Here is a 121,477-nt window from a genome sequence, read left to right on the forward strand (position 1 = left end):
ATCAGTCCTGAATATTCATTGGAGGGACTGATACTGAAGCTGAAACTCCAATACTTTGGCCGCCTGATGCGAAGAGCTGACTCACTGGAAAAGACCCTAATGCTAGGGAGGATTGAAGGCAGGAGGAGAAGGGGATGACAGAGGATGAGATAGTTGGATGGCATCACTGACTCAATGAACACGTGTTTGAGCAAGCACTGGGAGTTGGTGATCGACAGGGAAGCCTGACTTGCTGCAGTCCATGGGGTTGCAAAGAGTCGAACATGACTTAGTGACTGAACTGAACTGGTGTAATCTTGTTTTATTGGTGGGAATGTGGGTGGTTTTCCATTTTCACCAACACAAGTACCTTTGCTGCAATACCTCCTTGAGAGCATGCATGGATAGTCTCTAAAGGAACTGCTGCAACTTTTATACATGAACAGATCCTGCCACCATCACCTCCCAGTATGGCTGAACCAATTCACACACTGAGGAGTGTGAGGCTACCTAGCTCCCCGCCCCGGTGCTCACTATTAAATTCATACAGATTTGCCTATTTGAAGGATGTTTAACTTACATGTCCCTGATACCACTTAGAGCATCTTTTCAGATGTTTTTCTTTCCTCATCTGGGAGCTGCCTCTTCATATTTTTGCACATTTAAAATTTTGGGTTGTCTTTTTCTTTTGAGTTGGTAGGAGCAGAACATCTTTTCAAAGAGAAACTGCAAAAGCAAGTAGCAAAAGACAGTTTGCTTGACTGCAAAAAGCTATAAAGGCACCTGCTGGTGGAGAAATGGAGGGGAAAAAAAGCCTGTGGTGTGTGCGTGCATGCATGGTTTTTTTTCCATAGCGTGACTTTAACACCCACACATGTTTGTAAACGGAGTGAAGCCCCCAAAGATTGCAACGGCAGAGATGAAAGACAGAAACGGGAGGTAGTTCTGCCAGATGCTTAATAATAAGAAGGGCGATTTCTAGCCAACAGCTGTGGGCTGGCTTTCACGGGCTGCAGGGGCTTGGTCTGTGGCCCGAGGACCAACTCTTCCCTGCAGGAATCTTTCCTATGGTGGGAGCTTGGGATCTGGGCTCCTGCTCATCCGTTGCGCACCTAAGGAAGTGACATCGGTCTGTGGCCCCTGTCTGGGGTTATCTGAGGGGCTCATCGACGCTGCTAGTGACAGAGGCAGAGGAGCAACCAGGTGGTAGCAAGGGGTTGGCAGACCCAGGCTCACCGACTTGCTCTCAACCGCAAGGGAACTTATCTCCACAGGGCATCTTCCTGGGTGAAAGCTGAAGCCTGGGGGCTTGAGAGAACAGGCACTTGTGGGGCGCAGAGGGGCCGAGGAGGAAGGGGGTAGGGGACCCAGCCTCTCTGCAGCTGGTTCTGCTATGTCTGTGGATGAGGTCATGGATAAACCGCCATAGTTTACCCACAAGGATAAACCCCAAAAATGGGGTGTGGTGTGGGCCGAAGAGCTGGGTCTGTGTGACATCATCCCTCGAGCCCTCTGTCGTCAAATCTTGTTTAAAAAGATTGGAGAGGAAAGGCTCTGGCCATTTTTCTGTCGGAAGACAGGTCTGGAGTGGGCTGTGTTTCCAGCCTTTGCGAATGTGGCTAATAAGTCAAGGCTGTCGCTGAGAAGGTTTGAATTGCTTTCTTTTCTTTTTACAGAGTCTTGCTCATAATAATTCTCTGTTTCTCCTCCCAAAGCTCCTGCAGTAGATATGTTACCAAGTCCCCCTAACTCTGGAATACTTCCCTGAACCCACTCACTTTACTCCGTCCCCAAATTCAAACAAACCTCCCTGCCTCTGGGCATCCCTGAAGCCATTCCTGACTCCTAATATCATGCCTTCTCTCGCAAGATCTCCTCCACTCAGGCTTTTACGTAACCTCCTGAGGGCTATGCATTGCTTAACGCTCAAATGGTAACAGGACCTTCTGAAGACAGGTAGCTTCTCTGCCCCCGCTTGCAGAAGTGTCTTTCTCCATTTCCCTTTATCTCCATTATTCCTCCATTGCATGAGTGCACGCATTCACACACACACACACACACACACACACACACACACACACACACACATTTAGCTCATGACATTTTCTTATTCTGTCTTAGATTATTTGTAATTTGCTTTATCTTATGCCGCAGACAGTGAAGTCATCCATTCATGGATTCTACGAGTATCTATAAGGGCTCACCACATGCCAGAGATTGCTCTACCCTTGTGTTTCTTATTTTTCTCTCCTGTCTTCCTTCTTCATTCATATTCCTTCTGCCTCCTTCTTGCCCCTATATCCTTATTTTCAGGGACATTTTTCTCTAAGGAACCAAAACTACCTCATGAAATTATCAGCCATTGAAAAGCCCTCAGGCTTTCTGCAGCCCTTTGGGGGCAGAAGGAGGCGAAGGGATGAGCAGTCTGATGCTATGTTTAAGCCACGCTGCTCTCCCGTGTCTGCTGGTAGGTCCTTTATTTACTGTATGTCTACCTAACAGGTCTGTCTGCAGGACACGGACATTTTGCCTTGGGGACTGTATATTTTAAAACTGCATCTTAGCGGAAGCCCCTTGCCATCTCATGCAATGGCTCTTCCTTTCCATACGTCAGCATACATGTCACCTCCTCAGAGAAGCCTTCCCTGTTTGCCCATCGGAAATAGCCCCATCCTCTCCATGACCCAGCCACCCTCGATGACAATCACCTTGTGTGGGAGATGAATGTCATTGATGTTCCCAGTTAATGGTCTCCCTCCTTCCATATCCTTTGAGATGGAGTTTGCAGCTGTTCCCACCAAGAGGCAGAGTCTATCTGCATCCCCCCGACCCCCTGAATCTAGGCTGACCACGTGCCTTGCTTTGACTAACAGAACGAGACAGAAGTGATGGTGTGTTAGCTCAGAGCCCAGATCTTCAGAAGCTTTGCATCCTTCCGATCCCAAGTGTTCTCTCTCACCTTCCCTCCCTCCTGCTGTTCTTCCCTCCCTCCCTCTCTCTCTCTCAGAACCTAACCATCAGCATGTGCACAAACCCAGGCGACTCAGGTGGAGGATGGGAGACCACACAGATGAGAGCTATGTTCACCCTAGCCAGCCAGCCCCTCATCAACTTGTTAGCTGACCACAGACACATGAGTAGACCCAGCTCAAGTTGTCTGAGGTTGCCGGGGATGAGAAGAACTGGCCAGCAGAGCCCAGCTTACATTGCAACTTACAGAATCATGAATTAACTAACAATCATTGCTTTAAGCCACTAAATTATGCAGTGGTTCCTTACGCAGCAACAGCTAACTGATACATCTTGCTTATTTCCTTTAGAGCCTTTCTTGGGAAACTCGGTTAGCTCCTCAAAGACTCAGCTTCCTTATATTTCAAAAGGACACACTTTATCTTGTAGCCTTATATGGGATTTAGATAAGATGATGTTGTAAAGCTCTTGGCACAACTAGGGGCTCAGGACACTTATTTATTTCCTTTTTCTCTGGAGAAGAGTGGAGAGTCTCTGTCAAGAGAACGTCTGAGTCATCCTCCTCCAAGAAAGCCCTCAGAGGCCTCGGAACCATTAAGAAGAAATGTTATTAGGAAGGGGACCCAGGGTGAGATAGTGAAGCAAGCCTGTTAAGTGGGTTGAATTTGGTCGATAAGTCCTGCACTGTCATTTAACAGGTTTCTCTGCAATGTTTAGAAGAGAAATTGTTTATCACAAGAAGGGCCAGTATTTTTGCTTTGGTGCCTCCCAAATGCCAAGCTCTCTGATAGCAACATTCATAGCAACTTTATGGAATAGATATTAACGTCCTGTCTTACAAAAGAGGAAACTGAGGCTTTGAGACAAAGGCTACCCGGTAAGTAAGTGTAGAACTGGACAGACCTCAGACATGGCCATGACATCAAGTACCTTCACTAGAAAGTACTGCTCGCTGAGCGCACGCTAAGTGCTAGGCCTTTCTAGGCTCCTTTTATATACTAGCTCTTTTTTATCCTCACAGCAGCTGGGGGGCTACGGAGGGGTACCATCACCATGTTTCAGAAATAAAGGAAGTCTCTTGCCCCAGGTCACACAGGCATGGCGGTCATCCCAAACTGGTTCTAGTGGGAGGCAATTTTCACCCTCTTCCATGACCATTCCCAGGGATGGAGGAAGGTCAAGATATTAAGTCAACAGTAAGTTTAAAACAAGAAGAGAAGTGAGCTAAATCTTTGAGGCCGACAGAAAGGAAGGGTAGGTCGTCACAGAGCAACCCCCAGGACAGCAGAGTGGAAAGGGGCTGATGTCCAGTCTCTTGGCAGAGCACCGTGCATGCAGGACGGTGGGAACCCAGAGAGCAGTTGTCTCCCTCTGGAGTCATCTCAAATGTGGGGGGAAAGGCCTCATCAACACAAGGGAGAGGGGAAGGAATGGGGGTCCCAGGTCCCACAGCGTAAGTACTGAATAACAGATTCCAAGTTGAAAAGATTGCAAGCGGATGTCTTTCTGCAAATGCCTCAGAACCTTGGATGTGCTGTTTGCCTGTTTTGCATATCTGCGTTGTGCTGAATACTCACTCACACCTCTAGGCCACAAGACTCAAGTCTGGGAAAGCTGCTACACATTATTTTGGGGACATATTTTTTCAAATGTGGCTGATTTTGAAAAGCGGGTTGTTACTTCTCAGAAGGAAACCTGTGTTCAATCTGAAGCCTGGGATGGGGTCTTAATTCATGTTTCTCTCTGCCCAGCAGGTAGAAACTCGGTAAGTGTACGTGTGGTCTGCATGTGAGAGACTCTACAGAGAAAGCACCAGACTGGAGGCCTCAGGTCAACAGCCCCCCATGGAGAAGCACTTCTCCGGGCCTCCATGATAGAGACTCGATCTTTGATGTGGTTACTCTGATGTGGCCATTTTGAAACTGGGGACATTTTGACACAGCTATTTTAAAGCCGTGGAAAATTTCTGACTTTTTAAAAACACCACCTTCAAGCTTCTGAAAAAATTAGTAAGTATCAGCGCAGTGTGGGCTCGGGGACACGGTGAGGATCAACATCATAGAGAAAACTGAGAGGGGACGAGGCTGGGGAGGAGGGGCCTATTTTTTATTTACATTTCTTATAGGAAAAGAGTTGAAAGTTTAATGGACTGATTTTTAGGGTCACAAAAAGCCTCCAAGTTAAAAAAAGCCTTTGAGTAATCAAGATAGTGTGGTATTGGTGAAAGAAGAGACAGATAGATCAACGGGACAGAAAGGGGAGCTCAGAAAAGAGACCCCCATGAATATCGCCAACTGGTCTTGGACAAAGGAGCAAAGGAAACACAATGGAAAAAGACAAAGATAGTCTTTGCAACAAATGGTGCAGGAACAACAGGACGTAAATGTGCCCAAAATGAACCCAGACACAGGCCTCACACTCTTCACAAAATTCAACTCAAAATGGATCTTTGAGCTAAATGTAAAACACAAAACTCCCAGGAGGCAACACTAGAAAACCTAGATGACCTTGGGCAGGGCACTTTTTAGATATAACACCAAAGGGGCAAGCTGTGAAAGAAAGAACTGAAAAGCTAGACTTCATTAAAAACTGCTCTTCTAAAGAAAATGTTAAGAGACTGAGAAGACAAGTCATAGACTGGGAGAATGTATTTGCAGAAGACATACCTGGTAAACGACTGTTACCCAAAATATACAAAGAACACCTAAAACTCGCCAATGAAAAACAACCTGATTTTAAAAAAATGGGCCAAAGGCCTTACCAGACACCTCACCAAAAAGATACAGAGATGGCAAACAATCATATGAAAAGATATGAACAATCTTATGAAAAGCTCTTTATCGTATGTCATCAAGGAAATGCAAATTTAAAGAAACAGTAAGATACCACCATAGAGCTATGCTGCTGCTGCTAAGTCGCTTCAGTTGTGTCCAACTCTGTGCCACCCCATAGACGGCAGCCCACCAGGCTCCCCCGTCCCTGGGATTCTCCAGGCAAGAACACTGGAGTGGGTTGCCATCTCCTTCTCCAATGCATCAAAGTGAAAAGTGAAAGTGAAGTCGCTCATCATGTCCGACTCTGTGCGACCCCATGGACTGCAGCCCACCAGGCTCCTCTGTCCATGGGATTCTCCAGGCAAGAGGACTGGAGTGGGGTGCCACTGCCTTCTCCACCATAGAGTTATGCGAATGGCCAAAATCTTCAAATGCTGGCAATGATGTGAAGCTTTAGAAATTCTTATCCACTGCTGGTGGGAATGCAAAATGTACAGACACCTTGGAAGGTTCTTACAAAACCACACATAGTCTTACCATACGATCCAGTAATCAAACTCCTTGGTATTTACCCAAAAGAACTCAATATTTGTGTCCACACAAAAACCTCACGTGAATGCTCATAACTGCCAAAACCTGAAAGCAGCCAAGGTGGCCTTTAGTAGGTGAATAACAAGGAATATTGCAAGAAAGAGGTTATCAAGCCACGAAAAGACATGGAGGAAACTTAGATGAATATTACAAAATGAAAGAAGCCAGTCTAAAAAGGCTATATAGTGGACGAGTCCAACCAGACGACATTCTGGAAAGGCAAAACTATGGAGACAATAAAGAGATCACTGCTTGCCAGAGGTCAGAGGGGAGAGAAAGATGAATAGGTGGGGCAGAGAGGATTTTTAAGGCAGAGGAACTATTCTGAATGATTCTATAATGGTGGACACACGTCACTACACATCTGTCAAAACCCAGAGAATGCACACCACCACGAGTGACCCTTCATGGACTTTGGGTGATGAGGATACGTTGACGTAGGTTCATCGGTTGTTATAAATACACCACTGTGGGGCAGGATATGGGTGGGGAGGCAACAGGGGATATGTGGGAACTTGCTGTACCTTCTGCTCAACTTTGCAGTGAACCCACAACTGCAAAAAAGTATGTCTACTTGTCTTGTATAAGGCTTGTCGGCAATCTTGCTTTGTGACTGTCCTCATCACTGCAAAGGTTCCTGACAGTCAGCAGGGTACCCTCCCTCCCTCTGGGCTGTCAGACCCTAAGTGCCCAGAAGCCTCCCTGGAGGCAGGAGTGGGCAGAAGGGCAGAGCCAGGCAGTGCTGAGGGTTCTGGAGCCGGCGGTGGTCCAGCCAAGGTGAGGTAGAATCAGTGAGCTGGTCTGGCCAACCGGAGCTCACACTGAGTGAGCCTGCAGAGAAACCACGAGGCTTTGCTGGTTTTTCCCTGAAGTTTCCCAGGCAGCAGTCAGTGATCTCTTAGGAATGGAAACTGGATTGGGTCATTGCCTACACAGACCCCTTCAGTGGCTTCCATCACACTGGGCATCAGGTCAACACCACGGACCTGGGCCTCAAGTGCCCACCTCACCGGGCGCCTCCTGGTTCCCCAGCCGCCTCACCCCTCTCTGTCCCTAGCATGATCTTCTCATCCTTGGACACGCCCAACTTCCTACTACCTGTTCCCTGGGCTGGGTTACCCCAATCTTCGGCTCATGGGAATTTATAATCTAGGTCTTAAATGTCACCTCTTTAGTAAGCCCCTCCTAACCACCCGGTGTGAGACGCCCCCTCGGTCACTCCACCATCTCTCCGCTTTAATTCTCTGTCATTTAACTTGGTATTTTTGGTCTTATGTACTGCCCTATCCCTAGCTTTTAGTTCAGCGCTGGCACAGAGCAGGAACTTGGCAAACAGATGTTGAATGAAGGACTCCAATGAGACTGGCCAGTGAGAAAAGGCATGTCAGGGCAGAAGGACTGATGTTTTATCATAAACGGACAGTGCGAATAAAGTCACAAATCCTGCAACTGCTCTCACGATTCACACGCTGCGAGCACAAAACCTCAGGAGGTGTGCGTGATGTTTATTTTCCCTTATAAATTGCGCATATTCTGCAAGAACCTTGCGGCCACGCAATGAACTCTTGACCTCCTCCAGGTTCCAGAGACCTTCATTTCAACACCTTAACCATATCACATCCAATGCTAAACATACCACCACCTTATAAAACCAACACCATTCCTCATATCTCATTTTTATTATGGGCACCCAAGTCTTCCTAGAGCCTCTGAGTGATTCTGCTCCCCCGTTCTACAACCTCCCGCCACTGGCCAGCCCCCTGGTCACCCGCCATGTCTCTCTCATCCCTTTCATTCCTACTGCTGGGCACAGTGTGGACCACTCTTTCTCCCACCCTCTGCCTCTGACAATTGTCTCCTGGGTCATTTCCCAACCTTCAGTGGCTATTCATGAGAACTGATATTAGCAAAATTGGCTACTTCTTTCCTCCTTCCTCTTCTTTCCTGGTTTTAAGTGCTAACCACAAAACACAAAGAATTTAAAGAATCTAACACAACACTGGAAAGCAACTATACTCCAAAAATAATTAAAAAACAAAAAAGAAAAAACAATCCGTAGTTATCCCAGAAAGTCTGCACCGACTTTAAGCCTCCTTGGGCGGGAGGGGCCCTCCTTCAAGCCCCTCTGCCCTCAGGAAGAGAAGAGTGGTCCCCCGCCGCGTACTATAGGGTCAGTCTTCCTACGAAACAGATATCAGCTGCAGTCTAGACCTACACTGTGGGCCAGTGTAGACCTATACTGTGCACTGTGGTGGCCACTGGCTTATGTAATCCTGCTTTTCTTCCTGAATCTTCGATACATACTAGGAAAGACAATCCAAAAGCACAGTGGGGTCTTTGGAAGAGGATAGATTTCCACTCTTCCTTGATTTAGCCATCACCCTCCCTTGGGAAGTTCAGAGTGTCTTGAAGGGGTTATCTAAATGCAAACCAATTGCAATTAAATAAAATTTAGAGAAATCCATTTCTGAGTCACACTAAGCACAGCTCGCATGCTCACTGCTACACATGGTGGCAGCTGGGCCACGAACAGCGCAGACACAGGATGTTGTTCCCACCACCTTGAAGAAAGCGCTAACGCACAGCCCTGCTCTAGACCGCCAGCACTTGGATGAGGCTTGTTTTTTCATTAATGTAGCCAAGAGATGATTACTAAACCCTTAGAACGTGCTGCTGAACTGCAGCTATGCCAAGACCTCGTGGTCCTGTGCTCACAGAGTTAGTAGGGAAAGAAAATCCTTATGAACTTTACTCCTTGGAAGTCTAACCCTGGAAGGCCTTGAACCCACACTAGTCAGACCCTCACCACCAAATGACCGCTAACCCCTTTAAGACACATTGGACTTCCCAAGGGATGATAAGGCCTTAATCAAGGAGGAGCGGAAATCTAGCATTGCCTTCTTCCAAAGACCCCCCCGTGCTTTCGGAAGATGACTTTCCTAATACATAACGAAGATTCAGGAAGAAGAGCGAGATTACAAACCTAGCCTTAGATCTGGAGACCTTGGAAAGCAGAGGACTGAAGCAACCTCATTTATTCTCTGCCAGAGACTGTCTAGATGCTTGGAATGTGGGGACAAACAAGCGGAGCCCAGACGCGGCTCTCCCGCTGGCCCCTGCGGCAGCCACCTTGGGCCTTTCCTCTGAGGTAGACCCGAGACGCTGTGGCGCACAGATTTCATTTCACAGTTAGTCCCTCACTGACCTTCAACCCAGTGCAGCCCTAGGCCCTGGGACCCAGAGGACCTGCACCCACCCCCTGCCCTCTAGAACTCATCTAGGCGAGAATGCAGAGAGAAAAATCCCCGTTGCAAAAGGGAGCCAGCAATGGCCCATAATCACCCAGCTCCGAATTCTACCTGCAGAGAGAGAAACGCAGCAAAGAAAACAAAAGAATGGGGAGTCCCCTCTGAGGAATGAAACAAACTGAGTGACAGCAGAAGGAACTCCTCTCGTTCCAGCTCACTGGAGGCACCCGAAGTTCTCCCTGTTGCCTCCCCAGCCTTGTTATCCCAGCCTCCTCTGCAACCCAGGGAAAACTTGGGAATTCCAAAGTGGCTCATCTAGAACTTCTGGACCGACTTCCAGAACACGTGGACCGCGGGGGCGGGGGTGGGGGCGGGGCCACACAGAAGACAGAATTCTTCCCACAGCAGCACACTGACCCCTTCTCTTGTTCCCTGACCACCGCCCCCAATGCCCCTCCTCCCACCAGACTCACCAGCCACGTGGTGGGCAAGCAGCCCGAGTCAAGAGGAGGTAGAAAGCACAGCCATCTTCCTCGCCCAGGGCGCTTGCCCTTGTAGTGCCAGGCTCAGCCTCCTGGAAGCTTTCCCGGGTCCCAAGCAAACACAAGGGAGGAGCCATGTCACCACTCCCTCCGCCAAGACCCCCAGAAATCAGTTCAGGGGGCATTTGTGTCCCTCTGTGGCCCCTTCCTTCTCTGTCATCATTTGCCAACTCCAAGGGAGAAGTGAAAGGCCACGGCGTTCAGCCGATTCTCAGTCAGGCCCCGTTTTAGACATGATACTCAGTGAATGTGGACGAGGTTAGGGAATTCACGGCTCCCTCAGGCTGCTGAATCAGCCACTGCTTTCATTCTTACTGCTCACTGCGCTGAATGTTTCGTATGGGCTACTTGCTGGCCTTTCCATTTAGATAATAAAGCCAGCTGCATCTTCTGCATGGCTTTGTTCTGTAGGAACTGATGGTGGCTGTGATGGATGGGTCCTGTGCCTGGAAGAACACCGCCAAGGCCACAGGCCGATATATAATATACTGAACAGGCGAACTCAGTCTCACTGCAGTGCTGTGGGGACTTTTTCCCCAGAACAAATCTGAAAAAAAAAGAGTCTTTGCCATAATGACAACAAAGAATCAACTTGAGTCTTTTCTCTGTTCTGGGCATCAGAGGCTGTTGACTGTAGCTTCTCTTTCACAGTTATTCCCCAAATGCCCCTCAAATGCCAGGCATGGTGCCTGGCCCTGGGACCCAGAGAGGTGCAACTGTATCGTGATCGAAGGCTCCACCGTAGCTGCTGTTGCTGGTGAAGACTTGCACGCGTGACTTTGTCAAAAATATAACATCTGTTTAGGTGTTTTTCAAAATGTCACCTGAACACCCATGATCAGTAAGATGAAATGCATCATTGATGCTGATACATCTCATGGATAGTGGTCACATCAGAATAAAATCTTACTGTATTTGACCTCAGTTTTAAGGGGTTCCTGGCTCTCCAACACTCCCTGTGTTCCCAGATGTGTCTGTCCCATGCGTGACCTTCGAAGGTGGCAATGCCATCCGACAGAACTTTCGGAGATGACGGGCCTGCTCCTCACCTGTGCCGTGTACCACGGTAGCCACGGCCACACACGGCTGTCAAGCACCCGAACTGTGGCTACTGTGACTCAGGAACTAGTCACATTGTGATTGATTTGAATTTAAACAGGCAGACGTGGCTAGTAGCTATGGTACCATAGTAGCTGTACGGGTTTAGGTACATCTAAGGTCTAATGGGTCACTCTGTGATGCCCAGGGCAGGGGGTAGGGGTGATCATCACCCCCTCACAGGCCTGTCCAGACAATGAGACCTTATAAAGATACACTTGGGCCAGCTTGATCCCTCTCGATGGGACTCTCCACCTCCCCATCCCCTGAAAGGAGTCACGCTGTCTAGGAAAAGAAATGGCTGTCAGATGATCGGCTTGTCTGAGCATCTTCAGAGAAGACAGTTTTCCCTTCGACCAGCACTTCTTGGCTTTTCAGTTCTGTTTGCACATTACCGACTCTGCTGATTGCTGGAAGCTGCAGCTGGTGACTCCCTCTCCCCACCCTCCTGGCCACCCCACCAGTGATAACTCAGGCAGGGGTGGCCTGGCTTCCTTTCTGGTAGGTAGCAGCCTGCTCAGAGCTCACAGAAGGCTTGCCCCTCGTCCCAGGCAAAGAGCAAGCCAGGCCCTTCCCCAGAGCTGGCGGGGCCGCCTCCTCCCGGAGCCTCACTCGCTGCCCTCCCCCGTGAGTATCACCTTCTTCCTCCTCCCCATCCCAGGGGCGCTGGGTCCTCAGTTGTGTGCTGACACGAAGGCTTCTAAAACCCACTCGCTTGCTCAGTGGCCTTGAGCACCAGGTACTTGGCTAGAAGCTGCCAGGGAGGCAGAGGTGAATCAGGTGGGTGCCTTGCCCAGGCTTCCAGGGTGAGTAATAAGACTGCCTCCCACCCACACGTGTGAGGCTCGGGTTCAAGACAGTCTGTTCAGTGATCTGTTCCTTGAAGGAGGGAGAAGCAAGAGTGGGGGACGGGTGACAAGAAGGTGGGCCGGGGCTGGGAAAGTGAAGCCCCGATGAGGTCCCTGGGTCTGAGGGGCTGTCCCAGGGAAAGTGTGTTTTTGGCAGCATTCTCTGTAGCAACGAAAAACTGGAAACGAGTGAACTCTGCACCAAGAGGTGACTGGTTAAATGAATCATATAGAATCCAGAGAGTGGAACACTTGGCAGCCCCTCAATCTGGTGACATAACTTCACACTGAACTGGCATTAAAAGTGGTCCGTGAGAGACTGTTAACTAGACAGCAAGACAGAAAACGCTTTGGGTAGTCTGATTTCCTTTCCTTCACGGGTTACGTGTGTATGTGGGATTGTGTTAGAATGTCTAAAAGACCGCATCTCAGAAGATTAACACTGGCCATCCTAGGAAAGGGGTGTTTGGGGAGATTTTATTTTCTTCATTATATATGCTTGCTTTGGGGGATTATTTTTTCTTCATTGTGAATACAGTCCTTTACAATCAGATAAAAGTAAAGCTGCTCTATTATAAGTGACTCCTCACTGACTACTGCTTTGTCCTGTCAACATACTTGTCCTCATCAGCTCTTAGCTGGCTGTGGCCCCTTGGACCCTCTGTGGGTGGGCAGCTGCTGGGTCCGGGGCTGGGATGTGGAACAGCCACCAGTGGGCGAGGCCTGCTCCTCCCTCCCCTCATCCAACAAACCCAAGTTCACCTGCCATTTTAGCATCCGGCATCTGACAGCCTATTTGTACAAATATCTGTCCATCTGCTCTGAAGCCCCCTCACATGCCCCTCACTCACAGCCCCTGGGCCCAGTGCAGTGCCTGCCCGGCGAGGGGTGGGCGCCTCACCCAGGCTGGGGGAACAGAGAGAGTCTGCACAGGGACAGCTCAGAGTCCCTGAGGTCATGCAACGTGAGAAAGCAGAGCTTCTAAACAAAAACAAAACGCAAGAGGTGATTCAACTTCTGTGTGGCAAGTTGGACAAAGATCAAAGTCAGGACCTGCCTTCCTGACTCACTTTAGTACGGTATCCAGTTTACTGGGGCTACTATGAGTAACACCATGCGGATTTTCACACTGGTTGCCTTGAAGGACAGCAGAGACTAGAAAAACGATAGATATTAGTGGATCCCAGGCTAAGTTTTCTAATAGGCACTTTCCACTCTTGGAGACGAGCAGCTCCCTGCTCCTCAGGACCCGGCACACACTTGCTGCTTTTCGGCATTCACACCTCTGTGGATATCTCTTACATTTCCCTGACCTGGAGTCATGTCTTCTCCCATCACTGAACGCCCGCATGCTCTTCAGCCTACATGTGTGCGCGCTAAGTTCTTTCTGTTGTGTCTGACTCTTTGCGACCCCATGCACTGTAGCCCACCAGGTTCCTCTGTCCACAGGAATCTCCAGGCAAGAATCCTGGAGAGGGCTGCCATGTCTTTCTCTAGGGGTCTTCCCAAGCCAGGGATCGAACCTAGGTCTCCTGTGTCTTCTGCATTGGCAGGTGGGTTCTCTACCACTAGCACCACCCGGGAAGCCCTCTTCAGCCTACAAGAGCCAGCAAAATTGTTGCCTTCTCAATGAAGCCCTCCTGGATTTTCTCCAGTGCTAGGGACTCGGCTTCCTTCTCCCAATTCCAAAATCATCTCCTAGCATTTCCCATCTTTGGTATTTGCAGCCATGATGTATCCACTGTACTTGAGTGTGAGCTTCTTGAAGACATGGATCATGTCTTGCACAGTATTTAAGCCAAGAAAGTGTATCCGGTGTCCAGGCGCATTGTGTAAGTTAGCTGTGTGGTGAAGCCTGCTTCCTCATCATTGCAGAGTTCTCTGCATCCCGCTAAGAGCCTTAAAGCACAGCACTGCACTTGACCCTGGAAACAAGCCTCTAGAGTAGGTTGGGTGATCACGTCCATTTTACAGACAAGGAAACCAAGGCTAGGGGAGGGCAGGTCGCTCCTTGCTAAGGTCCCACAGGCAGCAAAGGAGGGGCCAAGGAGCAGATGGGGGCCGGTGTGCTCCCCCGCCTCACTCCCCCGGGAGTCAACAGACAAGCAGGCTTTGTAGACGGGGTGGCTCACGCACCCCAGCGCGGCCTCGTGGAGCGGCGGGGGAGACCCGGGGGCCACTGAGCCCAGCCCTCATGTTCTCCCAACAGACGGCAGAGAGGTCCCTTGCTTTTGGTGTGTTTAGTCACTTGCGGGTTTTCCCCTTCTGTTTTTCTCTCCTTCTCAGGGGTCAGAAGAAAATGAAAGCAAGCTCTGACACTTGTGCAGTCTGTGGAATAACACAGACGAAAACTATGTGATACAGGGCAGGAGGAGCAGATGAAAAGGCTCGGGGCGGCGGGGGCGGGGGCGGGTCTTTAGGTGGGGGGGTCTAGGGAGGAATATTTTTCATTTTCCGTTTCACCCCTGGGCTCTCTCCAAATCTTCTATGAGCCCAAAGCACCTTTATAACGGAAGGAAGATAAACCTTTACAGAGAGCCAGTGCAGGATTCCAAAGTGGCCAGTAGTAGACGCAGTGAATTTACTTGCTAGATTTCTTCTTCCAGGGTTAGGAGGAGACGAGTTCCTCCTATGGACAACTTTTGCAAACAGGTGTACAGGACGGAAGAGCGCTGGGGCTTATTTTTTCCTTTTTTTTAAGCTGACAAGTTATTTTTAAGATAGCCCTTAAAATAAAATGTTGTACACAAAGTAGAATATGTAAATAGGTTACAAAACCTAAAGGAAAACAACATCCTTGTTTAATTTCCTTCCAGAAAACACTTCAGTACTGACAGCTATCAAGTGTATAACCTTTTATATATTTTTTAAAAGATCATGCATCATGATCTACATTTTGCATGTGTATACCTAAAAATCTTGGTGACCTCCTTGCATCAGTGTGAGGTCTGATTTATTCTATTTATTGGCTACATGCGGTTTACTGAATGAGTGTATCAGAATATTACCTACTGCTGACCCATAGGTTGCCTTTAGTTTTTTTGATTCTGGGGGGGCGGGGAGACAACATATAGGATCTTGTGTGTTAGTCGCTGGGTTGTTTCTGACTCTTTTTGATCCCATGAACTATAGCTGACCAGGCTCCTCTGTCCACGGGATTCTCCAGGCAAGAATACTGGAGTGGGTAGCCATTCCCTTCTCCAGGGAATCTTCCTGACCCAGAAATCGAACCTGGGTCTCCTGCATTGCAGGTGAACTCTTTACCATCAGAGCCACCAGGGAAGCGCATTCATGTACCTTTATGTTCTTTTGTGTGAGTACTAGAAGGGCGTGTTCCCAGCAGATGAACAGCTGAGTCAGAGCTGCTGTGCTCTGTATGTTTCGACAGACACGGTTTAATCCTCCGAAAAAGTCACACAAATTTACTCTCCCCACTGCTGTGTGGAGGCCTTGCCCTCAAACTCTCACCAGCATCATTACCATCAATCCTTATTTTCAACCTGTAACTAGCTAAAACCAAATCCATTCTTTATTCTTCATGTGGCCTCCTCCTTTGGGAATTTGTTTTCTCAGATATTATCTGGCTAATATTTAGTCTTTTTGTGCAAGTTAAAAGGAGGCGACATGGGATGGCAAAGAGTCTGGGGCTACATAGATACTAGAAATATATGAAGTGTTTTCTAACAAATGTCTTATAAACTATCTCCCTCTTCCCCAAGATGTATTAAAGTTAAATTAGATGAGTTGAGATTTTTCCATCTTAACTAGGCAAATTTTTACAAAGATTTGTTTCAGAGCATAAGAGAAAAAAAATCATAAAGTCAATGGGGCAATTTGTCATTTGGGGGGAGATTCTTTGAGACGAAGTAAATTTCTTATCAAATGCTCACCTGCTAATCTCACCATCCATTGGTGATTTTCTAATCACAGTAATCCTCTGTACTTATTAGTCGGCACCATAAGGAGAGCTCAGTTTTCTCATTTATTTTTCTCAGTATGGATCCACGGATCCTGATTTATTTGAATGTGCTATAATGACTGCCATCATTATTTAATTTGATGCTCAAATTGCCTCAGATTTGGCTAGTGGAACCCTATCAAGTTGGTGCCTCTGTCCTTTGACAAGCCCTCAATGCCTTTAAACACTTTCTTTCTGGGTTAAAAATCAGTCCCAAGTTCATTTTACAGTTTCCCTGCCCTCACTCTGGAATCAGGCATTTCTCCATGGGGTCCTGGTTCCTTGTCAGGAAGAAAGGTTTTTAGAAACCAAGACCTGGGCACCCAATGGTCATTATATGGTGTGTCCTTGCTTTCACAGCAAGGACTCGCAGCAGAGTCAGGAAATAAGCTAAAACACATAACAACTGTGGCACAGCAGGTCAAGACTCCACCTGCGATGCAGGAGATGCAGGAGACGTGGGTTTGATTCCGGGGTCAGGAAGATCCCCTGGAGGAGGAGGAAACGGCAAACCACTCTGGTATTCATTCTTGCCTGCAGAATCCCACAGACAGAGGAATTTGGCGGGCTACAGTCCACGGGGTCGCAAAAGAGAGTCGGCCACGACTGAAGTGACCGAACAAAACACACTGACACAAACTTATCTGTATCTATTTATCAATCGGTTGACTGATCTATCAAACATCATCTGCTTAATCTCTTCTAACCCTAAAAGCCATGAGTTCATACTGAGCCCTCGATTCCCACCGAACAGCCCAAGGCACTTCAAGGCACTTCGGAGGAGCTACTGGCAGGAAGGCTACAAGGAGGAAGTTCTGGGTGTCTTTCCCCCGCCTGCTAACGGCCCGATATGACTCTGAAGAGGGACAGAAACAAGAAGTGTTCATCAGATCTTGCTGTTTTTCCTTTCTTTACTTTAACCACTTTACTGAGATCCAGCTACCAGCTCTGCAAATGTCTGAAGCACAGAGCCCAAGTTCTGACATTCGTGCACCCCCGTGAGATCACCACACTATCATTCCAGTGAGCACAGCGCTCACCCCAGAGGCTCCTTGGCCTGCTCTTGTCCCTTCCTGTCCCTTGCCCTGCCCTGCCCTTCTCTCTCTCTCCAGGAAATCACCGATCTGCTTTCTGTCACTACTGATTAGCTCCCATTTCCTAGAATTCTACACAAGTGGAATCACACAGTATGTACTTTTTCAGGTTATTTTGAAATTTATCCACATTGCTGTGTGTATCAGCAGCTGTTCCAAATTCACTGTATGGATACTCCACCGTGACCTATTCACTCTATTTGAAGGACAGTTGAGCTGTTTCCAGTAGCTGGCTATTACAAACAAAGCTGCCATGAACATTCATATGTCAGTCTTTGTGTGGATATAAGCTTGCGTTCTTCTTAGGCAGATACCACATGGTGGGTGTAACGGGTTTCCGTAGTGGCTATCCCACATGGTATGTTGCTCTTTTTCTTTGAATTGGAGTATGGTTGCTTTACGGTGCTGTGCTTGTTCCTGCTGTACAGCAAAGTGAATCCGTCGACACATACACATCCACTCTTTTTTTAGATTGCCTTCCCATTTAGGTCACCAAGAGCGTGGAGTAGAGTTCCCTGTGCCGTACAGTAGTTCTCGCTAGTTCTTGTCTATTTTATACATAGTCGTGTATCTTTGTCAATCTCAATCTCCCAAGTCACATGCTATGTTTTTAAAACAACTACACTCTTAGAAAAGCACAGAGAGTCATGAGGCTGTGTTATGAAAACAAGAATAAAAATAGCCCAACAGGTTACAGTTGGATGTATGAGGGGAAAATTTCCTTCCAGAAGCTTGGGGTGTGGGCTGAACATGTTTCTCGGAAACACACTCACTGAAGGTGTATGAAGAAAGAAATGCCCCACTCAGGCACAGACCCTTCCTTGAAAGGAACCAAGCTGTTGTTTGCTTGGCCACAGAGGTGTGGGTTTTGCAGAGATTCGAAACACAAGAAAACGACAGCGGAGATTTGTCTCAGTTAGTTTGGAGGCCCTCTGCATGAGACAACTATGTTTTCTTTGGTAAAGAAATGCAGGACTTCCTTTTCCTGCTGAAGTCAAGGTAGAGCAAACAGGCCCCAAATTTGTAAACTGAGCGCGCAGGGAGGTGTTGGGGTGCTGGGCCCTTCCTGGTGAGGGACTCTGATGCTGGCAGAGGCCACCTCACCCTGGGGTTCCTGCCACCTGGTTGCCGAGGGGCCCCTCCAGCAGTCAGCTGGAGCATTCTTTTAAGTCTGCTGTCCTGCTGTCCTCAGGGGACACTTGGTGGATAAAATTGGAGTAGCGGCACCTGGTAGAGAAGCTGAGTTATGAGAAGAAGGGTTAAGGTAAAAAGGACGCGCTGGGAAGACATCAAAGCCCCCAAGTGCTCTCAAAGGAGAAGTTTCTTTCAACTCTGGGTTAACAACCTAGATGACTGCGAAATCTAGACTTGACTTGAAATCTATTTAACTCAGCATCAGTATAACATGGATTCTAACTCTAGCTTGGCATTTTTTTTTTGTTGTTCATGAGAACAAACAAATTAAATGCTTCATCTCCATCTCTCGGAACTTGCTCCTGTTCAGTCAAAAGCCAGTCCTCGTTCTGATTTTTGCCCTCTCTTTCTAGAGGCAAGTCTGAGTCTGACCCACCATGGTCCCCACAGAAGCCACAGTGAGTATGGCCACATCCTTGGGCTCCTTGAAATACACTGCATTTGGGGCCTCGTTTCGGGGAGTGGGAAGGGCTCCATTGTGGGGGAAGGAGTGCTCTGTGGTTTCCCAGGACAAGAGTTCTGCTGAGCGATGCTCCAGACAGCTGGTCAGTGCCCAGCACAGAGGGCTGTGCAGACACGAAGCTCTGGAAGAGCTCTGCGGTATGTGTGCGGGGGGCGGGGGGCAGAGGAGAAGGCTGGTTCAGGTTTTACTCATAGGTGAGGGTTTTATGATCTTTACAAGGTGCTTAGTCCCATGTGTCGGTTCTGAAACTCACACAAAAGAGGGCAAGGGAGAATTCATTTGCTTTTAAAAGACCCATGGTGGGCATGTTAGTCGTGTTTCTTATCAAACATTATAGTCTTTACAAAAAAGCAAATAATGATATGTATGTCTCTGAAAGAGGCTAATAGAAATCAGTGAGTACAGCTATGATCCAGAGAATCATTCATGATTTTATAGCCAAATATAATTATAGAATCAAAATTCCTATGCTTTACTTATATTAAATGCTCACAAAAATACCTAAGGATTTTAATTTTGCTTTCTCAAAGGGAGAATCTGGGTTTTACACATAGGTATTGAAGTCAAACATTCTTAGTGGAGTTGACAAATGTCCTCCATGCTGTAGGTTCCCCCCACCTATGGAGAGTGGTGGTTGCCACCATTGACATCAAGTAAGTTATTTATCACATGCTGATGATCTTTAGCATTGCATATCTCATCATGTTTCCCGTAACAACAACAGCAATACCAAAAAGACGATTATTTTGGGCCTGCTGAAGTAACAAGGTGTGTGTAAGTCACTTCAGTTGTGTTTGACTCTTTGCAACCCTAGGGACTGCAGCCTGCCAGGCTCCTCTGTCCGTGGGATTCTCCAGGCTAGGGCCTGGGGCTGCCATGCCTCCTTTAGGTGATCTTCCTGACCCAGGGATTGAACCGAGTCTCTTACGTCTCCTGCACTGGCAGGCAGGTTCTTTACTAGCACCACCTGGAAAGCTGAAGTACAAAATAAGTCTCTATTTTTCTGACCAAAATTAGAACTGTAGTTTCTCCTGAAACAGAATCTGCTCTTTATCCCCGATGCTGGAAACAGGGCTCATAACATCAGTCATTCGGTTTTATCATTTGGGATCTTGGGAAAATATCCAAACGTTGCAAGGCAGCCTCAGAAAGGAAGAAAATGCACTCAGATAATGACCTTTTGTGATCAAGAGGTGTCCAGCACCACCTACACGGGGACAAGCTGTGACCTCTGTGGCTATGAGCTTGGTCAACAGCCGTGACTTTCCTGGGGCCACTCTTCTGAGGACCGGCCGTGTTCCAGTCACCACCCAGGGCACCGTGTTCCTCCGGTCTCACAGTAAAGGCGGAGCCACGCTAACAGATGAGGAAAGCGACGCTGGGGGAGGGACGGAGGGTTCAAGGTCAAATGGCTCAAAGAAGAGAAGACTCGGGAGGGAGGCCTCGGAAAGTCGGGGGAAGATGGAGTCCAGGAGCTGTAGCATCTTCAATGCCTGGGTCGCAGCTTCTGGGCCAAGGGCTCCCAAGGGGAGGAAGACACACCTGCACGGCCTCGGGAGCCGGGTCCTGTCGGGTACAGCGCCTGGTGGCAGGCACTGGCAGGCAGGGCAGGCCCCTTATCTGCTGTGCACTGAGGTTTGCCCCCAGCAAAAGGCAGTTCCCGGCTGCCCTGGGCAGAGGAAGCCACAGGGCATCCTCTGGTGCCCACAGTCTTTCCGGGATGGGTGGGGGGAGGATGCAGGTGGGGGATCTGACAGCCACTCAGCTCAGGTGCCGGGACTCAGACACTGAGGCTCAGGCTTGGTGTGGCCACTGTAGCTACGGTTTCTCCAGCAGTCATGTACAGACATGAGCGTTGGACCATAAAGAAGGCTGAGCAACAAAGAAATGATGCTTTTGGATTGTGGTGCTGGAGAAGATTCTTCAGAGAGTCCCCTGGACAGCAAGGAGATCAGACCAATCCATCCTAAAGGAAATCAACCATGAATATTCACTGGAAGGACTGATGCTGAAGCTAAAGCTCCAATACTTTGGCCACCTGATGCAAAGAGTCAACTCATTAGAAAAGACTCTGATGCTGGGAAAGATTGAGGGCTGGAGGAGAAGGGGGCAGCAGAGGATGAGATGGTTGGATGGTATCACCTACTCAACGGGCACGAGTTTGAGAAAACTCCAGGAGACAGTGAAGGACAGAGGAGCCTGGCAAAAGTCAGACATGAGTTAGTGACTGAACAACACAACAAGTACACGTGACAGCATCAGAAGGTGGAGAGAAGGTGCCGGGCCTGCAGGGATCAGAAGGTGGAGAGAAGGTGCCGGGCCTGCAGGGATCAGAAGGTGGAGAGAAGGTGCCGGGCCTGCAGGGATCAGAAGGTGGAGAGAAGGTGCCGGGCCTGCAGGGATCAGAAGGTGGAGAGAAGGTGCCGGGCCTGCAGGGATCAGAAGGTGGAGAGAAGGTGCCGGGCCTGCAGGGATCAGAAGGTGGAGAGAAGGTGCCGGGCCTGCAGGGATCAGAAGGTGGAGAGAAGGTGCCGGGCCTGCAGGGATCAGAAGGTGGAGAGAAGGTGCCGGGCCTGCAGGGATCAGAAGGTGGAGAGAAGGTGCCGGGCCTGCAGGGATCAGAAGGTGGAGAGAAGGTGCCGGGCCTGCAGGGATCAGAAGGTGGAGAGAAGGTGCCGGGCCTGCAGGGATCAGAAGGTGGAGAGAAGGTGCCGGGCCTGCAGGGATCAGAAGGTGGAGAGAAGGTGCCGGGCCTGCAGGGATCAGAAGGTGGAGAGAAGGTGCCGGGTCTGCAGGGATCAGAAGGTGGAGAGAAGGTGCCGGGTCTGCAGGGATCAGAAGGTGGAGAGAAGGTGCCGGGCCTGCAGGGATCAGAAGGTGGAGAGAAGGTGCCGGGCCTGCAGGGATCAGAAGGTGGAGAGCAAGGTGCTGGGTCTGCAGGGCTTACCAGTGCCCCAGCTTGGGGCTGCGGGGCAGGGCGCTGGCTCTGGCCTTGACCATTCCCCAGGGGTGAGGCTTTGGGCCAGAACCTTCTGTTCCTTGGGTCTGTCTCCTCTATAGTGAAAGTCACTCAGTCGTGTCCAACTCTGCAACCCCACGGACTATACGGTCTATGGAATTCTCCAGGCCAGAATACTGGAGTGGGTAGCCTTTCCCTTCTCCAGGGGATCGTCCCAACCCAGGTATCGAACCCAGGTCTCCCACATTGCAGGTGGATTCTTTACCAGTTAAACCACAAGGGAAGCCCAAGAATACTGGTGTGGGTAGCCTATCCTTCTTCAGCAGATCTTCCCGACCCAGGAATCAAACTTAAGTCTCCTGCATAGCAGGCAGATTCTTTACCAACTGAGCTATCAGGGAAGCCCTCCTCTATAAGATGGTCTCTAACATCTGAAAATCATTCTAAAACCTGTTGAGCCTCTAAAAGCTCTGTCCGGGACAGAAACCAAAGCCTACGTGAGCAGAAGGTGGCCCACACCGCTGAGTTGCAGGCCAGCCCCTGGGCATGCTGTGAGACAGTCTCTCATTTACTTAGATCTGTGACTATCAGATCTTGTCACTTCTCTTCTTGATCAAAATTCTAAAAATCATCCGAATGATATAAATACTCCAATTAAGTAGCCCCCTGGGAATAACAGAACCATCCTACGATACTGCCCTATCTAGGGCCCCTCTGTGCTGTGGAGTTCAGGACCCCGCATGCAGGCAGACCACCCTCCCCCCCGTTCCATGACAGGTGAGTCCAGGACCTTTCTCATGGTTCGCTCCACTTCTGTTACCATCACTGACAAGAACACTGACCTTTGGAAGTGGCTTCCTTGTCTGGCGTGTACTCTGTGCTTAGTAAACACTTGCTGAACGAGTGAACAAATCACGTTATTCATCACCAACGAACAAGAAATAAAGAGCTGTTTCTCAAGCTTAAGGTGAGCATGCTGACCTCTTAGTCAGTCAAGGAATAAGATGGTGGGATCTTCACACAAACACCATCCATCCTGGCCAGGTCTGGGCCCACCCACCCCCACGGATTGCTGCTCCTCACAATGGGAGAAGATTCTAGATCTGGCTCAGACCACTGCGCATGGGGGACCACAGGCTGTGAGCAGTGGTCTAGTTGGTGACGATGTCACGTTTTTAAAAGGGTCTAAGAACAACACAGTTTGCTAAGAAATGCTTCAAGGGAAACCTTGGGAAAGAGAACTTCTAGACATTCCAGTAAGATGTGGAAGAGAATGGTCAGCCCCGTCAGAGAAAGACTGGGCACTTCCCAGCAGTAATGACACCCTGTTTCACTCTGTCCCCACGGCCCCTGTCATGTTCCATAAGAGGCATGAGGCAGTTACTGAGTGCATACAACAGAAGAGAAAGGACATACATTCAAACAGGGTCAGAGCAAACGACAGAACAGTGAAAAAACAGGAAGACTTAGAACTTGCGTTTTCAGCCTAAAACTGAGCTGTCCGACGCGGTAGCCACGAGTCACGTAGGGACTGTAAGCACTTGACATGTGGTCACTCCGACTAAGATGTCCCTTGATTGCAAAATGCACTTAGTCCAAACATAGTCTATGCAACAAAAGGATGTGGAATATCTTGATAACTTTTACACTGCTTGAAAGAAAGTGAAAGTGAAGTTGCTCAGTTGTGTCTGACTCTTTGCAACCCCATGGACTGTAGTCTACCAGGTTCCTCCGTCCATGGGATTTTCCAGGCTACTGGAGTGGGGTGCCATTTCCTTCTCCAGGGGATCTTCCCGACCCAGGGACTGAACCCGGGTCTCCTGCATTGAAGGCAGGCACTTTACTGTCTGAGCCACCAGGGAAGTCATTGCTTACATAACGAAATAATATTTTAGACATGCTAGGTTTCATAAAACACATTATTAAGGTAAGACCCACCTATTTCTTTTGACTTCAACTGGCTACTAGAAAATGCAAAATTAAGGAGTTGCCTTATATTCCTATTAGGCAGCACTGGTCAAAGGGTTTTACCTGGTTATTATACTTGGGCTACCAGTTTGACTGAGCTTCCCAATTACAAAGGGAATCCTCATCAGTCACAGAATTCATATGGTTCATGAGTTAAAAAAACTCTCACCTGTTCTTCAGGAAATACGAAAGTCTTGCTTCACATCTCTTTTATATGTAAATGCAAAATGCACGTCTGAGCTAGGTCTTGATGAGTGGCCACAGAGCTAGACCAAAACACCCTTGGAGGTGGGGTGCACAGCGAGCTCTTTAGAAGCCACCTCGACACAGTCCCCAGGATAAACTCAGGGCAGCTTGTGGGACATCACTCAACCCAGTGCTCAGCCAGGGGGCTCCAGTGCGTGCTCTTGGATGGAAAGTGAGTGGGAAATGAGTGGATTTCAGATCCTTACAGTGATCTCTCTAGGTCTTATTCTGACCCAGACCTGAGAACAGCCTTTGTGGGTGGCTTCTCCAGCAAGAGCAGTGTCTCCAGGGCTCAGAGAGCAGAGAGGACAGAAGAAATGGCTTGGCCACCTCAGAATTCCTTCTGGAAGCCAGCTGCCCCTCATCTGGAAGAGGGGCCCACCCCTACCTGGAAGGTCCAGGATTAAATGCATGCACATCCTGTACTCCACACAAGGTCTGGCACGCACTCGGGGCTCTGACAGTAGGGAAGCAAATAAGCTGGTAAATAACTGCCATTTATATTTGCAGGGAGATTTTCAGAGGATCCTGTGCCTGAGATGCAAAGGGCGTTTGCCCATCAGTCATGGACAAAGCTATGAGTACAAGTCTTGACACAGGTGGACAGGTGTGTCCAGGCTTCCCCTAGCCTAGGACACGAACTCTTCCTCTGTCACTCATAAAGGTGGCCAGCACTCCGATCCTGTAAGGATATACAGGCTGGCCTTGTGGTCTTGATGAAATTCATTCAATTCCAGGCTTTCTACGTGCGAATTCTATCACTCTGAAAATACGCCTGGAGAGTCCTTAGCTGTATCGAAGGGTGTGTGTGCATGCGTGCTTGTGTGCACACTGTGAGGGTGTGAGCGCAGGTGTCTGAATGCGTGCATGTGTGTGCGGGTTGTGTCCATGTGGATATGTATGTGTATTCGTGTGGGCATGCTTGTGTGCATGTGTGTCTGTAAACGTGTGTGCATGTGTGTCTGTAAACGTGAGGGCTTGTGAGGGCTGGCTGCATGGGTGGGTGGCACAGGGCCTCATGCTTAGAAGTGTTACTTGCTTGATTTAATGCTCTGCTGTCTTGAAATTCGTAACAAATTCTCAACAAGGGACCCTGAAATCACGCAACCTGTGTTGTTTCCTGTGTATGTCCATGTGCGTGAGGGTGTATACATAAGCGTGTGTGTTCATGTGCGTGCACACGTGTAAGCGGGTACGTGTGTGACTGTTGCTACTCAAGAGAGGATCCATAGCTTTCAAAGGATTCAGGGGAATCTGGACCCAGAGAAGTGTGAAAGCCTCTGAGGACCTTTTAGGGAGCACAGAGTAGACAGGAGAAGGAACAATCAGACTCGTTCACTTAGTTGGATAAGTTCGCCCACCAGTGGCCCTGAGACCCTCCTTCCATCCCGATGGAGCACCTGTCAAGTGGCCTGTGACTGTTCCTTTGCTTGTGTGTCTCGTCCCAGAGGAGGAAAGTTCCACGAGAGTGGGAACCATACCTGACTCTTCAGCACCTGCTTAATAAACATTTGTTGAATAAATAAATCATTTACAGTCTAAGCAGATGCTCTTGGAATTCCTACTTCCTACACACACACTTCTTCTGCCTTCTCACAGCCTTTTGGGGTTGGAAGGCTCAAGGGCTTCGTGCCTTTGCCATCAGACAGAACCTCCAAAAGCCAGCCCTTGACCCAGTGTCGCCCTGTGTCTCCTTGCAGAGCCTAATCCCTAACCTGTCAGATGACTACGGCTACGATGGCACGCTGCCCATGGAGTACGACGGCAACTTCACGGACTACTTCTGTGAGAAAAGCCACGTCAGGCAGTTTGCAGGCCACTTCCTCCCACCCCTGTACTGGCTCGTGTTCATCGTGGGCGGCGTGGGCAACAGCCTCGTCATCCTGGTCTACTGGTACTGCACGAGAGTGAAGACCATGACCGACATGTTCCTTCTCAACTTGGCCATCGCTGACCTTCTCTTTCTCGCCACGCTGCCCTTCTGGGCCATTGCCGCCGCGGACCAGTGGAAATTCCAGACCTTTATGTGCAAGGTGGTCAACAGTATGTATAAGATGAACTTCTACAGCTGCGTGCTGCTCATCATGTGCATCAGCGTGGACAGGTACATCGCCATCGCGCAGGCCATGAGGGCGCAGATGTGGAGGCAGAAAAGGCTCCTGTACAGCAAGATGGTCTGCTTTACCATCTGGGTGACGGCGGCCGCGCTCTGCCTCCCAGAACTCCTGTACAGCCAAGTCAAGGAGGAACACGGCATTGCTATCTGCACCATGGTCTACTCCAGCGACGACAGTACCAAACTCAAGTCGGCTGTCTTGACCCTGAAGGTCATCCTGGGCTTCTTCCTCCCCTTTGTGGTCATGGCTTGCTGCTACACCATCATCATCCACACCCTGATCCAGGCCAAGAAGTCCTCCAAGCACAAGGCCCTGAAGGTGACCATCACGGTGCTCACCGTCTTCGTCCTGTCTCAGTTCCCCCACAACTGCGTCCTGCTGGTGCAGACCATCGATGCCTACGCCATGTTCATCTCCAGCTGCGCCCTCTCCATCAAAATTGACATCTGCTTCCAGGTCACTCAGACCGTGGCCTTTTTCCACAGTTGCCTGAACCCTGTTCTCTACGTTTTTGTGGGTGAGAGGTTCCGCCGGGATCTTGTGAAGACCCTGAAGAACCTGGGCTGCATCAGCCAGGCTCAGTGGGTTTCGTTCACGAGGAGAGAGGGAAGCCTGAAGCTGTCATCTATGCTGCTGGAGACAACCTCGGGGGCTCTCTCCTTCTGAGGCGGCTTCTCTGAGGTGGGCGGTCCTTTTGGAAGGGTCCAGAAATTCAGACACAGCTTCCCTTCCTGACAGGCCAGAGGGAAAGTGGAGAAGGAGAAGGAGTGAGAAGAGGGAAATAGAAAACTCAGAAAGGGATGAATTTGAATAGCATTATTACTTTTGGTCAGGAGTTGCCAAGTTGGACTCTTTAAAACTGACTGGCCATCCCAGGAGACTGCTGCCTGGCTCCTGGCTGCAAAGCCTGTGGTTTTCGGAGGAGGAGTAATGAACGACAGACACCGCAGGCCTCCGTGGCTTTGCCACTTGCCTGAGCATTAATGCAGCTGAGCTCTGGAGGAGGCGTTTGATTTCTCGGAGCCCTGGGAATCGCTGTGGCTTCATCTCTTCCAAAAGAAGACACAGAAGCATCGGCCATTGCCACAGTCCACGAATGCACAAGGCTTCATGAAAGTTTCTGTCTTTGGAGAATTTCTGCTCTGGTTTTGGGGGCTGATACCCTTGGCAGGTGTTGATCTAGATCCTTCCAAGCAACCTCAGATCCAATTCCCTTCTGCTCTCCTTGATCTCTTTGGGGCCAGTGAGGGTCCTTGTTCCTGTTCTGAAACTATCTGCAGCACTGGTCAGTGAGCCTTTGGGCAATTGACCGTACGAGCATGTCACCTGAATTCTGCTGGCTACCAACCCACGTCTTCTGGAGGCTCTGTGATTCCTCACCTGGCTGCCACGCTGATCTGGGCAGGATTCAGCTTGTCCCCTGGTGCCACTGAAGTGGTCTTCACAACCCGTGCAGGGAGGTTAAGAACCTGGGTTGGCGGGGACCTGGCTCCACTATGGGCTCACTCTATCGAGTGGCTGGTACGGTGGCCACTCTGTTCCCTATGCAATGGCCTGGCCCTATTTGTCCTCTTGTTTCTGAGGCCATTGGAAGGATATTTGCCTCCATGCTTCTCTTTTTCATATTGTATGATACTAACAGTTTTTTTTTAAAAAAAGCTTTCAACTTAGAGATTAGGCTGAAAAAAAAAATGTAACTTACCTTTGTGTCTCTTTTTACTATTTGGCAAATTTATCACATTAAATATTTTCATTTATTAGAAAAGTGCTTTTTAAATGACTGTTTACAAATATCCATTACTTTTCACTTTTTTTTTTTTACCCTGTCTCTATGTTTTAAATGTGTACAGAGATCAAACAGCCATATTAGATTTTGAAGAATAAGAGACTGGGATAAGGAAATAACACTTCCAAAATACCATAAAACCATTTTGGCTGAACAGTTTCTAGTTTCTTCTCTGGGCAAACTTCTCTTCCAAGTGTCTCCGGTGAGTCCATTGGTATTTCCAAAGAAGACGATCAGAACAGGACCATGAACCGTCCCAGCTCTGCCACTTGCTTCAGAGAAGGCATCTCGTTTTCCCAGTGGGCTGTGAGTTGCCGTGGTTTCAGCTCCAAGGCCATCCCTTCCAAAGGGGACACCAAAGCGCCGGACTCTGCAACAGCATCCTTTTCCCCGTCCACTTCTAAACTACACGTCAGTGAGGAATACAGTGAGCAGAAAGTGGACCACAGCAAGGAGAGCAAGAGAAAACGCACAAGCCTTGCCAACCCACCCCAAGTGTGGGCAGTCGGTGGCAAACCAGCATTGGCCTGGGACCGGCAGGTCAACGTGGGTCCCAGCACAATAAGAACCACCTACAGTCAGGGGGAGGATGACCTTCGCAAGGCAATCTATGGACAGAGCTGTCCATGTGGCCACCTTTTCCAGAAGAAGACTCAGATATCCTTTGAGAAACCCAGAATAAGCAACAGGAATGGGCCAAACCTAAATAACCCTGTGCAGTTCAGTGGAAGAACTTGACTGGGTTTGGTTTATTCATCCCGTGCCCTTTTGATACTGCGGTTCTGGTACTATGTCCTGGGGGCTCCACTGGAGCTGAGGATTGGGGGAGGGACGGGAGGAGGAGGAATGAGCCACGACTGTGCTTGTTCAATCTCCTCCAGCCGAGAGTCACTTATGGGACACCATGATGGAGATTAAGTGGCAGTTCAGAGGTAGTTTGAACTGAACTACATGTTAGTTTTGCCAAAAAAGGTCCAATCAGTCAAAGTTATGGTTTTTCCAGTAGTCACATACGGATGTGAGAGTTGGACCATAAAGAAGGCCGAGGACCAAAGAACTGATGCTTTCAAATCGTGGTGCTGGAGAAAACTCTTAAGAGTCCGTTGGACTACAAGGAGATCAAACCAGTCAATCCTAAAGGAAATCAACCCTACTGATTCATTGGAAGGACTGATGCTAAAGCTCCAATACTTTGGCCACGTGATGCGAAGAGCGCACTCAGTGGAAAAGACCCTGATGCTGCGAAAGATTGAGGGCAGGAGGAGAAGGAGGCAATAGAGGATGAGATGGTTGGATGGCATCACTGACTCAATGGACATGAGTTTGAGCAGGCTCCAGGAGATAGTGAAGGACAGGGAAGCCTGGCGTGCTGCAGTCCATGGGGTCACAAAGAGTCAGACATGACTCTGCATCTGAACAACAACAGAGGTAGATAAGGCTTTCATGGACTCTACTTCCCCCCACTCTGATTTTTAGGAAAGGAGACGAATGCCACAAGAACCACGAAGCCTGCACTGAGCGCGATGACCACCCCTAGTTCCAAGGGCCTCCTTTAGCACCTGCCTGATTGTCCCAGTCCTACCGCAGTGTCAAAGCAGGACCAAAGATAGGCGGCAGCTGTATTATATTTTAAAGACTTTAAGTACCCTTTGTTGCTAAATCAGGTTTAAAGGACTGCATAAATAGGACCATTTTACATTCAAATTAAACTACGTCTCAGAAGCAGATTTATCCTAAGATAAAAACATTGGAAGGACCAGCAAGGGGACACCCACTAGGACACCCATTCAACATTTCTAGAAAATACGTCTGTGAGTGCTTTCCTGAAGTAATGATAAAAGAGGACTATAATATAATTACATTTTACAGGAACTCTATAGGTCAGAAAAATCAGGAAACTGAATGAAATATATCCAAAAAGATACTGCTTTACCTATAAAAAATTTTTAAGACTAATCTCAAGTCAACACATCACAATGTGTACATTCAAAGGGGAATGTTGTTTTGATGTAAAATGTGAGATATGGATGTGAGAGTTGGACTATAAATAAAGCTGAGAACCAAAGAATTGATGCTTTTGAACTGTGGTGTTAGAAAAGATGCTTGAGAGTCCCTTGGACTGCAAGGAGATCCAACCAGTTCATCCTAAAGGAGATCAGTCCTAAATATTCATTGGAAAGACTGATGCTGAAGCTCTAATACAGCTTGTCTCAAAGTGAGGTCTGGTCAAGGGGTGCTAAATGACTTTGACAAAAGGGAGATTATCATGGCCTCCAGTATCTGCACCTCACACATTTTAGACGCTCCAAAGAAATCTCTGTCTTCATTTGACAAGTAGTTACTGATTGTTTACTATGAGTGATTAATAGACAGCATGGTTTTAGAATTATCATCCCAACCAAGACTTGGTGGTTCTGCAACAGTTTCCTTGGCCTGACTCCATATGGCCCTCCTGTTCCAACTGTGGTCTGAGCCCAGCAACCTCCTGGGATAGGGAATGTCTCTCTAATCAATTCTATAATTATTGTTACAGACAGCCCAAATAGCTAATGTCCCTTTCAAAGTCTGTACTATAAAACTGACGAAAGACAAGCAAATGCTTCTCTCCAATATGTGGCTCTGTGAGCTCCCCTTCACTTGTGACATATTTGGCTTCCCAGGTGACGCACGTGGTTAAGAGCCCGCTTGCCAATGCAGACGATGTAAGACACACAGCTTCAATCCCTGGGTCAGGAAGATTCCCTGGAGGAGGGCGTGGCAACCCCCTCCAGTATTCTTGCCTGGAGAATCCCATGGACGAGGAGCCTGGCAGGCTACAGTCCATAGCGTCACAGAGAGTTGGACCCGACTGAAGTGACTTAGCATGCACACAGCCTCATGCCAGGCTGGCAAGGTTTCTCTGCCCAATCCTATTTCCTCCTACTTCCCTTCACAGTTGGCAATCCCGAATAGACACTTGCCCCCAAGATTCCATCTCAGCATCTGCTTCTAGAGAAGTCAGCTTGCAACAACCTTTTCATCAGAGGTTGGCCTAGCAAAAGCACATTTGAGACCTGTTGGGCAAAGAGCACAGGGTACCCAGAGCTACAGTGTTCTGTGAGCATCCGTCACAGAACTCATCTGAGGAGGCTGGGAGCAGAGGCCTGCTGCTACTGCTGCTGCTAAGTCACTTCAGTCGTGTCTGACTCTGTGCGACCCCATAGACGGCAGCCTACCAGGCTCCCCCGTCCCTGGGATTCTCCAGGCAAGAACACTGGAGTGGGTTGCCATTTCCTTCTCTGGGGGAGTAGAGGCCTGACTGATCTTAATTCAACCATCAGCAGACCGCTGTGCACACCAACGGCCTGCCAGGCCCCGTGGGTACCAGACAGACATGGGCTTGCCTCTTCCTGTGACAAGCAAGCTGTCATCTCTTGCTTGCTTGCTTGCTTTGTGCCAGGTAGATAATACTGTATGTAATTCAACCATTTTATAGATGAAGGGGCTGAGCACTTCAGAGATCAGGAACCCACCCAGCATCACACTGTAGGAACCAACAAGGCTAGGATATTATCCTGGGCATCTGTGGCACTCAAGCTTTGGCTTCTGCCCACCAAGCTGTCCCACCTTGCATGTGTGACACGGTCAGACAAATCAGCCGCTGCTTTGAAGGGTTGACCAACAGTGTGCCGAGTTCCAGGCTGAGTACCAGGGGCTGCAAAGATGCATGGGCACAGACTGGGCCGGCACGGCTTTAGATATTACTGCACACAAACTCTCAACAATGACATGGGACAGCTGAGGCCCTGCTGAGCCCTCTGTCAAAAGTGGGCCACGGGAGGATGACATCATTCTCACGGGCTCCTCCCCAAACACGTGCAGTTGTGGAGCCTCAAATTCTTCATGCGGGAGCCACAGATTCCGCTGCAGGTCTGAGGATGCGCAGATCCAACGACTCTGCAGCCAAACCTGGCCAGAATCCTGGACACCCAACTGTCCTCCTCACCCCACGCTGTCCCTGCTGGTCTTCCTAGCTCCTTTCTCACCAACAGTCCATCTGCCCGCCGGACGCCACCTCAAAGTGCGTCAATACCACAGGGAACAGAAGAAGCATCGTGTCAAGCCCTACTCAAACTCCTGACCCATAAAATCATGAGATACAATAAAATGCTTATTATTGTTTTCAGCCACTGAGTTTGCGGGTAATTTGTTACATGCTAAGTCACTTCAGTCGTGTCCGACTCTGTGTGACCCCATAGATGGCAGCCCACCAGGCTCCCCCGTCCCTGGGATTCTCCAGGCGAGAACACTGGAGTGGGTTGCCATTTCCTTTTCCAATGCATGAAAGTGAAAAGTGAAGTCGCTCGGTCGTGTCCAACTCCTAGTGACCCCATGGACTGCAGCCTACCAGGCTCCTCCATCCATGGGACCTTCCAGGCAAGAGTACTGGAGTGGGGTGCCATTGCCTTAAACAGCATACCAAAGAGCAAACAATTTTGCCATTAGTCTTTCAAATCCAACGCAATGACGTGACCAACCTAGGCTGAACCTGCAGGAGCTCATGGCACAGACCCAGCATTACAGAAGAGGCTGGACAAGGTGTCAGACAGTTCACCTCACAATCCCCTAGGTGACTCTGGCTGAGTCTCTCCCAGCCACATGCTTCCTCCGCCACCTCCTGAGGTCTCTGCTTAAATACCACCTTCTCTTCCAGGCCATCCCGGCCCATCCACAGTCCCCTTCCCTGCTCTGCTCTTCTCCACGCTTGGCACCACCTGACGGTTAAGAAGTATAAACTCGGGCAGGGACTGTTCTTCTTTTCTGTTCACTGCTATTTCCCAAGTGCCTATGACAGCCCTCACACATGACAGACACTCAGTAAATGTATGTTAAGTGAATCAACGGCCCCTCCAATTTCAAATATTTGGTTCTTGGAAGTGCACTTACTGTTGCGAAATCCTGTTGTCTTGGGAAAATACAGCAATTGTTAACGATATTTTACCAATCTCACTGAACAAAAACCTATGGAGCATTTTCTACGTGTCAGGCACTGGGCTTCAGTGATGCTAAGGAAAAGCAGACACGGGCCCAGTGCCCACAAAGCTCACAGTTCACAGATGACAGATGCCAATTAGACAGTCATGAAGAGAGGGTTTCGAGATGCTAGTGTGTTACAAGAGGCTCTGACCTACTGTGGGGATGAGAGGCAGGGAAGGTTTCCCCGAGGAAGTGGCATTAAGCTGAGAGCTGAAGGATGAGCAGGAATGAGCTACAGGAGGAAGGGGAGGGAGGGTGCACTGGGAGGAGGGGGTAACATGTGCAAAGGCCCTGCGGTGCCCACGCCTGTGTGACACTGCCAGGCTAAGTGCCCCCGCCACTGAGTTAGTTCAGGTTATCACCACTCATGCTCTTTTCGTTTTAAAATCTTTAAATATGAAAATTTAAAAAAACACACGTAGGGCTTCCCTGGTGGCTCAGCAGTACAGAACCCTCCTGCCAATGCAGGGGACACGGATTCAATCCCTGACCCCGGAAGGTCCCACATGCCTTGGAGCAACTGAGCCTGTGCACCACAGCTACTAAGGCTGCGGTCCAGTTAGGGCCTGGGGACAGCAACAGCTGAGCCCGCGTGCCCTAGAGCCTGTGCTCCCCGAAAGCAGCCGCTGCAATGAGCAGCCCGTGCGCTGCAACTGGAGGGTGGTCCACGCACCAACAAAGACTCAGCAGTCAAGAGATAAAAAAAATTAAATAAAAAAAATACATAAACGTGGTGAGAATAGCACAACGAACCTCCTCATACCCATCACTCAGCTCCGACAGTGATCGACACTCTCCGCATTCTAATCCCGCCCACAACACCCACTTCCTTCTCCTTTCCCTTCCTCTTCACTCTTTGCTTCCTTTGCCTCCCTTCCTTCATTTGCTCCTCCCTTCCCTCCTTTCTTCCTTTACTCCTACCTTTCTCCGTTAGCTCCTCCCTTTGCTACGGTATTTTAAAGCAAATCCAAGACACCATATGCTGCTGCTGCTGCTGCTAAATCACTTCAGTCGTGTCCGACTCTGTGTGACACCGTAGACGGCAGCCCACCAGGCTCCCCCGTCCCTGGGATTCTCCAGGCAAGAACACTGGAGTGGGTTGCCATTTCCTTCTCCAATGCATGAAAGTGAAAAGGGAAAGTGAAGGCGCTCAGTCATGTCCAACTCCTAGCGACCCCATGGACTGCAGCCTACCAGGCTCTTCCATCCATGGGATTTTCCAGGCAAGAGTACTGGAGTGGGGTGCCATTGCCTTCTCTGAAGACACCATATACTTCCACTCAAAAATCATGCTCTTGGGGCTTCCCTGGTGGTCCAGTGGTTACGAATCCACCTGGCAATGCAGGGGACATGGGTTCCATCCCTGGTCCAGGAAGATCCCACATGCTGTGGGGCAAGAAAGCCTGGCTGCCACAGCTACTGGAGCCTGAGTGCCTAGAGCCCACGCTCCGTAACTAGAGAAAGCCTGCATGCAGCAACAAAGATCCAGCACAGCCAAAAATAAATAAAAATAATAATAAAATCATGCTCTTACCCTTACAAAGCTCCAGATATAAATGAGTGAATGAACACCTGATGGAAACTTCCTGTTTGGCTGGGACACCTCTTACCAAAGGGGCCAATGGAGGTATAAAGCTAGTTGGGAATGAGTGAGCAGACGCTAAAAGGTCTCACGCTGTGGGTGACACTTTCTCAGTGGGACTAACAATCTAGGGAACTCAGAATATTCTGGCAAGGCCAACAAAGGCAGAGTGAGCCCCAGCACTTTCCCTTGTTCAACTTTTGGAATCCAGAAAACCTAAGAGCCAGAAGAGATCTGATCCACTGATACAGTGTGGGACCATGAGCTGTAATTCTCAGTACATAACTGTTAACCTCTTGTAGGGAGGATGATACATAGTAAGGGTTTACAGGTCAAGGGTGCCACAGCATAGCTTGGTTTATGGAAGGTTTTTTTTTTTTTTTTTTAAATCATTGGAGAATACTTTCCAGTGAAATAAGAATGGTTTGGAGAAAACTACTCCCACAGCCATCTCAGCCTTGTAGTAACATGTTCTCCAAATGGTTCAGACTTACCAGTTTCCCTGGGTCTTTGGTTTCCTCATCTGTAACAGGTGGCTGACTTATGGCAAGAGCCTATCAAATTACTTATGCTGCTATTAATTATATGTTATAAATAATAAGCCAGTGCTGCAATGAGCTGATCTTTCTCTTCTTTTCCATGAAGACCTGCCAGAACCCAAAGGTCCTTAACCTTTTTTATCCCTTATATACTCCTTTGACAATCTGACAAAGCCTTCTCAGAATGTTTTAGAATGGATAAAATGAATAAAATATATACGATTATAAGGGAAACCAATTACACTGAACCATAATTCTATATTAAGATAAATTTGTGAACTAGTAATACACATCTCTTCATGAACACAGTTAAAAACAATCTATACCAGGTCTAACAACAACCTTCATTTCACAGTGAAGATGAGCATAAATGATATTTAAAGGGTCTGCAACAACTTTTAAGTAAGAAGAAAATATCTGTCACTTCCACCAGTGGCAGAGACACAGGTCTTGCTAATGCATACTCATGTGGCATGTAGTCTATATTCTTAATTGAAGAAGATCTAAATTTTAGCTAGATAGTAGAGGAAAGGTGTCATTTTCCCAAGTTCAAAGACCTTCTGAATTCTGTGTATGGACCAGTTTAGGAATCCCTATTTAATCCAGACCCTTTGATACCAAACTCATATTTCTTCCTCTAAATCTTAAATTGTGGACACATACGGAACTACTTCAGGTTTGGGGAAGGGAATGTTTTTCTATTTACAAATGACCAGTTGGGTAACATGTCCGTTGAATAAGAACATAAGCCATAAAAAAGTTACGGTTGTAAAAAGGTTTTACCTGTAGGATAGTTTCATACCAGGTGGTTCATTTGGAAATATCTTCCTCTCTAAGAATGACATTTCCATCACTGCATCCCAGTGCTTGGACCAATGAGCTGAGGGAGAGGTCCTGGCTCCAAGATTTGAGGGTCACTGGCAAAGCTGAATTAGGAGACAGATCCATTAGCTGATTTTACCCCTTTCCTCAAGTTCTAACCAAAATAGTGACAGAGCAGTGATCATCAAGGACTTTCTGGCATGGTCCATGGATCACCTCCAATATCCTCATCTGGCAGACTTGTGAATGAACTGGACCCAATGAACCAGAGTTGACATGCGGCGTGCCCATGACTCTGTATTTTAATGTGCCACCAGGTAACCCAAAGAAGAGGACTTTCTTCTAAGAAACTCTCTGCTACTTGCTTTGTATTTACTGACACTTAATAAATGAACAGTTTGACTCTGGAGCAAAATTGAGCCCTGGGTGAGTCTTGGGCTTTTCCTGAAAACACTTGAACCCTTGATAACCAAGGAGCCCTTGCACCTGATCTGGGCCTCATGGGTCCCTGTCCATCTTCCACAGGTTCATCTTGAGGGCATGACTGTGTGGTCCTTCTGAGAACACCCAAGAGGTCTGTGGGGGCCCCTGCTGGTGCAGAAGGGCTGTCTTTACAAAGACCTCTGGTTTCACACATAGACCCTGTCTGTTGTGCAAAGGCCACTTGAGGGCTGATGCTGTGGCCACTTTGTGAAAGCACGTGGGGCCTTGAAGTCAGCCTCAGAGTCAGAAGAACAAACTGGATTCCTTTCTCCAGGTCTGCAGTCACTGCCTTTGTTGTCTGTTCAGTAAACCTGTTCCCCCACCGCTCCTTCCCTCCCACGAGAACTTCTGCTCACTGGGCCTGCGGCGTGGCCCCAGGGAAGGCCCTTCCTGCTGCTGACCCTCCTTTCTTACCCCTCCTTTGCCCTGCTAGCCTTTGGGCCTCTCCCACCCCGCTCCCGCTTTCTTTTCTCATGCCAAGGAGAAGCCAGCGCCTGTCCCACTGACCTGGCAGACGGATGGGTGACCTCCCAGAAAAGGTGTCCTTCTCTCCTCAGGGCTCAGTGGGAGGTCTCCCTGAAATCGCCTTTCCCTTGAGCATCCTGCCGGAGCCACAGGCCTGAAGCCAAAGGCGCTCTGGAAATGACGCCTTCCCTGGGGAAGGACACTCATGCACCTCGGGTTTGGAGAGGCCTGGCTCTCTTTGTTCATTATGGAGCTAAGACAACTCATTCCAGGCTTCAGATGGGGCTGCCAAGTGCGATAACCTCAGCACGAACCTGCCAGAAGGGGTGAGGAAACCACACCAGCCTCCAGCCTCCCCGGGGAGCTCGAGGGATGGGGGAGGGACGAGGGGACACACATCAAAGCCCAGAGATTGGTAATCATACTTCGGCTCGGCTTTACTATCTTTCTTCAGAAACCAGCGAGTGTGGGAAAAGTAAAAGGCTGACCTTTCTTTCAACCCTAACCCACTTTGAGCGGCTTTCATAATAAGCTCTGCTCTCCCCTGGGTTTTGATAGCTTCAGCTTTAACCGCTCTCTCAATAAAAGTCCGTTTTCTCATTTCAGGTGACAGGTTTCACCATCTATTTGCTCTGCAGATGTGTGTGGGTGGCGGGCTCCACTCGACAGATTTTTCCCACGCATCTTCAAAACGAGAGGTCTGACCCTGGCTGAAGTGTCCTTCTGAGTCACCCGGGGAATCGCTACACTCTCCGGGCGGAAGAGGCATCGCAGGCAGCGGCACGCGTCTACGGACACCGAGGGGCCAGAATTCCCGGAATTGTGTCAGGGGCTTGGAAAACCAGGAGCGGGGATTTGGTTTGCTCACCTTGGCGCGGCTCAGCAGGTGGGGAGGGCACCAGGAGTGTGGCATGGAGGCCAGGATCCCAGCCCAGATAGAGCAGCCTGTATCTGTGTGTCCCGGTCCGTTCTCCTAGGCTCAGTCCACGTGGCCTCTCTGCGAGGCCTTTCCTATGAACACAGAATTCCTTCTGCTGTGCTGTTTCAGGCACTTGGATAGAGCACCCTTCCATTACTGGACAGGAGAGGCTTGAGGGCACAGGAGGCTCTATGTGTCCGAACCAGTAACCAGCTCACCTCCATCCTCCCTAAATCGCCCCTGTGGGCTTGACCTTTGTCCTTCTCTACCACGGGGGTTTTGAGGGTTGGTCTCTGGCCAAGTTGGCCAGTGGGATTGCTGATGGCCTAGGGCTGATCATGGTGCCCAGTGTCCTCGCTGATTCAGAGGCTGGTGAGCACCATGCTCTGTGCTCCATGCTGCGGGCTGAGGCAGAGCAGGGAGATGAGGATGAAAAACAGGGTCCTGGAGCTGCAGGCAACAATACACTTCCGGGAAGTATCACCTGCTCCTGAGTAACTGATGAAAGAAGAGGCCACAGGAGAATCCGAGGCAGGAGGAAGGCTGCGAGAAGGGAAGTGGAGGAAAGGAGGGCTGGGAGGACCCTGTGGGGCACAGGGCGCTCCAGAGGTGAGTGCAGATGGACTGCCTGGCCCAAGCTCAGTCTGCCCAGGGGAGGAGTGACTGGGACACAGCCCTCGGGGCCCATGTCCAGGGTCTTCGCTGCCCCTCTCTGCTGCCTCCTCTAGCAGCTCTGCCTAGATTTGGATCCAGCTTGACTAACCGTGGTTTTAGGCCACCTGTGACCTCCTCCCCGACTCCATCATTCTGGTAAATCAGGCTGCTCTTCGTGGACCAGGGGAGGGCTGGGGAATTTCACTGAACGCAGAAGCTCTTCTGGCAGAGGGCAGTGGGTTGGTGCACTGCATTGGCTGAGGCAAGTCTGAACTCGGACCTCAGCGCAGACTGTGGGTCCAGACACCAGGCCAATTTGGCAACCTCTTAGAACAGCTGCTTTTTTTCTTCCCTTTTGAAGTCACAGGACTTGACATGGCCCAACAGCTTTGCCCCCACTCTGCTGTGTGCAATTTCCTCTCTCACCTTATGTCTCAATGGAATGAAAGACGACGCCACTCTCAATGTCATAGTGTTTATTTAAATCCTGAGATTAAAAATAAGACATTCCCAAATGGTGCAGCAGATGCTATACGGACTATGTTTTGGGATACAAAAGTTCCTCACCCCCACTGGGCAGGTGGAGAGTTGGCATTTGATGTGCTTCTGGTAATTATTTGGCAGATAAAAAAGAGATGGGTTCCCAGACCCACTACCCTGTAAGGCTGCGAGCATTGAGGATTGGTCAATTAAAGTGCAATTCTGATTTGGAAGCCACCCAACTGAGGCTTCACTGTTGCTCTGCAGCCATGGGGGAACAGGAGCATCTCTGGACAGCCCTTGTCCTCAGGCTCTGAGGAAGTCTTTTTATCAGAAATGCCTCCCCAAATTTAAAGATGTACTGTGTTATTTTGAAAAAGTGCTTAAGAGAGAAAAGGCATTATTAACTGTCTTTATTTCCACCACAACAGAGAATTCACCCAGGGTTCCACTGAAAAGAACCTTTTGGGTAAGTGTTTTGTAAACGCAGATGGCTGACTAAACATTCTCTGTGCCAGGTGACCCTTGGTTCTGAGCATTGCAGAGGGCGGCTCTGCTCTCATTCTCAACACCTCTGAGCTGAGGCTGGGATTCTCCAAGGTGGAGTCACCTAGGTGGGCTTCTAAAACTGAAACTCCTATAAAAACGTATGGTCGACAGCTAACCACAGTGATAAAACACAGACTGAGATTTCATCTCCAAATTGGGATTTCTTTTCAGATGAATCTGGAATGGCTTCACCACCGAAGGTGAGTGACAACTGAAAATAATTTTAAAAAACCATCTCCTTTATCTCTGATTTATCTAGCGTGGCTGTGCATTCATACTTTTCAGACCCTATGTAGTGTTTCAGTTCCAGATTCCTGTTTGAGAATTTCCTTGCCTGCTCTTGATCCAGTGGATGTGGAGTAGGTGGGCTCCAGCCAGAAGTGCTCTGCAGGGGCTACGCTTTCTCCCAAACATGCTTGCTGGCGGTGGATGAGGGTGCCTGACAGAGGCCTCGTGTTCCTGGGTGAGGGCAATCAGTGGCTCCCAAGGCAGTGGTGAGCAAGGCGGCTGGTACTAATCTTGTACTAAACAGCAACAGTTATTCAGAGAGCTTGGCCAGCCCCCAAAGAGGCTGCTGGGGGATTTTTTTTCTTTTTTTTTAGATAGTGATCTGGGATCCCAAGAATGCTTCCTACTTGTTGACTTTTAGTGTTAATTCAGTCTACTGGCCGGGGCCACCACTTTCAATAGCTGTTTTTCATTATTGTTTGCATTAAAAAGAATACCTCAGCCCCCAAACTTCAGTAAAGTTGGGAACTTGTTTAAAATAAGAAAGCAGTTTATACAAGCCATACTTAAATATGCCAAGATGATCTCTAGCTGCACAGCAAACCCGAGCTCCCACAGCAAAGTAATGAAGAACAAGAGTCCATTCAGCACAAAAAACTAAATACGCTGCAGAGGCAGGGTGGGGCCGCAGTGGGCAGGTGAAGGCCTCTGCACCACTGCCGTCACCGTCTGCAGTGCTGGCACAAGGGGCCCACGAGCTCCTGCAGCAGTGGCTCTGGGCTGGCTTCACAAGAGCCACAGGATTTTTTTAAGCTGCAGTTGGTCCCCTGCTGGGTCGAGTCACAGAGGTTCAGAACAAGCCTCAGATGGAATGTCTCAGGGCTTCCGCAGGAAACATATCAGCTACTCGAGAAAAGCTGATTCGAGCTGCAGGTGACGGTGGTGACATGAGCAGAGGGCCGTCTGCTTGGCCATGTCTCCAGGGTATCCTGGGAAAGCTAAGCACTCAAACTGAGATTCCAGATGCTTCAGGGTCTTTTGTTTCTCTCAAGTGGTGAGCCAGCTACATCTGATTATCCTTTTCAAGGGGGAGATGGATTTAAAGGCAGGGTAGTTTGCTTTCAAGCAGTGTGGCACCCTGTAAGGACAAGCACGAGTCCAGGAAGTCTCTGGGGGCCTGGCCATTTCTGTTTTGGTGCTAAGCACCGTCAGGACCTTGCTCAATGAGGTGCTAGAGACTCCTGGCTTTCTGCCACAGGCGGCTGCTCCCAGGAAAGAGAGCACAAGAGGGCCAGCTCTTTTCTGGAAGGTTCTGTTCACCGTGTCTCAAGCCCCACTTAAAGTGCCTGGAACTGCCTATGTCTCCTGTTTAAATGGAAGTTCTGAGTCTACTGCCAAAGTCATTTCCTCCTACCTCTGCTGGCGCCTGGGAGGTATGGGGTCTGAACTGAACTTGGCCAAGGATTCTTGACCCATTCGTCAGTTCTCAAAACCAGTCAGACCAGGCTTGTGAATGACGAGATGAAGCTTTGACGTGGTGTGACTTGGCTTAGTCACCGGGCTAGCTGAAGGGCTGGCGGGGTACTAGGACCTGCAGTTGCCTTGCCAGGTACCCTCTACCCTGACCACAGCTAAGGTGGGCTGCTTGGTCAGATCTCTGCTCACTGCGGAAGGACCTGGGTCCTGACTGCCCTGTGAACAGGGCACAGAGAGGCCATCACAGGTGAGCACTCTGTGGTGGGAGAAAAGGGCCACAGAGAACAGGAAGATCATCTGCTGCTTGTCCCGGAAAAGGACAGAGGATTCATTTGCTCCCAGGTGTCAGGTGCAGGCTGAGCAGCAGGAAGTGGAAAAGGGGTGCAGGGAACCTAGGCAGGTGGGGAGGAGGGACCGAGAGGTGAGCAAAGAGCCGATTCATGAATTATGCCCGTGTATACTTGAGTTAGCAAAGACTTCTCTTAAGAAGCCCCCGATTTTTAAAAGTGGTTCCTACCCTGAATATAATCATTAGTAAACATATCTGCAGAAGCTCTTGTTAATACAAACAAAGACAGGCTGAGGAGTGAGCCGCACAGGCTGACGCGTCCAGCCTTTTGGTCATGGCGTGGACGTTACCCAGCATCTGGGCTCTGGCCCTCTGGATGTAGACTGCACTGCAGGCCCTCAGTCGGTGGGTTCTGTTTCCTGGATTAGCTTCACTTCTGATTCTTAGGGTGGTATTTTGGAGCTGTTGAGAGGCCCAGCTGAGTGGAGGGCTTTGCTCCAAGACAGACTCGCCCAGATAGAAGGGCCAGGACAAAAGTGCAGCTGGCGGCCCCTCTGAGCAGCCCTGCACTCCCCGGGCAGGAGGGGACAGGAGCATGATCGAGGAAGCTGGATGGGATCTCAGGCGGGGCCCTAGGTGCCCTGATGTCCTTTCCCAGGGAGGACTCAAGGGCCCCACAGGGTCTGGCCAGGCCTTCCAGCTCATGGTCACCCGTGATGCCTGGCTGGGCACAGGGGGGCTGTGTCTCTCCACGGGTGGAAGTCGGGACCCCTCTGACCTGGGAAACTCTTCACAGGAGGCCTGGAGCCAACTGCACCCCCCTGGAGAGGCCAATGGTCTCCTGAGTGTTTAAACCTTTGGCATAGTGTCCCTCTGGGTGTGAGGACAATGGAAAACATCACTTGAGCCCTTACGAGCCATGGGGCTAAGAGTGATGTGCACAGCGCCGAGTACACGGCGCTCGGAGCAACGCGGCTCTGACGAGCAGCCAAGGGCCCGTCTCCTAAAGTTGCATAGTGGATACTGATAGCTTTAGAGCAGCTATTTTTTGTTTTCTGGGTTTTTTAGGTGCTTTACGTGACAAGTGAGGAGGAGTAGTGTTTCCTGTGGGTAATGTGAAACTAGCAAAATCCAGGTACTTGAGGTTACGGGAAATCACTTCCATCGTAGATCACAGGCCGGTCAACAGTTAAGTGATAAAAGACTTTCTTGGAGACGAATCTAGGAGACAAATGGAGAAGGAGGGGTTATTCCGAGGGCTGGAAGCAGCTGCAGTGACCTGGCTGGGGTGGGTGCTGGCTGGCATGGGAAGCTTTGGTGCAAAGACCTCCGTTCCGAGCCTGGGGTCCCTCACAGACTGCGTGGACTCTTCTGGGTCCCCTCACCCCCATTTCCTGTCTCTCTAGCAGAGACATCTTCCTGCCAAGTGTCAGGGTCTTAGGACACCTCCGTGGACTGTCCTGGGCTTGGGTGCAGAAACGCCCATCCAGTCCCACACTGTGAAGCACCCCTCCTTGCCTTGCTGCTCTGAAGGGGCCCTGGGGTGGGGGTGTCTCAGGGGTCTCGGCGGTCTGGGCTGCCCTGGGGAAGTGGGTGGCGCAGGCGTGGAGGGGACACACACAGTGGAGGCGAGTCTGGATCTCATTCTGACTGGACATCTGGATCTCTTCCACTGTTGTGCTTTGAAAACCTTGACTAGGCCCTGAGACGACATCAGTGGCGAGGGCTGCAGTGTGTCTCAGCACCACGGCCGCTCCTAATGCCGACTGCAAAGCTGGTCTGCAGCTGCCTCTGCCCTCAACACGCTGCTCCCAGCCTCTCCGTCAACCTGCGGTGGGGCTCAGGGAGGTAGTAAAAATGCTGGCTGCCACCACAGAGGAAACTGGGGTTCCACTAAAACCCAGAGGGGAGAGCAGACCCTCGCTGGGCTGGCCTCCACCCCGTCTCCTGACCGCTGCCCTGAGGGGCTGAGGCCCATGCCTGGTCTGACCAGCTTTCTGGACATGCAGAGCCCATGCCCAGGAATCCTGCTAACGCAGGGTGTGTTCATGTTCCTGGGGGTGTGTGGGGGAAGGGTGGGGAAGGGGAAAGGTGGGGAGCCCGTTCTTCCAAGCTCTCCCTTGGTGGATGCCCTCAGCCACATGCCCTGGGAGTTCAAGGCCCTGAGGTGGTGAGAGGTTGCACTCCGGCTTTCACCAACAGGTGGCGCCCCAGCTTCTCACCTACTTAATAGCTATTAAGTTACTGTGCTTAAAGCCCAGCAGGCTGGCAAGGGCACCTATGGGGAGGGATGTGGCCACAAGCTCAGGGCCCCGCTCAGAGAGGATGTGGCTGAATGCTTATCAGACAGGTCTTATGAATGAAGCGAGCCCCTACTAAGGGCTTACACTGAAGCCAGAAGAGGGACAGGTGCCCAGCAGCCTTCACCGTGCCAGCCGCACATCTCCATGAAGCAGGGCCCTGGCTCGAGGCAGATGCTCAACCAACATTGGTCTGCTGTCCTGCTTCCTTTCTTGGACGCCCCTCCAGCCTCATCTCCATTCACCCCATCGTCCTGACCCCTCAACCCTGTACTCACTCCTGGACCTGCACCTGGAGCTCTGAAGTCGTGCTCCCCAGAGATGGGACCTGCTGCTCCACTCCCTGGACGAGGGGGCCCAGGGGCCTCGCCTCGCAGCTCCAGTTCTGATTAGCTCTGGGCCTTCTTACTTCACTTCTCTCTCATCCATCCATCCATCCATTTACCCATCCGCCCAATCCTTCCACTGTATTTGCTGGCTCTTCTCTGGCCTGGGCAGAGGGCATCAGGACGGCAGAAGCAGAAGAGCATCCCGGGTAAGAGCCTAGAGCCTCGAGCCAGGCCACCTGGGTTCAAATCCAGCCCCACCACCAGCTGGGTGATTGGGAGTGCCCCTCTTCTAGGTCCTCAGCCCCTTAGCAGTAACACGAGGAGAAAGACAGTCCCTACTGCACGGGGCTGCTGTGCGGCTGAAGGGAGTAGTAGTAATAAGAGCAGAGGGCAGAGAACACACTTAACCCGTGGTGAGACTGTAAGTATCAGGCTGTGTGTTACACACTCTACAAAGGACACTGGAACACCAGAGTATAGGTCTAAAATTAATGAACCACTGATAATCAGGGACTGATAATTAAACAACTGCTTTTAAACGTCCACCTCTGTCCTTGAGGCGCGGTGCCGGGTGGGTTCATCCGGATGCTGACCGAGGAGGCGGCCTACCTGGAAAAAGTGTTGTCGAAGATGAGCAGGTAGATGCCTGGTGTGCGGACCTTGAGCTGGCCCTGGATGTTCTCCTTGTGGGAATTGCAGCGGGTGGTGGGAATGAGCACCTGGGAGGAGAAGCAGATGGGAAAGTGTCACAGAAGAGGAGGGCACCACAGAGCCTCTGGGCAGACTCTTCATTTGGGGAAGGAAACTGAGGCCCAGGGAGGCTGAATGCCTCATCCGAGGTCATAGCTGAGCCTCATCAGCCCCCACTTCCGGGGGGTGTCCTTCCACATGCCCTGGGTTTGTCAACAACTTACAATGGGGCGGGGACCAGTATAGACAGGAGTTTCATCCAAAATCATGATAGGTCAGCATCCTGAAAGAATGGTCCCCCCAGCCTCCTCTGACCATGCCAGTGCCAGAACGCTCTACTGTCCAGAGAAGCAGCTTCTTCCTGGCTTCAGGAAGCAGAGGCTTACTCCAGGTGAAATCCTGCCTGGTCCCTTCCTGTTGGTGCTAATGCTGCTGCCCTTGGGGGTGTCAGAGGACGGGCCAAGCCCCCCATCCACATCTCTCGGGCACTCTGTGAAGCTTCTGGGTCTACTTTCCTCCAGGCTGACCGCCCCAGCTCCACCTGTGGCTTCTCACTTGGCCCCAGTCAGTCCGTATGTCCCAGAGCCCTTTCATCTTTCCAGGTCTCCGGCTTCCTATCTCCTCTGAGAATGAGAAATTAATCCCAGGAGACACTTATTTTCTGAGAACATTGTTCCCAGGGCCTCACTGTCAGAGGCCAAGTCTGAGCACATGGTGTAAGCTGGCCAGGGCCGGGGCTGGGGTCCTGGGATGGCCAACATCTTCCCCACGGGAAGTCTTCAACCTGCTGGCCAGGTGAGATACTTTAAAACTGAAGATATAATAGGAAGTAACACAGAGCCAGCCAAAATTAAAAACATTTTTGGGAGGGCTTCCCTGCTGGTCCCAGCGGTTAAGTATCCATCTGCCAATGCAGGGGACATGGGTATGTTCCCTGGTCTGGGAAGATCTCACAGGCTGAGAGGCACTAGGCCCTCGAGCCACAACTGCTGAGCCCAGGGCTGCGACCACTGCAGCCTGCACACCCAGAGCCCAGGCTCCACAAGAGGAGCCGCCGCAGTGAGAAGCCTGCGCACGACAAACAGCAGCCCCCACTCGCCGCAGCTAGAGAAGACCTGCACGTGAACGTTGTCAACCTGTATAAAATGACTGAATCCAAAACACAAAGATGAGATTACTTTTTCACCTTAAGGCTGAACATAGCTGCCTATTTCTTGAAACGCTACACAGTGGCCACAAAGTTCCCAAAGTGGAGTCAGTTCCCACAAAGAGCGCTGCCCTTAAGGATCTTGTGGTTTAATGGTGATAACAGATAAGAAAACATTCAGTTGTGCTGGGTGAGGCTGTCACAGTAGGTGTACTGGGGAGGGGTGCCTGTCCCAGCCTCTCCGTGGGTGGGAAGAGAGGCAGAATCAGGGAAGACTTCCTGGAAGAGGCAGCACTGAGCTAGGACAATTTAGTTAGTACAGTCCACGGGGCCTCAGAGAGTCAGACACGACTGAGGGCACACACTTCTAACTTATTTGTATCTTTACATTTAAATTTTATTGCTTGTAGGCATGATGGGGTTGGGGCTTACTTTTATCCAACTTGACAATTCCTGCCTTTCAATTGGGATGTTTATCTAACTGACATTTATGCGATTGTCAATAAGGTTAGGTTTGAGTCCCTCATCTCACTGTTTTTTATTTGTTCCACCTGCTGATTGCTCTCTTTTCCTCTCAAAGCAGTAAGCCAGGGCAATTTCAGGGCTCAACTTGTTCTAGCAAAGATCACTGTCCATCATCGCCTACTGTGCAGTGACTTGAAAACCGTTGCTTCTCGTATTTTGTCTGTTTTGGTTATTTCTTGGGAGGGTAAATCTCAGCCATTCTCCCGTGCTTTTGAACATGTTGTCCCCTGGCCTGGTGTGGCCAGCGAATAAAAATAAATAAGAGACTCAGGTTGGATCCCTGGGTCGGGAAAACATCCTGGAGAAGGGAATAGCAACCCACTCTAGTACTCTTGCCGGAGAATACCATGGACAGAGGAGCCTAGTGGGCTGGAGTCCATGGGGGTCTCAAAGAGTCATATATGACTGAGCAACTAAGTTATAAGTAAAGGAATGTAAGAAGATACATCATGCTGCTGCCGCTCAGTCACTTCAGTCGTGTCCAGCTCTGTGCGATGCTATGGACTGCAGCCCGCCAGGCTCCTCTGTCCATGGGGTTCTCTAGGCAAGAGTACTAGAGTGGGTTGCCATGCCCTTCTCCAGGGGACCTTCCTGTCCCAGGGATTGAACCCAAGTCTCCTGTACTTCAAACAGATTCTTTACCACTGAGCCACCAGGGAAGCCCCATACCATGCTAACACTGGTCAAAAGAAGCTACAGTAATATCCAAGTAGATTTTACATCAAAGAACGTGGCCAGGGATAGTATCATAAATGATAAAGATGGCAGTTCATCAAGGGAACATAACAATCCTAAGCATTATCTATTAACTTGATCTAACTGATATTTATAGGACACTCCACCCAACAATAGCAGAACACGCATTCTTTTCCAGTATTAGTTCAGTTCAGTCATTCACTCGTGTCTGACTCTTTGTGACCCTATGGACTGTAGCACGCTAGGCTTCCCTCTCCATCACCAACTCTTGGAGCTTGCTCAAACTCATGTCCATCGAGTTGGTGACGCTATCCAATCATCTCATCCTCTGTCGTCCCCTTCTCCCGCCTTCAATCTTTCCCAGCATCAGAGTCTTTTCAAATGAGTCAGTTCTTCACATCAGGTGGCCAAAGTATTGGAGTTTCAGCTTCAGCACCAGTCTTTCCAATGAATTGTCAGCACTGATTTATTTTAGGATTGACTGGGTTGAACTTTTTGCTTATCCAAGGGACTCTCAAGAGTTTTCTCCAACACCATAGTTCAAAAGCATGAATTCTCACCACTCATCTTTCTTTATGGTCCAACTCTAACATCCATACATGATTACTGGAAAAACCATAGCTTTGACTAGACAGACCTTTGTTGGTAAAGTAATGTCTCTGCTTTTTAATATGCTGTTTAGGTTTGTCATAGTTTTTCTTCCAAGGAGCAAGCGGCTTTTAATTTCATGGCTATAATCACAGTCGATAGTGATTTTGGAGCCCAAGAAAACAGTCTACCACTATACCAACTGAGCATTTCATGCAAAGATGGGCACAATAAAGGACAGAAACGGTACGGACCTAAGTAGAAGATATTAAGAAGAGGTGGCAAGAATACACAGAAGAACTAGACAAAAAAGATCTTCACAACCCAGATAACCACAATGGTGTGATCACTCACCTAGAGCCAGACATCCTGGACTGTGAAGTCAAGAGGGCCTTACATTAAGTGGGGCTTACAAAGCATCACTACAAACAAAGCTAGTGGAGGTGATGGAATTCCAGTTGAGCTATTTCAAATCCTAAAAGATGATGCTGTGAAAGTGCTGCACTCAATATGCCAGCAAATTTGGAAAACTCAGCAGTGGTCACAGGACTGGAAAAGATCCGTTTTCATTCCAATCCCAAAGAAAGGCATTGCCAAAGAATGCTCAAACTACCACACAATTGCACTCATCTCACACACTAGCAAAGTAATGCTCAAAATTCTCCAAGCAAGGCTTCAACAGTACGGGAACTGAGAACTTCCATATGTTCAAGCTGGATTTAGAAAAGGCAGAGGAACCAGAGATCAAATTGCCAATATCCATTGGATCATCGAAAAAGGAAGAGAATTCCAGAAAAACATCTACTTCTGCTTTACTGACAAAGCCTTTGACTGCGTGGATCACAACAAACTGTGCTTCACAGTTTTCACTCTCTTCAAGAGATGGGAATACCAGACCACCTGACCTGCCTCCTGAGAAATCTGTATGCAGGTCAAGAAGCAACAGTTAGAATCGAACATGGAACAGCAGACTGGTTCCAAACTGGGAAAACAGTACTTCAAGGCTGTATATTGTCACCCTGCTTATTTGACTTATATGCAGAATACATCTTGCAAAATGCCAGGTTGGATGAAGCACAAGCTGGAATCAAGATTGCCGGGAGAAATATCAATAACCTCAGATATGCAGATGACACCACCCTAACGGCAGAAAGCGAAGAGGAACTAAAGAGCCTCTTGATGAAAGTGAAAGAGGAGAATGAAAAAGCTGGCTTAAAACTCCACATTAAAAAACTAAGATCATGGCATCTGGTCCCATCACTTTATGGCAAATAGATGGGGAAACAATGGAAACAGTGACAGACTTTTCCAGTATACTTGGAATAATCGCTAGGTGGGCCACATTCTAGGCCATTAAGAAAAATTACATTTAAAAGGATCCAAACTATAAAAAGTGTGTTTTCTGACAATGGAGTTAAGTTAGAAAAAAACTGCAGCTGTCTAGAAAATCCCCAAATATCCGAAACTAAATAACACATGAGTCAGACAAAAGTCAAAAGGGAGACCTCAAAGGCCTGGGAGACAGAGAGAGCGCAGAGCAGCCTCCTGCCACCACAGTACCCCGGCTCTGACTGCAAGCTGATGGTGCTGAGGGAGCAGGACGGGCCCAAGACAAGCCTGGAGGAGACTGAGATGCATGAGGACCTCCTACGTGTGGGCTCTGTGGCAGCTCCTCTACCAAGTAGAATGTGGTATCTCATCGAGCTCCATTAATGGTTTATAATATTCTAGTTCTACAGGGAACTGAGACTCCTGGGAGGTTGAGTGGTTGGGTCTGTTCCTGTGATCCATAACCTAAAAGTTTTGACCTGGCCTGAGAAATTTCAGCAAGCGCATGTAGAGGAAGCGCCGGGGAGAAAGGCTTGCGGTTTACACAGGGATGCCTGTGTGCCCCGCTCCTCAGCCTTCCCACACACCACTTTGATTACAAAGCAAAAGCCAAGAGCTTGTCGAGGCAGTATCCTCCGAAGGGGACATGTAAGATAATACTCTTTATTTCTTTAAAACAGTCTATAGACTTTTTGTTCATTCCAGCTGCTGTTTTTTCCACCATGGTCAAAATCTGTCAGATTTTCTCGCTATTACTTTAAATCAATCAACCAAACCATCTAGGGGAGACAAAGGCTCTGGTGTAAAACTGTGGAAAATTCTTTAAGAAATGGGAATACCAGACCCTACCTGCCTCCTGAGAAATCTATACGCAGGTCAAGAAGCAACAGAACTGGAAATGGAACAACAGATTGGTTCCAAATTGGGAAAGGAGTATGTCAAGGCTGTATACTGTCACCCTGCTTATTTAACTTACATGCAGAGTGTATCATGTGAAATTCTGGGTTGGATAAAGCACAAGCTGGAATCAAGATTGCTGGGAAAAATGTCAGGAACCTCAGATATACAGATGATACAACCCTTATGGCAGAAAGCAAAGAGGAACTAAAGAGTCTCTTGATGAAAGTGAAAGAGAAGAATGAAAAAGCTGGCTTACAGCTCAATATTCAAAAAGCTAAGATCATGGCATCTGGTCCTATCACTTCATGGCAAAAAGATGGGGAAACAATGGAAACAGCGAGAGACTTTACTTTCTTGGGCTCCAAAATCACTGTGGGTGGTGACTGCAGCCATGAAGTTAAAAGACTCTTGTTCCTTGGAAGAAAAGCTATGACAAGCCAAGACAGAGTATTAAAAAGTAGAAACAAACAAACAAACAAAGTAATAAAAACACAAAAAGCAGAGACATCACTTTTCCGACAAAGGTCTATATAGTCAAAGCTGTAATTTTGTCAGTAGTCATGCACGGACGTAAGAGTTTGACCATAAGGAAGGCTGAGCGTCGAAGAACTGATGCTTTTGATCTGTGGTGCTGGAGAAGACTCTTCAGAGTCCCTTGGACAACAGGGAGATCTAACCAGTCAATCCTAAAGGAAATCAACCAAGTATTCACTGGAACGACTGATGCTGAAGCTGAAGCTCCAACACTTTGGCCACCTGATGTGAAGAGCCCACTCACTGGAAAAGACCCTGATGCTGGGAAAGACTGAGGGCAGGAGAAGGGGATGACAGAGGATGAGATGGTTGGATGCTATCACTGACTCAATGGACTTGAGTTTGAGCAAACTCCAGGAGATAGTGAAGAACAGAGAAGCGTGGCATGCTGTATGTAGTCCATGGGGTTGCAAAGAGTCAGACATGAGTGAGCAACTGAACAACAATTGCTGTCAAAGCCCATATAGCTGAGGTGACAGATGACGACTGGGGTCCCGTGTAAACCTGAGCAAGACAGGTCTCTGTTGTGTGAACTCTGGGGCCATCCCGCATCAGCCTCCCCCGCTTGGACAGCTGTGACCTGATTTATACCACTTGTCTGCAGAACAGTCCAGTTGGTTTTACTGCTCTCTTGAGAAACTCCGGTGGCCTGGGCCCTGGTACAGAGCCGTGATTCTATGCTAAATGGAAAAAGCCAGTCACAAAAGGCCATGTAACGCGTGATTCCATTTACATGAAATGTCCAGAACAGGAAAGCCGTAAGGACAGAAGGCAGGCTGCTAGTTGCTGGGAGGAGGTAGTGACTGCGAATGGATACAGGGTTTCTTTTTGCTTTATGCAGTGATGAAAATGATCTAAAATTAGACAGTGGTGATGAATTGCTAAGATAACTAATACTAAGATAACTGAACATTTTAAATGGGTGAATTACATGTATGTATGTAAATTGTATCTCTTCAAAATTATTTAAAAATAAAAAGCTCCCTGTCCCGGCTCCTCCCCTGACTCTCAACAGCCCCAGGCAGGCCTCTGGCTTCTCTGGGCAAAGAGACAGGCAGGGCCCGGATCTTGGTCCCTGACTAGCCCCAGGCTTCAGACCAGTGGTCTGTGTACGGGTGGCCTCAGGTCCGTGATTTACTGCTTCTTTTAAGTGCTTCCCAAACTCACCATCTCTCATCTCAGTGTCCAGGCCCGGCCTTGATGGAGAGGGGCCCTCTGGAGAGAGGGTGGTCCCGGGTGGGGCGTATCTGACATGCTCTAGAGACGGCACTGGGCTGCCACGCTGTTCCCCTGCCTGGACGCTTCTCCTGTAAGCCGTGCCCCCTCCCACCCCTCCCAATAGCTTCTCTTGGTTTGGCTCAGGAGTCTCCTGGTCTGCTAACGCCCCCCAGGCTGGGTTAGGTGCCCTTCTTACTGCTCCCCCACCCCCTGCCCGGTGCCACCCCATCATGACAGTCACCACCTGGAATCGCAGTTGTTTCTTTAATAGGGCCTCTCTCTGATGATACTCTGAGCTCCTCAAGGGCAGATCCCAGCGTGGCCCTTCTCTCCTGATCCTCAGTGGGCCCTACAGAGCCCACTATACCACGGAAGTTCAGTGAACGGTTGTGAACTGAGTGCAAGGACCCAGCCCAGTTCCTGATGTCTGAGCCTCCGTCACCGTGAAACCTAAGTGCTGCGAGGTGCACTATGCCCTCTTGTTCCCACAAGGTCCAGGCTGGTCAGGGCATCACCCGGGGAGTCCACAGGTGAAATGCTAAAGAAGTGAGTCTGGACACAGACTCTCCAGGCTGATGTCTGTCCAGGACCTCAGGCAGATGTAACAGCAACCCCACAGCGGGCTGGGGATGGCAGAGGAGCCCCTGAGAGTGAGCACCCTCTCACTCACCGTGAGCTTCTTCTGCCCCCTGGCGACCACTGTGGGAACGACAATGGCTGCCATACCCTCCAGGCAACAATGGAGCCCGAGATGAGGACTCTGAGCTCCTGAATCCTGAGAGGAACCAGCTAGGTCTTTCAGGGCCATGAGGATTAGGCAGGTGAGTGACTGAGCAAGGGGACAGGTGTGGACACAGGGTCTGTCCCCTCCCTCTCTCACCATGGACACCCACCTGTGTCTAATCTGGGCAGACGCAGTGCTTAGGCGCTCAGCGGGCCTTGGGAACGTGAGGTAAACAGCGAAGGTGCTGGGGTGAGTTCTGGGCAGTGCAGCTGTTTGTTAGCGCAGAGCTGACAAGCCCACTGCTTAAGCTGCTCGACCAACTAACTGCCCAGGCAGGCTGCTCTGCATGGCTGAGCCTGTAACCGCTCTCCAACCACAGGCCCAGGACCTCCCAGGTGGATGTTCAGAATTGCTCAGGAAGGAAGGGCTCCCTACATGTGCGGCGAGGTCATGAGCCCCCGAAAGGAAAAGAGGGGCAAGGCAGTTTTTAAATAAGAACGAGCATGAAACTCCGTTCAAGAAGGCCAACTCAGGGGGCCAGATTTCAATTTTAAGCATGAATCTGAAGAGGAGAGACATGACAAAGCAATCTGTAATGAGCAGGTACCACAGGACAGGGACGGCAGGAGAGCAAGCCCAGAGGGGCAGACGTACCCCCCACGTCAAATAGCAGACATGGATGCTGGAGCCGGCGCGGCCATCTGTGCACCCAGCGCGCCAGAGCCTGGCCCTCCTGGGGCCCCGGGCCCTCCCCAGACCGCGACGTGAGCCCTCAGGACACCCTGAGGGACTGGTGGATATGATCACAGAAGGCTTCCTTGACACCATTTCGAACTGCTCCTCTCTAGCTTCATTCTTAGAAAATGGAGACGTTGTACTAAAAGCCTGGGACGCACCCCGAGCTGCAATCCAGCCTCTGTGTCTGTCCTCATTCCTTCCACTCCCAGTGATTCCAATGGAACTCAAATGTCCACGCAAACCAGCTCTCCCACCATCACCCCTCGCACCCTGCCTGCAGAGACTCAGGCGAGGAATTCAGACCCCGCCCCCCCGCCCCACCCGCTTGCTGCCCGCGAGGAGTCAGCCCTGCCGGAGGCCTATCTGCTGTCCTGGGCTCTGCACTCCACCCCATCCGTTCTCCTCTGACTTCTTCCCTTGATCGAGACCAGTGACTCTCAACCTTGGTGCCCACTGGGATCACCCAGAGATGCCTGGGTCCCCCTGAGTGATTCTGATTTGGGCGTCTGGGTTATGGACTCAGAAGTGCGTTTAAAAATGTTTCCCGGGTGTTTCCTTTTAAAGTGCAACCAAAATTGAGGACGACGGTCCCAGCCAGTCAATGTCACATGCTTAGGATTTCTTAGGAGTTTATGAACTGGTGTCTGCTACCAAGGTTCCCAACCCAACCACCCAACTGACACAAAGGCTATGAGTCTCTTTTGACCTGTCTGAAGTGAGATGCTGAACGCCCTAAACTCAAAACTGGAAGCAGAGATCTTGGTCACCACCTCCCGTGATGACTCACTCTTGCTCTCCACGACTGTTAAAATACGATCCTTAACCTGAGTCACACATCTGTATTCCTTTCAGTTTCACCTACTGACCTATCCCAACATCTGTCTGAAGCTGACCCAGGAAAGGCCTTCAGACGTTAGGAGACAGTTCTCAGGCCCTTCCGTCCCCCCTGGACAAGCCCAGCTGCATCGCCTGCTCTGCCTGACGCAGGCCCTGGGTTTTTCCACCCTGGTTTCCCTCTGTCCTTCTCAGAGCAGTCCAGGGAAGGGCTGTCCGGGCATCCTGCTGGCAGGGAGCCGGCCTCACCTTACACTGATCCAGCGGCGTGTCCTCGGCCTCCTGGAAGACCACGCTGAAGGAGATACTCTTGGGGTCGGAGGAGAAGACCCAGCTGATGGTGAGGCCTGCCTCAGCCACGGTGATGGGGATGAGGCTGTAGGTACTGGACCGCACGAACAGCTCCCTGCTGCCCTCTCCGAAGTTGGCGATCTCTTCCACCGTGAGGGGTAGTTTTATCCTGAAACATGAATGCAGAGAGGGGCTTAAACACGGCGGGGAAAGCGCTTGAGTCCACTGGCCATGTCGCCCGTAACTCAGAGGTGACTGGAGACAGCTGGAGGCTGCTGAAGGGTGGCCAAGCCTTTGGTCACCATGACTGACAGGCTTAATTGTGGGAGAAACCTTGATGTGCAGTCCATGCCATCAGCTGTTTCCTGAGCACTTAACTATTAAGAGATGCCTGGCATAGCTTGAGGCACAGCTCGAGGCACTGGGGACACAGGAGTGAAAAATACAGAGGACAATCCTTGTCTTCAAGGAGCTGGTGTGGTCCCTGCGAGCTGGCGGGAACGAGAGACACCTGGGCTGCTCTGAACCCCTCCAGGGCAGGAAGTGTGTGCGGAGGCCTCAGCTTCCACAGTTCTCCTGCCGCTGCCCTCTGCCCAGCGGTCCACTCTCTCTTTCTCCTTCCAGTTCTTCGCTCCCCCGCTTTTACCTGCTTAGTGCCCACAGAATGCACACCCATCGTCTGAAACTTCCTGCCCTTTCTGTCTGTGATCTCTTTTCAGCAGAAAGTGGGGACCTGCCTCGAGATTTCAAGGGGGCACCCTGACGTGCATTTCTTAAATGCAAATGCCCTAGACTTGCTAATGCAGGGTAGGATGAGGGCCCTGGGGAGAGAGGCTTCTGGGGGCCGTGTCCCTGTTCTCCCTCTCATTAGCTGAATTAACAGCCAGTTCCAAAAGCTTAAAGGTTTGGGACAGTGAGTTCCTCCCTGGGACGGAGGGCGTGGTGCTGGTTCCTGCCACAGGGCTCAGGCTCAGGCTGCAGCCAGGGATGACCATGCCTGCCTCTGGCTGGTGTGAGAATTATGTCAGAGGAAAAACCTGCCTGGAAGGGCAGTCTCCCTCATTAAGGGCCGCGTCCCCTGCAGCTCTGCAAATCCAGAGGCAGCAGGTGAGTCAAGGCCATGAGGGTGGGGCCTCCAGCGAGGAGCTGCAGGTCAGGAGCCTGTGGCCTTCCTCTCCTCTCCTCAACGGTGAAAGGGCCAACTCTGCTCGCCAGCTTCGGGTTTGTTCTCGTCAACACACGAGGAAGCTAAGATTCAAAAAGACTCTGCCTAGGTTCACACAGATCTGAGCCAAAGCCACTGCCTTTCCACTATACCAGCCTGCCCTTTGTGAAGAAAAATACTGCTGCCCCTTTAACACAGGGGTGGAAACCAAAATTCAGGGAGGGTAGGTAACTTGCCTAAGACTGCACAGGGGTTCAAGGGGTGGTGCTAAAGGTTGCAAAGGTGTGAAGGTGGCTGGGAATACTTGGCCAAGCTTTGCAGATGAGAAGACTAACTGATGACTAAAAATCCAAAGTACTCTAAAGAACAGCTCTGATACAGCTCATTCACGGGTGAAAATTTAATTCCATGGACCATTTTTCCATGTGTTAAATTAAATTAACTTTTTGGCTGATTATAGTTAAAAACAGAAAATTCTGAAAGAGATGGGAATACTAGATCACCTGACCTGCCTCTTGAGAACTGTGTATGCAGGTCAGGAAGCAACAGTTAAAACTGGACATGGAACAACAGACTGGCTCCAAATAGGAAAAAGAGTACGTCAAGGCTGTATATTGTCACCCCGCTTATTTAACTTATATGCAGAGCACATCATGACAAAGCACAAGCTAGAATCAAGATTGCTGGGACAGATATCAATAACCTCAGATAGGCAGATGACACCACCCTTATGGCAGAAAGTGAAGAGGAACAAAACAGCCTCTTGGTGAAAGTGAAAGAGGAGAGTGAAAAAGTTGGCTTAAAGCTCAACATTCAGAAAACTAAGATCATGGCATCTGGTCCCATCACTTCATGGCAAGTAGATGGGGAAACAGTGGAAACAGTGACAAACTTTATTTTGGGTGGCTCCAAAATCACTGCAGATGGTGACTGCAGCCATGAAGTTAAAAGACGCTTACTCCTTGGAAGAAAAGTTATAATTACCCTAGACAGCATGTTAAAAAGCAGAGACATTACTTGCCAACAAAGGTCCTTCTAATCAAAGCTATGGTTTTTCCAGTAGTCATACGTGGATGTAAGAGTTGGACTATAACGAAGGCTGAGCGACAAAGAATTGATGCTTTTGAACTGTGGTTTGGAGAAGACCCTTGAGAGTCCTGTGGACTGCAAGAAGATCCAACCAGTCCATCCTAAAGGAAATCAGTCCTGAATATTCATTGGAAGGACTGATGCTGAAGCTAAAACTCCAGTACTTTGGCCACCTGATGCGAAGAGCTGACTCATTTGAAAAGACCCTGATGCTGGGAAAGATTGAGGGCGGGAGGAGAAGGGGACGACAAAGGATGAGATGGTTGGATGGCATCACTGACTCAATGGGCATGAATTTGAGTAGACTCCGGGAGTTGGTGATGGACAGGGAGGCCTGGCGTGCTGCAGTCCATGGGGTTGCAGAGTCGGACACAAATGAGCGACTGAACTGAACTGATAGTCAGAAAAAAAAAGGTCTTGTCCAATATTAACAGTTTTCAAGAATCTGAGAGTAGGCAGAGGAGTCTATTGTGGAAAAGAGGTCTCATAATCTGGAGATCTTGCTGCACCACTCACTGACAGGATGCACCGATGCAGGGTCCTTCATCATTTTACGTTCCAGAATTCTGCCCTTGCACCCAGTGACCTGGACTGTGCCCTTAATCTCTTTTCACTTTCTAGACCTCACCTGCTCAGCGAGAGGACAATACTCAGTCTCGCTAAGGGAGATGGTAATGAGAAGATAGTAAGGGTTTGCCATCTCTGCTCAAATGTTATCTTAAAAAAGTCTGTTGTCTACAGTGCTCACATTACAAACGTAAATTCTACTGGTCTCCCTACTTCTGCCCCGCAGTCATTCTTCACATGGCAACCAGAGTGACCGTGTTTCTAATGTAAGTTAGGCTAAGTCATGCTTCTAACCCAAATATAATTTAAAGCTCCTATTTCCCTCAGATTAAAAGTCCTTACAGTGGCCCAGAAGGCCTGATGTGACGTGGGCCCTGTCTCCTCCTCACCCAGTCTCTCTCCTGCTTTCTGCTCCAGTCACACTGGCCCTTCCTGGATTCCTTGAATATATACCAGACACCATCCTGCCCCAGGGTCTGTGCACCGACTGTTCCCTCCGCCTGAATGCTGTTCCCTCACATATCTGCATGGCAACTCCTTCAAGTCTTACCTTCTTAGTGTTTTCTATTTAAAATTGAGGGGTGCTTTTCTTTTCCATAGTAAGCACCACCTTGCAACATACACAGGGCACAGAAGTGCGGGAAGAATGGCTGCGAGAGGACAGGGAAGCCTTCCAGGGTGACGGGACTGTTCTACATCTTCACTCTGGTCACATGGCGGGGGCAGTCATTTTTCTTTTCTGGATCAAGGTTTCCTCTTTGGCAGAACAGGAAGTGGAGCTGGCTGGGCACAGGGGCCTGAGACTGTATAAGCCTCTGGCCCAGCAGGATGCGGGGGCTGCCAGACAATCAGTGACTACGCCGTATCATCTGTCTAAATCCAAGCACTGTGCACTGCAAACGGGAAATCTTACTGTATATAAATCTTACCAAAAAAACGAAGAAGAAGAAAGGGAAAAAGAGAAAGCAGCGCACACCTGAAAGCCACTGTGGGCGCCCAGTCGAGCAGAGGCGTGTTTTCCGGGGGCGCGGAAAGGCCAGGCCTCCTCTGGCATTCCTCCTCTACTCCCCAGTTGTGACCTCCAGCCCCCGCCACCCCAGCAAGGCCAGCTAGGGCCCACGACTTACATCAGTTCTCCCGACTTCAGCAAGCAGATTTCGGAATCCTGCCCCACAGGCATGTCTTCAGCATCCTCAGGGGTGAGGGAGGTGGACGTGGTGTCCCTGAAATGTCACAAACACAGCCAGCTAGCTGTCAGCACATAGGCCCGCAGTCTTGCTGGAGTCCAGTAGCCATCCCCAGAACACACAGGGAGCCCTTCTGATCACAGACGCTGGGACAGAGCCCGCAGACCCTGTGTCTGGGGAGCCACGGGGGCCAGGCTAGGGTGGGAAGGACAGCGAGGTGCGGGGGGACAGCAAGGCCGCAGTGACCTCCCCAGCGTCCGCCCGGCACAAATGGGCCGCCCTCCTCTCCCACACCAGAAGTTACAGCCGTGGGGCGAGTGCCCAGCACCACGGATGCTGACTTCACAGCGCCTGTCCCTGACTCCACAAGCCTGCTCTGGCCCTTCCCCGAGGAACAAGGACAGGGTGAAGGGGCAGGAAGTGGCACGGGCCGAGAGGGAGGTGGTGGGGGCCCCTCGTATAAGGGGGGCAGACCCATGCCACATCTCTTCCCTCCCATCATGGTCTGCTGTCCAGAGAACCAGCTGCCGGAGCTGCCTGGCAGGAAAGAGGTTTCCAAAGTGTGCTCTGTGGAACACCAGCGCCTGGGGAGGGGAACCCCATACTCTTTCTCCGAAACTCACGGTGTTCTTACACAGTAAATTGAAGGCTCTGAGGTGTCCTACGGTAAAGGTACCTCCTGAATTTTACATTTAGTGTTCCCACGGAACATTTTTAAACCCTACTGAGTTGCCGCTCCTTGGCATGTACTGGTTAAGATGTCAGTGGCCACAGGCCACTGATGGGGACAGAGGCCTCACTGGCTCTCACGCGGCTCTGGGGGCAGGAATGTCTGTGTACCACGCAGTGCACTGCAGTAACCACGACACACTGGGAGTTGGGGGGGGCCCGGTGCCTCCCCCAGGGGCTGACACACGCAGCAGCCGCCGCCCGCTCCCACCCCTCCGTGCTCCTGCACTGCATACTCATCCCACCCCCGGTCACGCTGGGCCTTGCCCATCTGCAGGGGTCTCATCTCCCCCTGGCCCACAAGATCTTGCAAACAGGGGCTGCGGAGGGACTGTCCCTGCCCCAAAGGACAGGCCACGGCTGTCTGCAGGAATCAAAGCACGTCCATGATACTTGTGAAGAAATACACACGGGGGAGTGAATCGTTAGTGTGTAAACTCAGGATGAGAGGGCAGAGGGAAAGCTGACGAAGTCAAGAGAAGAATCACGGACAGATCCCGAAGGAGGAAGTCTCCGAGGGGCTCACAGGGTGGCGGGCGCTGGGTTAGCAGAGCCACACCTGAGGCCAACCCACAGCCCCTTCACCTTGAACGGGATCCTCTCACACACAAAGCAGACTGCAGCCTGCCAAATTACACAGCCTCTCTCTCTGGAGGACAGCCCAGCACGAGGGGCCTCTCCTCTCAGGAGACCTCTGGCAGAAGACCTGGCTTCCTTCAGACAGCTGGATGCCACACCTGCCCCCCACGAGGCTGGGCCGCTGCTCGCCCCACCACATGGCCCCACTCCCCTCCCCGCTCCTGTCTACTGCTGGGGGGCCGAGCCCACTGACTGCGACAGGCTGCCCAGGGCGCTGCTGTGAGGGTGCAGGTGGCAGCTGGCATGGAGGGGGCCTCCAGGGCTCCCGAGATAATCAGACTGCCACTAGCGCCCAGGTATCTGGCCAGGGATGTCTGTGCAGTCTCCATCAGCCCACGACAGGTGGGAGAGCCTGTCCGCAGACACCCTGCCCTCGGGTCTGAGTGCCCTGAGGTCCGAGCAGTGGGCGCCCTCTGGCTGGGGTGTGGAGTGGATCCACAGGGAGTATGGCTTGTGTGTGTGTGTGTGTGTGTGTGTGTGTGTGTGTGTGTGTGAGAGAGAGAGGGGGGCATGCAGGTGGAAGGGGTGGGCGTCACTCAAGGCAGTTCCAGTCTTGGCTTTATGACCAACTCTGACTCTGGGCGAGCCACTTCCTTCTCCGTGTTTTCCTCTCTAAAAGGGAGGAGAAGGAGCCAGCTGGACCCCAGTTCTGCTGGCTTACAAAGGCTGTAAGTTTCAAAGGATTTGGAGAAGGCATTCCACTGGCCAGGAGGAGCCGGGCTCGCCCTGGCGGGCACTGTTTCAGGGACGGTGCAGCAAGAACACGTCCTGACGTGTCTGCTGCCACCAAGGGCAAGCCTGTCAGTCCTTTTCCTCCTCGGCCCAGCCCACCTCTGACCTCCTCCCTGTCCAACACCTCCTTCCTGTTCATCTTTCAACCACTGGCTTCCAGATTCCCACACTGCCATCACAGAATGTTAGTGCAAGAAGCAGCTCAAAGAATCATCCAGTCCAACCTCCACTTAATAGCTGGGGAAGCAGGGGGACAGGGGAGAGGAGTCGGGAGTCCCAGCGCCAGTCAGCCTGTCTCGTTTCATTTGCTCTCAACCTTGTCCAAAGTGCAAGTGCCATAAATGAGAGAGATAAGTAACACATGAAAAACGAATGCTGAAAACTGTGGTTCGTTCTCTCAGTTTTCCTGCATTAAGAATAAAAGACATCAGAGGACTTCCCCGAGGGGCTAAGACTTCACCTTGTGAGGCAGGAGGCACGGGTTCAATCCCTAATTGAGGAACTAAGATCCCACATGCCATGAGATAATGGTGCTAGAAAACAATCTGAATACCTCTGTGCAAAAGGGCAGCGACAACAACTGATCATACTTCACACCATATACAAGAGATTAACTCAGAAATGGATCACAGACCTAAAAGTAAAAACGAAAAAGGAATTTTTAAAAAAGAAAAAGCCAAACGATTAAGAAAATAATAACAAGTGAATACATAAAAGATGCCGGGCCTTCCCTGGTGGTCCAGTGAAGCGGCTCTCTGCTCCCACTGTAGGAGGCACAGGTTCAATCCCTGGTTGGGGAACTAAGATCCCACAAGCCGTGGGGTGCGATAGAAAAAAAAAAAATCTTAATCTATTATTTCTTCTCCTCCTCCATCTCACCTCTCTGACCATCATGACACAGACAACCTGATTACCTGCAAGTATTACCAGAGTAGGTCCCACGACCCTTGCCAGTCCTGGCTGAGGCCCCGTGTCGGGGAGCTCTGTGACCGGTGGGGGTGGGGTGGGTGGGGGAGGGGGGAGTGTGCATGGGTGGGTGATGCAGTCTCAAAGGCTATGAAGACTTTCCCTTCAATGGCTCTTCAAACTGTGGGTTACAATCCAATCAGTGAGTTGTGAATCAGCTGAGTAAGTTATGATGCATATTAAAAATAAAATAGAAAATGTCAACACATTTTTGCATCACGTTGCATGCGGTAAGGATAAGCATTATTGTTTTTAAGAGGCTCTTGTTTGACTTTATGTCTACACACGTACACACCTGGGTAGTCATGTAAATTTCTCCCTGTGGGACGCAGCAGAAAGTGTTCAAGCAACTCTGCTGGAAGATGTCAAGCGATTTTGAAGTTTGAGAAGGACGGAACAAATGCATGGCCACTAGGGGGCACCCTCTCTCCTTTTGTTTTCTGAAACTGAGATGTTTCAGAAAAGCTCACTGTCCAAAAGTGACTTTCCTCCTCCCCTTGCTCTGGCCGTGGGAACCGACTACTAGCTGTGGTGGCCTCTTGTGGCTGAGGGCACGTCACCCCATCCTGTCCATCTGAGTTTCCGTCCCTGAGCCTGTGGTCAGTCGAGCGGAACCCGTACTGAGGCACGTATATCTGTCACCTTGCCCTCTTGGGGGTGGTCATCTTGGCCGCCCCTGCCACATTTGGCCTGGGCACCTGCCTTGCACACAGCCAACGTGGTTTTCTGTCCCTAATGTCCTCAAGGACATGAGCAAGGCTCACTCCACTTCAGAAGCAAGCAAGAATGAACTGGTGACCACAGGCCAGGACGCTGAGGAAGTCTCCAGCAAGGTGGTCCAGGGTCCACGCCTGCCAGGACGAGGGGTCACAGCGGGGCTCTCTCCAGCTCAGTATCTGCAGCTGGAATCTACAGTATTTTCCTGTCACAAATCAAAACGCCTCAGCCACTTGCTTCTTTAACTTCACTCCTGCCAACTGCCTGAGGAGCAGACTCCTGGCCGCTCAGGTTGTCTGAGGAAGGCATGGAGCCTAGAGAGCCTCCTGGCCTGCGTGTCTGGTGACAGCCTTCCTCAGAGGGCCCCATCCAGCCCTCCACCAGGCCAGGCCAGCAGCTAGGAGTGCCGCTCTGCCTGTTACATGGGGCCTCCTGTGAACTGGAGAGGTCTCTGCTTTACCACTGGTCTGCCCAGTACAGTACAGCACCACTGGCCTCAAGTGGCCGCTTAAATTCATCAGAATTAAAACAAAACTCAAAGCTTGGCTCCATGGTTTCAGTGGCCACACGCCAAGTGCCTGATACCTACACTTGCCTGTTGGACAGGTGGACACAGGGCACGCCCAGCATTCCAGAAGGCTCTGCTGAACAGCTCAGGTCTGGAAGAAGAAGCTAAGCCACATGGTGGGCCACATTCACTGTGGGGCTTGCGTGCATCTTTTTACTTGACTTTTAAATTCTTACCAGTTTTTCTTTTGGTTTTGGCTTCCTTTTTGCCGAAAAACCAAGTGACGAAGGGCACTTCTGGTTTTGATGTCTGATTACTTAGTAACTATGCAGACCCACATCCCTGTCCTCACCACTGGCCCGCCGCCTGCTGTCCTCTGGGCAGGCTGTTTTTCTAAGGGTCTTTCCACTCATCTTCCACAGCCCCCACCACCCACCACCGCCTGGCAGTTACTCCTCTCCCAGCACCACTGCCCCATCCCTGGTGCCAGAGCTGCTGCCGGAACCAGGGCTCTGGCTCCAGAATGTCAGGCGTTCAGAAAAAGGGAATGGGTCAAGAGTTTGACCCCAAGAGAGCCTGCGGTGGGCACAGCTGCCACGGCCCTTTTATTCTTCCCTGATTCTGTTCAGGAACTGTTTGCATGTTCTGGGGGAAAACCCAAGACATATGACTGGGTACTTGCCGTCAAGAGGTTCACTTTTGTTTCAAAGAAAAGCAACCGACACTCCAAATTGGAAGACAACAGAAATAAAATTCTGGCCCTCAAACTGGAAGGGGCTCTAATTTAGTTGTGACTTTTCCACTGGAGAACTCTCCACTGGAGAATGCTTATCACAAGTACAGTCATGCTCTGAGATACACATCTCTCTTCCCTCCCACGCATGGACGCGGTCACGGAGGGCACCGGGCTGCTTCTCCCCAGGGAGGACACGCTGAGCGGGACAAGCACATCCAAGTCAGTGTGTTTGACCAGGTTCAGGCCCTTCTGTCATCACCCTGTGAACTGGGCCTAAGTGACACGGTTGGCTTGTTGCTGGGAGGAACTCATCTCTCAAAGCTCAAAGACTCCAAAATGTGAGGCTGGCTCCCTGTGAAGGGATGTCTTGTTGAGAGAGACAAGTCCTTCAGGATTTGGTTCAGCCTGTTCACTGGTGACCCTAGCCATGAGAAGCAGGGCGGTGAGCACCACCCGAGTGGAGAGGGTTTAGGAGGCAGGGCGACATCAGGCCCTCTGGCAGACCCATCTCTAGAAGCCATCTGGCCCACTGGCCTGCTGATGATAGACACCCGGGCTTGCATCCTGGCAGTGGCAGTTATTGGCTGTGAGCCATGAGGGTTGTTCTCTGGCTATGGTCCTCTGTATTCCCATCTATAAAATGGGATAATACCTACTTGCAGGGTTGCTAGGGGATCAGGGCTGTCATATATGTTGGAGGTGCACACACACAGAACCCGGGCCATACCATCAACTTTGCATTGGTCCAGACCCAAACTGCTCCAAGGGAACATACGACTAGTGGATGAAATAATTTTAGGGTATAAATGCCACCATCTTCAGTGGACTACCAGTGCCAGGCCTGTGCATGGCTCCCCTTTGGTTTACAAATTAAAACCTTCTCAGATCCTGGTAAAGGGTAAGATCCCAGCCAGGATGCGGGGGTTGTGCAGCATCGGAGCCACTGCTTTGTCTCTTTGACCCCCAAATTACACATGTGCAGGCTGGGTCATGTGGATTCTGACCTGCAAGATGGGGAAGGGCTGGGTCTCCTATCATCACCAACTGAGGACTCTTCACAATTACTCAACGGAAACCTGGACCACATCAGAGACAACGGCAGACCTTGCTGCTGTGAGCAACCTCGTCTGATCAACAAACTGAAAGAGCAGCTCTACCGGTGAGTCATTTATCTTTTTCTTTATAGTTAAAAGAGGGGCTAACCCCACGTTTTGGGGGGATTCTCAGAGTCCTGCCTGCAGCGTGGTACAGTCAAGTGCCAGGGTTTTCAAGCTCAACTGTCTTGGCTCAAACTCCAGCTCAGCCACTTGCTGCCACAGGGCTAGAATAGAGGACTGTGACTTAATCTGTTTCTGTAATATGATGCTGGTAACATGATGTGCCTACAGTGTGGGAGACCCGGGTTCAATCCCTGGGTCAGGAAGATCCTCTGGAGAAGGAAATGGCTACCCACTCCAGTCCTCTTGCCTGGAGAATCCCATGGACGGAGGAGCCTGGTGGGACATGACTGAGCGACTAAACTAAAAACTAAACATGCTGCTGACAGGAATGGTATAATCACGCCTCCCCAGGAGATAAGGGGAGGCTAACTACCTGTGTTTGTTCACTGACTAATCTCTTTTCCCTTTTTTTTTTGTTTCCTTCCCATTTTATAGGACCTTTGTTAGCTTATGGTTTACTTTCTTTTCTCCATGTACATCAATACACAACTGTAACAGCTTTCGAAAATACATAAAATTTTAAATGAGGAAGGGAAATAAGTCACTACTAATTCTACAAGTCAGGGGTGAACTGCTGATAAAATGTAATTTTTGTTCGTTTTAAAAAAAATTTTGTCAAAACCACAGAGCTGATCGTAGGTTCTTAAACAAGGTCCATAGAGGGATTTAGAACAGAGGGATTTAGAGTTCATGAATCCCTGGAATTGCAGGCATGTATGTACATCATCACTGAGGGAAACGATGTGCAGCTTTCAGGAGACTCTCAAAGCGGTTTCTGATCAAAGAAGGTTGAGATCATGATCAATGTCACATTCACTTTGTCATCTATTCATTGTAATAGTAACAGCCAAATAGTATTTCGCATATCTACTTTGTGCTTACACTGTTTTGAGCAATTTAAATGTATTTTGGAGGGGGCAGAAACTGGGAGACTGGACTGACATATACACACTCCTACATAGCTGTATAGGCGGGGAATTCTACTCAACACCTGTAATGGCCCATATGGGGAAAGAATCTAAACAAAGAGCAGACGTATGTATATGTGTAACAGACTCCCTTTGCTGTACAGCCGAGACTAACGCAACACAGTACATCAACCATGCTCCAAGAAAAACACTGTTTAATGCACTGTATTTTCCAAAGTCAAGGGTGCTTCCTAAATGTTTCAATCATATTCTATTTTATGCCGAGATTATATTTTCTTTATTTGTTATCAAATATATACTATTTCCAAAGTTGGATATATTATTATCGTTTTAAATTTTCACAAATCCACCTAGGACTTTGGTTAGAGAAAATAAAGAAATGAGTGCTTTTAACATTTCTAGAAGAGAAAGTAATTTTTCATACTCTATCTGCACACAACCATGCAGTCCCAATCTGTTAAATACTGTTTAAGTTTACCAACCGTTACAGATGAATCTGCACGGGTCCTCTGAGGAAACTGCAATGCCAGTGTAATGCATTTTTAAAGGGAAGAGTAAGTCAAGCAATAATGCAGACGTGACATTACCGTCAACGTCACGTCCTAAATGATAAACGTTTTTGCCCCCACGTGAAGCAGTAACACAGACACGTCATCGTTGGGCCCACTTGACCTACAGCCCAGAGACGGTGGGGCACAACGCCTCCGGGCTGGCCTTTCGCTCTTAGAGCCAAGGGTTTGTGGTCCAGGAGGAGGGACTTAGCACTAAGCAGTCCTAGCCCAAAGGCAAGGTCCTTTCTTGGAGCAGGAGGGTGCTCTGACTCTACGAACAACCAAGGTGGTAGCACTAAGGTGGACGTCCCTTCTAGTCAGGACCCAGCTGGGGAAAAGTCAAGTCCCTGAGAAGACCAAAAGCAGAAATCATCTCTCTTGCACCGTCTTATCTGGCTGGTTGATATTCTGCCTTTGCTGGACGAAGGCCTGTTCTTCTTAAAGCTCTCCTTGAGGTGCCAGTGGGTTATGGCACTAGTCACTGCACGAGCCCCTGCGTGCTGAGCGTCTGCGGGTCACTGACCTGACCCCCCAAGGCTGATGCTGCCAAAGCTGCCCCTGCTCCCACACCAGACGACGTCACCCCTGGGGCTGGTCTGTGGTCCCCAGCGGGGACACAGGGCCCAGAGCAGGGTCACAGGGGGTGATAATCTTGAAGGGCTAGGACCCCCAGGCAAGAAAGACAGCTATTTGGTCTCTGCTATAAGCAGCCCCACTGCAAGGCTGGCCATCGGCCCTGTTTGTGGCTGCCCATCCCCCTGACATCCCATTTCCATCAGCTCTTCCGTTTGTTAAAGGAGACCCCTGAGCTCTACACTGTTGGTTGTAAAAGCTAGAGCAATGTTCCCTTCTCAGGTAATCTATCATGAAGAGATTCCTGAAGACCAAAGAGGCCCTGAGGGTGGAATATCATACACAGACAAGGAGGGGGAAGGCTGGGGTTGGTCGTGAGGAGAACCGCCCAGTTCCCTGGGCAGGAAGCCACTCAGCCAAAGCACTGGGCAGCCTGGGCTCTTCCCCGACCTGTCTCCCCATCACAGGAAGATGAGGCAGAATGAACAGGCCACCTGGGGCAGGAAGGACCCAACTCCTCTTGGTTTCCAGGCCCATCAAGGTGGACCCCCCTCTAAGGGGGATATTGCCATGGCTTTCACAATTCCAGGTACAGGGGTCAACCTCACAAAACATGGGGCACAGGCTGCGTGGGTACCTGCTGTGAGGCCCAGACAGATGAAGACAGCCTCCCCACTGAAGACCAGTGCAGTCCTTCCAAAAGGACATGCTCCCCATTTCACCATGTGATGACCTCTGCTTCCAAGGCCATTTAGCACAGGATTTTCTGGAATGTGGGTGGGGTCCTGAGAACTTTACTGCAAGTTAAGGGTCCCTGGCTGAGCAGTTTCCTCCCAGAACAGGCTGTCCCCAGTATCCTGGGCTGTTACCCAGCAGAACAGTGGGAGCGTTTAGAAGCTGACTATTCGCCCCCTACGTGTGGGCAACAGGGCAGTGGGAAGACAGGAGGGGGCTTCCTAGGAGGCACTAGTGGTAAAGAGCCCGTCTGCTAATGCAGGAGACTTAAGAGATGCAGGTTCGATCCCCAGGTGGGGAAGATACCCTGGAGAAGGAAATGGCAACCCACTCCAGTATTCTTGCCTAGAGAATCCCATGGACAGAGGAGCCTGGTGGGCTACAGTCCACAGGGTCGCAAAGTGTCGGACATGACTGAAGTGACTTAGCACACATACACGCACATTTGCACCCTGAATGTGGGCAGTGGGACAGTGGGAAGACAGGAGGGGTCACCCTCAACCCAAATGCATGTAATTCCTGTGGTCTGACTCCCAGGGGTCCAGCAGAACAGACGACATGGCTGAGTACAACTACGAAGACCTCGGGTTCTTCAATGGTTCCAACGACAGCAGCCAGGGGCACCAAGACTTCCTGCGGTTCAGCAAGTTCTTCCTGCCGTGCATGTACGTGGTGGTGTTCACCTGCGGCCTGGTGGGAAACTCCTTGGCGCTGGTCATCTACGTCTTCTACCAGAAGCTGAAGAGCCTGACAGACGTGTTCCTGATGAACCTGCCCCTGGCTGACCTGGTGTTCGTCTGCACTCTGCCCTTCTGGGCCTACGCAGGCATCCATGAGTGGGTCTTTGGCAACGTCATGTGCAAAGCCCTGCTGGGCATCTACACGCTGAACTTCTACACGTCCATGCTCGTGCTCACCTGCATCACCGTGGACCGCTTCGTCGCGGTGGTGCGGGCCACCAAGGCCTACAACCAGCAGGCCAAGCGCAGGGCCTGGGGTAAGGCCATCTGCTCGTCCATCTGGGTGGTTTCCCTGCTGGTTTCCTTGCCGCAGATCATCTATGGCAACGTCCTTTACCACGACAAGCCCTTCTGCGGTTATCACGAGGCCATTTCCACCATGGTGCTGGCCATCCAGATGACCCTGGGGTTCTTTCTGCCACTGCTTGCCATGATCGTCTGCTACTCGGTCATCATCAAGACCCTGCTTCAGGCTCGAGGCTTCCGGAAGCACAAGTCTCTGAAGATCATCTTCCTGGTGGTGGCGGTGTTCCTGCTGACCCAGACGCCCTTCAACCTCGTGAAGCTCATCCGCAGCACAAGCTGGGAGTACCACACCATGACCAGCTTCGACTACGCCATCACGGTGACGGAGGCCATTGCCTACCTGCGTGCCTGCCTTAATCCTGTGCTCTATGCCTTTGTTGGCCTCAAGTTTCGGAAGAATTTCTGGAAGCTCGTGAAAGATGCAGGCTGCCTCCCTTACCTGGGTGTCTCAGGCCAACACATGTATTCCGAGGACACTTCCAGGAGTGCTTCAGCGTCTCACAACGTGGAGGCCACCAGCATGTTCCACCTGTAGGGCTCGGGGAGGCTCCCGGATGTCATGGGAGCACAGCTGTGTCTTCCAGATGAGGCAGGCTTTGTGTATAGCGCATGCGTTCTCACGGAGAGGTTACCCAACGCCGCAGCTGGGGTGGGCTGCTGCTTCTCAGGCATGAACAGATCTGCTTTTTCACAGCCTAGCCTAAGCTCAAAGGGGAGTCTGAAAGCTGCCCGGGCTTTCCTTCCTCCACCCCAACAATACTGATGCCAGGAAATGACATGTGATTCTCAAGACCCCAGGTTCTCCTTCACTGAGAATGGGACTGGGACAGAGTTGATGAGGGGGACATGGCCAACAAAGGTTTTGAAGGCAGGTAAGAGTCTGGTTTCCAAGTTCCGAACACTTTTCTGACGGCTGGTAAGCAGGGGACATTAGAGCAGCCATGAAAACCAGTGCTGATCTTGGTGTCTTAGACCTTCATCACCAGGTGCCTGACAGAAATGAGTTCAGGTTCTGTCACATCTTTCGTTTCGTTTTTATAGAGATAGATGGTTAATCCTGCTATCTTTGCTTGACCCTGGAAGGACTAGCACCAGGAAACACGAATGGGCTGAAGCAAAACAGGGTTGGCTGAAGATTCCAGTGGGCCACAGAAGGCTAGAAAAGTGTGCAAAGCTGGGTGCAGACTGTCAGGAGTCTAAGCAGCACTTCTGAAATGGATCCTCAGTGGGTTTGCTCTTAAAATCTGAATTATTCAATGCCTCACATACAAATCATGTATAAATGTGTGTGTTATACACATACATGCATATCAGATAGCATATGATTTTTATGACTGAGAAATAAAACTTTTAAAATGTCTCCAAACTACTTTTACTCTCAGACACATTCTACCTTAAAGCGGTATTCCTGAATAAAACAAAGGTGATCACTCGTGGGCTCAGAGCACAGGAAATAAGTCTACGACTATCAACTCTGAGGGCACTGGTCTATCGATATACCATTGGTAACAAACCAGCTTCTTCACTGCGGCTTCTAACCTCCTGCCCAGAACGAGAGGAGCACGTCTCACCTCTGAAGTGTGGTCACGGGATGAGACGGAGTTTTAAATGTCAGTCACTGGTTTGTCTATGTTTATTGTACCCCAGCACCTGCTCAACAGGCTTAAAGTGGCCTTTTTGACTCACGTGTTGCAAAACCACTCACTGAAACATGGAGAATACTTTGAGGACAGCTAGAGAGAGACCTTGGGGAGGGGGTCAGAACAGGCTGAACAGTGAGGTTTTGAGGCTTGGGGAGACCTGAGTCAAGGGCTGCTAAGACCAGCTGCACGCTGCTCAGTCACTTCAGTGGTGTCTGACTCCTTGCAACTCCATGGACCAGGGCCCGCCAGGCTCCTCTGTCCATGGGAACTTCCCGCAAGAATACTAGAGGGGGTTACCATGCCTTCCTCCGGGAGATCTTCCTGACCCAGGGATCGAACTTGTGTCTCCTGTATTGACGGGTAGATTCAATTCTTTACCACCAAGCCACCGGGTTAAGACCAGTTGGTAATGTCTTAGCCACCTCCACTTTGGTGCAGCGTGCACCCTAACAGTGTTGCCTCTTAGGCCGGGCATGCGGAGGGCTGGAGAGGACGCACAGCAAACACTTAGCACTCTGCATTTGGGGAGGAAGGCCCCCCAAATGGTGGTAGTGTCTTGGTGAGGTGTGGGAGGGTTGGCTTCGTGCCTTGCAGAGGTGCTGGGCATGGCCCAGCTGTGTAAAGGCTGGGCTTGCAGGGCCCACAGGGCCCCACCAACTGTTTCATAAACACGCTAAATACACCCATGGGGAGAGCTGCTTTACAGAGAGGGCAGGAGGGCAGAGAGCTCTGCTCAGGCCACAGAGACCATCTAGTGCTCCGTAAACACCAAAAGCTGACCTTTTCACTGTGACAAGGCTGACCTTTAACCTGTTTATGTTGGCTTCAGAGAGGTGGGGGTTGGTCACCCTCCTCTGTGCGGTCACCTTAATGCCAAGCACTTACGCTAGAGAGGCCATGAGCCCCTAGCGTCCCCAATAATACCCCAGAACAAGAAGCAGAGGCCCTAACTGGGAAGGAATGGGTGAAGTGTCTGGCCCAGTTTAGGGCCTCTGACCACACAGAGGAAAGCAGTGTGGTGTAAGGGGAAAGGCAGGGCTCTGGGGTGACTCAGATCCTGCTTCGAGTATAGCTTCACGTCTGTGCACCCCAGGACAAGGCAGGCGCACCCCCTCGCCCAAGCCTGTTTCACCACCTGTACCCCTGGCTGATGACGCCCTCCGTCCAGGAGCGCTGGGAGGCGGTGACCACACGCTCGGAGCCATGTTGGGGGCGGCCGCTCAGGCAATGGAGGGCAGCTGCTGGGACTGCTGGGTCCTCCCCTCCTGGGTGCCAGCCTGGCTGAGTCAAACAAGACCAGTCCCCTCAGGCCATGTGCCACCCCAGGCCTGTTATGTGCCCTCTGTCCAGGCTCCCCGCAAAAAGGTTCTGCACTGGCCCTTCCACAGCTGAGGAATACCTGCCTGCCTGTCCTGAGGAAAAGCGTGGCCGCTGCATCTTTTCCCGCTTCTCTGCCTCCCCAGGCACTGCTTGGGCCCACACTCTGACCTTACCTGCTGCCCTTGGGAGCAGAGATCATTTCCCCAACCCCCTCCTGGGCGCACGACACTCCGGGCAGCATACCCTGGCACAGCCCACGCAGCTTCCTGAGGATTTTCACTCTGCACTTGTCCACAGGACAGCCCCGTGGAGCACAGGTTCCCTGTCTCAGAGCCGCCCTTCCCCTCCCTGCAGCGCTCGCCTCTACTTACACCCACTGCTTGACCTAAGGAGCCTGGGGTGCAACTGGCAGGAAGAGGTCGGGTGGGCTGTGGCTACCTTGGCTGAGGCCTCAGGGTCTCCCCCTCCACCGAGTTCCCTGCACTTGCAGCCCAGGGGCAGGGCGGGGCCACACAATCCGAGATGCGGAGAACACAGGCTGACCCTGATTCCAGGGGCTACTTGGAGCCTGAAGCCCAGGATTCTCAGTGGGCGTCCTGCAGTGAGGAAATGGTGCTGCGGAACAGAAAAAACAGAAGTGCCTGTCCTGGAGGGGCAGAGGTGGAGCAGAGAGCACCGGAGACGGGGCGCTGGCTCCCCTTGTCCTCTTGGGGCAGCGCCCCTTCCACACACCACTCCTTCGTGGCCCACGGTACCTAATGCCCTTTGTTAGGAGGTTTGGTACTACCCCATTTTCCAGATGAGGAAACAGTTCAGAGAGATAACTACCTCACAAAGCACACACAGCAGAGCTGGGGCTAAAACCCTGGTGAAAAATCTCTTTACTTCCCTCAAATGTTGGCTAAGATAGATCAGGGAACCTGACAACTCTGTACTCATCTGAAGATGGAGATGCCAGGTTAACCCAAGTGCAGCAAGGCTTTTTGGAAAAAGTCAGCTTTCATTCCAATCCCAAAGAAGGTCAATGCCAAAGATGTTCAAACTACCACACAACTGCACTCATTTCACATACTAGCAAGATAATGCTCAAAATCCTTCAAGCCAGGTTTCAACAGTATGTGAACTGAGAACTTCCAGATGTGCAAGTTGAATTCAGAAAAGGCAGAAGAACCAGAGATCAAATTGCCAACATCTGTTGGATCATTGAAAAAGCAAGAGAGTTCCAGAAAAACACCTACTTCTGCTTCATTGACTACGCTAAAGCCTCTGACTGTGTGGATGAAACAAATGGTGGAAAGTTCTTAAAGAGATGAGAATACCACACCACTTTACTTGCCTCCTGAGAAAACTGTATGGAGGTCAAGAAGCAACAGTTAGAACTGGACATGGAACAACTGACTGACTCAAACTGGGAAAAGAGTACATTAAGGCTATATATTGTCACCCTGCTTATTTAACTTCTATGCAGAGTACATCATGTGAAATACTGGGCTGGATGAAGCACAAGCTTGAATTGAGATTGCCAGGAGAAATATCAATAACCTTAGATATGCAGATGACACCACCCTAATGGCAAAAAAGTTAAGAGGAACTAAAGAGCCTCTTGATGAAAGTGAAAGAGGAGAGTGAAAAAGCTGGCTTAAAACTCCACATTCAAAAAACGAAGATCATGGCATCCAGTCCCATCGTTTCCTGGCAAATAGATGGGGAAAAAATGGAAACAGTGACAGACTTCATTTTCTTGGGCTCCAAAAACACTGCAGATGGCGACTGCAGCCATGAAGTTAAAAGATGCTTGCTCCTTGGAAGAAAAGCTATGACAAACCTAGATAGTGTATTAAAAAGCAGAGACATTACTTTGCCAACAAAGGTCCATATAGTCAAAGCTATGGTTTTTCTGGTAGTCATCTACGGATGAGGAAGTTGGACCATAAAGAAGGCAGAGCACCAAAGATTTGATGCTTTTGAACTGTGGCGCTGGAGAAGACTCTTAAGAGTCCCCTGGACAGCAAGGAGATCAAACCAGTCGATCCTAAAGGAAATCAACCCTGAATATTCATTGGAAGGACTGATGCTAAAGCTGAAGCTCCAATACTTTGGCCCCTTGATGTGAAGAGACCCTGATTCTGGGCAAGACTGAGGGCAGGAGGAAAAGGGGGCAACAGAGGATGAGATGGTGGGTTAGCATCACCCACTCAATGGCTATGAGTCTGAGCAAACTCCGGGAGACAGTGAAGGACAGGGAAGCCTGGCGTGCTGTAGTCCATGGCATCAAACATGACCGAGCGAATGAACAACAACAAAAGGTGGCTTTCTAACCTCAACCATGTTCACCATTTTGTGTTCTCATTTTGTTTGAAATACCAGGCATTGGATCTCCTGGTTGGTGATAAACCCACAACAGTTCCCCGAAGCGTTGACCACAGAGCACCCGTTCTAAAGTAGGTGCTAACTAAGATACTCTGTGGGTTGGCGCAGTCTCTAGAGTTTGGACTCAGTAATCCTGGGCATCAGGCAGGACGTTCTTTGGTAAAGACACCTGAGCTCCGAGGTGCAGCAAACCAGGGCCCATGCAGTAGATACCACAGCGTGATCCTTGACCTCACAGCTCAGGGAAAACATCGCAAAACAAGGCACCTGCATGGAAGGCTTCCCACACGGTACACACCCGAGCCTCTTAACTCCGTGGGAGTGGATATGGCCCCGTCTTGGATGTGCCAGGGAGGAAGTTCAGTTCAGGGGGCCGTGGTGAACCTAGAGACAGCGAACCAGGGCCTGACCAGGAGCGTCCGACTCTGGAGCTCAAGCTCTTCACTGACATGGTCTGCTCAAGAGGGGAGGCAGGCCTGGGGAGGCCAAGGACTCGAGGCCAGCCCTGCTGTGGGCGAAAGGAGCTCTCTTTCCTTCTCAGCCCGCTTCAGGCCTGAGAACAGCTGGGCCTCTGTCAGGGAGATGGCTGAAGGTGGGCCTGGATGACTGTGGGGAAAGGTGTGCATGTTCGCGGCGTCTGGAGAATGTCAGCTTCCCATCTGGTGAGGCCTGTGCCCCGGGGCCACTCAGAGGCTGCTAAGGGATCGGCGGCATCCTGCGAGCTCTCCCTGAGCACCTGGGTTCTGGGACCTCTTCCTGTCCTGTCACAGCCAAGGGGCCAGGGCAGACAACTGTGTTTGTCCTGAGGACACATGTGTGGAGCGGGGAGTGGACGAAGGGTAAGGAAGGAGGGCAGCTCTTTGATGGGAAGATGGGGAAACGAGGCCAGGAGAAGGCGGCAGTACGCTGCAAAATGCATCTCGTGCCCGTGACTAGAGGGAGGGGTTCTGGGTACAAAGCTTGGTTCTGACGCTTGCAACCCCCTGACCTGGAGTGAGTTACCTGGCCTCCTGAGCTTCAGTGCCTCGATACAAGAAACAGGGACCATAACCCCTACCCTGTGGAGGGCTGGGCGGGGACCAAGTGAGGGCGTGCAGACGCAGCTCCAGAGGGAAAAAGCTCCAACAAGGGCTTTTAGCAACACGACCTCCAGGCGGCCTCTGTTCTCCGGATTAGAACCCTGGACCACTTCTTACTTTGGACTCGCTGTTTTCTTTCTCTAAATCTCTTGGCAAGGGCGTGTACACACACCCAGGCTCTGTACCACCCCTCTCCCCACCACAGCTTTCTCAGACTCCTGGTGGTTTTAAACCTAAGAAAAAGCTGCAGGAGACACAGGTGTCTGCCTCCAGTTAATGTGTAAGCAAGGTGTGAGACAGGGCACGCCCTGAACTGACTCGGAGGGCTTACCCTTTGCCCAAACAGACTAGGCACAGGACTGCAGACCCATCCATTAACCCCGGATCTGCCTTGGACGCTGAGGCCAGCATGCTGGCAGTTTCCTTTCCCTGGAACGCTTCCTGATTTCCCACGACTGAAACACACACGTTTGTCAGTGGTCAAAAGACCTTCTGCTTTTGCTCCTACTAGGAAAGGGGAAGATGAGGGGTGAAGTGACAGGGGAGCTTCAGGGGTACTTTCTCATGCACCTGAGAGCCCGAGGCCATCTCCAAGGCCCTGAGGTTCTGGTCTGGCTCACCTGACCCCTGACCCACCTGGCCAGGAGTCAAGGCACAGTCAGCGAAGAGTTGCCAGGTGACAAAGGAAAAGGGTGGCTTAGTGCAAATCCATGGGGGTCAGGGGGGACACTGCAGGCTCAAGCAATCAGGCAAGGCTTCAAGGTGGGCCTTTCAGAAGGAAAAGCAAAGGCCCACGGTCACAGTGAGCACCTTTGCTTGGGTGATGGGGTTGGCTGTATCCTTGACGCGAGTTCACTCACCTTCAAGCCTGAGCATAACCGAGTATAGGGACACACGCTGGAGCCTAAAATCTCCTGAGCTGAGAGCCTCCCAAGATTAAGTGCATCTCTTCCCATGCAGCAGAAACCCCAGATGATAAATCTGACAGACTGGTGCCAACCCTCCTCTGAATTCTGGGCATGAAGAAAGGAACAGAGATCTCAGCGTGAGTGGGCAAAAGCTCGCGAAGCTCCCAGCCTGGATGGAGAGTGGGCCACGAACTGTGCCCACTCAGTGTGTGCCCCCCACATGGGGGCCCTGTCAATTCTCCCCCGAGCTTCTGAGCAGGCAGTGCTTTGCACAAGAAACTGCATTTCAGCCGGACCCCGGGGCTGAGAAGCACCAAGTGAGGCTGCCAGGGAGGGGAACTTGACCTTTGCTTGGGTCCCCTGACTTAAACTCTCGCCACCTGAGCACGGTGGCACTTGATGCGGTTATCTCATTTATTTAGAAATGAGCCCTTGCACCACTCTCCTCACAAGCTTTGTTGGAAAACAGCTGGCCCAGAAAAATTGGGGAGGCCGATGGAGAGCTGGCACTGAAGGATGGATGGCCCTGTGCCAGACGCCATCCATCTACAGCAGTGAAAGGTTTGGAGGGTCTGGGTCATGGTGATGGGACAGGGCCCAGGCTGGCTGGGGGAAAGTCCCTCGGTTCCATGGAGTGCTGGGTAACAGACTTGTCTATATTTTTTTATTGCTTTTAGAACTCTGGGGCTCGAAGAGGCCTTAGCTGAAGCCAGAGGAACTTCTGAGAGAAACCGCTTGAGAGAACTGAAATTAATCTGAGCTTCCTTTCTTGTGGCACCATCACCAGGCCTGATGAGTGGTTCTATGACGTGGTTTTTAAAGAGCAGTGTGTTGCTCTGAGCATGGCTGTGGCAGCCCAGGAAGGGCTGCTCTTCTGAATCATCCAGCAGAAGTCATCCCGGATCTCTGCTGCACATGAGCACGTGCACTTCAGTCCCCATGCTGACGTTCTACCCCCAGCGCCTCAGAACGGGGCTGCTTTTGGAGATAAGACCATTAAAAGTGACAAGTCGCTCAGTCGTGTCCGACTCTTTGTGACCCCATGGGATTCTCTAGGCAAGAATACTGGAGTGGGTTGCCATTTCCTCCTCCAGGGGATCTTCCCAACCCAGGGGTCAAACCCAGGTCTCCCACATTGAAGGTGGATTCTTTACCATCTGAGCCACCAGGGAAGCCCAAGATCATTAAAGAAATTAGTTAAAATGAGGCCAATGAGGTGGGCCCTAATCCAATCTGACTGGTGTCCTTATAAGAATGGAAGATTAGGACCCAGAGAGACAAGGGTGCACATGCCCAGGGTTGGGGCCGACCACATGCAAAGACAGAAAGAGAGCGGCTGTCTGCAAACCAAGGGGAGGTCTTGGGGAAAGTAAACCTGCTGGCACCTTGGCCTTGGACTTCCGGAATTTGACAAATTAGATTTCTGTTGTTGAAGTCATCTGGTGTATGGCATCTGTCATGGCGGCCTAAGTGGATTAATATAGTTGCCCAAGACAAAAAAGGCTTCATGGAGTTGCTGAAATCAGGAGGACTGCTGACAGAAATGCCCAGAAACTCTCTGACAAGGCTCCACGCTGACCACTCCCCGAGTCCCGGTGCTGTTCAAGGGCCACCTGCCCTGAGCACTGTTCTCAGGCACCTTCCCTTAATGAAAGACAGGCGACCCTGCTTCTGAGCTTTCCTAATCCTCCAATGAGAAAGCACAAGGCCAGGGACGTCCCTGGTGGTCCAGTGGCTAAGACTCAAGCTCCATTACTGGGGGCCTGGCTCCAATCCCTGGTCAGGGAACTAGATCTCACACGCAACTAAGAGTTCGCACGCCACAACTAAAGGTCCTGCACGCTGCAACGAAGACTGAAGACCCTGAGTGCTGCAACGAAGACCCTGTGCACCCAAATAGATATTTTTTAAAAAAGAAAGAAGGCACAATGCCAGGCACTTCATGAGAACTCAGAAAATGGATGTGAGTCTACTCACTGCTCAGCCACATTTGGGTCAAGAGAGTCAGTCTCAGTAGGTGTCTCAGGCAAGGAGGAGCCGGACTCCTGTATCTGGCACAACTCCTCATCTGTGATGATGTCAAAGGCGGCGTCATCCGGCGGCCGGCAGTCTGTGTTTGCACCTGGGGCACAGATGTGAGCAGAGAGAGAGGAGAGACGCATGGTCATGCACAGGACGGGGAGGGAGTGCAGCTACGCAGGACGAACCAGGAGGACGCACCCTGCAGCACTCGCTCAACCGACAGCAACTCTGTCGGGATGGAAACAAAGGGCTGTTGGGATGTTTCAGAAAAGCAGATGAGGGGACTACAGGTGAGACTGAACGCACAAAGTAAGTGTCTTCTCTGAAGTCCCTTAGGCAGGGGCGTGGAGGGGTTTTAAGCTCTAACATGTTCTCTGAGGCCCCTTACTTAGAAGGAAAAAACTTATCAAAACCTTATCAGGAAAGAACCTAACAAAAAGATAAACATACTTCCCTGCTGCTGAATCCTTGCTCCAGCAGACACACACCTCATGCATGCTTCTTTGAGAGCAGGAGTCTGTGTGACCTGCATTTCCATCTCAGTCCACTAGGGGGTGGAAAAGAACTGACCCCACCCCCCTACCTAACCCCACCAACCCCACCCAACCCCCCCAACCCCTGAAGCTTGACAGAATTGTGCCTAACCCTGCAGAGCACTGGGTAGGAAGGACGCTGTGTGGATGCTGCTGTTCTAGTCAGCCCCACCCCGCCAACAAGCACCCTCCTGCATGTGATGGAAGCTGTGATGGCAGGCCTGAGATGAAGAAAAGGCAAGTAAGACAGAAAGACAGGCAGGGGAGGAGGCAGGAAATATCAGAAATCAAAACAAGCAACCTCAGCACGCTGGCACCATGCCACCCTGTGTTGTCACTGAAACACCCAGAATGAGCCAAGCGTGTCAGGAGAAGAAGAGTTCATGTGGGCTGCAAGTTCCCAGTGGGCCCTGCCTCACGGCTCCTGGACGGGCCGGGCTTTAGGAGGGATGTTCTTCCTCTGGTCCGAAGTCTGCATAATGGAGGGCGGCTTGAGGCACAGGCTGAAAAGGGGGACCAGGACTGGCTTTTTTCCACAGGCCCAGCCACATTCCTGAACCCGCCTTTTGAGGCTGGCAGGAGGAAGGGGGAAGGAAGAGGAGGGAAGGGAAAATGACCAAGAGGGACCTAAAATGATACCCGCCGAGAGAAACCAAAGGAGCCCTAAACTGAGTGCTCTGCCACGTGTAGACTGGAAGACTCAACTCTGTTACTTTGGCAATTCTCCCTAGACTGCTGTAGAGACTCAGTGCAATCCCAACCAAAATGTCACCAGGATGTTTTTGTAGAAACTGACTAGTTAATTCTAAAATTTATATGGAAAAGTGTACAACCTAGAATAGCCAAACTTTAATAAAGAAGAAAATTGGAGGACTCACCCTGCCTGATTTTAAGACTTATTATAAAATTACGGCAATCATAACAGTGTGGTATTGGTGAAAGAAAAGGCACGTTGGTAAATGGAGTGGAACAAAAAGTCCAGATACCGAATCATACATAAAGGCAACTGATTTTTGAGAAAAGCACAAAAGCAATTCTATGGGAATAGACCTTTCAACCAATGGTGTTGGAATAACTGGACAACCATTTACAAAAAATGAATCTTTGGGCAAAGCTTGCATCATATAAAAAAATTAACTCAAAATGAACCATAGACCTAAACGTGAATCTAAAACTATAAAACTTTTAGGAGAAAACAAAAGAAGACCTTTGAGTTCTTGAGTCAAACAAAAAGAGATATGATATTAAAAGAACAGGAAAAAATTGACCCATAAGAAAAAAAACTGATAGACTGGACTTTATCCAAATTATACTCATCAAAAGAAAATTTAAAAAGACAGGATACAGGTTGGGAAAAAAACATTTGTAAAACACATATATGATAAATAAATCATACTCAGGATATATAAAGGGCTTTCAAAATTCAGTAACTTTTAAATAACACACTAATGCTGTGCAAAGTACACTTCCCCATCCTTGAGCAGTTGTTTGTATCTAGTATAAATAATGGAGCCGGCCAACCTCCTTGATGATCCATTTAAACAAAAGAGGAGCTAACAGTGTCTCTGAAGGCTGGCTGGCCTGAATCCAGACTGAGGCCGAGGAGGGCAGGGCTCTGGCTACAGGAGGCAGTGGTGTCTGAGCACAGACAGCGCTCACTGCCACCCGAGTCACTGCAGTTCTGCCTGAGAACATGAGCTACTGGGAAGACAGGGAAGGATGCGCTCATTTCCAGATTCAACGCCTGGCCTTCGGTTATCCCGGGACAGAAGTTCGGGGCTGGGGCCTGGGAGACAGCATTTTCTAAAGCGTGGGGTGGCATTCCACCGGTGGTACATGAGTTAAGAGGCAAACAGATTTCACGTTAAATAATAATGCTGAATCATATCAGGAGAAAGTTATTCCCTTTTCAATTCACTTTCATCCTAATTACATCAAAAAGAAAGTTTCAGTGCCTCACTTTGGAAGTACTGAACTAGGCATGGCTCAGCTAAGCAGCCACAGTGGGGCGGTGGGGAGGGTGGCCCCGGGGAACAGAGGCAGTGGGGGAGCTGACCTTGGCCTCCGGTGGCCTGGGCCGGGGATCGCGTGGGGCTGGGCTCCCCCTGGCTGGTGCCCGAGCTGCTGCTGTTGGGAGAGCCGGGGCTCTCGCTCAGCTTCCGGAAGCAGGCCCGGCAGCAGCGCTCCTTCTTGCCACCGTGCTTGCTCACGGCGTAGTTGTTGCAGCAGTAGTAACAGAAGATGCGGCCGCATATCCTGGGGACGACACGGGCATGGGCTGTAAGGATGCCACACAGGGGCCGCGAGCGCCCTGCTCGGCGCTGGAACTGGGCTCCGGACGCCACACGGCTCATCACACCCAACTCTGCCCGCTCTGGACCATGGCCTCAAGGCCCCTTTCCTAAGACTCCAAGAAAGCCGCCTGGGTGACACCTAATGGGAAGTTTTACTTCCTAGGGTCCTAGCAGGCAGGCTGAGCCCCCTTCCCTGACATTATGATGCAGGTGGGCATCCCACGCCTGGGTGCTGGGCTCTAAAACCAAAGATGATTCTCCACGCCCCCGTCCCAACTTGAAATTCATTCCCGCCTGCCCATCTTCGGGTCCTGGGGGCAGGGAGGTCTCTGCTTCCTCTGGCAGAGCCTCGGCCCCTGCTCTCTCCATAGTCCATCTCCCCTCTGATCCCCACAGGCCAAGCGAGCATCGAGACTTGGGTCTCTGGGTGTCCCACATCCCTGGGGGCCCCCTTACTTCTGCCCACATGCCCTGTATTCAACTCTCTTCCCTTTCGGGGATCCTTGAGTGTCCTGCTGGGACCCTGCCTAACACCCCCTCCTCAACTGGTTCCCTCAAAACTAAAAGACAACATGCTCTTCCTAGACAAGCGGCCGCCATGCCAACGCCTGCCCTAACTCCCCGTCCGGAGCCCTCTGCTCTGGCTCTGGGCCCTGCCCACGAGCCGCCCGCTGACCTGCAGTGGTGCCTCCGCACCATCCAGCTGAACTCCCGCTTGCAGTCGAGGCAGTGGTTCGCCTCCATGTCCCCGGGCCATCTCTCCTCAGCACTGAGCTTCTGCTGGAATTCCAGGGCATCTGACTTCTGCCAGAGAGCATCCTTGTCCCTGGGACGGAGCCACATTAGAAAAACAGAAGAAAGCGTCCATGAAAATGACAGAACTACCTCTGGATTCACTTCAAAAGACTGCTTCTGAATTTTGCAAGACAGGAGGGGAATTCACTTTTATTGATACCGAGGTCACCTGTCACCCCACAGCAGATCCAGACTCAGCAGGAGTCCCCAGTGTGTGGGTCCTGATCTGACACCGCACATGTGAAGGTATGGGGGCCTGTGGGGTCCATAAAAGGCTCTGGCAACTGCAAAGACCTGCCAGCACTAACAAGGGTCACCAGCTGCCCAGGGGTCTAAATGACCGTGTACACGGCCACTGGGAGGTTAGGCTGTCACGTGCTGCCACAAGTACACGACAGCCAGTGTGCTGTGAGCCAGATAACCAGGAATATACCGCCCACCCAGATCTTCAGGATGTTTGGGACCCTCCTTGTTTTTACAGTTTAAGTAATAATTAATGGCCCTGGCAACATGTGAGCCACTGATGACTGAGAGCCACACCAGAGCCACCAGGCCCTGAGAGAAGCTGGCACTCTCATCAGTCAGGGACTCCAAGTCAACCAAACACTGTTCCCCTGAAATATAAACCAGAACATGGACTTTTCAGGAATGCCTGACATTGTCAGGAAGCAGAAAGACTCATTTCTTGTGATCAGCATCGTTCTCCAAACTGGGCCACGGCTTGTTCTGTCTGGCCCCGGGAGGCCAGGCGCCCAGACCCTGGCAACGTGGCAACTGTGTCAGGACCTGGGCTTTTCCAACAAAAACTTCTGGAAGGTGTGTGAACGCAGAGGTCACAAATGCTGAGTCCCTAGTCTGCAAATTGATGGCACATGGGCAGAGTTTTCAAGCTTCCAAATTAGTCAAAATTTATTATTGCCAATTTGCAACCCCAAATGAATTAGTACATTTAGGCATCGCTTATGCATGGCTGCTGACACTGTAAAGAAAGGGCTAACCAGATTTTATGTGGTTCTTGAAAGAAAGACCCAAAACTATAAACCAATTTTATGGAGTTTTTTGGACAAAACTTTGAGTCTGAGCCAGCGTCTAGTGGAGCAGGGATTTTCAACTCTTGCTCACTGATACCTGGACCTCACTCCCAAGAATTCCACTCTGGTTGGTCTGGGTGGGGTCCAGACCTGAGTGTTACTTTAGTTATTAGCTCCCCTAGTGACTCCAATTTGCATCAGGGTTGAGAACCACTGCTCTAGTTATAACTGTCAATTTATAGGCTACACAAAGAGGGAAGAACATGTTAGATGACACTATAGAGATGTAATCAGCAAAGCCCAGGTTACAGGAAACTCTACCAGATAAATGGCCTGCTTTCTTTAAAAGTAAACTGCAAAGGAAAAGAAGAGAGATGGTGGGGAAACCATGCCTAAGTAAGAGAGATCCAAGAAACGTATCACCATGCAACACACAGACCTAATTTAGATTCTGACTAGAAAAAATTATAAAGCAATTGGAAAAATTTCAAAATGACTAGATACTTGATGACATTGGGAATTAGTAAATTTTTAAGCATAGTAATGATACTGTGGTTGTTTAAAATAAGCAGTCCCAGTGTTAGGAAGGCACATACCAAAATACTTGTGGATAAAATGACAGGAAGTTTGGGATTTGCTTCAAAACAGTCTGAGGAGGTGGGAGAAATGGGTAGGACTCCAGGAAACACAAGACTTGGTCATGAGCATAATGCTGAGGCTGGGTGACAGGTACCGAGGGGCGCATTCTGCTATCTACCTTTGTATTTTTGAAAACTTCTGGGACTTCCCTGGAGGTCTAGTGGTTAAGACTCTGGGTTTCCACTGCAGGGGCCACAGGTTCGATCCCTGGTCAGGGAATTAAGACCCCACAAGCCACAGGGCGCAGCCAAAAAAGAAAGATACCCATACAAAAAGCTTTATAAATTTTTTGGAATGACTTGCCAACATTTAAAACTCAGACCAATTTCACATAAGAATCCAGATTTCTACCTTCTCTGAAGTGAGGGGACGTGGCAGCAGCAGCGCAGCCTGCCCTCTGGTTTCTCAGCCCCTCCAGCCCGGCTCGCACATTCACACCACTGTCTGCTGCCTGAGTGACGAAGCACACAGCTGCTACCTGATGCACTGGAGTTTGGGGCCCCGGGCGCTGGGAAGAGTCGGATGGAGGAGAAGGAGAAAAGGACTCCTGAGAGAGGGGCAAGGGAGTGGAGAAGTCCCTGAGGATGTTAATCATCTTTGACTGTCACTCTGTGGCTGAGTACATGGAGAGTTTGAAAACAATTAACACAGCAATACGAAAACACAAACCAGACGCACACTAGTGGGAACAATGAAATCCTGTCTTTTAAGGCTGCCAAGGGCCTAAGTAGACCCTGTTCATGTGTGTGTGCCCTTACAACAGAACACAAGCAGACAGGGCCCACTTCCCTGCAACAGTCCCTTCAGGGAGAGTCACACTTCCTTCAAGAAAAGCCAAGCTCAGGGGAAGCCCCCGGCCCCTGGTCTGTCCCGACACTCACCTGAGCAGCTCTATCAGCCGCTCCTCCAGGTACTTCTTGGTTCTGTTCAGGTCATCCAGGTCAGCGAGCATCTTCTGGTCATTCTTCTCCCTTTCTGCCGCCTCCTGGCAGAGTCTGTTGTAATATTCCTGGGCCTTTGTGGTGGCTCTTTCAAGTTCCTTCTGGGTCCTGGTGGAGGAGTGGTAAGTAGTCCTCATCACCCACTATTTCCAGCTTCCCCCTTCCCCCGGGCTAACCCCAGCCTCTAATAAGCAGTCCCGCTGCCCTACCAGCCTTTGTCTTGGGGGAGCCCCTTGCACTGTTCTGCTCACAGGGTGTATATTCAAACCTCAAGCCTTCAAACCTCCTCTCACACACCCAAACTCTTCACACATTGCTACCCCCACAACAAATACAAGGGACATTTGGGAAAGGAGGTTGACCTCAGGTCACTAGGAGCACCCCAGGTGGGTCAAACTCCGTACCACTTTTCTTTGGAGAAAACTGAGGTTGTGAAAGGAGCCCAATGGGTGAGGTGCATGGGTTTGTGACGGGGGGTGGATATGCAGAGGAAAAAGGAGTCAGAACAGGAAGAACTGAGGCGCAGCTTCCTGGAGGTGACCAGGCAGAGAAGCATCTGTCCCCCACGATTCTCTGGGACTCTACACATGAGGTGTGGCACTGGGCACAGAGCAGGCACTAACTCTGAATGGCCAGGAGTTCAACCTGAGGCTTCGAGGCCTACGGAATCCTGCTCTGGGTACTGCAGAGTCTCAGGCTATGAGAGGGGCTGGCTGAACCAGAGTCTGCCCATCCTTGCCCACTTCTCATTCAGCTCACTAGTCCCCTAAGGCAGTGGCTTTCCAAGGATGGTTTATGAACCAAGGCATTCACAAAAGCTCCATAAAACTAGAGGGCTGCACCTGACCAATCAATCTGTATCTATTCCAGCCTTGCCATGTCCAGCAAAAAGTTGTCAGCAGGCTGTTTACGAGACACTGTCCACCGAATGATCTTGGGGACACATAGATATACACACAGTTATAGCATTAAAAAAAAATACCACCAACTTAGGAGGTTCTATTTAAGTTGTCACACGAACATGACCTGGCTAAGGGCAGCCAGAGTACTACAGGAATTGAACTCTGAAAGGACAGTCAGATGAGAGGAAACACACATCTAGGCTACTACGCATCCAATGTGGTCTGGATCTCCCGTTGAGCCTGGGGCAGGCCTAGAAGCAGGTGGTAGGAGATGGGTGGGAAAGCTAAAGCCTCAGGTTTGATGTGTCTGCTTCTGCTGGGAGCACACATGCAATCCGGCGCCAGGATCCCTGCAGGATGAGCCTGGCCCCGTCGCTGGGTGGTGGGCTGATGATGCACAACTCCGGGGCTGCCAGGTCTGAAGACGCGGCAGCCTTGGGGCTGGACACAGGGAGGGCCATATTTTAAGGTTAAAAGAAATGATGACGAAAGGGTGACGGCAAGACGTGTTCTCCACAGACACAGCACCACAGAGTCTGTGGAGCATCAGAAGACAAGCTGATCCTGCTCCCTGGCTCGCTCGCTCACTCCTGGATGAGCTGGGAGAACCTCACACTTAACCCCGCAGCCTGTCATTGATGAAGAACTCAGGTCAAAACTCATATTGGGGAAAACGTGCACACACATAATTCACAAACCAGTTCCCCCAAACAAAACAAAATACAATAAAACACAAAACTATCTGTCTATATATTTTTTAGGTAGTTGTTCAGAAAAAGACTCTGGAGCCAAATGTTCTAAGTTCTAGTCCTGCCATCACCACTTACACACTGTGACCCTGGGAAAGCGACTTCACTCTTCTGAGCCGCATTTTTCTCTTCTATAAAATAGGATAAATAATAATACCATCCTCACAGGACCGTTGGGAGGATTAAATAGGCAAGTAGATTTCAAGCATTTAAAATGGTACCTGCCACATTTTAGGCTTAAATGTTTGCTGTTGTTAGTATCATGACACTTGCCCAATTTTTATTTCATTTGATTTTTACCAAAGCATGAAGTTCCTGAACTGAAATATGCCCCCCAGAGACGACAATGGATTAAGAGAAAGGTTCCCTGCAGCTTCTACAGGCTTGTGACAGGCCGACTGCCAAGGAGCTCTGTGGCATGCTTCCGACATAAGCACTCCCTGGGTCTACAGCTTTTCTTGCAAAAGGACTTTTTAAAGCTGAGTGAGTGGCTGACTTTCTAAACGACTGGACCAAACCCGCCCCTTCCGTGCGGACTCTCCCACTGGCCCCGCGGGCAGACTGTGTAACTAACCTGTCCAAGTCTTGGCGCAGGGCGGCCCCCTCCTCGTCCTTCCTCAGCATGGCGGCCTGGCACTCGGCAAGGTGCTTGCTGGTGCAGCTCAGTTTCTCCTGCACGTCCGCCTGGGCAGCCTGGCACAGGACAGCAGGGAGAAGACGCCTGGCTGCAGAAGCCGTGCGAGGTACCACACGGTGACTGGCTCGCTCCACCCCATCTGGCCGGCGCACTTCTAACGGGAGGGGCTTTCATTTAAGATTAAGAGGCCAAGAACTAGTACGTGTGTGGAGTAGGACAGATTCCCGTTTGTAACTATGTCCCTTGAGCATCAACTAGGGCCAGTTGTGGTGGGTGTAGGGGCTCCAGGGTGGGGATAGAGGTGTGGTTGTAGGGTATGGGGGTTTCTGAAAAATGTCACAGCCCTGAAGACAGATTTCAGTGCCTCCCCTGCTCCAGCTCAGGTCAGACTCACTGACTTGGAGAACACGTGCGGATGTGTGTGCGCGGTGGTCACTCAGTTGTGTCTGACTCTTTGCGGTCCCATGGACTGTAGCCTGCCAGGCTCCTCTGTCTATGGGACTTCCCAGGCGAGAATACTGGAGTGGGCTGCCATTTCCTTCTCCAAAGACAAGGTGGGGGGTGGTATAAAAAAACACACTTGGCAGCTCCAGCCAGGTGTTCAGGGAGTGGCAGGGCCATGACACAGACTTTGGGTGTCTAGGGCACACTGGATCTCCCGCAGGGAGGCCTCTTGATGGTCCGGTGAGAGACAAGTGAGATTCCCTCCCCGACAGGCCCACGGCCCGGGAGTACGATGACCAGGTGGATGAGGGGCCGGGCCCTGCTCAGGCAGGCAGGAGCACCTCCCCTGGGCCCCAGGGCTCGGGCCTACCTTCAGCTTCCCCTCGGCCTCCTTGGTGGCCTGCAGCTGCCGACCCTGCTCCTCCAGCTGGCCCCTGAGGGTCCTGCATTCTTCACTGGAGGTCTGAGAGGATGGGAAAGGGATCAGAAAAGTGGGGTCCTTGTTCTGGGACTCCTTCGGCCCCATTCACCCAAGTGGGTAAAAATAAGCCACTTCTCTTTCTCTCAAACTAAATTAAGCTTTGGGCTTCACTGGTAATACAGTCCTGTCAAGCTAAGAGATTTAGCTTGGCCTCTGAGCTTAGCATTTCATTTCTACGAGGGAAGGTGGAGCATGAGCCACGTGGAGCTACACGGGATGGAGCGACACAGGGTGGAGGCACATCTGTGGGGAGGCAGCAGCTGCCTGAGCGAGAGCAGTGGGCTGAGAGCGCACAGGCCCAGAAGCACACAGACACGTGATGAGCATCAGAGGCCAAAGCCCCGACTGTTTGCCTGTGTCCTCACTCTTAACCTTCTCCCCCGTGCAGTCTAGGGCACACATAAGCTCGTCTACCCCAAGGGTCTTGTGAAAATGAATTGAGTTGGTTTATTACAACTGCACTGTTATCAGAAGGCAGCTGAAGGGACAGAGAATCCAGGGACAGGATTTGAGGCAGTCAGGAACTCACAAGCCCACAGGGCTTGGACAGCAAGTACATAAACGAGGGTAAGGAAAACACCAGAGGCCTCATGTTTCCTTATAGCAGGCACTCCCACCCTGCTCCTGCTGCCATGCAGGAATGAGGACACAGGCTTACAGGCCTCCTAAGATTTCAAAAGAAGCCCCCGAACTAAAGCTACAAGCAACTTGCTCTTAAAACGTTGGCTGCTAATTACAAAAACAGATTCTGTGTGGGCCCAACTTGTCTGCAATGGCATCAGATGTCTGAGTGAAGGCACCCTCCCTGGTGCTGGGTCCCTGACAGGCTCTCGCACGACAAGGACTCTGTGGGCTGTGACAACAGGACACTCCCGGGCCACATGGCCCAAGGCGCCTCCCACTCACTCGCGGGCCCACCAGGCCCTGCTGCAGGGGGTGGGTGCAGCTCAAACGGCTGGGGGAGGTTTACCTTCAGTCTTTTCTGGTAGTCCATCATCTCGGTGCTCAGCTGGAACTTGAGGGTGTCGAGCTCCTGGCGTGAGGCCTCCTGGAGGCTCTGGGCGTGCTGTTCAGCCTGGGCCAGCCGGGCCTGCAGACCAGGCAGCGAGCCGGCTGTCTCCTCGGCCACCCTCAGCTGCTCCTGCAGGCTCTCCTTCTCTCGCCGCAGCCCTGCCACTTGGTGCTCCAGGCCCTCCCGCTCCCTGGAGGCTGCCTCTTGGGCCTCCCGCAGCTCCTGAATGGTGTGGGCCAGCGCCCCCTCCACCCGCTCTTTCTCCGCAGTCAGCGCACAGACCTGGATGCCAAGCTCTGCCGTGTCCATGTTGGCATGGTGCAGCTGCTCCTGCAGCTCAGTGTGCTCCAGATGGGCCTCCTCAGAGCTGCACCTGACCCGGGACAGCTCCTCCCGCAGGATCTGGAGCTCCTCCTCCCTCCGCTCTGCCTCTTCGGCCCTCTCCTCCCTCAACGCCCCTTCGCGCTCAGAGCACTGCAGCAGCTCCTGGACGTGGGCCCTGTTGAGGGCCTCGTTCTGTTCCTTCAGTCGCTGCACAAGGGCCTTGTGCTCTGTCAGAGCAGTCTCAGCTACGCTCAGCTGGCTCTTCACCTTCTCCTGGTCCCCCAGGGCGGCCTGCAGCTTGGCCTGGAGCTCCACCACCATGGCCTGGAGTCGCCGGGCCTCCCCCTGATGGATCTCCAGCTGTGCCTGAGACAGGGCCAGCTGGACGGCCAGCTCCTGCGGCGCATGGTCTTCAGGTGGGCTGAGACCCTGTTGGCCTCCGTCTGCCCTGAGGGTCTCAATCAGCTGGGTCTGCTGCTGGCACTGGCCTGCAAGAGCTTGGAGCTCCCCATCCCGGGCCTCGGCGAGCTGCTGGCCCTGCTCCACCTGTTCCCGCAGTCGCCGGCACTCGGCCTCCTTGCTCTGCAGGGCAGCCTCCTTCTCTGCCATGTGGGCCCACATGCTTGCCTCTGTCTGCTCTGACTCCAGAGAGGCCAGGGAGCCCTGGCTGGCCGCCTCCCGCTGCTGCAGCGCTTGGTAATCAGCCTGCAGGGCCTGAAGTTTCTCCTCCAGAATGTGGTTGCGCTCAGCTACATTCTGCAGCTCCTTCTCCAGCTCCCTGTGGGCCTGCTGGAGCTGGTCCTCCATGCCGGTCCCGTGCACCCTGGGATTGTCTGTCTGTCCCTCCCGCAGGCCCCGCTGTTCCTCCTCTGGCATCTCGCAGGCCTGCTGTGGGACAGAGTTCAGAGCTTCAAGCGTCTCAGCCGCGTCGGGCAGACCTGGGCCTAGCTGTGCAGCAAGTTGCTCCAGCATCCCCACCTTCTGGCTGAGGTGGTCCCTGTCCTGGATGAGCTGCTTCTTCTGCTCCTCCAGGTCACTCACGTGCTGGCTCACCTGGGCCAGCTGGGTCTCCAGGAGCTGCAGCTGCCGTGTCAGCGAGCGGGCCTCCTGTTCCAGCAGCTCCTTCTCCTCCAGCCGCTGCCGCGCCTCACGCCTCGCTTCCGTGAGCTCCTCTTCCAGGGAGCCCAAGTGGCCCAGCGACTCCTGCAGCTGGCGCCGGAGCTGGGCTGCCTCCTGCCCCTTGCAGGACAGCTCATCCCGCAGCAGGGCTGTCTCCTCCACCAGGCGCTCCAGGCAGGTCTGGGCCTCCTCCTTCAGCTGCAGTTCCCCGGCCAGTGGCTCCAGCTGCACTGCCTGCTGCCCGCTGAGCTCCTGGATGCGGGGATTCTCGCTTTCCAAGGCTTGGAGCCTCACCGCCAGCTCCTGGGTCTCCAGGGCCGAGTCACTGGAGACACGCTCTTCCCTCTCCTTTGCATCCAGAGCCGGAGCGGCCATCGGCTCGGCTGCGGCCAGCTGCTCCAGGACATTGGCCGCGGGGATGTCCTGGTTCCTCCTGTGCGGGGAGTCATGGGTGGCCTTGAGGTCCCGAGCCAGGGGCTTGAGCAAGGACTCCAGCCGCCGCAAGGCCGAGCGGTAATCCTCCTCCTTCTCCGCAGCCCCCAGCTCGAGGGCCTGCAGGCACGTGTGCAGCTCCACCATGGTGTTCTGCATGGCCTGGGTGACTTCCCACTGCTTCTGGAGTGCAGCCACCATGTCCGCGAGGCGACTGTTGTCCTCAGCGGTGGCACGGCCCCTCTCCCTCTCCACCTGCAGCTGCTCTCCCTGCAGGCTGATGGCCGCCTTCAGCTCCTGGTTCTCTCTGTCCAGCTGCTGCATCCGCTCCTGCAGCTGCTTCTCCCGCACCTCCAGCTGGTCCAGCTCCAGCCGCATCTCGTCGAAGCCCTCCAGGGACTCGCTGTTTAAGGGGTTGCTCAGGTCCAGGCTGGAGGCCATCTCCTGAGTCTGGGCGGAAACATGGAAAATAAGTGGCCTGGGGATGAAGCTACACAGCTGTTTGGTCAAGCTTTAGAATTTAATGCGAACAGAAGGAAAACTACAGCAATTAGGTGACCTAAAGTCTATGGAGCTATTCGGAGGACTGGAACTCCTTTGCTCAAAGCAGCTGCCAGAAAAGGTCAGCAGCACATCCTAAAACCATGATGCAATGCCACACGCATGAGTTCCCGAGACCCAGAATCGATGTTTCCCATCCCACCGCTGCTAGTGTCGGTAACACAGTGGATGTTCGCTCTCAGAGAAATTAAGTTATATGTAAACTACTGCTCACCCACTGCACTGTACCCACAATTCCTGCTGCGATTATATCACAAAATGGGGTAAAGATGCTACTCTGAATGCTTCTTGTCTTGATTACTCTTTATTTTGCTTTGCTGAATAATTTGTGTTCTTTCCCATTAAACTATATGATACATTCCATTCACATAGATAACAAAATTAACCAAACTGACCTTATCCACTAGCATTCACTGAGCACTAGGCTTGCGCCAAGCCCTCAAGCACAGTACGTGCATACCTTTGTCTACTTCCTACAACCATCTTAAGGGCTGGGATAATTGTTATGATCCCATTTTACAGATGAGAGAGCTCAAGTTTCGAGAAGGTAAGTCACCTTCCCAGAGTCACACAGGTGGCGAGTGACAGTCAGAATATGATCTTGCCACTTTTAACCACAGTGCTAAATCACTTCTTCTAAAACACTTCAAAAAGTTTTAAAAAATAACTTGCTTTTTAAAAGATCTAAGTTCCTTTTGGTTGTAAAAACCTGGACTCTAGGAAACAGCGGGTAGGACTGAGGGATTATGCGGCTTGGGGCTGGAACATCAGGTGTCTGAAAAGGTCCCGAGTTGGGCGGGGCAAGGACATGACAGACAGGAAGGCCCCAGCCTTTCTGGCATTACCTGCAGGTAGCTGCTCACCAAACTGCTCATGCTTGAGCTGCGGCTGGGTGGTCTCCACAGGTAAGCGGAAGAGCTGGTGGCCAGGGTCCTCCTGTGGGGCCGCAGAACAGACACGCCTGCATCAGAGCAGGAAACACACACACACACACACACACACACACACACACACACACTTGGGGAGGCCTTGGTTGTCAACTGGCAACCAGGTGGTGGCAGGGGTGATGCCCACCTGGCTACAGTAAGGGGGCAAAGTCCAACAATTTCCACCAAAGCACACATTCAGGTTGGTTGTGCCAGCTGGACTCCACTGCTGAAGTCTAAGCATGGTGGCTCTGCTCCCACTGTCAAAAAGGAACGATATACTATTTTCCCAGTTTGAGATTTAAGCTTTCCTAGAAACTTTGGTGCCAGCCATTACTCGTTTGCCAGTGAGGAACCAGCAGCAGTCAGTCTGGTAAACAGAGGTCACACTGTGCGTTGGGCCTTGACGTAACTGCTTTACAGTACGCTACACGGGTGATGCGGCGGGAAGACCTCTGGTTCAAGTGACCACACCGGACACTTTCTACACTGCGGGAAGTTCTATTTGATGGCACTAGTCACTGCAAATGAAAGGTACTTTCACTTAACCAGAATCTGTCCCTTAATCTACAATTGCTGCATTTTGCACCTTGTTAGTCTCCACAACCCAGCGCTGCACTTTCAGCATCTACCCAGAAGACAGTCACGTACGTGTGTGAGGTGACGTGCGGGTGCTCTCGGCAGTGTATCATAGGGGAGAAAGCAGAACCAGTCTGACTCTGTATCACTGGAGAGACAGAGAGCCTCTTTACTCACACAGAGGAACACTACGCCACGCACTGGTCGTCTGTTTTGTAAAGTGCCAGGCAGTGAGTATTTTTGGTTTGTAAGCCTTGGGCTCTGTCACAACAACTCAAGTCTGCCACCGCAGCCTGAAAGAAGACCCATAGACGGTGGTAAATAAAGGTGTGTCACACACTGCCCTGTGGGCCATGGTTTGCCAGTCCCATTCCACATCTGTAGAACTTCCTGTGCAATTGGCTAAAAACCTCAAAAACAAAGTGGAATGAAAAAGGCGAGTTGCAAAAGAATAGCTACTTCACGATTCAATGTATGCAAATGCAAAAAATATATATATATAAAATAAAACTATATATACATTTATGAGAACACACAGTAAAACACAAAAATATCTGGGAACGACACGCATCAACTACAGGGTTGTAATTACTTCTAGACAGGGAGAGATCAGAAAGGATGGCCATGGGGTGGGGCTTTGTTTGAATCTATATTTTATTTCCTAAAAAAAAAGGTATTAGAACCAGCTAGAAGGGGCTTTGACTGGCCTAATATGAGATAACTTGAGCTTTAAAATTATTACAGTGATGAATATAACCTATTGAATACAAAAAGAATCCACAAGTCAATACCGCTATAAATAAGCAAATGAATAAACTGATGGAGAAGAAAGAAAAGATCTTCCTTTACAAACAGAATGCCAACTACTAATGCAGAAGGAAAAATGGACTCAGAAAATCACTCTGATAACCACGACAGTAATTGATTCAGGAAAGATTTACCAATGGATGTTAACAGGAGAGAGATTTAAAAGAAATAGGATAAAAGAGAAAAAAAAAAAACCTAGTCTGAAATGTCTTCCAATAAGATACATATTAATTACAAAGAGAGAAACAAAACTTCAGGAGAACCTGGCTAACACCAGCATAAGCAAACGATGATGGTTAACCTCACTAGTAATGAAACCTCTGGGTACAATACGCCGAGACGGACACAACGCCTGGGGTATTTCTCCCAAATGCTTAATCTGAATACAGTAATAGGAAAATACACTAGACAAACTCAAATCAAGGAGTAAGTTACAAAATAACTGGCCTCTACTTCTAAAAATGTCTATGCTATGAACAACAAAGAAGAGAAACTATCCCAGATGAACAAGGACTAGAGACCCCTGACAATTCACTGACGTGATCCTGGACTGGATCAAAGACGTGTCTGGCATAATTCTTAAAATTTGAGTATGTTCTGTAGATTGGACAGCAGTATTGTATCAGTGTCAATTACCCGATTTTAACAATTGTGCTGAGGTTGTATAAAAGGATGTCCCTGATTTAAGGAAATACACAATGAAATACTTAGGAGTAAAGGGCAATCAGGGCTGTAACATATTCTCAAATGAGAATGTAAACAAACCACGTTTACATAAGGCGAAAAAGTGATAGGGAATTCCCTGACAGTCTAGTGGTTAAGACTCCATGCTTCTGCTGCAAAGGCGCAGGTTCAACCCCTGGTTGGGGAACTAAGAATCCCCAAGCCATGAGGTGCAGCCAAAAAATGTCAAAAGAAAAGAGAATGATGAAAACAGTTGTAGTACAACACTGATAGCTAGAGAGCTGAGGTGAAGGACAGATGAGCACTGCGTCCTGTTTTTACAACTTTTCTGTAATGATTTTAAAATTGGACCATTCTAAAAAGGACGTGTGAAGTAAATATGGCAAAAATGTTGGCTCTTAAGCCCCAGTAGTTGGCATATGGGTTCCATTATAGTCAGTACTTCTTCCTCCACAGAAAGAAGTCCCTCATAAGAAATTCAAAAAATTGGAATTAAAAACAAAACACACCTTTTTTACAGAAAGCAAAAAAAAAAAAAAAAGAAGAGTGCTGGGCTTGAGTTGAACTCGAGTCTGGTGCCCTGGCCCTGTTCTTGCCAGCTGTGTGGCACTGGGCAAGTCCCTCCGCTCTCTGCGCCTGTTTCCTCAGCACCTCACTCCTGAAATGGGTGTTGTGTGAATGCAGTTGTGTGGGCGCTGTGCTGGTGTAGGAAAAGAAAACACAGCAAAGCAAACTTTCCAACAACCCTTATGCGATGAGCTTTCTATCCCTCTCACTGGCGTCCATGATAATAACTGTATCTAGGAGAACACAACTGGGAAAAGCCCACTTGCTTCCACTTCGCTCCCACACTGAGTTCCTTAACACATCTGAAAACCCTGGGTTTTGCATATGCATCTCCACTGACTCATACCGCCTAACCAACTCGGTTAAGTTTAAGGCTGGAGCCTTCAGATGTTATCGCTAGTCACGATGCAACCAAGTCTGTAAAATGAGCAAGCATAAGGTCATTTACTGCATTAGCAAAACTGCTTTGAGCGGACTGATGGCAAGCTTCAAAATCAAACACCTCTTTCCCCTCTTTTCAACCAAGCAGTTAATTCTTCAAAGTACCTGGCAAACGTTGGCCAGGCAGCATCCAGGTCATAGCCCCGCGATGCCAGGTCAAACTGGACGTCAGTCAGCTCGTAAAGTTGGCCCACGATGTCAGAGCTCAGCTTTGGCTTCAGAAAGGGGCTCCTTGCATAGTACCAGTCACTGCAGAAAAATATGGAAAGGGGTCAAGTACAGGAACAATAAGGATAATGGAAGAGTGCATTTAGTCATCCTCCTAGCACGGCTTTGCCTCATCAACTTGCAACTCAGGGTACTAAGTTAATTAAAGACAGACAGAAAGATACACATCCCAATGTGATTTTCACCACTGAAGTATGTAACTCTTAAACTCACTCTTCTTCAAGGAATCACTGAAATGAACTAGATGCTTATTTGTTTATTATTTATATCTTATCTATTCCCCCAAAGAATGTGAGAAACCTTAAATTTGAATTACCATCCAGGAAAGGGCAGTTGTAAGGGAAAGAACACTTCCTTTTCATAAGAAAATCTTGTCTTCTATCCCTTCTGGAGAATGCAATACAGGACACTGAACTCGCTGCTAATTTCTGTCCAGACATGTATTAAAAAAGTCAAAGAACAAAATATCTCCACTTTGAGGTGGTGGCTGTTTTACTTCATGTGAAACAGTAAGAATTAAAGAGACAACACTAATGAGTTTAATGAGCTATGTGGCTGAGTTCTGAGAACTGGGAGACACTTTAAGTCAGTTTATGACAGCTGTGACTAAACCTCACAACAACCTTCAAATCAAATGTGCAAAGGTTTTCAACTCACATGAATTCACAAAGCTTAGCACATACAAGAGAAATACGCATTTACGCAAATCTTAAAGGTGACACAAAATGAAACAAAATATTCCCCCCAGTAGTTTTTCTTTTATTCAGAAGCATCTCTTTGATTAACTGGAAGAAGCTCTAGAGGTAGAAGGGCAGCAGAGGTGGGCAGGGCAGCCGGGCCAGCCACAGAGGTTCAGCTAACAGGCTCCTAATCTGACATCCTCTCCCGGCTCCACGTGCTCAGTCCTGCTCTCTGTCCTGTCCTCCTCCCCCTGCTGAGGGGGTGGAAGGGGCACAAGGGGCCCGAAGGCCCCCCATCTGGTTGCTGTCACAAGCTCCAGGGAGCCCAGACCAACAGGGCCGGCACTGACTCAGTGCCTCTGGTGAGGCCCCAGGCTCGCTGGTGTTAGATTCCACAGGTGGTTCTGCGGAGAGGCATGTTTGCCAGCACCAAGGACATGCCATCCACCAGGCGAAAGCACCTGGCATTAGGAGTTCTGAGACCTGACCCCAGTTTCTGCTTCCCACCTGAGCATCAGTGGGGCCCAGACAGAGGCATCTGACCTCCCTAGACCTTTGTCTCCTCACCTGTGACAGTTCAGGGCTTCCTGCTCCGTGTGCGCCAAGGACGGTGGTCAGGAAGGGGAGGAGAGGATGACAGATGGAGGCCTCTGCTTGTGCCAGGATGTGGCACACACAGGCACTGCCACTGTGGCTGGCATTATTGCTATTATAATCTTTTAGTTTATCACACTTGTTTGAGGGCTCCTTAAAAGACTCTGATGCTGGGAGGGGTTGGGAGAAGGAGGAGAAGGGGACGACAGAGGATGAGATGGCTGGATGGCATCACTGACTCGATGGACGTGAGTCTGAATGAACTCCAGGAGTTGGTGATGGACAGGGAGGCCTGGCATGCTGCCATTCATGGGGTTGTGAAGAGTTGGACACGACTGAGCGACTGAACTGAACTGAACTGAACTTGTTTCAGAGGCCTCATACACTTTAATGCCTGGTGAAAAGTGTTAAAAAAAAATGTTCACTGCAAAAAAAAAATTTTTAAAAAATGACATATTCCTACCTTTTATTTATCACATAATGTTCTCATATACTTTCTAATCCTTTTATATGTTTTTTGCAATTTCTTCATTGTTGTCATTAGAACAAATAAGATTTGCATTCTTTTCCCTTGATCGTTATATTATTATTTTCATTGTTGCTATATAGACCGGAGAAGGCAATGGCACCCCACTCCAGTACTTCTTGCCTGGAAAATCCCATGGACGCAGGAGCCTAGTGGGCTGTAGTCCATGGGGTTGCGAAGAGTTGGACACGACTGAGCGACTTTACTTTCACTTTTCACTTTCTTGCATTGGAGAAGGAAATGGCAACCCATTCCAGTGTTCTTGCCTGGGGAATCCCAGGGACGGGGGAGCCTGGTGGGCTGCCGTCTCTGGGGTCACAGAGTCGGACACGACTGACGCGACTTAGCAGCAGCTATATAGACTTCCTTATTAGAATTTTAAATGATGTCATGCTATGCCATTTAAGCTAATTTGCTGTAATTTTACAGCCCTCTATCATTGGACATTGATGGTTTCCACTTTGTGTATTATAAACAGCATCATAATTTTCTTTGATAGTTGATTTACAAGTACTATGTTAGTTTCACGAGTACAGTAAAGTGATTTGGTTACACACATATATGTACATGAAATTAAAAGACGTTTGCTCCTTGGAAGACAAGTTATGACAAACCTAGACAGCATATTAAAAAGAGAGACATAGAGAACAAAGGTCTGTATAGGCAAAGCTATGGTTTTTCCAACAGTCAAGTGCAGATTGGAGAGTTGAACCATAAAGAAGGCTGAGCGCCAAAGAATTGATGCTTTCAAACTGTGATGCTGGAGAAGACTCTTGAGACTTCCTTGGATTGCAACGAGATCAAACCAGTCAATCCTAAAGGAAATCCACACTGAATACTCATTGGAAGGACTGATGCTGAAGTTGAAACTCCAATACTTTGGCTACCTGAAACAAAGAGCCGACCTACTGGAAAAGACCCTGATGCTGGGAAAGATTGAAGGCCAAAGGAGAAAGGGGCAACAGAGGATGAGATGGTTGGATGGCATCGCCAACTCAATAGACATGAGTTTGAGCAAGCTCCAGGAGATGGTGAAGGACAGGGAAGCGTGGCGTGCTTTAGTCCATGGGGTCGCAAAGAGCTGGACATAACTTAGCGACTGAACAACAACAATATAGGTACATGTCTATATTTTAAAAATTCTTTTCCATTATAGCTTATTACAAGATACTGAATATAGTTCCCTGTACCATACAGTAAATCTTTGTTGTTTACTTTATATATAGTACTGTGTATGTGTTAATCCCATACTCTCAACTTACCTCTCCCCCAGAAGTTTGTTTTCTGTGTCTGTGAGCCTGTTTCAACAGTTTCATAAATAAGTTCATTCATACTGTTTTTCAGATTCCACATAAGAGACATACGATATTTGTCTTTCTCTGTCCACTGTAATTAGTGCCAGCACTGTTCATGAGGGGCCTTCAGGTCACCTATGAATCACGCGGGGTAAAGCCAGAACTGCCACGCATTTACCTGGTCACTTTGGTGTTCATGAAGCACTGCTGTAAAGTGTCGGCTAACCTCTGGTGCACCAAGGAGTAGCGAATAAATGCTCTTCCTTTTCCAAGAGACGTTCGGAGCTGGAAAAAGTAGATAAAATAGAAACCAAGAGCTGTTAGCCTAATTCCAAACAAAGGCCTCCAAGGATGGCTGGCAAAAACAGAAACAGGGCAGAAAATGCCACCCAGTTCTCCCTACACATAAGCTTCACTCAAGTCTCTCAAAGAACACAAAACATTTGAGAACGTCGCCTCAGAGAAAAAGGCCTAAAGTGTGTGGACGTCTTGCAGGCGTCTACCTGAGAATAATCTGTGGACTTCAACTAACGTGCCATAGAAGACACAGTCATGAGAGGCTCAAGCATCTACTGTGGATTCTACTGAAAGGTCATTCTTCCTCCTCTGCTCCCTCAGAATCCCTGGGTTTAGAGTCAGAGATGAAAATGGTCTGGTTTAATCTGGAATCTTTAGAAAATAAGCCGGAGATAAATGGAGGGCTCCTCATAGCAGAAGTACCCTTGAGGAGCGAGAGATGGTCTCTGTTTAGCACATGTCTGGGCTGGGTTTTGAAGTGCTGGGAGAAGAGAGGCAGCAGAAAAGGCAAGGGGGCTTGGCTGGAGCCCATGTGGAAGCAGGAGGGGGTGCAAATAACCCTGAGGTGGATAGAGGGTCCGGGTGCAGGCCTGCCTTCACAACCTCTCCCCACAGTGACAAAACATGGCTTCTAAAGAGGTTTCTGGCTTGTTGTGATAGAGGTGGGGCAAGCTGGTCAGAGAGCCTGGCCCTAGCAAGACACTTGAGATAAGTATGCAAATCAGGGTTCATGCTCCTGATGATCCAGCCCCAGACGCTCAGGATAATAGGCAGGAGCTCAAAACCTGCCAACTTACCACATGCGCCTGCTCTGTTAGCCACTGGCTCTGACCGGGGTCAGCCAAGCCTCATTCCCTCCCATCTCTTCAAAGGTCAGAAGTGTTTACCTTGGCGGCTTGGGGAAGGGCGGCAGCGGTCTAACCAAAAGACAGTCCTAACACTTCACTCTTAAGCGTTCCTTGGACAGTAAGGAGGTCCAACCAGTCAATCCTAAAGGAAATCAACCCTAAATATTCACTGGAAAGATTGATGCTGAAGATGAAACTCCCAACACTTTGGCCACCTGATGTGAAGAGCCAACTCACTGGGAAAGACCCTGATGCTGGGAAAGACTGAGGGCAAGAGGAGAAGGGGACGACAGAGGATGAGATGGTTAGATGGCATCACTGACTCAATGGACATGAGTTTGAGCAAGCTCCAGGAGATGGTGAAGAACAGGGAAGCCTGCGTGCTGCAGCCCGTGAGATCGCAAAGAGTCGGACAGGACTTAGTGACTGAACAATGACAACAACCCTCCATCCTATTAAGAAGCTAACACGGCGCTGGGCTGACAGGAAACAGGACGTATGGCCTCCAGCACCAGCATGCTCACGATGCTGTAAACATCTCCGTTCCCACCACCTTTAAGCTCAGGGCTCCATGCCTTCTCATCGCTGACTTGAGGAAATGATACCACAATATGAGGTAATTTTAAAAAATAAGAAGGTGTGAAACCTCATACGACATTTCTGTCAGTCTGTAGGACATTTCTCCATGTGAGTTTTGTGGGTTCAGGGTACAGCCAGAGGGTTTGGAAATGAAGGTGGTAGCGGCAGCCTGACCCACTGGTTTTGTAAAATCCACCACGGCATGTCCACAGGGAGTGGTCCCGACAGAGCTCGGGGAGAGTGACATCCCCACGTCTAGATGCTTTCCACTTATGAGTGAGGTGAGAACAAAGTGCTTAGCCGTGACAACCAGGGACCCAGGCAGCTGAATACAGCTGAGCAAGGCATCGTGAAGTGAAGCGTATCGATCACACGCACACACATCCACACCCAGGTCCCGCTGAATCTAAAAAAAAAAAACCCCACATAACAGCTTGTGTCTATAAGCTCCCAAGGAAAGGGCCTGTCCTAATTAATAAAATGGCCAGAGTAACAGCACTTAGAACATTTAATTTTTTAAAGGCAAACACTTGAGGCTACATTTTAAGTCAGGCCTATTAACTGAATCCATTATATGTGTGAAAGGAGTTATGTTAAAAGGTCTTTTTAAACATCCTTTGGGGAAGGGAACAACAATAGTTCCTTTGTATAGCAAATGAAGACACTGCATAGCCTTTTTTTAAGAACTTTTTGAGATCACGGGTCCACTTTCATCATTCAATTCCTTAACTTTTGTTAGCATCTAATCAAAACTCACTGCACTACATAGAGAAGCAATGCAACACTTAATCATGTACCCGAGTGTCCCACCAGGCACGACCTCACAAGACTTGTCTGTACATCTGGACGTTAAACCAATTCCTCTGAGCCAGGATCTTCCCTCATTTTCTCAGCTGTCAGAAGGTACAGCTGGTGGAAGACGCCCAGCCCTCAGGGTCCGCATGTCTAACGCTGTCATTCTCTGTAAGAGGAAACCTACCCGGCTCCAGGAGTCACAGCTGGGGAGTCCTTCCCAGAGCACATGACCCTGTGGCCTTTGTGGGAGGCCAGCCAAGGAGCATGTGCTCTGGTTTTAAAGGGACCTTAGACTTACTGATGAGATACAGAAAAGAAAGATGAAATGTATAAACCTCCTGTCTCAAATCTAGGTGGATTCCCTAATGTGCAAAGTCATTCACTAACAAATGGACTAGACTGATGAGACAGAGAATGTGTGTTGTTGTTGATCCGGAGTTTTGTAAAACAGCAAAGCAATGGCATTCTGCTCTTGGGGGGCTTAGAACTTAATATGGGAAGCTGCTTATTGCTGGCATTTTAAGAAATGTCTCTCAAGATCCCACTACACTGTCTTCATCTCAAATCTAAGTTTTCTGGGCATAGAGAAAGTAGCCTAGCAAACTGTAAAGATTTTCTTTAAGAAACCAATTCTTCAAAAAAAAAGGTGAAGGTGTCCTGTGCTGTCCATCTCTTCGGGGGTACCACGAGCAGACTGCAATGTGAACAGCCCACCCTGTGAGGTGACGTGTGGGCTGGGGTCTCATACACAGTCGGGACTCAGCCACTCTTGGGCGTGGTAAACGCTCACTGGCAGGCTTCTGTGAGAGAGGCTTAAGCCGGAGAGGGGAAGAGGTGAGATCAGTGGTTGTTTCACTCACCTCCGAGATGGACTTGACGAATCGGATCCCATCGTTTGCACCCTTCACCTTGGCCAGGCAGGCACAGAAGTAATCCCAGTAGTCCTTCTTGTTGCCCAGGAGGGTGGCCTTCTCTTTCTGATCGAACTGGGCAGAGAAAGGAGAGAGAGGACGTTCAAACACACTGCTGTTTATCCCACCATTTAACGATGGGTAATGACAACAGCTGCTTAGTTGCCTGGCACTGAGTGAGGCTCTTTATTGGCATTATTTTTACTTACTGATGAATGAGGGTGTTTTAGTCCCCAGTTTATAGGTGAGGAAACAGCCTAGGAGAGGTTAAGCAACTAGCTCAAGGTCATATGACCAGGGAGATTCAGGAATAACAGGCCCCTAAAGTGACCTCTGTGCATAGAGCTGGGTGGAAGACTCCAAAGATGCTATTAACACACGGAAAAGAAATGCAAGAGAAAAGTTCCAGGGCAACATGAAGAGTTATTAACAGTGCCTCGACATAGGGAAATGCGTTAGTGACATCTTACCCCAGTTATGCAACTCGAGTTTCAGTACTGTTTTAATATACATAGAATAAGCCCAAATAAATGTCAGCCATGAGTCATTTCAAAACCCAAACCAAAATGGGTGAATTCAGGGAAAAAAAAAGCCCATTAATACTTCCACAGTGTAAAACAATAGAACCAGTTGAAAAGGCGCATGACAGGTGAGACTTCGAGACACCGCGACACCTCCTCCAGTGGGCTCTCATGCCATACGCTCTGGTGGGAGGTGACAGTGCAGACTCACGGTGTTCAAATGATAGAGGTATCGTCCCATAACCTAGCGTTCTATGGCATTTTTTCTGGTTATAAAACATGTGCATACATTGTTAGGAGGTCTGGATAAAATAAACTAAAATAGAAAAGAAAAAATTATAATGCCTAATACCATCACCCTGAGATAAGTTTTGTTATTGTATTGCTCCATTTCCTTCCTACCTATTGTAGTTGCCTATATTTTTCCACATCTGCAGGTTCTGTAGATCTGTGCTTCTTGAACCGAGCAGATAAAAGCTCGGTTATACAGTGGATGTGTTACAAGAAAGCTTCCTGGGCTGACCTCAGAGGTCCTGATTCAGCAGGTCAAGGTGGGAACCGAGAGGGCACTTCTGCCTTGCTCCCAGGTAATGCAGATGTTTCTGGTCTATGACCACACTTTGAGGAGCAAGGCTCTAAAATGGGGACTTCTGGATAGTCTTCAGAGGGCCCACAGCCTCCTGGAAAAGATGTGACCAGGTATGTATAACTATGTTTGGGGAGAGATTCCATAGCTTTCACTGGGATGCCAAAGGGGTATGGGATTGCCCCAAAGTGAAGATCTCTGCTATACAGAGACCTTGTGACCTGCATTAAGAGGACATACATCTCTGAAGTGAAGCGACAGTCGCTCAGTCGTGTCCGACTCTTTGTGACTCCCTGGACTGCAGCCTGCCAGGCTCCTCTGTCCATGGACTTCTCCAGGCAAGAATACTGGAGTGGGTACCTGTCCCCTTCTGCAGGGGATCTCCCTGACTCAGGAATCGAACCGGTATTTCCTGCATTGCAGGTGGATTCCTTACCAGCTGAGCTACCAGGGAAGCCAAAATCTCTGAAGAATGCTCTCAGTTCCCAACACCATCCTGAGGGGCAACAATCTGATTCCCCAGAGGATCACACTTGGAGGCTGGGGATAGCTCTGACCTTCAGTCTAACCAGGAGGGCTCAACAGCTCCACAAGCTTTTGGAGCTGCGTCCTGTGTATTGATGAGGCAACCAAGAGGGAGACAAGAGACAACAGAGCAGAAAGCAACACATGGCAGGAGTCACTTACTTGGAGGAGGTACTCAAGTTTATAAGAAAACTTATGCAAGTTGGTGCTGTCATCTGTGATGGGTTCCCCTGCTTCCTTAGATTCTCTGCTTAGTTCTGTCACAGCATCTTTAAGACAACAAACAGGAACATGTAACCAGATGGAGTCTGGCCTCAGAGAGAGCAGCAGGATGACCCGGGGAAGCGGGAGTAAGTGGTCCACGATGGCAAAGCACTGTGCACACGCGGGTGCTGCGTAAACATCCGTGGGCTGGAACTCCGAGTCAGAAGGCACGAGGCTGTCCTGAGAGCCCGCCGACTCGGCACCTTTCTCGGTTGGCCCTGTAAGCCCACCAAGAAGGCCTCATAATTTGCAAGCAGTATTTGGACAAAACGTCCGCTGCATGGACGAATCCTACAGCAGTCCCTAACACAGACTTCCTGAGGGCTTTATCCTCTCCCCCACCATGTTTCTTGTTCTTCACCATAACCCCACTGCTCAGTACAGGTAGATCCAGGCTTCCTGAGGACCCAGAATGTGCAAACAGTGGTCATGACAACAATGGCAAGAGCAACACCACCATCTGCTTCTGCCAACTGAGTGCCGCTTAGGGGCCAGACCTCTGTGTGTCTTCCTTATTCAACAGAGTGCTGCGAGGCAGGAATTGCTGTATTTCAACAAATCTAAGATCCTCTTGATGAAAGTGAAAGAGGAGAGTGAAAAAGTTGGCTTAAAGCTCAACATTCAGAAAACAAAGATCATGGCATCTGGTCCCATCACTTCATGGGAAATAATGGGGAAATAGTGGAAACAGTGTCAGACTTTATTTTTTTGGGCTCCAAATCACTGCAGATGGTGACTGCAGCCGTGAAATTAAAAGACACTTGCTCCTTGGAAGAAAAGTTATGACCAACCTAGATAGTATATTCAAAAGCAGAGACATTACTTTGCCAACAAAGGTCCATCTAGTCAAGGCTATGGTTTTTCCTGTGGTCATGTATGGATGTGAGAGTTGGACTGTGAAGAAAGCTGAGCACCGAAGAATTGATGCTTTTGAACTGTGGTGTTGGAGAAGACTCTTCAGAGTCCCTTGGACTGCAAGGAGATCCAACCAGTCCATTCTGAAGGAGATCAGCCCTGGGATTTCTTTGGAAGGAATGATGCTAAAGCTGAAACTCCAATACTTTGGCCATCTCATGTGAAGAGTTGACTCATTGGAAAAGACTCTGATGCTGGGAGGAATTGGGGGCAGGAGGAAAAGGGGACGACAGAGGATAAGATGGCTGGATGGCATCACCGACTCGATGGACCTGAGTCTGAGTGAACTCCGGGAGTTGGTGATGGACAGGGAGGCCTGGCGTGCTACAATTCATGGGGTTGCAAAGAGTTGGACACGACTGAGTGACTGACTGAACTGAACTGAACTGAAGATGCAATTGATTTTAAGATGAGCCCAATTTCATAGCTGTTAAAATGTGAAAAAAAAAAAAATGGTACAAAGTAGAATTGACAAAGGTGGGCATTTTCATCCCCACTTCACAGACAAGGAGCTCACAGAGAGGTCAGAGCACTTGGCCAAAGATTAAGGGTGGCAAATGGCAGAGCTGGCACAAGAACCCTGGTTCTCTCAAGAGAATCCTGGTGCTGACCCCAGAGGTCCTCTCTTAACTTCTAAGACAATTTACTTACTAATGCAGAAAAAGAGGAGAAATCCCTCTGACACTCACAGCCCTTCTGTGGAACAGAGGGACTGTCAGAAGTTGGGTCTGGTTTAGACCCTGAGAAAAACATCCCCAGCTGAGATGGTTTGAGATATGCAAGACAAAACTGCCTTCACTGACAATTCTTGAAAGAAAAGGAGCCGTTAGAAAGCAGATGTGCCAAGGACTGAAGCTGGGCCTGAGCTGTTAAAAGTTAACCAACTCTGACCCCTCAGGCACAGGGAGCCAACAGCAAAGACAGGTTCTTTGGGACTGAGTCTCACAACACGTGACCAGTGTCCAGTGTGCCCAATGAGAAGCATTTGCCGTGGGGGCTCCAAGGGCCAGGGGCCAGGGACCAGGAAGGACACAGAGCCTTCCTCCTCCACCCTCAGGCAGGGCAAAGCTCACAACCTGACGTGGGAACTCCTGAAATGCAGGAAGAAGCCTTGGATATGGAATATGAAATTTCCTGCTCTAAACTCTGCCCGTTACCAACAGATGAAAGGAAAGGGTCTTGACAAAGTGTGATGCCTTTTGAAACTTCCCACTGAGGTGCTCTTAGCACTGCGTACTGGACACTGAGATGACCTGGGACGTGGGGGATGACAGACAAGGACAGCTCGTGGGGTGCAGAAGGGCAACTGAACAAAAGCAGCTGCCTGTCCTCTTCCCAGGCTCACGAGCTCTGCCACGGGCTCCTCCCTTCCTCTCTCTTCCCTCCAATCAGGACCCAGCTCCCAGAGTCCATCCTTGAGAACCGAGACTGAAACACAGAGAAGACGGTCCACTCTGTGGAGAAGGCTCTGAAGACCAGGGCCAACTCGGATTTGCAGGGACTGTCACTGTACCTTCTGTGTGCGCGCGCGTATGTGTGTGCCCATGTGTGTGTGTAGATTTAAAAAGGAAAGAGGCATCTCACACTGCAGCTGGATATACACTGATGTGGTTAAGAGCGCAGCCCATGGCACCAGCTGTGTGTGCAAACCTAGGCTCTATCTGACGGGATGGGTGACCTTAGGCAAGTCACTTAGCCTCTCTGGGTCTGTTTCTACATCTGCAAAATGGGAATGAAATGGTTCCTGCCTCACAGGACCAAACGTGAGGACCCAGTGAGTTATTATCTAGGAGACTCGTGCCTGGCACAGTGAAATGCCACGTAATCATCAGCTAGTAGAGGCCCAAAGCTCTACATAAATAGGAGAGAAGCCTGAGAAAGTGATTTTTATCTCATCCAGTTTTGACCTCACAATGAATACTCCTGCGGCCTCCAATGGCCTGGAGCGACTGCAGTTGGTTATCACAGGTCTGAGCAGTAAGGAACCTGGACCTTGAGTTTATTAGGAGTGTCACCAGGGCCCCCGTGCCGTGGAAGAAGGGGGCACAGCACATCCGCTGGTGCTCCAGAGAGGCTCACAAGATCTGCCCTGGTGATCCATGAGGGATGGAAAACTTGCTAAAACTCTGACCCTCGGGACGGCACCAAAAGGTGGCCTTGGGCCCTGGACTCCGCAGTCAGTAGAGAATACAGCCCACTCCTCCAAGCCTGCTCTCCTCGCAGGCACCCCTGCCTGCTCTCCCTCTGTGCAGCCGAGGCCCACGAGCCGGTCTCTGTCGCTGGGCAACGCCGAGCTCAGGAAAGGCTGGGAGGCAGAAGGCCCAACTGGAGTGAGTTCACCGGGATCAGGTGGAAGAGCAAAACGAGAAAGGCAGGTATGTCGTCTTCCTACTCAGAGGGCGGGTGAATACTCCTTCACAGAGGAGCCAGCTCCAGCATTGCCCGGTGGTGTGCGTACACACACACACAGACACACACACACTATAGTCAGACACAGAAACGGGTATCTGATTCTGTCTACACATTGCCTGTACAGTGTCTGAGACGAGGGCCAGGCAAGTTCCTCCAGCCTCACACGGGGTGGACATCTGAGCCCCAAATATTTCAGTGATGTATGCCAAGGGCTCCGATTACCGTCAGTGTAAACAGAGATCACAGGGCTGAAACTCAGCTGGCCCCGGCAAAGCACAACCACAGCTCCCTCAGCGCTAAGCCGTACCTTGTAAATCGCGGATGATTCTCTGCAGCTGGCTCTCCGCGCTGGTGGACGCCATGGTGACCGTGACCGTCTGGGGCCACCTTTCCTGGCTGCGCGCTTCCTGCCCGGGGCTGCTCAGCAGCGGTCAGACTCCATGGTGGCACCTGCACAGGGAGGAGGCCGTGGAGGAAGGGGTCACAGACAGACTTAAAGTCAGCAGGAGAGGGACGCTGCTCCGGGAGCAACGTCACCCCGTCTGGGCGTCTCCTCTGAACGGGAAGGGCTGAACCCTTCTGCGAGAGCCTTGCTCTGAAACACTTACATTCTCTGAGACACTTACATTCAGGCACAATGACCTCGTCTGGGGCTTCAGAAGAAACAAGATCAACTAAATAGAGCCATCTATTCTTTCCGAGCTCCCCTCCCAGGCTGCCCTCTTAGGCAGGCCTGCCTCACTTTCCACCTTTAAAAACCTCCCAGCGGCTCCCCTCACCCCGCTACACCAAGGCCAGAACTAGTCCAGCCCCCCACTCACTGCAGCTAGGCCTAAGGTGCGGCCATTCCAGCTCTGTCTCTTCTGTGCCCGGCCCCACGCCCTCCCAGGCTGCTTTTGGAGGAATGGTTGGTAACCTCTGGCCAGCAGCAGCCATGGAGGGAGAGGCTGAGGACACATACCCTCAGGGCTTCTGGACCAAGGAGAGCCTGGCTTGCCTCTTGGGGAGGTCTGTGGCCTCCAGCCGCCCAGCGTCCGGCTCAGCCGGGGAGGGTAGACACCAGGGGCTACCGGGGGCCTGCACAGCCAAGGGACGTGTCTATTTTAAGCGTGGTTACAGTCCTCTCGCGGCTGGTGAGTCCCGAGTTACCAGTGCCACTTGGGCAGCTGCTGAAGTGATGTAAGGACACAGCGGTGGCAGACCAAAACAGAGGAGGAGATCCGAGCAGCATCGGAAGGAGGTGTGGACGCCACTGAATCCTCCTTTCAGAGCCTCTAATCCTTGCCTTAGATGGCTGATGCAAAGGCGTAATGTTTGCTGGCAAAATCAGCTGGCAAGACGAGAGGTGGCCAGAGTAGCCACCTGTGCACTGGGCCTGCGAGGTGCTTTACACACTCAGTCATTTTAACCCTTGGCAGTACCCTGGGGCCGGGGGAGGAGCAGACAACGTGCAAGGGAGAACCTGGGTGCAGAGAAGCTGTGTAACTCGTCTATGGCCCGGGCCAGCAGGGAGGGGAACCCTGGTCAGTCTGGACTCAACCCCTTTAGCTCTACAACGCAGCCACTGTCGCTACAGCGAACGCTACCACTTCCACTGGCTTCTGGGAGCGGCTCCGAGCTCCAGGGCCTCTCACGTGTGCCGCCAGCCTGAGTGCTTCAAACATGAGCTGGCCCAGGAGACTAGGCAGGAGGAAAAACGGTTGAGAACTGCAAGTTCCCAAATATTTACAAAAGCATTGCAGGTCAGCCTGGGGCCCAGGGAGGGGCTGTCATGGCGCAGATGTCCCGAGGCCTATTTTTAACTCACAAGCCGGCGTGGCTGTGACTCAGGGAAAACAAGGCCCAAAGAGGGCTTCTCCTGCCTAGAGGAACTAGACAGGCACACGCCAGCACCACACCCCCAGGAATTTCAGACACAGAGCCCCGGAGGGCCACGGGATCCACAGACTCTGCCAAAGTCCCCAGTAAACGTGCTGGCACCCCACCATCAAAGTGAGGGCAGGCTGGTTTATCGGAAGCCAGCCTGCCCTTCCCTGGGCGGCTCTCTGGGTCCCTGCTGAACACAAAGCCCAAGCTGGGACCAGCCAGGGCCCTAGAGAGCAGCAGCCCAGGATGGGTCAGACTTGCGCAGCGGCCCTGCTGCCTGAGACACTTGGCTCCTCCCACAAGGAAGAGTCGGGCAAAGACAACCACTGTCAATGCGCAGCTGCCCAGCACCACCCTGCCAAGTTCAGTCTGGGGTTTCAGGGCACACAGGCACCGTCCAGCCCTGGAGGAGCTTGGCTGTGTGCCGACCAGACAGACAGGAAAGCGTTCAGATATGCAGATAAGGCACAAGAGGTCCACGCAGAGATACGATCGAAAAGTTATGAACACTCAGGGGAAGAAATGACCCAAGGATACACACAACACATGATGTTTGCCAAGTGAAAGAAGCCAGACTGGAAAGCCATCTACCTTACAATTCCACGTGCGTGCTATTCTTACAAAGGGGAAGCTCTGGGGAGAAATCAGATCTACGGCTGCCGAGGACTGACGGGAAAGGGAGGGTCTGACTACAGGAGAACTACAGGAGAACATGCAGAAATCTGGGGACGAATTCTGTCCTGTCTTGATTATGGTGGTGGCTACGTGACTGTGTACATTTGACAAACGTATGTGTCGAACCTCACTTACTGTGCATTTTATCTCAACAAAAGAAATAGCAGCACTGGGATGAATTTAACAAGATGCAATGGGACCCGAGGAAGGGAATGTTCATTCCACTTGGGGAAGGGAAAGTGTGGTGGACACTCTGTGATGGCGACTGGGTTGGGCAAGGCCTAAAAAATGAACAGGAGGTCACCGAAGAGACCCGAGGAAGAAAGGGCGTGACAGGTGTCGAGGCCACGTCTGTACCTGCATGCCTCTTATTTGATTATGGTCAACAGAGAGCCCTGTAGCTTCGGGGGGAAATGACCTTGAAAGATGATGACCCGGAGAGTCCACTGGGTCTGTGTGCATACTGAGAGCTGGGGGAGACCCAAACAGGAGGGGGAGGGAGGAACCTGGAAAGGAAGTCCTGACAACCACATACTCTGAGTCACCTCATCCAGGCTCTGGCTGGAATACCGCACGAACCATACAACCAACCTCGATTTCCTAGAAACCAGCCCTCTTTGGAGCTTGGCACAAGGGTAACAGTATCTGTAAACCAAACTGGCATCTTGGCAGCGTAAGCCTGAACAGACAGAAACATGCTCCTTCTGGACCTCCTGGTGCTTTGGTGAAGCTGCAAGTGTCAGCCCGAGCCCAGGAGGCCTTCTCTGCCTGAACCCTGGCGCTGCCCCCCTCTGCCAAGGCCAAGCTCCCAGGTTATGGGGTGAGCTGTGCCCAAGCACTGATTACAAGAGCCTGCATCACCACCAAGGTAAAAGCCCTGGGTCTATAGGTCACAGCAGGCTTCCCCACATGGCTGTGGGTCACCACCTCCCAGGGTTTCAGGAAGCAAATGGTCTCCATAGGAATGCTAGTTTCATGGATTTGAAAGAATGACTGTCAGTATTCTGGCCTCCCGTTTCCTGATCCTGAGGTTTTTACTGAACTTCAAAAGACAGAATGGGGGCAGTCCCCCTCCACTCTATTTCCTCGTATCTCTAGACGAGCTTGCCCTTTGGCTTAGGGATGAGCTGTTTTTATGCCTAACACTTTTGACACCAAATGTGTGGCTTTTCCCCCATACCAATATCTAGTTATCACCACTGGGTGTCCTGCAATTTAATTCAACTGGTTTTCTTTTTGTCCATGCCACATGGCTTATGGGATCTTAGTTCCCTGACCAGGGATCAAACGCAGGCCTTCAGCACTGAAAGCTCGGAGTCCTAATCACTGGACCACCAGGGAAGTCCTTCAATTCAATTCTAACTCAGGTATAACTAACTCTAATTCTAACTCTGGAGTCAGTGCAGACCCCACAGGTTAAGGGTTCAGTCCACAAGACTGCCCGGGCTTCAGACACCAGTCACAAGCCCCAGTACCTGTCACTACCTGTACTTCTGACCACCCTCTATTGTCCCCTTCTCCTCCCACCTTTAATCTTTCCCAGCATGAAGGTCTTTTCCAATGAGTCAGTTCTTCACATCAGGTGGCCAAAGTATTGAAGCTTCAGCTTCAGCTTCAGCATCAGTCCTCCCAATGAATATTTACCATGGATTTCCTTTAGGATTGACTGGTTTGATCTGCTTGCAGATCAAGGGACTCTCAGGAGTCTTCTCCAACACCACGGTTCAAAAGCATCAGTTCTTCAGTGCTCAGCTTTCTTTACAGTCCAACTCTCACATCCATACATGACTACTGGAAAAACCATGGATCTATTCCATGACTAGATGGACCTTTGTCAGCAAAGTAATGTCTCTGCTTTTTAATATGCTGTTGGTCATAACTTTTCTTCCAAGGAGCAAGCATCTTCTAATTTCATGGCTGCGGTCACCATCTGCAGTGATTTTGGAGCCCGGAAAATAAAGTCTGTCACTGTTTCCCCATCTATTTGCCATGAAGTGCTGGGACCAGATGCCATGGTCTTTGTTTTTTGAATGCTGGGTTTTAAGCCAGCTTTTTCACTTTCCCCTTTCACTTTTATCAAGAGGCTCTTCAGTTCCTCTTCACTTTCTGCCATAAGAGTGGTGTCATCTACATACCTGAGGTTATTGGTATTTCTCCCAGCAATCTCAATTCCAGCTTGTGCTTCATCCAGCCTGGCATTTCACATGATGTACTCTGCATAGAAGTTAAATAAGCAGGGTGACAATATACAGCCTTGACATACTCCTTTCCTGATTTGAAACCAGTCTGTTGTTCCATGTCCAGTTCTAACTGTTGCTTCCTGAAGTGCATACAGATTTCTCAGGAGGCAGGTAAGCTGGTCTAGTATTCTCATCTCTTGAAGAATTTTCCACAGTTTGTTGTGATCCACACAGTCAAAGGCTTTGGAGTAGTCAATAAAGCAGAAGTAGATGTTTTTCTGGAACTCTCTGGCTTTTTCTATGATCCAACGGATGTTAGCAATTTGCTCTCTGGTTCCTCTGCCTTTTCTAAATCTAGCTTGAACATCTGGAAGTTCTCGGTTCACATACTGTTGAAGCCTCGCTTGGAAAATTTTGAGCATTTCATTACTTAATGTATGACTGATGAAATCACTGGCTACTGGTGATTAACTTCAGCCCTTCTGAAGGGGGGTCTAAGGATGGGGCTGAAAGTCCTCTAGCAAGCAGCCCTTACCAAGACACCACCTATAGGGGCCCAGGAAGAGTCAACCTTACTAGCATAAACTGCCTGTGTGGTTGAAAGGGTTTTGTTTTGAAAAACAAAGGACACTCCTATTACTCAGGAAATTCCAAGAGTATTAGAAGTTCTGTGCCAGGAACCAGGGACAGAGACCAAATATGTGTTTCCTACTATATCATGGGGATCCCAGACTTCTGGCATGAACCAGCATGGTCCTGACCTCTACAACCCACTGCAAACTGCTCTCCTAACTCGGGAGACACTCAGAGATTGCTCGGTCCACACCATGGGCTCCGGGGCTCCAGCACCTTGCAAGGCCCCCACAGTGCAAATCACCTCCAGGAACCCAGTGTCCTTGTGGATGACATTGTAAACACCTCCTTCACTAGTTTCTGGCAAGCTCTTTCAAATACCAAAGAAATTTATTTTATAAAATTTGAGGGAACAGTGGAGTCTCTTGCCAACAACACAAAATTATGTTTAAGCTTATCCAGAATGTCTGAAAGCATCCAATCTTCTGATAAAGACAAAAAGGGACTAAACACATTTTTTAAAATTCTTATTTATTACCTGGGACTACTGGCTGGCTTCCAAGTCACAACCGAGGAATTATTTTAGAGGTGAAGTACCTTCCTCGACTTCCAAATTCCTCCCACACCTGCCCAGTTGCCCTAATGCCTTAAACAACAGAGACAGCAGTTCAACCTCAAATTAAGATACAAAGACGCTGACTCATATAAACTTCTTCACGCTATGGTACAAATGACTAATACTCCTAATGTGGCCCAGAAGCTGACTCTGGCAGGAACAACACCATGCCAACTGGAAATGGGCACTTGCCATCTGCCTCTACAAGGATTAAGTCACTCTAGCCACCGCAGTCACTGACCTTCAACACACTCTGACTGGAGTTCAGGATGGAGATCAGGAATGAGGCACTCTGTACTCTGGGAAACCAGCAGAGCAGGCCTGCAGATAGGTATCAACAGATATTTTCAGGAGGAGATTTTACGAGCCCAAATCTTACATCTTCTCATATCTAGAAAAGACTAGGTTGTTCACGACTGGCTGCGAGCCTTTGCCAAGATGCGTGCTCAACTGCATGCACCCCCTTCCACTAAAATCATGTACAGTACTGACCTTAGCCGCTACCTCTGTGGAGCAGTTCCTCAGCTACCTGAGACGCTGTCTCCCAGGCTAAACTTCTTATTTTGCCCCAGGTAAAACTTAACTCATAACTCTCACGTTGTGTATATATATTTTTTCAGTCGACAACAGCATCTGAGTAGCCATGTTGGGAAAGACGGATAAGAAAGGAAGAAGGTGTGGGCACAGGAGACAACCTCGCCCGGCCTGCCAGATTTGTTCTGCTTGCTCCCAACGCAACAGCTAAGACGTGACCCAGACAGGGCATCATATGGCGGGCTCCTCCCCGACTCCTGGACAAGGTGAAGCATACCAGTTGTCAGTTCCACCCTGACCAGGAAAGAATGTGAACAAGGACAGTTCGGACCAGTCAAAAGCAGAAAACTCTTTCTGAAGAGTCATTGCCTTGACTGGCTTCAGCACACCCAACAGCATCTATCCAGTTGCCACCTATGGGAAGGGGGGCATTTGGCTGGTACCTGCGGCTGTGAAGGCCTGGAGGTCTTAGGGTCAGTCAGCGCTGAAGCAGTCAGTGGGCAGGCAAGTTGACCTCTCCAGAGCTTCAAGACAGTGCCTAGGAGAGTGCTGGAGAGCCTGTCAGAGGCCAGTTCAGAGGCTGATGCTTCAACGCACGTGAACAAAGCCTCATTAGGTGACTCAATTATGTCTGAAGACCTACAGTTAAAGCACTGACTAACTGCGGGCCTGGGTCATCTAGCCCAAACACTCATTCCTCATAGTCATCTCTTCTTTCTTAAAGGAAATGAAGACTTGAGCCTTGGCCATCACTTCTTGCACCCTTTCTTGGCCCCCTCCCTCCCACCAACAATTTCAGATTTCTTGGTCACTCCTCCTGGAACAAAACTGGCCCCAATTCCAGTTGGCTGACCCAGGAGAACAGGGTCAAGAGGGACTTGGGGGTGTGAGGTGCTGCTTCTGGGCTTGGAGAAAGCAGTCTTTTTTAGGAAGGTGGGCAGTTGCTCAGGAAGGAGCCATACATCCATATTTGGGGGTGCAGGGCCAATGTCTGGCCACTGGAAATCCCAGAGGAAACATCCAGAACCCTATTAGGAAGGCAGGATCAGGTTCACCTTGTGAAATATCCTTTCCCTATTGTGCACCAAATCATGCAGTAAAGATCATGCCATGACTGTGGGAAACCCATGGTACATTCGGTTCAAACTATTTTGAGGCAATGTTAGTTTTTCTGTCTTCGGGAAGTTTTCTGACCTCTTCCTACGTGTGTGTGTGTGTATGTGTGTGTGGGGGTGTGTTTTCATGTGCAGTGTAGAGAGGTGTTACCCTTTACCTTCCTCCACAGAGAAGATGGGCGAGGAGAAGAACAGACATTCTCAGTGGCTACCTTTGGTCGAGGCTTCTAAGCCCTGCTCTTAACCCAGGCTGCAGATGCCCTGGAAAAGGCACGTGGGCTACAGTTCCTTCCAGTTCTGCATGAAGCCACCGCCTCTGATTTAGCTCCCAGCCCACCCTGCCCCTCTCACACGGATTCTCCTCTTGGCCTATCCCTCTGCAGACCAATGTCTTGCTTGGAATGCTTTTTCCCTTCAGTTTTTCCTTTGGATTCCAAGGGTTCCCCTAACCTGGCTTTCTGCCCCAGGCCAAGGCTGTAGTACCTGGCAGGCCCAGTACCTGCCTTTGGGCCCTGGAACCAGCCACACGGCCACAGATTCTGCTTAAGTCTGTCTTTGGAAACACACTGACACACACATCCTCATCCCTGCAGAGGATCTGGCCCAACTAGAAACAGGCACCTGGGTTCTTTCAAATGCCACAGAGACATGTGTCAACAGGAAGGACCACTGGGAGCCACTAAAACCAACAGGAGAACTGACTCCAAAGTGAGGAAGAGGGGAAAACCACCTTCTACCCAATGCAGCACGGCTCTGTCATCTTGATTTTCTGAAAGTCAGGGAGCCCATGTGCGTGGAGGCTGAAGCTCTTAAGGAGAGAGTATCGTGACACCTCTAAAAACAGCAGGATAAACACAAAACCATGGAAACAGTTCAAAACTCACCCTACTGATTTATTTAGTTATTCAAACAGATGCTATTAAACCAAGAGCTTTAAAAACAAACAAAAACAGAAACCTGGCATTAAGATCACAAATGGGAAATACTGTTTATCTTTTGAGCAACATAGTAACATTCAGCAGATGAGCAGGATCAGTAAATGAGCAGATGCTGACAAGGCCAAACTCCATCTGTGCTCACAGGAGGCTTCTGGTTAATGAACCCTACCTGCTCTGCTGCCTGGGCCTGCTCTAGTGAGTGTGGCTCCAGCCTGAGTTCCATCAGTGATTTTTACCACAGCACCACAGCTGGACAGTATGCTGCCGCCGCCTCAGGATTAAAGACACTCGGGTTTTGAGTCACCAAAGTTGCCCTTGGAATCACCTGAAAACACAGGTTACCCATTATCCAAGCCTCTCCCCTAAAGGGAACAGGGGGCCTGCCATTTCTTGAGTGCCTACTGCATGTTCTAGCAGTAGCAGCCCACAGCCTCAGGGATCAACACGGGACAAAATCACCAGCTGCTCTGATCTTGTACTGTTTTGGGTGGTTCCTCTCATAACACACATCTGCGGGGTCCATCTCATCCCCAAAGGACCAGCTCAAAAGTGTGGCTCCTGAACCCATCTGGTATCCCCAAACCGCCGGCAAAGGAGCAAAGACCATCCGAAGAGCAACTGGAGGACGGACTCTAAAGCAACACAACAATAATCGGAGCAAACTATTAATTGTAGAATCACACAGGTGAGTGGACATTCACGGCACAATTTTTTCAATGATTCTGTATGTTTATTTTCCTAATAAAGTGACTGAAGAGAAAATAAAAACTAAATGAAGCACCACACAAAGAACACTTTTAATAGAAGCAGAAAATATTTGTCCTAAAGCCTTTTCAGATTCTTTCAATCAAAGAAGACCACGTCCCATCACTGAGACAATTACCTCTGATTTCCAGGGTAACAACAGTAGTAGCTCATCACTGGTAGAGGACATTCAACAACTTGTGAGCACAACTCTCATGGGAGGGAGGGTCAAGTGGAACTTACTCAGTATGGGCCCACTTCAGAGGGCAGGAGCCACTGAAAGCAGAAAACCTCAGCGTGACTGCTCTTCCCTCAACCCCCTACAATACCCAGCAGCCCGCATTAGGCAGATGGCATAGTTAAGCTTGTTGCAGAGGCGACCATAAGGCTGAAGTGGCAGGAGAGCAGCGAGCAGATTAAGGCCTGATCCTCTGCCCTCAAAGAGCCCCTGACCCATTTCTCAGTTTGGGAAGGAAACTGCTGTGGTAAGACAAGTACAGGAGCAGAGACGCTGTGGCCAGCGCAGGCAGCGCTCATTTTTTTTTTGCGGACGGGACAGCGGATGGAACTGAGAAGAGTGACAAAGGGCATCGGAGGATACAAATGCACTGAGAGCCACGTGGTCAAAGTGCCAACCACACACGCTTTTCTCACAAAAATAAAACCCAGCCTTCCCACCTAGGTTCTTAACAACATGGACTCTAGCCTGAGGCCGGTGCAGCCACCCCACTACTCATAAATCCACAGGTGTTTCAGGAACAATCACCTAGGTGTTATCTGGAAACTCTGCACCGGAACACAAGCCGCTGAGGGTCAACAGACTAGGCCGTGGCCTGGGATGGCACAGGATCAATAAACCGTCCGCTGACCGACGGGAGGAGAGACCCCGGCAAAAGCTAAGTTCTGGAGTCTTGCAAAGTTAAGGGGTGGGCTGTCCCCGCCCAGCTGAGGCAGGAAGTACGCTTCTTAAGGTCAGCGGCCTCTTAGACGAGGCAAGCAGAAACTCGGGACCTGTCCTGTGCTTACAGACTCCAAGACTCGTTTAGGGACCACACATGGTGGCCTCCTTGGCGACCCCACGGCCGAGGGGAGTCTTGGAACTGGCGCTTGGAGGGGGCGGAGGGTGTCTGTCTTTCTAATTGATGATCAGAGGAGGTCTGGGTTCTAGCGTCAGATCCATCAGCTCGAGGTGCTTCCTAAGCCCGCTGGGCAAGGGTTCGGGGCTCCGACAAGGTCTGTGGAAGACTCGGGATGGGAAGGGACGTTAAGGGCAACAGGTGACAAATCGCGCCCGGAGGGAAGGTCTCCGCTCCGGAGACAGCAGCTAGAGGTGCCCCCTGAGTCTGGCCGGCCCTCCGCAGCACTTACTCGCTCGTGGGTCCAAGGCGTGACAGAACCGAAACTTTCTGCGGCCAAGCGGAAGAGTACGAGAGCTCAGCGTAGGCGGCCATGATACGCTGACCCCTCCGCAGACAGGCGCGGACTACAACTCCCGGCGTGCTCCACAGGGCCGCTGTCTACAACTCCCATTGGACTCCATGGGCAGACGAGCGCAAACTACAACTCCCAGCATGCCCCGCAGAGTTGCTGTTTACTACTCACACAGGTCCTAAGGGGCAGCCGGCCTTAAATTAACTCTTGCAGTCTCTGGGGGCATGCTGGTCTATAAACATATCCCTGGGATCCTGCAGGCAGTGCTGTCCGTATGTGGCTTTTAAGAACTTGAATTGTGACTAGAGCTGAACTGTACATGTGCTGTTAATTACAAAATACACCTGAGTTCCAAAAAAGTGTAAAATAGCTCACAAACATTTTTATATTGATTCCATGTTGAAATGATAACTTTTAAAAAATTTATTGGGCTAAATAAAAAGCATTATATATTGCTGGGTCTAATGGTCTGTCTTTTCATCCCCTTTGGTACTTAACACAGGGACCTGCTTAAAAGCAGTGCTCAAAAACTGTTAATGAATGAACTACCTCCCCCAACTTCTCCATGCTCTCTGCCCAATTTCTATTCATGGTATATTTTCTGTTGGTAAGTTGTGAAGCACTCTGAGTCTACACTCAATAGAACAAAATGCATTCATTAGTAATGACTGGGCACAAGAGAGGAGAGCAATAGTACATGGAGTACTTCAGTCTGTGGCTGTCCTCCATTCCTTGGCCCTGGCAGCACCATCCCTTTCTCTTGGCCCGTTCTCACCATTTTCTTTTGAAACACTTTTCTACCCCACAGGATTTATCCACCCTCTTTTCTAATCCCTGCAACCGTCCAGTTCCACCTGCCCATCTGTTGCCCATGTGTTCTCTCTGATGCTCAAGGCTAATTTTCTGAAAATGATAAAGTCAAGGAGCCAGGCCACCTTTGTCATCCTTTGGTCCTTCCAGCCACACTCTTCTGTGGAGGGGGTCGCATGGGGGGGGGACGGTTTGCAACAACCCCACACCTAAGATCGGGGATGACCCCAAGGTGAAGAGGGGGCTGTGCTCAGAATAACTTGGTGAGGATTTAGGATAACTTTCTTCCCCGTACCAAACGTCCCTCCAAATCTGTCAGATATATCCTATCAAGTTTTCAGGATGCCTGAAATTCCCAGCATTCCTTCTGATTGGAGGGTTGACCTCTGCTAGGTCCCTGTTCACGCACAGTGGGTCCTGAGACACACTGAAGATGGAAAACTCAAGTGCTAGGCCAGGGGAGAGATAGGGAGGGACAGAAAACTGAGGCTAGGAGCATTCAAAACAAATTTGGCCTCCTGGGCAATGTCACCTAAGGCCTGAGCGGAGCCAATTTCCTACCATCCTGACCCATACAGAGCTTGTTCCATGCTTTACCTCTAGTCCTCCTTCTGTATCACTCCATTCACCCAAGAACCTAACCCAGATCCCTCATAAACAGAGAGCTTTTAAAAATCTTAAATAATGGTATTTCCCTGGTGATCAGTGACTATAAATCCATGCTCCCAATGCAGGGGGCCCAGGTTCGATCTCTGGCGGGGGAACTAGATCCCACATACCACACTAAGAGTTTGTGTGCTGTAACTAATGATTCTGATTGCTGCAATGAAGATCAAAGACCCTGAGTGCTACAACTAAGATCCAGCACAGACAAGTAAATAAATAATAAAAGAATCTTAAATAATCATCTTGGGTAGAAATGAGGAGAACATAAACAGCCCAAGGTAAGTCAGTACATGCTAATCTTTTATTTGCATCCATGATACAGTGATGGTTTCTATATTTTATGAGATGATTTTTAAGAGTAATTCATATTTGTCCTGTCACAGGCAGGTTTCACAAATGAAAGCCATGCGTTCAACAAACCAGGCACTGTCTGGGCTGGTGAGCCCATTGGCTGGTGCCTGTTGTTGAGTGGAAGATGTAATGTAAGCAAGTGTAGGAAGAAGAAACAAAAGTGGAAAAAAGCTAAAAAGATGATCTCCTATCCACTTAACCAACCATAAACACTGCTGGGCACTGAGGGAGGTTCTAGATATGCACAATGGGGTTCGTGCCCTCAAAGAACCTCCACTCTGGCTGGGGTCACCTGGGGTCATCTGAGGTCCGGGGCTGCCCTGGGCTTGGAGGCATGTTCCTATTTAGAGATCAGCATGGTTTCTCTCTTGCTGATTTTGTCCGAGAGAGGGTGGAGGTGGAAATGCTGTGAGGAGTTTCTTCCCTTGGCGCTGTTGTGGGTTTTTAATGCTCCAGGAATGGCAGGAGGTCTACAGCCCTGAGTCCAGAGCATCTCGTTTTTGACTGGATAAGAAGGGACAGGCCCACAGTGGCCCAGCTCAGGTTCAATAGTGGTAGAGGGAGGGGAAAGGAGGAGCTTGTCGTCCATGAAGAGTGTGGCCAACGAACATGGAGTGTGGTCGCTGGGTTGCGGCTTGCAGGCTGCTTCCTTCAGCAGTCCAACCCAGGGTCCCTTTCTGGTAGGGTGGGTGCCCCTCCATCTTCCCATTCATTTCTCTCTCTCTCTCTGTGCCTCTTCCCTTGTATTCTCTAGGAGCTAGATTAGGAGAAGACTCTGGATTAAAGATTACCCTAGACTACTGGAGGGCCTAAAACATCACTAGAAATGCAGAGACAAACATGATTGTACTGATGAAGTGCTCCCAGGGATATGGCTGTATGTGTTGACTCAGAGAAGTATCTTGGGATATGAAGGAATGGGATGGGCTGAGGAGACCATGGAGTGAGGTTCTCAAAGGCCGTGCTCAGCGGTGACACAAGATCCCCAAACCTGCCTTCTAAGAAGAGTGAGCTCAAAACCAGCTCTGATTTAGCAAAGTAGGTGGGTGATGGAGTCCTCTGCCCTTCTGCTCCCTGGGCTCAGTCCGCCCTCTGAACAGAATTTGAATACAGTTTTAATAACATCAGCTTGAAGGAGTGCGGGATGATGAGCCTGACCAGAAGCTCATAGGCTTAGCTCTGCCCCCATAGCTATCTGTCTCCTTCCTCTGCTCTTCCTTTCTTCCATGGTGAGTGATGGCCACGCCAATCGATTAGCAAATCCATGGGAGTTTTGTTGTTTAACAACTGCACCAGCCAGCCCTCCCCAACAGATGCTACAGGCATAATTCTAAAAACTAGACCCTCACTCTTCCCCAGTCAGGTCAAACTCCTTCAAGACTGGCTGCCCAGGGGCAAAGAGATCATTGAAACTGGAGCAGGAACTTCAGGGGAAATGCTGTATAAACCCTCTAAGCTCTAGGTGAGGGCTCTACTGTTGTTTAGTTGCTATGTCATGTCCAACTCTGCGACCCTGCGGACTGTAGCCTGCCAGGCTCCTCTGTCCATGGGATTACCCAGGCAAGAATACTGGAGTACTGGAGTGAGTTGTCATTTCCTTCTACATGAGATCTTCCTGACCCAGGGATCAAACCTGTGTCTCCTGCATTGGCAGGCAGATTCAACAAGCATGTGTTGAATGCCTGCTGAGTGCAAAGTCTTGCTCAGGGGACTGTGGAAGTCTCTGGAATTCCCATTTTCAAGGAGTTGCAGCCAAATGTTCTTAACTGGGGTGCATGTCAGAATCACCTAGGGAGCTTTTCCAAACGCCCTACTCCAGAGTGAATCAGGCTCACAGATTGGGATCAGGTCTGTGGGGTAGGGGAAAGCTTAGAGGGTGGTTTTCATCTACGTCCTTTGATGTGAAGCTCTGGGATATTGTAAGAAATAGGCAGTGTACCACTAAATAAAAAGGATGGGCAAGGTAAGCCACTGCCACAGAGAGAGAGAGACGCAGTGTGCTCTGAGAGTGGAGACTAGCAAAGAAAAGTTAGTATCGGTAAAGAAGCAGGCTGGGGCAAACAGGGTGGAATGTGTCACGTGGTCCTGGCTCCCCCACAAGCACATCAGAACACGGGCGGCAGCTGTTACTCTTCTCTGCACCCAGTACAGTGACAGGACACTGGGGCCCTGCTTGGCAGGTGCAGGCCCAGGTTCCCACCATCTGGGAGTTTCCAGTGTGATGGGGCAGGGAGAGCAGACATCCGTGGGTGCAACTACAACACACTGGAAGGGGACAGATGCTATTTCAGAGGGACAGGGAGGGTGCCTCGACACCACAGAGACTGTTCTCCTAATGTACGGATTGCAGATGCCTTACCGAGGGTGCTGGTGTTTCAGATAGGGCCTGCCGGTTAAGGAGTAGAAGGCCCAGCATGACAGAGGACCAGAGGAGACTGGGAGAAGGGTGTTTGGGAAAGGACCAATGTGGTCTTTTGTGATTGGGTTCTAGGC

The 121,477-nt window shown here is 50.2% G+C and overlaps 3 protein-coding genes across 6 annotated transcripts; 2 read left to right on the plus strand and 1 right to left on the minus strand.

The window, feature by feature from the left end:
* Positions 1–11,133: 11,133 nt before the first annotated feature.
* Positions 11,134–27,814, plus strand: CCR9 (C-C motif chemokine receptor 9). The gene is made up of 4 exons (XM_027522630.1): positions 11,134–11,170; positions 21,016–21,684; positions 22,426–22,495; positions 25,470–27,814. The coding sequence occupies exons 1-4, from the start codon at positions 11,134–11,136 to the stop codon at positions 26,713–26,715; spliced, it is 2,022 nt and encodes a 673-aa protein (XP_027378431.1). The 3' UTR covers positions 26,716–27,814.
* Positions 27,815–38,774: 10,960 nt separating this feature from the next.
* On the minus strand, positions 38,775–117,541 carry FYCO1 (FYVE and coiled-coil domain containing 1). 4 transcript variants are annotated; one of them, XM_027523606.1, is made up of 19 exons: positions 117,095–117,540; positions 112,637–112,716; positions 106,793–106,935; positions 103,057–103,163; positions 101,212–101,337; positions 98,011–98,117; positions 94,615–94,758; positions 91,351–91,441; positions 88,028–90,394; positions 86,947–87,039; positions 86,070–86,188; positions 83,785–83,952; positions 81,115–81,264; positions 80,201–80,400; positions 77,567–77,711; positions 58,129–58,224; positions 54,139–54,349; positions 44,576–44,685; positions 38,775–42,558 (listed from the first exon to the last, which is right to left on the minus strand). In XM_027523606.1, exons 3-19 carry the CDS (start codon positions 106,845–106,847, stop codon positions 42,483–42,485), a joined length of 4,365 nt encoding a protein of 1,454 aa, XP_027379407.1. In that variant the 5' UTR covers positions 106,848–106,935; positions 112,637–112,716; positions 117,095–117,540; the 3' UTR covers positions 38,775–42,482. The 4 variants fall into 4 exon arrangements, with proteins under 4 accessions (XP_027379407.1, XP_027379405.1, XP_027379406.1 ...); XM_027523604.1 differs by lacking the exon at positions 112,637–112,716; XM_027523605.1 differs by lacking the exons at positions 112,637–112,716; positions 117,095–117,540 and adding an exon at positions 107,447–107,634.
* CXCR6 (C-X-C motif chemokine receptor 6) lies at positions 64,133–69,629 on the plus strand. The gene is made up of 2 exons (XM_027523608.1): positions 64,133–64,374; positions 67,761–69,629. The coding sequence occupies exon 2, from the start codon at positions 67,782–67,784 to the stop codon at positions 68,802–68,804; it is 1,023 nt and encodes a 340-aa protein (XP_027379409.1). The 5' UTR covers positions 64,133–64,374; positions 67,761–67,781; the 3' UTR covers positions 68,805–69,629.
* Positions 117,542–121,477: the final 3,936 nt, after the last annotated feature.

This window comes from Bos indicus x Bos taurus, chromosome 22, assembly GCF_003369695.1.
Source record: "Bos indicus x Bos taurus breed Angus x Brahman F1 hybrid chromosome 22, Bos_hybrid_MaternalHap_v2.0, whole genome shotgun sequence".
Taxonomy (NCBI): Eukaryota; Metazoa; Chordata; class Mammalia; order Artiodactyla; family Bovidae; genus Bos; species Bos indicus x Bos taurus.

Coding starts and splice junctions, on each gene's coding strand:
- CCR9 (XM_027522630.1), top strand. CDS start 11,134: ATGACGGGCCTGCTCCTCACCTGTGCCGTGTACCACG. Junction 11,171..21,015: donor CACCTGTGCCGTGTACCACG/GTAGCCACGGCC, acceptor TACACGTGACAG/CATCAGAAGGTGGAGAGAAG. Junction 22,496..25,469: donor TCCCCCCCGTTCCATGACAG/GTGAGTCCAGGA, acceptor AATCATTTACAG/TCTAAGCAGATGCTCTTGGA.
- CXCR6 (XM_027523608.1), top strand. CDS start 67,782: ATGGCTGAGTACAACTACGAAGACCTCGGGTTCTTCAATGGTTCCAAC.
- FYCO1 (XM_027523604.1), bottom strand. CDS start 106,847: ATGGCGTCCACCAGCGCGGAGAGCCAGCTGCAGAGAATCATCCGCGAT. Junction 94,759..98,010: donor ATGAACACCAAAGTGACCAG/GTAAATGCGTGG, acceptor ATTTTTCTGCAG/TGACTGGTACTATGCAAGGA. Junction 58,225..77,566: donor GACCCAAATGTGGCTGAGCA/GTGAGTAGACTC, acceptor GTGACATTTCAG/GGACACCACGTCCACCTCCC.